The sequence below is a fragment of the Netta rufina genome (genome assembly GCF_964035555.1).
Source record: "Netta rufina genome assembly, chromosome: 25".
Lineage (NCBI taxonomy): Eukaryota > Metazoa > Chordata > Aves > Anseriformes > Anatidae > Netta > Netta rufina.
The window spans coordinates 4,731,936-4,872,580 of NC_140149.1; the positions used below are offsets into that span (position 1 = coordinate 4,731,936).

General features: G+C 50.8%; 2 protein-coding genes across 2 annotated transcripts in view; both read left to right on the top strand.

Moving 5' to 3' along the window:
• Positions 1-8,581: 8,581 nt before the first annotated feature.
• Positions 8,582-113,603, top strand: GRIK4 (glutamate ionotropic receptor kainate type subunit 4; the record flags this gene model as incomplete). The annotated part of the gene is made up of 19 exons (XM_084301681.1): positions 8,582-8,705; positions 56,766-56,930; positions 62,822-62,919; positions 65,371-65,536; positions 68,599-68,777; positions 71,520-71,573; positions 79,931-80,092; positions 84,248-84,400; positions 85,176-85,280; positions 90,569-90,676; positions 91,398-91,601; positions 98,956-99,069; positions 103,866-103,975; positions 106,016-106,189; positions 106,539-106,704; positions 108,497-108,722; positions 110,031-110,159; positions 112,656-112,774; positions 113,238-113,603. Exons 1-19 carry the CDS (start codon positions 8,624-8,626, stop codon positions 113,601-113,603), a joined length of 2,880 nt encoding a protein of 959 aa, XP_084157807.1. The 5' UTR covers positions 8,582-8,623.
• Positions 113,604-124,650: 11,047 nt separating this feature from the next.
• TBCEL (tubulin folding cofactor E like) overlaps positions 124,651-140,645 on the top strand; it is a 21,302-nt gene continuing 5,307 nt past the window's right edge. The window contains exons 1-7 of the mRNA XM_084301428.1: positions 124,651-124,683; positions 127,991-128,140; positions 130,346-130,485; positions 133,677-133,858; positions 134,935-135,191; positions 137,309-137,435; positions 137,893-138,009. Of these exons, the coding sequence (XP_084157554.1) occupies positions 128,008-128,140; positions 130,346-130,485; positions 133,677-133,858; positions 134,935-135,191; positions 137,309-137,435; positions 137,893-138,009 (956 nt within the window). The 5' untranslated portion in view covers positions 124,651-124,683; positions 127,991-128,007. The remainder of the gene's footprint in view (positions 124,684-127,990; positions 128,141-130,345; positions 130,486-133,676; positions 133,859-134,934; positions 135,192-137,308; positions 137,436-137,892; positions 138,010-140,645) is intronic.

Sequence of the window (140,645 nt, forward strand, 5' to 3'; positions counted from 1 at the left end):
ACTGTTAATCAAACACACAGGTTTCTGGTTCGAAGCCTTTTCTTTTTTTGTACTGCTTATGTTACAAGCAGGATTAAAAGCTTCTCATGCAAATTAATTCCTGTTAAATGCGACATCGGTTACCGGCTTGGACTCCAGTTCTGCTTTCTTGTGCAAGACTATTTATTCCTTGCTACAAACCATTACTGCCCCAACTCAACTCTTTTGCATCTGGCTGTCGTGTGTAGCCCTGCTGTTGCATGGATATCCATCTGCTGGCTCCTGTGGTGGTTTTCCATGGGTACCTTTGGTTGTGCAGGTTTCCTTACCCTGGTCTGCAGGTATTTCCCCCATGCCCCTCCGCTGCTCTGCAATTTATCACTACCTATGTGTTTTCTTGTGCACGTTCTTACGTTGGCATCTATCCTCTTTCCCATCTCCTTTCAAATGCATAGGCTTGCTGTCTTCCAAGTGCACACCCCAAAATCAGTGCCCCATGACGATACACAAACCAACCAAGTCTTCCGAGCATCTTCAGCCAGTCCCGAGTGGCCCCCTCCCAACCTCAAAGAGCAGGATTTTGGAGCTGGAATGTATCAAAATGTTCTTTGGGTGATAGATGGCAGATTAATCTATTTGTTTCACTTACAGGTTTGGCAGCTGTAAAAAGAAGCAAAAGTAGCTTTTTTTTTGGCCATAAACCACTTCTTGCAGGTTGATTTGGTAGAGGCTCCTTTGTTTTCCTTTCTTTCCCCTCTTGAATCTGCCAGGGATTTAAGTGAAATAAATAGATTAATCTTCTTTCTGTAGCCCAGAGATCAGGTTGATGCATTTAAGAGCTTTTTCTCCCCCCAGACTCCCGAGATGTTCACGGATCCGATTCATATTTTAGAACTTCCTTCATGTGTAAAGAGACTCGGCGGCGGCAGTAATTCTTTGCTACCAGCAGTAGTGCTTGGTGGGTTTCTTCTCTTCGGAGAGAGCTGAAGATTTTCCATCAAAGCTTTTTTGATAAAAGGAATTTTTGGGGGTAAATATCCATCTTTGAGGGTGGGGAACGCTGAAGATCTTCAAAGGAAAAGTGGGTATTTTTCATGAACGCGTGTCTTCAGGAAGGTTCAATTGCTGCGACCCAAATGGCTGAAAGCAGCTTCCCCAAAGCGCGTGTATTTATCAAGAAAGAGCTGTGGAAAGAAAAGCATGGCAGAACTGGAAAAATCACCGGTTTCAAGGAGGATGGAGAAATGATTTTCTGAGCAGCTGTTTTCTGCAGCAAAAGGGCATCGCTGTGAGAAGGCCTCGTGGAAGGGGTCTCGGCCAGCAGTTCATTCTTAATACTGGCACAGGGTGATGCTGGGCTCCTGGAAGCTCTTTTTTTCCTTTCCAACACGTGCAGTCACATCACAGCTTGGTGAGAAATAGCCAAGCAAGTCTGAAGCACTGGAGGTTTCATGCTGTTTAGGTACCTGGGTCTTACACTGCTTTGGGACTAGATACACGACCACTAAAATTGTGTCCTCTCCCAGCAAGATTCACGTGGCAGCATCAGGTTTGTTGTGCACTAGGACAAAACAGTAATTTCAAACCTCTGCTCTCATTTGCCAGCTTTTCAAGTGAAACAGCAGTTGGTTTTGAGGCTCTTTGTTTTGTCCGGTTAAGCTTTTTATGAAGCCAAGGCTCTGGCTGTGATAATTTCTTCTGGGTCCCCCAGGTCTCTTTGTAAGAAGAGGGTTGTTGAGCAACCGAGATGCTGCTGGCCCTGGAGCTTCCCCGTGCCACCACGGCTGGTGGTAGGTGCCCCATCCTAAAACCCTCGATGGTTCGGGGCTGGATGTGAAGCAAACCAGCTGCTCCTTGGCGCCAGAGGTGCTTTAATGGAAGCGATGACCTGCGGAGGGGGCAGGATGCTTCTGCTGAATAAGTGTGGGATAATGGTCGGTAGGAGAGCCCCGGCCCCTTTATACGGGAGGAACAGCTGGTGCGAGGATGTATGCTGAGGCTTTCATGTGTGCCAGGTGTGGGAGGCAAACAGAGCTCTTCCTGCTGCTTTTTTAGGTGATTTAGTCTCAGGCATGGCCAGAAACTTTATCCAAGGTTAACAGCCCTCATCTTTGTAACGATCATTACCAGTGAGCTTAAAATGGCCAAAACATTGAGGTGATGTCAAGAAATGCAGCTCCTTAAATCCCAGGAGCAGTGACGGTGAGGACGGCTCCGGCCTGTGCCTGATGGCAGCTTGCTGGCCTCAGCTGGAAGCAAAGCTGCCGCTCTCCTCCCACCTCCAGACGCTCCCCTTCCCCCAGCCTCGTCGTGATTTCTCCTGCAAGATAACAGCTCCAAGCCAATTAAGAGTGTCTGAAGTGGGTAGAGCAGACGTCGCTGTGTGAGACCACAGTGCTTTTAACTGCTATTGTTTGCTAATAAAAATAAATTGTGGGCACCAGGGAGGAAGAAAATCCCACATGATCTGAGCTTTCTCTTTCCTTTTTTTTTTAATTTTTATTTATATAAACTCTTGAGATGTGAATGGTTAGAGCCGGGGATGCTTTTGGCAGCTGATCTCTGGTGGTGGTGCTGGGGTGCTTTGTCTCCTGGCCCTGCATCTCCTTGCACTGTCCCCATCCCCTTGGCTCAGTTGCTCCGATGCAGATCACCGCTTACAGGCTGGATGCTCATGGTGCTGAACGAGCCCATCGTGTCCACTCTGTTGTTTTTTTCATGCTGTGGTGTTTGGAGGCTTTGTGCTCTGCACGGTGAAGCAGGGCAGTGAGACGGGGTGCAGCACGCGGGCAGGATCCCCCGAGTGCCTCAGCCACCGCCTGTCCTCGCGGCATCTCCGAGGAGAGAATCGGCTTAAGCCAGTCCCCAGACTAACATAAGCTGCCCCAACAAATGAGTTTTAATGCTATCAAGTCGCTGCCTGTAACAGGACTTCTGTAAGCATGCCTGGGGAGGGCAGGGGGGGGCATTCACACTCTTAATTCACTTGGCTATGCCAATAAAGCTTTCGGATAGTGCCCGGCCCTGCAGGGTCTGGCAGGTTGCATGAGGAGACTGCAGAGGAGATCTCTGAAGGAAGCCACCCTGTGCTAAGCCTGGGGCTGCAGCCCCCGAAATCTCCTTGTGTTCACAGCCCTGGGGTTGAAAATGCTGCAGAAAATTTGACTTGAAGGCGGCTGAGCCCGTACGCAGCTTGGATGAGGAATTGGAGTGGGTAGGTATTGTTTTTATCCCTAAGCAATGATCGCAGAGGTTGATCAGGCTTTGCTAATGCTGGGGAGGATTGAGAAAGGTGAGGCGAGAACTCAGGCTTGTGGAGAGAGAAAGCTAAAGAGAATAATCCACGGGAATGGGAAATGTCAGGAACACACGTGTCCTTCTGCTTGGCTGCCTCCAGAACTCTCTGCGCCTTGAAGTTCCTTGCTGCTTTTTCTGGAAGTCACGAAGGGGGGAAGGAGGAAGAAAAAAGAGAAAGATAAAAGAACACAGTGAGGAATATGGAAAAAAATCCATTTCAGGTATCAGCTGAGCAGGTGGTTATCTCCAATATCACCTCCCCTTGAATATCATCTACTGTGGTGCTGGCTGAATGTCCCTTCTGTGCCACCACTGGTGTGGGGCTGGAGGTTCTCCTGCACCCCAGCGAGCTCACCCAGCACGAATATTGCAAGGACAATGCGAGAGGAGGGAAGGCATGGTGGCTGAAAGTCAAACAGCCGCCTCCAGAAGGAGACGGAGCTTTTATAGGAACACAGAAATTGCCAGACTGGAACCGAGCTGCTCCTCGTATTGTTAAGCCTCCCTTTTCAGAGCTGGCCGCTTCCAGAAGCGGGGCGAGGAGGCTTGCCTCAGGGGCGATTCTTCCAACCCTTGAACGCAGGGAGTTAGCCTGTGCCTTGCAGCATGAAGGGTTTACACGCCATCCAAAAGCTGATTTTCTCTCTTGCTCCCTTTTTTTCTTTTTTTTGACTTTACTATTGTAATAGCAGCTATTCATTCTCTTTATAAATGCCTGATCCTTCTCTCAATCTCGCTGAGGTTTTGACTGCAACAATACCTAGTGGTAATGATTTACCCATGCTAATTATGCATTTTGCAGAGGAAAACATATTGTTCGTAGCTTTAAATGGAGTGATTTTTCAGTTTAATTGAACTTACATCTCTGTATCCCAGGGGCAGGCTCACAATTCAGTTCCTCCCCTCCTCCTGAGCCACGCAGGTGCTTTCTCAAGCCCAGCACCAGTCACCTGTTGAAATGTTTTTCAGGTTCTTTCCCTCTTGTCAGTTCCATTTAAATCTGAGCCTCTCTGCAGATGAAGCTTTGCAAAAGGAAATAGCTCTTTGCCTGTTGGAAGAATGGGAGAGGCTCCGCTAAGTTGTTTGTTGATATTTCCTGACAGCTTTTCCGAATTCCTCGCTGTTCTGCAGCTGTTAAATTTGTTGTCTCAGCTGCGAGGATTACTCTAGCTTTGCTCGAGCTACGTTTTCTCACCATTCATCAAGCTTCTGGTGTTGCACAGAAAGATCCATCAACACCAGAGCCACCTCCAGAGCAGCGTTTGGGTGGAAGTCTGCTTCCCCTGCCTGGGACTGAACTCGCTGCCAATTTTTGAAGGGTGTTTGTGGTTTCTCAGCGAGCCTCAGACCACGGCGGAAGGGTTGTGCTGTAGAAGTAAAAGGAGGTTGGATCAGGAAAACGCGTGCATTGGGGTTTTTGAATGCCTGGGCACGTGGAGCATGGCTTTTGTGGGGCAGGTGCATCCTTGGAGGTGCTGAGCAGAAATAGCAGCACACCTGGATTTCCTGAGTCTCCTTGGCAGGTCAGGCAGGGGGAGCAAGAGGCAGAGACGAGCCGTGGCTGGTTCTCAGAGGTGTCTTCGCTACTGGAGTGGCAGCTGCAGGAGAGATTTATTCTGTGATTTACCATTTTATTCTCCCTTTTGGCTCTTGCTGTGCCGGCAAAGAAATTTCCTGCAGAAATCTCAACGTATCAGGAGGACGTGGCACTAGCAGCGGAGAAGAGCACCATCTCGCACGGTCGTTAAAAATGTATAAGTAGTTTCAGAAGCGAGTTGCTTCCTCTGAGAAGCAAATCGTTCATAATTCTGCCTAGTATTTAGAGACTTTTATCTCCAGAGAGAGCTCCAAACCGTTCGGAATAGTCTTGATTCATTTTATTTTATTTTCCTCCTGAATTTTCAGAGCTAAACTAGAAAAGGGGCTTAACAGGGGAAAGAAAAAATCACGTGCTTGTACTGAGCAGAGAGAAGCTAACAGCCTGTCCGTGAGCCACCACCAGCTTTCCAGCAATGCAGGCACCACCTGGAGTGACCTTATGAAATATTTTTTTCCAGCTGTCCCACTCATTTTGGGGGATTCAGAGGCTTTGGGGGGGGATATAGCGGATTCAGACTGCTTTATAAGCAGCTGTCCCTCAACCAGGCTCGCTCGCTGTCTTAGCAAGTTGCCAGCACAGCGAAGAGGAGCCACGAATGCAGGAGCCGTAACCGTGCAGGCTGAATTTAGTAGAGGAAGTTCATCTGAAGCATTTCCAGCAAGCTGTGGCGAGGGTGAGTCGGGATAAGTCATCTTCACAGGAACAAGAATTAGTGTGGTGAATTGCTGAACATCCCTGCTCTCTTCTGCTCATCCTTGGCTTCTGAGGTTTCTTGCTTTGTGCTGTGTGAAAGCAGAATGTCATCGCCGTCCCTGCCCATGAATAATTTTAGTCTGCATAGGGCAGATCACCCGGCCATACCTGTGGTGTGTTGCCGAAGCTGGGCAGAAAATGTTTTAAGGTTTCTGATGGGGCAATGAGAGAGGGGCAGATGCATCTTGCAGCTGCAAGGAAGCAAAAGGTGTTGGGAGCGTGACTCGCTCAGCAAGGCAGGAGTGACTTGACAAAGGGTTTGAATCGTGTTTACGGTGCTTTCATGGCAGAGTTTAGAGAGGAGGGAGCAGGAGGAACTTGGGACACCGTGGAGATGAAGAGAGCCAGGAGAAGTGAAACATCTCTTTGCTCCTTTGAGAATAGAAACCCCGATGCTAGGCTAGGAAGAAAAATCCGCTCTCTCCCCTCCCTCTCATCCCACGCCTTGAGTTCCTCTGTTTATTCCCACTGCTTGGCGGCTCAGGTGTGGTGGTGGGGAAGTGTCCCCGTGCTGCACTCGGGGTTTTGCAAGCACCTCCATCCACCAGATGGGGTACAGGTGGTAGGAGCCCGAGCGGTTCTGCTGTCTGGTGAACCCCAAGGTGTATTTCTGTAGCTGACAGCTGTTCCTTGGGTTCGTGCTCAAAAAGCGAAGCTCTGGGAAGCTGCTCTTAGCGGTGGGTAATGTGTTAGGTGAGCGCAGCATCCCTCTGTGCTCCATGTTCTAGGTAATTACAGCCCCGCCGCTCGCAGAGCAGAGCACAGCGGGCGCCCCGGATTTCTTATTTGGCTTTGCTATTAACTCCGGGCTGGAGATGCAAAGGCAGCTGCTTGCCCGGGCATCGCGTGCTTTGCCTCTTCACCAAACCCAGCTGCAAACAGGAGAGGTGGCCTTGAGCTCTGTCCCTCAGCGCTGCAAGTTCTGGGTCTTCTGCCTGCATCCTCATGAGGTTGCCTTTGGCTGGACCCCACTTTTTTTTTTTTCCCCTCTGCCTTTCCTTGCTGTAGCCCCGAGGTACGACGAGGCTGCTGCCTTGTCCTTTGCTGTTGCTGCCTTTTGGATGCGAACTGTTTGCTGCAGGTGGGCTGTTGCATTTACCTGCACAAAATTAAGTCTCAAGACTCTCATGCAGCCACGTGGGAGTGCACCCGTGGCGAAGGAGAACAGGGGGAGTGCAGCCCCAGGCTGTCATCTCTCCATCCTGTCGCAGGAAGGAGCTTGGCATGATGATGGGGAGATTTCTTTTAGCATTGCCATCTTCCCAGGCCTGCCTGGTTCTGCATCTCTGCTGAGAGGTCTGGGAGGGGATGCGTGTGGCATCGGTGCCCGTTCTGCAGCGCCTGTGTGGTAAATTTGACTCGATCCTGCTGTTTTTCTCAGTCTCTTAGAAAGTTTTGAAATAACGGCTTCAAAGCACTCAGATGATATGTTGCTCCACAATCCGTCTCTGCTGCTGCCAGTGCTTCTGAGGAGCCAATTTACCATGTGCTTAACCTTTTAGGGCTTTTCCCCCGAAGGCATTACTATAACTCCCACTGAAAAAAAGAAAGAGAAAATTGCCATTGCCCTTCGCAGAGGTGGCTAATGATTTTTAGGTGATTTCTGGCAGCTTCTGCTGCGTCAAAATGTGCTGAGCAGGCACCTCCTGAAAGCAGGATGCTCCTGAGATGTCCAGCTGGCACCCGAGCATGGGGTCCCCTGATTTTCTCTGGGCTGAGAGCACTGGGGCTCAGCTTCCCAGTAGCGATGTGATGCAGGAGACTGACCCCAGGACCTGTAAATGGTTCCTTTTTCAGCCCCTGCATTGTCTTCATCCATTTGGCCACCTCTCAGTATTTCTTCTGTATCCCTTCCCTGCCTGTAAAAAGGGATTTGCCCCTCTGGGGATTACTGAGGTGAGGTGGCAGGGGTCTAAATGCAGCCTAAAAGTAGCTGCACTGAAAAACTGCAAAGAAAAAGCTACAACTTTCTCGAACAAAACTCCTGGTAACTTCAAAGGCAGATTAAAGACTTTGCCTGTGTCAGGACTTCAGCATTTGGCCCAGGAATTAGACAAATGGAATAGCGCAAGAGCGATTGCCAGAAAACTGGAGAAGGGAGAGATAAGGTAACATGAAATGCTCAGAGTCAGCATTTAGGGACATTAGTGCTTGTGGAGATAATTTTATCAACATGAAGGACAATAATTAAGTAAAATCTCTGTGTTGCTGTTGAGAGTGGTGTTTGTTAACAACCTGTTCAGCTGTGCTGGGGGAATGTGCTGCAGGACAACGTGTGCCAATACCTGCACTAGTGATAGCTCCGTGGGTTCGTCATGTATCCCTCGTTGTTTTGTCATTTTGGACTTGGAACATGTTGGGGATGGGGCTGTCTGATGGGAGGAGAAAGAAAGAGACCTCATCTTTGGCTTGTCCTGAATCCCAGCCCTTCTGGGCATGAAGGGAAGGGAAGGAGACGGGGGCTGCTATCGCTCGCTGGGGCTGCAGCAATGTCAGGAACTGGTTTCTGGTTTGGTTCCCAAAGTGACTCAGTCCCTGCCTCCCATCCCTCGCTGAGTGTTTTGCTCTGAAAATGTTGGGTCCTACCCTAAAAGCCGGAGTCAGTCTAATATTTAAGTAGCTGGCTGCTTTAAATTTAAAAGAAAAAAAAGAGAAAATAAATAGATGTGACTCAATATTGATTTCCACTTGTTTTTGTGGAAACTCTAAAAATGCCAAGATGAAATATTTGGACTTTTCCTTGGGTTTCTTTTCCATATTTTGTTAGAAGCTCTTCGCCCAGTTTGACTCGAATTCCTGAATAATTCATAGTCTGTAAATAGCTTCCTCCTCCTCTGGTAAATAGACTCTTTGTCCCCCTGCCTTGGCACGCTCCGAGCAGTGTCATCGTGCTGAGTCGCTGCTTGGAGAGCCGGGGTGCTCACGGTGTGTGCTCTCTCCGCAGAGTTATGTCATGCCCAGACCACCGAAGGGCTCCATGAGGATTTATAGAAGATGCCCCGTGTCTTGGCGCCTCTGGTGCTCCTTCTGCTGTGGCTGATGAGGATCGCTGCCAGCCCCCACTCCCTGAGGATCGGTGAGTACAAAGCTCGCTGCGACCTTCCTCTGGCTGCTCGGACCACTCCGCGTAGGCGTGCTCGGAGAAAGCTCTGCCCATGTGGTTTTTGGGCTGCTGGTGGTCGTGGTCGTGGCTCAGATGGGGCTGGGTCGCTTGCAGAGCTCCGGTCTCGTGCCTTCCTTCTTGAAATGTGGTCCCCGTCTTGTAAATGCAGTGCAGTGTACGGCGAGCGTACGCATCTGCATCGATTTTTACAGTGGTAATGCTCCCTGATGGGAATCGCTCTCTGTATAAATGTGAAGTGAAAGTCACTCCTCGAGGAGACACTGAGGGATGAGGTTTTTTCCCCACCCTGCATCCCCCCCTTGATGTTCTCCTAAGCTCCAAGCAGAAGGGAATGGTTTTCTGTTGCAGATTTATTTGTCCCCACGTTGATGAGCAAGGAGTGTTTGAGCCCAAACTGAAAGTGTCACGAGAACATTAATAACTCCAAAATGCTCTGTTTGTAAGAGAGTCCTCGCATTTGTTCTCCTCTGGGCTTTATTAAAAAGTGTTCAGGAAGAGGCACCATCGTCTTCACTCCCTGCCTGTGTGGATTAGGGAAAAGAAATGCATCTGGAAACCTTGTAATGAAACTTGCTTCACAGCACTGACACCGTGCTCTGCTGTTTGCAAAGCAAACTGCTTCTCCTGCCTGTTCTCTCCGGAGCCACTAGCTGTTTTTATTAACTATTTGTTGCAGATAGGCTAATCTATTCCTGTCCCCATTTGCAACTTTCACAGGTGACACTTGAAATAAAATTACTTCTCCCCTTTGCCAGCAGAGCATGGAGCAGCTCAGAAATACATTGAGGGAGGGTGAGTGCTGGCAGGAGCCAGGGTGGTTTATGGCCCCGGCATCCCTGATTCATGTGGAGCACTTGTGCAGGACCATCTCTGCTCCGCGGGCTGCATTTCACATCGATGGGCAGATCCTCCACTTGAGGCAGGGGATGGGGATGGTGATGGATGGGTTACGTGCCTGCCGTGGCTCAGTTTGTGCATGCTCAGGGACCTCCTGGTGAATTCGATGATGGCCGCAGTGAGGCCAAGTCCCTGCCCCTCTCTGGGGGCAGGTGAGATGAAGCTGGGGTCTCAGTTTGGGACACAACCCACAAGCAGCTGCGGTGGTGGTAAGACGTCCTCCTCCCTCCGTCTCTTCCAGGTACTGGTTTTGCCTTCTGGACCTGGTAGCTGCTACTGGTAAAGGAGATCTTGATGCTCTGCTGGGGTTTTGAGTCACATCCCTAGTATAAATGACTCTTGGGTATCATTCACGTGTCCAAGTTGTACTTAGCAGGGATGCAGGGTGGTGAACAGCACAAACACGCTGGGTAAATGTGAGCCTCTCCCCGTCAGCATCATGTGCCTGCAGAGGCCCAGGGCTGCAGCAAATCTCTGTTGCTTTGGTCTTCATCCCAGAGACAGCTCTGCTGGTGGCTCTGCACTCCCTCACACTGCGGTCATGCTCCCTTGGACCCGTCTCTCCAGTTTTAAAATCATTGTGCATTTAGGAGTTCTGTGCTTTTGACTTTTCTTGGCAAAAATAATGGAGCTGCTCCAGAAATTGTTGCTCTTAAAATTACAGCACTGTCCGTGATACAGACACTGGATTTCCTTAGCCTGTGGAACCCTCCTAGGACTGAAGAATTTGCATTTGGGTGCTGCAGAGGGAGTGGAGAACTCAGGATTTCAGCAGAAGGAGTAATGTTGTGGTAGGAACAGGAAGGAGCAACTCTGAACCTTCTAAAATGCACCAAAGGTCATGGCTTTTGCGCCAGGTGGTGTTAAATTTTGGAGTGGCCAGAGACCCTGTGGTCAAGGCCTGGAGTTCTCCAGGTACCTGTCACCTCCTGGGAGTGGGACACCAGCACTCCTGACCTTGGGTGAGCTCATGAAGGAGAAACAGCTTCTTAAGGAGTGACTCTAGGGGCTTGGGACCCACTGAATCCCCCCCAATTAAGTCTAAAGCAACTTCTCTGAAAATGGAGTCTGAAGCAGATGGGCGAAGTGCTGAGGAGGGGTTTGGGGTTTTGGTTTTGTTTCTTCCGAGACACAGCTTTATTTTAAAAATATATCCAGCCAAAAAGTTAATAAAAAATAAAGCACAGCATAAAAGGAGAGAAAAATATTACTGGCAGCCCTGAAATCATTCCCCAAAGCATGCTTTTGGCAAGGCAGGGGGATACGGTATCTAGTGACATAAATCAATGCGCTGCATCGCGAAGGGAAACAGACCAGCACGAGCCTTTGAATATTCAAAGAAAATGCAAGCTAACATTCAGAATAATTCTGAGAGCCATCTGGTAATGGACCACTGAAAGGCGCAGTTTTATGATCAGTGTGTGAGGTGAACGCAGGCAGTGCCCTGCCCTGGTTCCTCCCCAGGTGGCTGGAGAGGTTATTGCGGCTGGGCACGGCTGGAAGGAGGCAGGATGGTGCTGAGCCAGGGGCACTCAGCTTTTACACCGAGCTCTGAGCCCCCCTGCGGCTGCTTTCCTGGGGTTTCAGGTGGCTCTTGGCCCTGATACCTCTCGGTGGAGTTTCTGGTAGCGGATTGCTTTGAGTACACGCTGAGGAAGGGCCGTGTTGCTTTGCTGGCGTGGGCAGGACCCGCTGCGTGTTGCATTGCAGGGAGCTTCAGAGGCATCGTCTGTGCAAAGCAGTGAGCAGAACATGGGCTGTGGGTGACCTTCCTCGCAGCCTTGCTGTGCACAGGCACAGCTTGTAGCCTCCTGTACACCTGGAGCTGTTACTGTTCTGTTTCTCTCCTCACTACACAGGAAATACCACTGGTTTGGGCCTTTTTTTTTCAGCTTTTTTCTCCAGGCTTAAACTCTGCGTTCCCTTCTGATCCCGTCCTAGAGAAAGTCTCCTAAATCATGTTGTCTGGGAGACCTTTGTGGGGAAAAACACGGACCTGCATGTTCCATCCACGATAGCTCCTCTTTTCAAAGAGCCTCTTGTTTATCAGTCAGCTCTCCTGGTCCATGTCAGTGAGGTTTTCTCTCCATAGATGCTCAAATATTGATTGAGATCAGGGGATGAAGAAGCAGGGAGGACTGGGCATATTCTCAAACACTTTCAAACGCTCCAGGAGATGTGTAGGGAGCGCCTCAAGACATGTGGTGGCCTTTGAAAGGGCTCATACACATGCTACCAAAACGTCCTGGGAGTGAAACCTGGTAGTGCTTGCCCTTGCAATTGTTCTTGTGTTTTTCTACCCCAAAAGCACAGAAAACATCAGCTCCCTCCTGCCCGCCCCACTGGCAGGCAGGGATGGCAGATGCAGCACGCTCTGGGCCAGCATCTCCTCCAGCTTCCTGCAGCTTGTCCCGTCCCAAGAAGTAATCCTGGTTTTGTTTTCTGTTTGTTGACTCGTTCCTCAAAAGTGTAAATTTACTTGAGTTATTTACTAAGTTATTTACTTGGTCTTACAGAGCAGGCTGTCAGGGCCCTAAATTGGTATTCTCTTGTGAGATTCATTGGGTGCAAGATTCATTGGGTGCTCATTTAACATTCATACACAAGCCTAAGCTGTGGTTTATTCACAGCGCTGCCCTAACTAGCCAGAGGCTCAGCATCCCTGCCACATTGTCCACGGACAAACTCCTTGCAAGGCTGTCAGCCCCTGAAGTGCTCCTTTTGGTAATTGCCTCCATCTGCCTGCCCAAATCCCTCCCAGCTTCACAAACATCCCACAGAAGCATTGAGCCCCAGCATTAAGGGTGTTTTGCGTGGTGAAACATAGGGTTCGTCTACCCCATACCTAATGCATCCACCATTTGATCAGTGGAGCAGTTTGCGTGGCTGGCCCAGGGCTCGTGGTAGGGCTTTGTCCACCAGAGAAGTCTCCAAGAGTCCAAAGTGGCCATGGGGTGGGACCAGGAGAGCCAGCCTGGGACGTTTGTCCCTGTTTCTAGGCACGGTTCCCAAAATCTGGAGTTCCAAAAGGGCTGTGAGTCTCCTACACCTGCTCTGCTGCTGGAACTGTAATGTCAGGAAAATGTTCCTGGGATTAGCCTCCCAAGCTGCTAATGATCCCAAGCTGCTTGTTTGGGGAGCTGCACGGTGTGATTCTACTCGGGGACAGGCAGAAAGGCTGCCAGGGTTGTGCTGAGGGATGGGGGGGACGTGCCCGGGTCTCTTAGGGCAGGCAGGGAGAGCCGAGGTGCCGTGGCAGGTTGGCTGGTGCCAGCTTGAGGCTCCCCTTGCCCGTGCTGGGAGGCAGAGCAGCGTCTCCTTTCCGTATGCAACGCTGCTTTCTGGCAGATCGCAGCCCTTTGTGGATGATAGCGATGCGAGTGCAATAAACTGCTGCTCACCAATTTGCCGTTCCCCAGCAGAGAAATGGCCTTACCCTGGCTTTGAACCCAGCAGCCAGGCTGCTGCCATCAGCTGAAAGCAGGGAGACGACGGCTGGGGCTCACGTGGTGGTGCTGTTGCTGGAAAACCTTTCTGCTGGTAATTATGATGAGTGTTTCATAAAACAAAGCTGCTGGCAGGGGCTGGGTGCCTCCTCTCCTCCGGTCAGTTGTCTGCTGGGTACAGGAGGGGAAGCACCGGGCTGGGAAGGCAGCAGGTCGCCGAGACACGTGCGATTATCCAGCTTCTCTGTGCGCAGACCGATTGTTTTTAAAGGCTTCAGAATAATTTAATTTGGAGAACTGAGAGCTGTGCCCACGCTGCGCTGGTAGGAGGGAGGCTGTGCTGCAGCTGGGTGACATTTAGGTGGGGGGAGCTGCTTAAACAAACATGTGTCGGGGTCCCAGTCCCCAGGAGCCCCAGTTTGAGGCTTGCTGGAGGTGCCCCGAGGTTGCCCATCTCCCAGGGACCCTCCTGGATGTGGCCACCAGCAGCCTCAGTGTCTGAGCCCTGTGCTATGGGTCCCTGAATTTCCTTCCCCTGCTCCATTTCTACTTCGCTGGGCTCATCCGAGCACTCATGTGTAGGGTTCACCCTCTATTGATTTTATTTTTTTTAAAAGGCTTTCACAGGACTTTCCTAGAATCTGAGTGCTTAAAGAAATAGAGAATCAGGCAGGAGGAGCCGTATCCACGTCTTTGTTGATGCATGACTTGCTAAATTTGTCTGGCTGAGCCATTATAAATGTTTAATTTCCCCCAATATTAAAAAGGCCCAGTTAAGTTCATTTAGGTGAAGTAGATCGGTAGTTATTTGTCATTCGCTACCGAGTGGGGAGAGGGAGAGAGAAATACAATATCAATTTGTTAACTATTTGCCCTTTTAATTTTGTTTTCGTTATTCTTCCAGGAGAGTGATATTTTATTTATGTTTTCTGAGTTCCGTGCATAAATCCTTATTTAGAAAAAAAATCACCCGTGGAGATGCCAGGCCCTTGGAGCAATTTGTTGGCTACGAATCCTCACGCTTGTCCCCAGATGTCCCCTGCCTGGGAGGCAGGTGTAAGGGGTGTCTGTCTGTCTGTCTCCAGGCTGTGCCTTTGCCACACGAAACACAACGAGCCGCTGCTCTACGGCTAAGGAATCCAGCCCTGTTGATAATATGAATAATGAATTATAAGCAGATTTATATCTCGGATCGATGCTACAGGGCACGGCGTGAAAGGAGGCATGGACTCGGTGAAACGGAGCATCTCCTGGTGTGTTTGCACCTCCGTGGAGGAATTATCTTCCCTGATCTGCTCCTAGTGCCGGAGAGCCAGGCTGCGTTGCACACCCCGAGAGGCCCCGAGCCTTGTTTTGATTCATTATTACATCCACATGCACATTGCACAGGTATAGATCTCGGGGCTGGGAAGCTGCCTGGCCATGCTGCAGCTGCTAATTCAGCAGGAAGTGGAAAATTTGCTAGAGAAGAGGGGCTGATGGCTGTAAATGTCCGGCATCACTCTTCCAGGCATGCTTCTGTGGCAGAGGATGGACACAGAGAGGTGCGTGTACAGAGCTCTGCTCTAGAGGTCTGCTTTTTGCTCCTGGATGCTGAGGAGTGTCCCTGAGCCAAGGATGGGGATCTGAGAGCCACACAGCCTGCCTTCAGTCTAAATACTGCCCTAGCCCCTGGGCAGCACTTTGTGTGTTTAGCCACTCAGACATTTTTACCAGGGATCTTTTTCTTTCATAGAGTGAAAGCTAGTAATAGCAAGAGCTACTCTGTCATGCCTTTCATTATTTTTTCATATATATATATATATATGTGAATAAAAAAGTCAATTACATGAATGAAAGATGCTTGGTTCCCTGCCTAAACAGCTGCCAAAATTAATTCCAGCTCGGAGCCAAACTCGACAAAGCTGGATTTTCTGCAGAAAGCTCCTTGAGATAGGCTCGGGCACCGCTCTGCGTTACCGATTCCCACTGCCCAGCGCCTCACCCTCGGCTTTGCCTGTGGCCAGTTGAGGAAGAATGGATTTCACGTGCTCTGGGGTGAGCTTGACTTCATGATAGAATAAAGCAGAATTAAATGTCCCTAGCAGCCCCTCGCTGGAGCCAGCACCATCACACTGCAAAGCCACGCTCATTTGATGGAGAGCAGCTGTCTTGGCAGCTCAGAGCACCTGAAAACTCAGCGCCGGCGTCAGCAATACTTTGAGCTTTAAATTTGTTCCTCCCTGTGGACCAATTACCTTGCATTTAAAGCACCACCTGAATTGAGCAGGATGTGGACAGGAGCTGTGCTGAGTTACAAAACTGGAATAATCGCTCAGGGTAAGCAAGCCCTCGCTCCGAGATGCAGCTTCTGCTGCAAGGCTGAGGCCGGGGCACCTGGGGCTGAAGGATGTGGTTGCTCATCCTCAGGTGCACGTCCCCAGTGGCTGGGGCACGATTTTAAAGGTGTTTTCAGGACACGAGGTGGAGGATAGCCTTGCAGCTTGAGGCAGCAGCCCAAGTTCCTGAAGGTGAGCTGAGCTGAAGCTGAAGTCATTGCTCACGAGCTGTTATAATGTTCCCAAGAAGGCAAGCTGCAGGGTGGCAGATGGGAGGACAAAGGCAGCGAGGCAACTCCAGCTCGTAACAGCCTGTTGGAGCAGAGCGAGGTCCCCATACTGCGAGTGTAAGGTGGGGTTTCCTTCTGTTTGAAGCATGATGCCTTGTGCTCCGAGGTTTATTCCTCCTCCTCCTGCTGGGTAGCTCTTGGCAAGTCCACTTGTCCTTGCCCTGCAGGGCTGCAGGCTCAGGGAGCAGCTCTCCTGGGCGCAGTGTGTGCAGCAGGCAGCTGGGTGAGGTGTTAAAGCCCTCCTGCAGGTGTAAGGCACTGCAGGGCTGTCGGGCAACCTTCCCAGAAAGGATGCTTTTGACCCAAAAGGAGGGCGCTTATCTCAAGTGCCCCCTCCGCAGCTAATTGCTCGTGGCTCCGTGCAAGATAAGCACAGCCTGTAAGGCTAAAAGCCCAAATTGTCCTGGCTTACGTTCAGAAGCTCTTGATATCCAGGTGTTTTGAACCTCTAGCGTTTGAAAAAGCCCCAAGTCCCGAGGTGGAGAGCAACCTGCTGATGGATGGAGCAGCTGGGACTGATCCTGCCCTTCCCCACGCAGCCTGCCTCCTGCCTTTGTGCTCCTCCTGCTCCTGCCCTCCCTCACCAGGACCTCACCGGGCTGGGACTGAAGCTACTGGCTGAGGGCTAGGAGAAAGAGCTCAGGAAAAGGGATGGAAGACCTTGAAAGAAGGAGTTCTGCTTTTCTGTAGGATGTTTCCTATGGAAAGCATGGAGCCGCAGGCTGTGCTAGAGGGCTGGAGAAGCAGCGTGGGTGTGGGAGACGAGGGGAGAGCACCCGGGGCACAATTCCTACCTAAAGCAGGAGGGATGGGTGTCCTCAGCCTGGATTTTGTTTGTTGCTGGGAAGGTCTAGGAGGGTGAAGTCACATCAAGAGCAGCACCGTTCCCCAGAGCCCCCCGCTGCCCCCAGGAGCATTCAGCTCCCTCTCCACAAGAGGTCTGGGGGCGCAGGCTCCTGCCAGGGGGAGCAGGCTGGGAGCAAAGGGGCTCTGGGAGCCAGCAGAGACCTCCCTACAGGGGGAAAACGCAGCCCTGGGCCACGAGGGAAGCAGGGAGCGAGCAGGGCACAGGCTGCAAGGTTTTCGCTCTGTGGCCCATAGATAAAAGCGCAGTCCTGGGCAGAGAAGCAAAGAAGGCAGATGCTGGTGTGTCGGCACGGAGGGGACCTGAGCAGGGAGATGGAAAAGAGCATCAGGGGGCATCTGCCGTGGAGGAGCAGCTTAGCCTGACAAGTGCCAGCTCTGCCTCGAGCCCTGCCAAGCGAGGCCGGTGGCTGGAAGGAGGCTGCAGGGAGGGATGGCTCGTTTTCCCAAAGACACCGCTAATGAATTCCTCTTGCACCTCCAGACGCTGTAGGGATTTGGAGAGGCTAAATGGAACTTGATGTGAAAATGATGGCTGAATGTCAATTCTGCTGTCGAAGCCAATTTGGGAGCCGGAAAGTGTTAAAAGAATTAAGATTGTTAAATGGAAATAAGTCTACTTGGTAGAGATGAAACAGGGTTTAAATGAGTGAAATTATCTGTGGATTACCCTTGTTAGAGCACTGCCTTATTTAATAAACTGAGTTTTAATGTGCTGTAGGGCTTTTGGAGGAAAAGCTTAGCCTATGGGGTACGTGCATGAAGGGAAGGACGGGCTGGGCCTCCATCCTCCAAGAGCCACGAGAGTCGAGGGGAGGTGATGGTTTGCCCGTGAGTGCTTTGTGCTTTGTGAAGACCTTGCTGCCTGCTCGGTAAGTGGTTTGATCTTTGCTCAAGCTTGGGCACTTCTTTTGCTGGCTTGATAGGAGGCTGGTTAGGCGATACCTTCTCTGGGTACCGTGTGTCCCTGCGTGGCTTTCCTAGCACGTCGTGCTGAATAAATGTGGTCAGCCCCCCCCCAGGGCTCTGGGAGGGAGTGCTGCAAGGGAAGGAAACCTGGCTGGATGCAGGAGGAGGGGAAAAGAGCACAGGAAATCTTGAGGGCTGCAATTTCATTATGAAGAGAGCCTAGTAATTATTAATAGGCCCTGATTATCTGCTTCTGCAAGAGCGGATCTGTTGCAGGAGAGCAACCAGGTGCTTCTAGCTAACTTTAGCTGCCCACCTGACTTAATGCAGATGTCACCTATCACCGCACGTGTTTCTGACCCATCTCTCTCTCCAGCGGCAGTCACGAAAGCATAATTGCTCCAGATGCTTCTAAAACCGCCCACGGAGGGAAGGACCTGACCTTAGCCTGAGCAGTCAGCTCGCAGCTCCGTGGGACTCTGACTTTTGCTGCTGCAGATGAGACCTGAGCCTTGTGCCTTACAGCAGGCTGGGGGAGAGGTACAAAGGGGTTTTTACTCTCTGCCATCTAACTGTGGGGTTTCACAATATCGCTTGTTCTGTACTTGGAAAATCCAAGAATTTTCAAGCAATTTTAGGGCTAGGGCAGCAGGGAAGGGGCTCTGGGCACCCTTATTTTGTCTCTGGCTGAGGGGTTTTCAGCTCCAGCCCTGTGCTCTGGCACGGTGTAGACAGCAGGGCTGATCAGTATGTGCCGTGTCCTCTGCAACGAGTCCTGGTTTCATGTTGCAGAGGTGCAGGCCAGGCTGAATACCGAAGATCTAGCCCTAGGCTCATCCCCCATGAGCTTAAGACTTCTGTGATCTTCTTGCCAAGCCTAAGGGTAACGAAGTCGGAAAAGTCACAGCATAGTGTCAGGTTAGATTTGTCTGAGGATGTCTACATTGGTTACAGATTCCAACCCGTTCCCAGCTCCAGTTTGTGGCTCTTCTGCTTGGCAAGACAAAAAATGCACCAACCTGTGCCCAAAAGATATAGTGATATAGTCAGCTGTCCCATCTCGCTGCTCGAGAGTTTCCCAGTCATCAGCATCCTACAGGACTTGTGCTTCTGAATATGTGTGCACCCTCCGTGGTGTCCAACAACGCATTTGACGGCATCCACCTTGTACCAGGTTTGATTCACAAGCATTTAATTTTACCATGGCAGGATGCCCCTAATCATTCTTGCTGCTCTCCTGCCACTGCGGAGTCGTTTTCTGGCCGTACCCAGCTGCCCTGTGCATCTTCCCATTTGACCAGCGGCAAAAGTCTGCTCTGTCATTTGGCTCCTGCACTTCAGAACATTTTGTTCCGTGTCCCTTGCACAGCTTGGCAAGTTGCGAACCTTTAGCATTTATTCTCTGCTGTGGTTCTACCCATTTCGGTCTCATGTGGAATTTTTTGGCATGCTCCTTTCATTGGGGCCCTGGTACAGTGGGAAGAAGTGCTTCATTTTCCTGGGCACACTCAGAAATGGGATCTGGGTGATCACACAGCACAAAGCAAAAGAACGGTTGAGTTGGTACCAAAATATTGCAGTATTTGTGCAAAGTCTTAGCTAACCCATGCCAGAGCCTCCCCAGCTGTGCGGGTTTGTTGCAGGAGCTGGTGCTGGGCTTTAGGGGCTCGGTGGGGCTGCAGTGGCTTCCCCTGGCACCAAGCACTGCCTTGTCCAGCTTGGCATGGCTGAGGAGCTTTGCTAGGGTAGGACGTGGGGCTGAGCACTTGGGTTTTGGAGCAGAAAGCTTGTGATCATCGCAGTGGCTGAAAAGCCTCTTCTCTCATGCGTTTAAATCCCATGGAGCATCTCATTAGAAACAAATGATGCCTCAGGCAAGCGGAGCTATAGCGAAGTAATCTTTATTAAGCACCCTCAGTGGTCAGAGTTACTTGATGAGCTCCAGAGTTTTATTTGCAGGCAGCTTTGGGTTGTCATTTAGCAGGGAAGCTCTTTGAACTCCCTCCCTTCCCCGTCTCTAGGTTACTGTTTTCTATTTCTGTGTGTTTTCGGTCCCAACAGCCCTGCAAACGCTGCTGGTGGAATTGTTGATACTGGGAACAAAATGAATGGAGGAGACGGGGTGTGCACAGCTCAGCAACACGCAGCCAGGCTTCAGGAAGGGGATGTAAGGTGTCCTGAGCGCATCACAAATTGTACTGGGGGGACAGAGCCACAACTGTTTCCTTGGGAATTGGTGCCCAGAACCCCTGAGTCGCTAGGGGAAGTTTTTCTCTGATTGCTTCACTGTGCATCTTTGGGGCAGGAGAGCAGCAGCTCCTCTTGGGGCCATCCTCCCTGCCTCTGGTACCTGCAGCAAGCTGCATGGCCGTGTTTCTTTCATCCCTGGGCTTTGCAAGCTCTCCGCAGGTGATAGAAAACGAGCCATAAACTGTAAGCACAAAGGGCAGTGAAAACCCAAATAAATTGGAAACAGCATCCTGCCAGATGCTGTGTGTCCTGCTGGAGGGAGAAGGTGCAAACAGCTCTGAGAAACGAAGCAGGAACACGGGGTGTGAGCATGAAGGTGCTGCACGCCTCAGCCCTGCTGCTGACCCCGCTGGTCCTCTGGGGCTCTGCTGCTGCCCGGAGCTGCAGGGGGTGTTTTTAGGGTGACGTGGAGACATCCCCAGCCTCGCCCTGTGCTTCAGAGGTGTCAGGGCATCTCCAGGTAAGTCCGGGAAGAAAAAGGAGAGAGAAAAATTCATCTGCGGCCACTGTGCTTGGCTTTATGAAAAGGAAATGAAATGAAGGCAGGAGGCTTGAGGTTGGCCCGTGTCTGTCTTGTCAAGCATGTGAAGCTGACACAGCGATGGAGTCATTACAGGCTCCTGTGTAAATACAGCCTCCTTACTGTTTTTTTTTTCCCCCCTATAACATGTCTCATTTACTTGATAGTCTATAATAGCTCTGGAGGAGCAGTCACTGCTCAGCAAGTCACAGCCTCTCCTCGGTCATCTCAGCCAGCTCCAGTGCTCACGGTCCTCGGGAGCTTTTTTGGCAGCCAGCCTCTCGCACGGAGGTCTCTCGGCAGATGCTTTCAGCCCCCAGCTCTGCAAGGTGATGGGGACGGGGCTGCAGGGGCAGTTGTGCATCACTGGGGATGGCTTTGAGCTGCTCATGGCCCCTCTGCTGCTTTCTCTTCTCCTCATGGCCTGGGTCCTGTGGGTTTTTGTGGCAAACTGCAAAGGATGGGGGGTTGTTTGTTGTCCGGGGAGGACTGATTTTATTGTGAGGATGTGGGGAGCAGCTTCAGGCAGTAGCTAGCAATGCAGAGAGTCTCTGAGAAGAAGGTCGTGCCACCAGGCGTGCTTTGACAGACGTGCCCCAACACCTAGGGAAGCAATGAACCTCCCAAAGGTCTGGTGCCTTGGCTTAGGAGGCACCTCTAGTGTGGAGCATGGATGCTTTCTAACCCAGGAAGGTAAAACTGAGAACAAATATCAACTAAACCAAAGCAAACCTCCAGCAGAAATGCCGGAAAGAGCATCGGAGTGACTAACACCCAAAGCCCTATTGAAAAACAGTCATTTCCTGGACATAGCTGCACACTTTCATTGTGAATGTCCTGGCTCTATTCTTTGCTGTCCCCCACCTCTCCACCTGGAAACAGTCCAGCGTTATTCATGCTGGAAAAGGCAGAACTGGCTCTCTGTGAGCTGCCGGAGCTACGGCCAGCACCTGCAGGGAGTGGCGCAACAGGTTGCTGTCTGCTTGCCTTGTGTTTTTATTTTATTTTATTTTATTTTATTTTATTTTATTTTATTTTATTTTATTGCCAGCCTAAAGGGAGAGGAATCTGCGGGCAGTGGGGGCAGCACACCCGCAGCCACGCGGTAAGTGCAGCTTTCCAGGGCTAAACCTTGCTGCTCTCCTGGGAGGTGCAGGAGCACAGACTCCGCTGTGCAACGTGATAGTTCACGGTGGTTCACTCTCAATGCTCAGGATATTATCTCTCCTCTCCTGGTTTTATACATCTCTTTACCAGAGTGGAGTCAAGCAGGCTCTCCAGTGCTTCCTGACCAGAGCTCCTAGCCACCCCGAGCATCCTTCCTGGTGGCGCAGTGCTGCTGAGGGGATGGAGTTTGATTTCAGGTGCATAAATGGAAAATGCGGTGGAATTAAATTCAGGCATTGCTTTTTCTTGCACCTCTCTTTTCTTTCCTTTCTGATTCTGGCAACAGACTTCAGCCAAGTGCACAGCTCGGTTCAGAGACCTTTGGGCTGGCTGCAACATTTAGCCACTTCCAGACGCAATATGAAACACAGTCTTTGCCTTTACAGAAAATCTTTGCCTAGCTAATAAATCTAAAGGTATTAAGTTGAAAGCTGAGCATTTGGAAATATATATGAAAAGCTAGCATTGTTTATATGTATTTTTCTAGCTGGGAAATTAAGGTGTGAGTGCTGAAGCTGAGCAGATTCCTTGTTGTGCAGAAGAGTTTGTCTCCTGGGGAGCAGCAGGGGCTGACCGCTGTGCTAAGGGACAGAGCTGTGCTCTTTGTTGGCTTTTTTTTTATTATATTTTTATTTTAATAGGCCTGGGCATGACACACCATGATTTGGATTTTAGTCTCAGCTCGCTAATGTGCTCCCTGACCTATGGTGGGGAATAGCACATAATTACTTCCTTACTTTGTGCAAGAGCTGCATTAGAAAAGGCAGGTGATTAGTAGAGAAGGATTATTTTGTTTACCCTGTCACGTTGTCTTTTGGTTTGGTGAGACGGGATTGCTTGGCTTTGCCATTTGTGGGAGCCCTGAACCCCTTTCCTGTGTTAAATCAGTAAAAAGGGGAACTGACAGCAAAACCCTCAGTCTGTAGCAGTGGGGGATCGAAAAGCCAGTGCACGTGTGCTGTATTGCCACCGTAGGGAGGCAGAAGCTGAGCAGGTGAGCAGCCACCTCCACTCAGCAAAGCAGAAATGCACTGAGCAATTTGAACAGGACTGTGAGGCACAGAAATTGCTGCAGCAGGTCCTCCTTTCCCTCATATCATTCCTCAAAGTCAAGCTGATTCTGCTCCGCACTGCGTTTCCATGAAAGCTGGAGGATGCTGAGCATCCTGCAGAAGACAGAAACCCTCTTTTAGGCTGGGATTGTTCGACTAATCTTGTGATTATGATTATAATCCCCTTTGCAATGGTGTCCCTCTCCAAGGAGTTCTTCCCTTGGGGACTTCCTAGTCCCAAATCCCATTTTCCCTTAATGCTGAAGTGCTCTGTATTAAATTAAGGCTCTCCAAAGGCTCAGAGGTCTGCAGGTCCTTTGGTATTTATGGCATCGGCATCTCTGGTAGCTCAGCCTTATGGCCTGCTGCCTTGCTGACCCCCTTGGGGTTTGGGGTAGGGATGGAGCCTGAGGGGCTCTCCTCTTGGAGATGGCTTTTCAACCTCAAATCTGTGTCCTAGCAGCAGAGAGGATGAGATGGAGCTGCCCCACCAGCCGTGGGCAGTGCTGCAGCCTGGCCAGTCGTGTCTGGGGCCCGGTGGATGGTCAGATATTTTTAGAAGGGATTTTTAGGGCATCCACAGAGGGCAGGTAGCTGGCATACCCCTGCCTGCGAGGGTGGGCAGGGAGGCAGTGGAAGCAGCGCTGCTCTCCAGGCTCTAATCCCTTCCCTCTCCTGCTGCCAGGTGCTTGGCGGCAAATAAATATTTTGCTCACAACTCATTGGAGGTGGCACCTAACCAGATGTGCTCTCACTTGGTATGGCAGGAGATTTATTTGGTTGTCCATTTATAGCTTATTATTTTCTTCTCTCTCCCCCCCCCCAACTTAATAGCAGTTTACTATCCACCAGGGTATACATTTTCTTCTGATTAAGTGCCATTTAGCCGCTGGCTGCTTGCTCATTTTACTTTTATAGACACATTTACAGCGGCACAGACAGAGGCACCAGCGCCTGGGAGCAAGGGGAAGGAGAATGGAGAGGCACAGCAGCTTGATTAGATTGGATCCTAATAAAGTTTCTGGCCAAGCTGCATCACATCCAGATCCCGGGGCGGAGGTGCTGAGGGTGCACAGCCCCTGGGACAGCCGTGCTGGGTCTGGCTGGAGGCTTGTCGTGAAATCCTTGGCCATCAGGAGTTGTTTGAACTCCCCGTAGCTCGGAGCGAGTCTCTGCGGGGCGAGGAGTGATTTCCCAGCTTTCGGCAGCTGCTAATTAGTTGCAGATGATGAGATAATTTATAAAAATTAGGAGCGCTTTTCTTCATTGTGCTAATATCGCCTGGCAATAAAACGGCTCTTTTAAAAGGGTGACTTTTCTCTAATGCAGGGATCAAGGCTAAAAATACACCCGTGTGTGCAGCCGGGGCGAGGGAGCGCGCTCCTTAACCACACACCACGAGGTATTCCAGAAGTTCATCTCAAGCGCGAGAACAAACTCAAATTGAAATGCAAATTTCGGCGGCGGCTCGGAGCGCTGTTTGGAGAGAGGAAAAAAATAATAATAAAAAAAATATTTGATTGTGTCACCTTGCTGGCAGGGCAGTGGCGAGCCGCTCTGCAGCCTGCTGGGGGGGGGAAGGCAGCGCCACGGAGCAGACAGCTTGCGTTGCGGGGGGGTTTTGGCAGCGCATCAGTGGAAGGAAGGTCGCTTCTCTCCCCGTTCTTCCCCAGGAGCAGCGGTGACTCACTGCCAGCGCATGGCGTCATGCAGCAGCGGTGACTGGCAGGGAGAGAGCTAAGAGGGATGTTTTGTCTCCTCTGAAGTGTGCCCGGGGGAAACAGGCGAAGGGAGAGTGGCAGGGAAGGGTGCAGCACCCTGAGCTGGTTAACCAGGGTGTAGGATTCAGCTCCCCGTGCCACGCTGGGGTTTGGAGGGCTGCAGTGCTGGGGTGTTGCTGCTGAACCCCCACGCTTGTCCCCACCTTCAGGTGTTGTTTGCCCTTGAGCTCGTCTAAAAGCTGAGCCCTGAAACATCCACGTGCGTTTCTGGCTGGTCCAGGGGGATCCGAGGAGCAGGGGCGGTGCTGCTGTAGCTGCTGGGAAGCCGGCGTTCATGAGGCTGAAGGATGAATTTTCTGCAAACTCCGAAGGCCTCCGGTGCTCCATCAGGTTTCTAACGATTTTGTCACGGTGTTAATCCCGCAGGTGAGTGGCAGCATTTTGATATCAGCAAACAAATTACGTTTCCGCGCAGATAACCCAATCTGGAGCCAAGCAGGAGAGCAGAAAACAATTCATCAGCTGGTAATGGGGCTGCAGCTTTTGGGCAGGGCCAGACTCAGCCACTGTGCAGAAGGGAGCCTGTGCCCGGAGAAGCCCCGAGCAAGCCCCAGGTGTACGGTGAGTGTGTGTCCATGCTGTGCAAGTGAGCACTGAGAACCTTTTTCCACTAATTTCCCCAAATTGTGATGTCCACAGTTTCCAGCTGAGATGGAGCCCCCTCGGTGCCACTGCTGCGCTGTGTTATTTATAGCGGGAGGCAACGTCTGTACCAAAGCCTTTACAGGAAAGGAAATCGTGAGCAGAATGGGCAAGGTAGAGAGCATCACTGGCTCTGCGTGTCTCCTGCTGTGACACCTGGGGAGTTTAAGCTGGGTATCAGCAAGAATTTCTTCACAGGAGGAACAGGCATTGCAACAGGCTGCCCAAAGACGGAGTTGCCATCTCCAGGGGGTTTTTAAGATCTATGGATGTGGCGCTTAAGGATGTGGTTTGGTGGTGGACTCATAGTGTCAGGTGATGATTGGATTTGGTGATCTTGTGGGTTTTCTCCAACCCAAATGCTTGTATGAGTCCATGCTGGTTTTGTTCAACAGTGATTGACACGTTGAGCTCAAAGGATGTTTCAAGTACAAAAAGTTTCCATACATTTTAAGGCTCTGGCCAAGCAGAGAGAAGAGAAAAGCACTTAAGAGTTATTAAATATATAAACAACATTGCTTTCAGAAGTTTCCTAACCTGAGAGTAGCTGAAGGCTGGGAAGCTATTAGTGCGAATTATTGGATGGACTTCTGGTTTGACGGTAACATTTGTTCTAACGGTCTAGATATGAAGCAGAGGCACAGAGAAAATGAAAGGAATCGCCTGTAGCAAGCTCTCAAATTAACACCTGCAACTCCCAACTCCCCGTCTGGTACGCCGTCCTTCAAGACTGAGAGGTGCCGAAATCCGCCAGGCTGCGAGCAGCAGGCAGCAAAACCTTGCAGCAGCACAGAACCGTGTCGGCAGGTGCAAGGGGCCAAGCAGGTGCCAGCAGCTGGGTGCAGCACGTGGAGAGGGGAGCAGGTTGCTGTCTGCTGCTCGCTGGTGTCCGTGTGTGGAGCTTTTGGTGTTCCGGGCATCTGGTAGTGATTGCCTGCGAGCGTGCATGCACACGGAGGATGGAAAGCAGCACTGCCTGAGCATGAAATTGCCTTCCCTGCCAGGAGGTACCAGGAGTGAAGTGAGGGCATCCCAAGGATGTGTGGAGCAGGGGGGGATGCCAGCAGGCAGCTGGGGTGCACCAGCGTGGCAGAGAGAAGCACACGCAGACAGTGTGTTCGAGGTGTGGGGTGTCCACATGCAAAAAGCTCTGGGATGGAGCAGCCGTGGGGTGGCAAAGGGGCAGGGGGACCAGGTTGGGGTGAAACCCTCCAAAGCATGGCCAGTGTGTGCTGCAGCTCCATCGGCAGCCACAGGCGCTCCTCTGGGCCACCCAGGCCATTGCACACTGATCAGCAAAGCATTTTGATGAGGTCTTTGCACAAGGCGAGCACTGGAAACTGCTGCTTTGAAATCACTCCCAGGTTTTGGGGAAGCAGAATTAGTTTAAATCTAAGTTCGTTTGTTTGTTTTTTTCTCGCATGAAAAAACACCCTTCTCCCATTTCCATAGTTTCATGTTCATTTCTTCCGTTTAATGCCATCCTTAAATATCTTCTTCATCTCTAAGTGATTTTCTCTCGCGCTTTATGGCAGAGCTATCTTGCTCTCCCAATCTCTCTACCCTCTCATGTGTCAGTTTTAGTTGCTGCTTTTCTAGGAATAGCATGTTACGCTCCTTCAGCCTCCACGTAGATGTTGACACATAATTCTTTCCAGCATTTTATTAACCTCCTTTGGATTTCTGCTAATTTCAACATCTGTTTTTATTGTTGTGGGTGCCTGGCTTTATCTTTCTGTATGTACACGTAGTGCTGTGAGAGTAACCTCGCTGAGACTCCATTAGGAGGAGTTATGTCCTGGCCTAATGTTATCCGTGATATGCCTCTGAATCTTTCCTTATTGCAAGTCCTTTTCTAATTCAATCCCCTCTACCTCTTTTCTTCAGCCTTATTTTTCAAACCAGAAGTCTTCTGATGCACCCTTGATGCTGAAAGCCCAGGAGATGAGGGTTGTTGATAGGCACACACAGGAACTGTCCTAGCTGGTGCTGGGAGACGAGGACTTTTCTTTTCTCTGGAGGTTTTTTTTTTTGATGTCTTCCTCCCTGTGTCCTCCCAGATGCTGGATGCTTGACTATTGCCAGAGACAGTGTGAAGTCTTGCCTCTTGTAGTCCAAAGGAGTGATCTGAATAATAATTGTTAACCCGAAGGATGCCAGCTCTACAGGTTTGTAAATATTTGAGGCACAGAGAGGCTGGAAGCTGGCACGAGTCCTTTCCTTGCTTTCCAATTTGACAACTGAGCAGGAGTGCAGCAGACTCTTTTCATCACTCTTGCAAGAATCTTGGATAGCATCTGGCTCTGGCCTCATTGAAGCGGTGTTTAAAGGAGAAAAAAAAAAGCGGGTGAAGGGAGGCAGCTGATGTTTGTATAGGTCCAATTTCTGAAGAAGCACTGAGTGCCAGGGCTTTGCATCGGGCTTCTGCAAGGAGTTGGGGTCTGGTCCAGGGAGGGAGACCTGCTGTGGGTGGGTTGGGAACTTGCTGTGGGAAGAGACGAGTGGGGATGTGAGAGCGTGAGCGACCAGCATTGTCAGTCAAAATGCCAGTCATTGCCAAGCTCTCCGTGGGTTTCAGCAGCAGCTGGACGAGGCAGAGAAGGGAAGGGTGAAGCAGAGAGATAATGAGGAGGGAACCAGGCCATCTCTCATTAGCAAATGATGCTTGCTGCTTGGAAGGAAACAACACAACAACTCAGTCCCGTTGCCCTTCAGGTCAATAAAATGAGCACTTACTAATGCGTGAATCAGAGACTCAACAACTTTATTACATGGGTAAAATCAATTGCCATTATCTAGCTCTCTTTTTATTGATCTGTGCCGCGCTATGTCAACATGTTCTGGCGGGTGGCTACGAGCAGACAGTGGCCCACTTAATACACGTCCCCGTGCAGGGTTGCTGAGGCCCATTAGGAGCTGTACAGAACAAATTGGCCTCTTTCTGCTGGGTCAGGGCTTCTTTGGGTCTTCCCTTTGGGCTCCCTGCAGGTGGGTGCCCCATGGCCATGCTCTGAGCCAGGGGGGGTGCTGCAGCAACGAGGCCACAAGCTAAGCAGAGCGGTCAGCTTGCGATGTAAAAGGCCATGCAGCCTTGCAAGAAGGGCTACCGGGGTAAAGCTGTAGCTTCAGGACTGCTGCTGAGAGCCTCGGATGTAAATGACAACGTAGCTAATAAGGCCTAATTGGCTATTAAAGGAGGAAGCAGCCCCGGAGATGCAAAGGGCCAATTAACCCCAGGAGCTGGGAGCGCGGCACTGTATCACTGAGCAGTGGAGTGTGCAGGAGCCTCTCAGAACAGGGCACAGCAAACCACTGGAGGTCCTCACCAAAATCCTTTTGAAATACCTCAGGCGTGCAGCAAGTTGAGTGCTCGCTTGCTTTTGTAGCTGACTGAAGGCTGGGTGAGTGGCTGCGTCTGCAGGCACACCCAGCACAGATCTCACCGAAATCCTATGGGGATGAAAGGTGCCCTCAGGAGATGAAACACCTCAGACGGCTTTTTTTTTATTATTTTTTTTTTGGATCTGCTTAGCTCAGAGGAACTGAAAACTGTACCTGGCGAGACAGATCCATGGGGAAGGCTTTTTCCTGCGTGTTGCCATGTGTTAGCGGTGCGTGCTGATGCTGGGAGGATGCTGCAGGCTGTGCAAGATGCAAGCACTCGCTTAAACCAGGTACGTGGTGGTGCCTAGTGGTGCAGCAGCCCCGGGGAGCTCTGCCAGAGGATGGCCACAAAGCAGCAGGGAGGCTCTGCTCCTTGGGAAGCCGAGATCATCTCACGAGTGAGCCAGCCCAAAGCCTGGTGAAGGCGACGGGGAGCTGGGAGCTCCATCAGTCATCTGGCCTCAAAACCTCTGCTGAGGTCTGCGCTCCGGGGAGCCCGTGTTTTGACGCAGGCTTGTCACTAATTTGACTAAACAAATTTCATCTAATGGCTTTGTCTTCTAATTGCTGCCATTGTATCTTATTAAAGGAAAACAGATACATAATGTTGCAAAGCAAGCTACCTTTTTTCATCAGCTATTTTTTTTCTGCTTGGAGAGCTCAGGCAAGGAATTGGTGCATTCGACTAGGAATTGGGACCTGGCAATCTCTGCTTAACCTGACCCATGGGGCATCCCTTGGAGTCTCTGTGGGACAAGAGACTTGTGCTGGTGACCTCTGGTTTGTGCACTTGTTGATCTGGAAGTGAACCAGCGCGAGCTGAGGGCACAGACTCACCTCCTTCCCCCAGCAGTGGAGTTAAGGATGCTTGGGGAGGCTTCTGCATCAGCGTGGTTGCGAGCAGTGAGAGCTGCCAAGCTGCTCTTTGCTTTTGTGCTGGAGTTTGGGCTCCCAAGAGCCAGCACAACGCATTGGGCATGGTGGACCAAGCCCCCCATGGCCTTGGGGTCTGCTCGAGCCTCCATGGCCTTGAGGTCTGGGGAAAGAGGGAATTCAGGGGTTGCTTTCCAACTCGACTTGACTTCTGTCTCACAGAAGAGACAAAAGCTGCTTTTAGCCAAATAGCCTGAAGTGCTTTGCTGAAATAATTTCTGTTATCTTTTATCTGCCTCAAAGGAGCACTTAAAAAATTATCGTGCCCATAGCGGGTAACCTGATGAGCCTAATTTGGTGCTATGAAAACACAGCCACTCGCTGCTTCCCGTTCCATGTTCTGGCTAATTAGAAACACCTCCCCTGCTAGCTTTTGCCCGCTGCGCAGCGTTGCGTGTGTTCAAACACCCCATCAAGAGCAAGAGGTGTCTGCAAGCGTGTGTCTTGGCTAATACGTTTGTGGAGGTAGGAGCTGATGTTGCTAATAGCCAGCCCTACAGAAAATAGGATGTGGCATCTCCAGCTGGAAGGGGGAGCGTGCATCTCGCTGCTTCCCCAGCCCCAGGCAGCAGCGTGCAGGGGGAGCTTTGCTGTTTGCTTGTCTCTTTTGCCTCGAGTTTTTGTTTATTTCAGTAACCTGTTTGCAGGCAACGTTGGAAGGCTCTGGAGGGAAAGGAAAAAGTACTTCTAGGGCTGGGGAGTCGCTTTCTGCAGCTGGTTGGAGACTGTGGTGGTTGAGGAGGATACAAGAGGGATGGTACTGCAGGGCTTGGCCTGGATGAGCACAACTCAGGGTCGCTGCCACTTCACGACGATGCCCAGAGGGTGCAAGGGGATGGCATCCCATCCCCAGGGCCCTCAGAGCACCGAGGAACATTTGGTCCCCCATCGAACAGGTTGTCTCCTGTGGCCACTTGCAGGTGCCCTCAATACACATCATGTCACCACCTTTACTACAAATGTCAGCAGTAGGGGAAGGGGATGGGAGCTCAGAGGAATCTGGTTGAGGTTTTCACTGAGGCAACGAGTAAACTGGTGGCTGTTGCTGCTCTCATCTCCAAATTGTTGGTACCTGGAGCAGGGCCAGCTTCTTCTTTCTCTGGGAGACACCTACAGCTTCTTCATGGAAATCTCTGGTGGGACCCGGGGAGCAACACTGCCTTGTGCTCGCAGAAAGTGGTGGCACATTGCAAAGGTTAATTGCATTTGGCTGGGGTGCCGCTGCAAAGCGGCGTTTAGGGATGAAAAATTACTGCAAAATTGAATCCCTGGCATTGCAATAGCCTCTGCCCCAGGTGTGCAACGCTCCCGCCCCCTCTCTCTCCGTAGGGGGAAGCGGGCACATGGTGTAGGTGCCTGGGTAGCAGTTTACAGCAATATTCTCATCCGTGTTCACACCCAGGCTCTCCCACGGGTGAGCATTCGCACGCCGACGAGCCTCAGAATATTACCGGTTGCGCCTCTGATGGCTGAGAGCATGCTGCAGGTTTTTGCTTAAACAAAATGCGATGTGTTGAGAAGCTGCACGCATTTCTTAAGGAAAATGAGATGTTAGCAGGAAGTCTGAAGCCAAACAGAAGGCTCTATTGACCGTCGGATGCTGTTGTTGAAAGGCTGCTGCAGGTGGCTGTTCGAGCGGAGTGCGACACGTAGGGTTGGTCTCTGTGTGTTGGTTTTTTTTTTTTTTTCAGACAGTTAAGAAACCAATAAAGTTAAATTGGTCGAACTGTCTAATGTGATTACAGTGAGATGGGGATAAATGTGGTTTCATTAGATCTTGTTTTGAAGTAGGAGACTGTCATTTTGTGATGGAAAGCCGAGATGACAGGGAGTATTGGTATTTGAAGTGCCTTTTTTAAGAATGACCTGCTCTGCCTTTTTGACATCAAACATATGTATGCAGAAAGAGAGCACTAGTATATTATTTTTTTTTTTTCTGGTGCAGCAGAAAATGGAAAGTTCCATTTTTAGTCTTAAGTTTTCTATCAAAGCATTTCATGAGGGAGGGGAGAAAACCTTGGGATAAAAATGCCTCAGTGTGTTTTTGGCGGGGCTGGCGCACGAACCCTGGACCGAAACCAGAGCGGAGCTGCCGTGCTGGCGTGGTGGAAGCTGCTCAGTTGGTGGTAGGACAAGATGCTCATCTCCCTCTCCTTGAGGTTTCTGTTTTGGGGAGATGGGGACTACGTCTTGGGATAACTCGGTCCTTGACCCACCTGGAGTCTGAGCTGTGAGACTCCTGTAGTGCGAGCAGTCCCCTTACCCTCAGCACCTGATAGAGACCCCAAAGTTGCCCCGTTGGTGCCTTGCCTTGTGGTGGGAGAGGGCTCAGAGGTGATGCTCAGCTCCAGGCAGGTTTCATTGCCCCCTGCCTCGAATTTCACTGTCAGTTATGAACTGGTTCAAAGGGACAACCCCGAGACTGCAATTAGGAGCTCTCTAGCCTTAAAAACCCCTTTGTACTGTGATTTTTTCGCAAGTAGCTACAAAGTAGATTGGTGTTTGTGCCCCCTGTTGTCTCCGTGAGGCCAGCTCTGGCTGGAGCCACACGCAGATCGATCTTTCCTGGTGGTTGGGAAGGGAGAGAGATGCAACGCCTGGTGCCCCCTGAGCAGGAGGGGGAATCTGGGAGGCCGTGGGTAGAAAAGAACCGAGGAGGGCAGGACAGAAAAGGGATGGCCTGGATCCTGTTATAGAAAACATGATATGCCATTAAATGACTAATGCTGATGGAAAATGTAGCAAATGACTAATGTTGCAGGCAGAGTAATTGTTTGGAGGACTGGCATTTCTAGTATGGAAAGATTTAGAGTGAGCTTTCAGTAAATAAAGGAGAAATTGGTACTGAAGTTCAGGGCCAAGATTTGGCAGCTGAGATTGGAAAAGAGGGAGCTTGCTTTATACGTTTTAAGGAAAGGAAATAATTCTTCAGGCTGTGTTTTACTTAATTGAATAGCATCAAGAAGGGCTGGACCAAAAATCTCTGTTCAATAGAACAAAGAGCACAAGCGTCAACTCACCTAGGCTGCTCGTGGCAAAAAGCCCTGGCCATTACCCCGTGCCCTGCAGCGCTAACGGGGACCTTCTGCATCCCTATAGAAGTGATTCCAAGTAAATATGTTTTGACTCTCCTTTTTTGAGCTGGTACAAGCGTTAATTAATTTGGTCTGTGGGCGATCTGTGGTGTAAGTGCTGGAGCAAGACTGCTCATGCAAGGGTTTCTGGAGCTCACCGTGTGCGTGGTGGAGCAGAGGCAGCCTTTCTGAGCTGTGGATGTCCTCCAGAGAGCTGGGATTAGTTCGTTTCCTTCACTCGGGTTGGGGAGCTGCGGCAAATGGGGAAGCCTTTGTGATGGACTGGCTTTGTTTTAGTCCATAATTGGGATTTGAGGCTGTCTAGGAGAGCGTGTTTGTGTAAACTAATGATCCCATCTTGTTCTCTTATCCATCGTGATCTCTCTTCTTCACCATTACCTTTTCCACTGGGCTAAATCAAAGTGCAAAGCTCTGGTTATCCAAGTTAATGACCTCAGGATACATAAGACTAGCACAAATTGGGTGCCATCAAACAGCAGCTTTTGACCCTTGTTCCCCAAGGCTTTTACCCATAGCGTGACCCAGGACATCTGTGGGTGGGCACAGGGAAGGGGTTCGTTAACATGGGCGCACCAAAGGCTCGGATAAGCTGCCGTTTGGGGCTTTTGTAAGGTCTGTGGAGGGTTTGTGGTTTCCAGGGGGGCAGGCTCAGCCTTTTCTTCCTCATTTCTCCCCAGACTGCTGTGGTGAGAGCAGCTGAATACTGAGCACAGTGCTCTGGATCTGGAGCCTTGGGTTCAGCTCCCTGCTGCCTCCAGCTTCGGTCAGTATGGGGCCAGGAACGGGGCTGTTTGCAAAGCCCAGAGTGACACCAGGATCTCAGAGGGTGCCCAGTTTAGCAACAGACAGCAGGACGAGAAGGGAAAGAGCTGATTCTTTCCCATCCCAGACACAGTCTGGTCGGTGGTGGCGCTGGCAGGGTGCCCATGCCCCTCTGGCAGCCCCCGGTCGTGGGAGCCCGTGAGCACCGCGCCGAGCCGCGGGCTGCTGCCGCTCTGATTAATGCTGCAGCAGGGCTTGTTATGCTGGAGAGGAGCCTTTACTCCAGAGACATTAAATATTAATGGCAGCAATAGAGACACAGATAAACAAGAGCAAGTTATAAACTGTTCATTTTGAGGGCACCGGTGTTAACTCTGGCAAACTCATGTTACAGACAGCTCAGGAACACGGGCCAAAGACCAGTGCTGCTGTTAAATCCCTGGATTTCCACCTTTCCTTAGAGTTCCCGAGTGTTTACCCAGCTGTGCCCTGCAGCAAAACCTTGCCACCCACCATCAGGTTCCGGGTGCAGAGGGACAAGGTCTTCAGCCTGACACCAATGCTCTTGCTTGGTCTGAGCCTCCCCAGCAGCTGACATCTGTGCCGTGTTTTCTCCTTCTGCTTCAGTGCCTCTGGTCTGCCCGGGAGTTTATTCTGCAAGTTGCTGGGCTTGGCAGGTAGCTGAAGGCTTGCCTTCAAAAATCAGCCTCTGGCCTCGTGTCTCATCAGGTAGCAGGTTTCACATGTGCAAAACTTACCGCTTAGTGGTGGAAGCTTCTAAGGCCGGTGCATTAACATCAGCCATGTGGGTGGGACGTACCTCCAGGAGCTGGGCGTGGAAGAAAAATGCTGAATATTTCCAGTGCAAACTCTACCAGCAGCAAGCGTGTGTTTACCGTTCCGATTAACCGGCTGTGAGATGAGAAATGAATGTAAACCCGTATTTAGTAATGCAAAGTGCTGCTGACTGAACTCAAACCGCAGTCATTTATAACATCACGGCAACATTTCCACTGTGATTAGCGATGGATCCTTCCTCCCAAGGAGTGGGATGGGAAAGGCTGCCTCTTGGTGGTGTCTCACACCAGGAACAGCTGCGTTTCGGTGTCTTGTCTGGTTTTGGTTGCATGTTTTGGCTGCAACCCATTGCTTAGGGTTGGATAGGGAGGTGAGAGCGGTGTGAGCCTTTGGGCCAGGCTGCGAAGTGCTCGAGGTGCCTCCTTGAACGAGCAGCCTAAAAACCACTTCTTGCTGAAGAACTTGGGCTGGAAGGAGCCAGCAGGGGCTGGAGGTTCCTGCTCCTCCCACAGGGTGAGATGATGAAGCTCTAATTGCGGGCAGCCACCAGGCCACAGCCGCGAACATCTCGCTAGGTGACCGGGGGAAGGCCAGTGAAGCAGAACCGTGGAACTGGCCGGCTGCTGGCACGCAGAGCAAAAGCCATCATAATTAATATAAGAGAAAACAAACCCCAACCAAGGGCTGCAGAGGGAAAAGAGCAATAAAACGAGCTCTGCCCTGCCATCCGCGGGCTGACCAGGGGGTTTTAAAATCCCCTCTCAATAATGCATTCAGCAGCAAGGCAAACCAGGCTGGGAACCCAAAGGTTTAATATTAGGAAAAAAAAATAAATCAGGCAAATAAGACTTTGTTTAAAAATTTGCTCCATCTGTGAGAAAATTATATTCAGTTTCTTTTTTTAATGCCCATGGGACAAATGCCTAATTTAATCTCTGAATTTTCGCCTGGCCGTACTCGGTGCGTTCCGGTGGTATTTGTGCAGACCTTTTCAAGCATTCATAGATGGTGGAGAGAAGGTGGTTTTTTGGTTCAGGATCTAACCAGTCCTTACATATACAGTTCTTATTTCTCTCAACTGGATGTCAGCACGTGCCAAAGCCTTGGCAAAGTTTCTACACCATTCTTGAGAATAATTTAATGGTACTTGTTACCTGCCGGGGCAGCCCGTACAGCGTGTAACTATAAGCACACTGCTAATCAAACCATGCTTATAAGCAACCTGCAGAACTCTGTTGTAATAGATTATCTGTCTTCAAAGCATATATCTATCTTTTATTGACTTTCGTGTTTACAGAGAACATGAAGGATACATTCCAGCCCTTTTTACACATGCTTAATAATCCATATTGATGAATCTTGCCCTAGGTGTCCAACATTTTTATAAAAGCTTCAGTAATTAGCTCAGTAAAGCGACACTTCATCTTCTGTTTGATGGAGCTGGTAGCTGCTATGAAACAGAGCCAGTGTGTGTGCTCGGTCCTTGCTGAGGACGGCTTTGGGCGTTGGAGTGAGCTGTCAGAGCTCGGTGCTCTCTGTCCTTTGATGTTCTCAGACCGGGACTCGGCTCCTTGCCGCGAGGTCTGTCCATATGCTGTCAGATGTTGGGTTTCCTGCATGTGCCATGCGATGGAGACCCAAGTCTGGATCTCTGCCATCCATCCGTGTGTCCTGCCCGAGCTGTCCTTCCCTTGCTCTCGACCCCGGCAGCTTCCCCCACGTCCCTGCGTGCGCCACTGTGGCTCTTGGAGCCCTGCTTCACCGCCAACGGAGAGAAGGGTGTTTTAGGGGATTGGATGGTGTACTTAGAAATTGGCCCTCGTCACTTATATTTATGTTATTAATTCACTCCCCTGCGATAATTGGCTATTGTACAAGGCCCCCGTCATCCTCGCTGGTTAGAGCACTTTAACGCAGTTTGTCTCGGCGTGATTTATGGCCCTGGTGCTCTAAGGGTAATTGAGGCTGCTGCTGCAGCAGCTTCTTGAGGAAACTCTGAAGGATATTTTGTAGGGTCAGGGGGAATGAAGGGTACACATAGGCTGCAGTTAGACATCTGACTCGTTTTCCCTTGCTACCTGCGAAGCCGGCAGAAACATCTGGAGGTCGCTTGTGCAGAAACACCTGCCTCAGCCCCAGAGAGACACATAACCACCTCCTCCTGCACAATATAAAGCTTACTGTCTCTTCTCGAACGAGACAGCTTAAAAGGGTGAGAAAAATATGGAGCGAAGTGTTTGGCTAATGCTTGCTTTCAATGCACCAAGACCTGTTATCATTATTCCTTCCAGGATGGCTTCTGGTGGCATGGCTGGGAGATGGATGGAGCTATTGCAAACACTGTGATGGGAGCCGAGCAGCGTGCAGGCAGGGGGAGAGGGCTGTGAATCTCCTGGAAGTGTGTTTCAGCCAAGATCCTACATAGGCAACAGATGCTGTGCTGGTTTAACTGTTGATTTTTATAAATCCATTTCACCCTTGCTTGGATCCATTGGTAAATCACTGTTCTTTACGGCCGCAGCGGTCGCACACGGCCAGCCCCACTTACTGCTAGGGGCTGCACACATCCAGGCAGGGAGGGAGGGAGACAGAAGACCTTAACGCCGAGCTGTGAGCCTCAAAATAAGCCAGCCCCTTAAAATCAGGCATTGTAGATTATTCCCTCTAGCTCGTGGCTTGTGTGTTTGGCTCCAGCCACCACAGGCGAGGTGCGCACACAGCCCATGGAGCTGGAGAAGTCACTGACATTTCCAGGCTCTCCGGTGTCACCTCTCTGTGTACCCAGCATTAGCTGGCTGAAGTTATTTGTGCCTGACTTTACCTGGGAGCTTATTCTGCCCGACCTTTCCTTTTGGAGCTCAGCTGGTGCTGCCCACCCGAGCAGGGGGACCTGCGACCCGAGGAGCTGCCGGGGCTCTGCTGCAGCTCAGGGTTCCTGTTCCAGGGGGGCTCAGAGGGCTCAAGCGAAGAAAAAGGAGCCCAGAATGCAAATTCATAAGCTGAGGAAATTGATGAAAAAATTAGAGCCAAGAGAGCAGAAACTCTGGGCATTTTGTGATCAATCCGCATGTAATGGAGGCAGAAGAACGAGGAGAAAGCTGAGCTGGAAAACCTCCCTTCTCCTCCTCCTCCCCTGTCAGGGATCAAACCCAGGACTACTCCATCAGCCCATAAAGCAGGCTTTTTAAAAATCATTGTGTGAATGTCGTACACCCGCAGTAAACACAAGACAGTTAACGATAGCCATGCCTGGAGCCTGAGTTATCGTAATACCATTTGTCTCGGTTATTGCAAAATATAACCTGGTGCAGAGCTTCGCTGAAGGGATCGTAAAGTTGGCGTGAAAGGACTGGAAACAAAACAGAAAAGAGTTTTATAAAAAAAATAACTAAATCAGCCTCGGCTGGGGAGGAGGGCACGCCGGAGGGACGCTGCAGTTGTCAGGTTTGCAGCAATCCTGCCAATTTGCTCCTTCTCCATGCTGCCGAAACAACCTGCCTCGGCCCCAGGAGGGCACGGTGCCCTCTGCCTTCCCAGGCTGAGCTGGATCCCTGCAGGCTTTGAGCCATTTTGTGAGCAGAATTGCTCAGTGCTTAAATTTTTGAGCCATTTGTGAGCAGAAGTGCCCAGGCAGGTGATGCACAAGCAGCATCGTGCTTGCAAAGCACAGGGGAAAGGGCAGGCTCTGCCCTTGCAGTGGCTGGGACGAGTCCTCCTGCTCATCCTGCTCCACGTGGATGCATCCCAAAAGCAAGTCACCGTCACCCGGAGCCACCACTGAGTGCTCGCATGGTGCTGAGAGCAGGCTGGGGATGAGCAAGGAGTGGTTGGAGCAGCACAAAGCCTTGTGCCCTACCTCTAGTACCGACTGACGGACCTGGCCCATGTCCTCCATGCGCCCTGCAAGCTGCCTGTGAGCCTCTGTAATTTTTTTTTATTATGTTATTTATTAAATTCATCTTTACCCAACTCCAAAGCAAATGTTGAACTCTTGACTCCCACGCTTTAGGGCGGACCTGTCGGTGACAAGGCTGTTTTAAAGAGGAAATAATTTCCTACTTGGAGCGTTCTCTCTGAAGGTGGTGAGCAGAAAGTTCCTGCCCAGGAATAGCCCCCAAATGAAATCTGTCTCGTGGAGAACCAGGAGGTCTCCTCTCATCCCCCCAGATTTATTTATAGTTAATAAGACTGCTTGTTCCCTGGATCTACTCCAGGCTGAAACCAGGCTATAGATTTTGCAGTGCTTTGGAACGGGAAGCCCCAAATTAAATGAAACACATTTATTTCGAGTATCTGTCTAGGCAGATTATCTGGTAGCAAAGACGAAAGAGGAGATGTCAGGTATTTTTTTTGTCTTTAAAAAAAAAAAAAGTAATAAGAGATTTTAGGTGATGCTGTTCATGTGATAGCCGCAGACAGCTTTTTGTGTGATATATTGTGTAGATATTACTTTTTATTCAGCCTGACGTGTATAAGCCGTGTATTCACCCTTGGTTTTGTGAATCTTAGTTTTGTTTTCCCTGCACTAGGTCTTCTGTCTGACACAGCAGAGGGTAAGGCACCGACTGGTGGTGCTGGCCTCTTGCAGAAAGCCTTTCCTTCCCCATCCTTCCAACCTCGAGTTGGGCTTTCCTCCTGCACCTTGTCCTCTGCGAAGTGGCTCAGCTCTCAGGGCTCCTAGGGAAAACCCCGACGTCCTTCGGGAAGGGGCAGCACCGTGCCTGGCTGGGAGGACTGCAGGGGTGGGGATCTGGCCCGGTGCTGTCTGTAACCTGTAAGGAAAAGCGTTTTCCTTTTGCAACTGTCAGGCTAATTGTGTTTATCAATTGTAGACTCGCTCCAGAAATCAGTAAACAAAGGGGCTTTGTTTGCCTGTACTCGATGAGCTGCATTCCTACAAAGCCTCCCCTTGTCCCTGCAGCAAATAGAGGTAATAACAAATCCATATTTCTGCTCGCCGTGTTTTCTATTATCGGGATGTCTTCAGTGAGATAAAACAGGGAGCAAGAAACCTAACTGCTCTCTTTTTCCTTCTACCTGGGCGTGTGCGTGTGTTCTCGTGTTTTTAATTAACCTTATCAACTCGGCACTGCGAGCACCGCTTCGCCAGGTCCGATGGCAGCTTGTGCAGGAGGCTGAGCCCCACCGGCTGTGCCTGGTGCAGATCTGGGGAGAGAAATTTTCCATCACCACCAGTCTCAGAGCAGACACTCAGTAGCTGTAACCTTAGAGGTATCAGAAACCACTTTGCTGTCCCTGCTGCCCTTCATCTCCCCCTCCCTGGGCTGTGACAGTGATTTCTTTTGTTTCTGCCATCCACATAGGTCTGTCTCGCAGATGCTCTCACCTGTCCCCCTGGGGAGTTAAAGCTGCACTGAGGCTTTGCAGGGCATGTGATTCTTCTTTTTTTCTTTCTTTCTTTCTTTCTTTTTTTTGTGTGTGCTTTAAGCAAGCAATATATATTCAAGACTAAAATTAAAGATACGCAGGAAATGAAATTGCTAGCGTTGCTTCTGCTTGGCAGGGAAACGGTTTCCGTCCTGGCTAATGGAGGAAGGGTGCTGGTTGCTGGTCTCGGCTCCAGAAGCTCCGAGATGGGAGCAGAACTGCAGCAGGAGCCTCAGGCACAGGAGAGGAGGAGGAAGGACGGCTGACAGAGGCCAGGGATGCTTTTGAAGGTGCTTGTACATTGGCTGCATCCAGGCTCCGCTCCATCCCCTGGGTTTCCCTGTCGTCTGGCTCAGCTGGACGCGTGCCCAGCCCTGGATGGGGATCGTCACCAGGAGAAGTACTGGGAAAAGAGGCAGAGCACCGTGGCTCTGGGAAATCTGTGCCAGAGCCGTGCACATCTCTGGCGTCGTCTCCCCGGGCACACAGAAGGAAGAACATCAGGTTAAATAAGCTTTTTTGGAAAGGAAAAACCAAAGAGCGAACGAGCTCAGAAACTTAAAGCCAGGGGTTCAACTTTCTCTTGCTGTTGGTTAATTTAATGTGAAATGCGAAGAGCAGGGATGGGAGAAGTTGTGGAGAGGTTTCAGGATTGTCTCTAAACAAAGCCCGGTGCAGTAGCCCGAGGGCTACATGGGGCTGAGCTCGGTGAGGTCTCTGTAAGAGCCGAAACCTGGCAGCTTTCTGGCCAGCTGCTGAAAGCACCTCGGGCTGCGGACGCTGGATGAGGAAGGAAAAGCAAGGAAGGACCCAAAATACCTGCTGGTTGCAGCCGGGGGGCTGTTTTGGAGCCTGCCTCTGCTCGTTTCCCAAAATGCCATCCCTGGCTGCCCACAGACATCCCGACCTCCTGGGGTTCGGTACAGCCTGGGCAGTCCTGGGGGCGTCGCTTGGTTGGTGCAAACCAGCAGACAGTGCTGGGAAGTGTACAGGAGCTTCTCGATGTTTTTTCTTGAAAACTATGTTAATGCAACAGTTCTAAAGAAGATAAAGAAATGGGGCTGGAGGTGAGGAGAGGCACGCATATGATTTCCAATTGCTGCTCTCGTAGCTTTCTCAATTTGAATGTTTCCCCTCTGATGTCTGCAATGTGAGGCTGAATCCAGGCTTTCTCCGCTCCCTCTCTGTTGACCTCGTCAGAAACACTAAATGCAAGCAGAGAAAAAAAAAAATAAAAGGAACAATAAATTGTTTCATGTAACTCCAGACAGGAAAGCCCTGCACTTTCCCTCCCGGGCAGCCCTTCCATCTGTTACCTCACTGTGCTGGCTCCGGGTTACCTCAGTAAGAAAACTTAATTGAAGCAGTGTCGTGTCAGGAGAGAATGATGCTTCCATTTTCCCAGGCTCACTTCTGTAACCTGTTTTGCTCTTAGCAGAATTACGCCGGGCTTCTCATCTTGTCAGACTTCTCCCATCTTCTTTCCAATAATGAGCTCCTTTATAATACGTTTTATTCTCGCACGGGCAAAAGTGTTTGGTGCTGTTGCTTCCTTTGTTTTAATAGCTGCGTTGCAGTAGGCGAGGAACCGTGTGTGTTTAATACGTAGGTGCATAATGAGCGCTGCTGCTGACAGGTTGGACTCGACTGAGTGTGCGAGAACAGAAGGATTATCCTCCTGCTCGTTCAGACAGGGAGATGACATAAGGAAACTAATAGGAGGTTTTTAAAGGTAGTTAGAGGCTTCACTGGCTCTGAGCATCCCCTTCCTGTCGTTACGATGTGAGGTAGGGAGCTGATGTGCTTTCAAAAGTTATGGCTGAGCCCATCCTGTGCACGTTCTGCTCGCTTTATGGCTGGGGCTGGACCTCAGTCATTTTTTTTAAGCACCTTTGTAGTGCAGGAAGCACAGTGAGCTAATTTGGCTGCCCTAGGGGCGCTGATGTGCTCACTGCCTTTTCAGGTGCTGCATCGCTTTGGATAGCTAGAGAAGAGCGATACAGACATGGAGCACAGAGCTTGGTGTCTGTTTCCTGCCTCTTGCCTTTAAAAACCACCGTCCCAGACAGCGTTTTGTGCAGGTGGGTTTCCCTCCCTGCATCCCTCCCACAGATTGGAGGCGGTGGTGATGTGAGGATGAAACCCACCGAGCTCCTCTGTGCTTGCAGGTTCATGATGAAGAGCAGAAAATGGGAAGGTCTGGGGCTCTGGCTTTGGCCAGGGCTCTCTCCATGCCTTGCCCATCACGTCCTGAGAGCCCTGTGGCACCCTCTGCAGCTAGAGCACAGCGAGGGCTTGGAGCCCTTCGCCCCACACAGCCCGATCCAGCGCCTCCCTGGGGCACCCTTCTGTGCCGAGAGGCTTCTTGAACTGCTTTCCCATGAAAAGTCCTTGCACGTCCCTCTCCTCCCTTTTCAGAGTCAATATTAGGAAGTGGCAGTGAACGGGGGAGCTGTGTTTATCCCGCCGATGCCAGGCAGACAATGAACCTCGTCTCGCCCAGATGGCACAGGCTCTCCTCCAAACAGGCAAACGGGGCCGGCGCCTTTGAAACGGGCCCAAACGCGCGCAGTTACGGTGATGGGATGGCAATTACAGCGCCTCCAGTGACCATCTGGACACACAGACTGATTTTCTACTTGGATAGTAAAGCTTCTCTTATGTCTCCAATATTAGCCGTGTATGGGGATGCTAATTGATTTAATTGAAGCTCTGAATGTTGAGCCGCGGGTCATGCCAACCTTTTTAGGCTAGGTACGTGGTGGTTTTTAATATCTGGGGTGAGAAAGGCGGGGTGGGCATGCTTAATCTCCAGCTGGGTGCAGGAGGAAGGGATGTTCGAGGACCTCAAGGCTGAGACATGCTCCAGAGGAGAGGGGAGGGGAGGCTGCTGCCTCCAAACTCCTGCAAGCAAAGGGACAGGATTTTACTGCTCCTGGTAGCACTGGAGTCCCATTAGCCTGATGGTTGGTTGGTTTTAAACTAAAGTCATCATTTCATGTTTTATTCATATTTACACACACACATATGTATTAGATTTTGGTTATATAACAAATGAAGTTACGGCCAGGTGATTTACATCTGCTGTACTGTAGCAGCGTCTCGTAGCTCTTAACAGGAGCCACGTACCAGCTCCTGCACAAATACTGACAAACAAAACAAAACAGGCATTTAAGAGATGTAACGAGAGCTCTCTGTGAGAAAAACCTATTTACTGGGCTTGTTTCCATGAGAAATTTCAATGTCTTTCGTGGTCTGAAACAAAATAGTTTGGGCCTAAAAGACATTGTCAGGGGTTTTTATGCCAACAAAAGATTACTGGGGTCTGTCTCAGTGTTTTTATTCCTTATATGACCTTCTTCTAGGAAAAAATAAATGAATAAAACAAAGAGGAAACAGCCTTGTGGTAAAGTTACCCACCTAAAGAAAGAGCAAAAAAGAGATCTCATGCATAAGTGACATAGATGGGACTGGTTGTATTGGAAACTATTCCCGGAGGAGCGCGGGTTATTGCTTAGCACCAGTGATGTTAACGCGCTGCTCGTTAACGTGCTTCATGGGGTTAAGGATGTGCAGGGGTGTAAGATGTGATGAGTGTTCCCCAGAGTAAGTGGGGTCTTTGGCACTTCACCTCCTCCCCTGTCACTTTCTGCCACTCGTCTTGAGGGAAACGTTTGGGAGATTTTATTTTCCCTGTGTTTTCTCCTGTTTAAAGTAGGAGAGCTGTAGTGGCATATGGCCTCTATTTCCTGTCCATTTTGCTCTATCCAGACTCCTCATTAACTGCTCAATCGGGAACGCAAGAAAGCAGGCCAGGCATTTTTTGTGAGAGGCATGTTGAGTTTGGAAGGAGCAAAGCAGCTCAGAGGAGCTACAAACAGCAAAACTTGGCCCAAAATCTTAAAAGTGCCGCATAGGAACTGAAGGATGGGGCACGTCTTGCTGATGAGGTTTGGTGTGAGCAGGTCCACGAGGGCTGCAGGTAGGCACTGCAGCATCAGTTGTCCTTGGGAAGAGATGGGGGTATGGCAGCAGCTGATCAGAAGCAGGACGACTGCTTAAATGGAAAATAATGACCATCCACAGTGCTTCACAGGAGCCATTCACAGTGCTTCAACCCTCTGCACAACTTACTCCATTAAGCCCTATCTGAAGGGTTACAGCAGCACATAGATGCCTTGTTGACCTCTCCATGTGGAGGTTAATCCAGCATGAAGCTACCAGGCTCGGTGGGACGCCCCGCTGCTTCCACACCTAACAACCCTGCAGGCTGCTGAAAAGACCAGTAGATACCTAATCGATGTATCTCAGAGCTCAACACCTAATCGATGTATCTCAGAGCTCAACGGGCTTGTAGGGTCAGAGAGCAGTCAGATGTTCCCCAGCATGCAAAATGTCCTCTGTTACCATGGGAGGATGCTGCAAGGCTCCCTGGGGAGGTGATTTGGAGAGGGCTGGCAACCTGCTGGGTTGGCAACCTGCCCCATGCTGGGGCTTGCTCGTGTTTCTCCAGGGGGGAGGCTCCTGCCAACTGCCTCGCACAGGAGGCTTCAGAAATCATCTTCCCTGGTGCTGGTGCACATATTAATTGGACTTGACAGATGCTAATGAAGACGAGGCTGTAGCTGAGAAAGGGTAGAAGGAATGTCATAACTCTTAGGAGCAAAACAAAGAAGTCCAAATGTCCTGAAGTTACACAAGACAACTCAAGACATTAAGCTTTGCTATTTTTGGTGCCAGGGTTGATGGCTGCAGGGGAAAATTCCCAACTCGAAGGTGGGTGGCCTATAAAGGTTGTTCTCTTTTTATGTTGGCATCGCGGCTTGGTCTTGCTGTTAACCCACTGATGATAACCATTTTTTTTTATTGGGGAATCCTCTACTGTTGTGCACGTTGCAGCTGGGGGACCCAAGCGGTGTATGGGGGCACTGAGTCGCCAGTGTATGGGGATGGGGAAGGGGAGATGGCTTTGTGGGTGCTGTGTCTTCACATACAGCGCTTGTAAGCAGGATGTGTCAAGGTCTTCTGGATTTGTGCCCATGCACCTCCTGGTCAGTGCATAATTAGCCAGTGGCTGCTGACACAGGCGCTGTGCCCCAGGGCAGGGCTGCTCCAGGGATGCAGATTTTGGGATGGGGAAGATGCACGTTCAATTCCCTCTCCCAGATGCCAGGCAGGTCCTTTACACCCTTGGGGCTTTATAATTGCACGAGCCCAATTTTAATAAAACCCCCTGCAGAAATTAGGTCTTTGGTTGGGATTTCACCCCCTGGGGGCAGGATCGGTGTGGAAATGCTGCCGCTGAATTGGGCTGCAGCCGTTTTCTGCCTCTGCTCCCCACAAAATGGGGCTGGCAACACTTCTCCCTCCCTGCTGAGAAGTGGTGCAGGGGTTCTTGCCTCGAGTGCTGTGGGCAGGTGGGTAGGTGCACACTCAGTTGACCTGTGACTGCGTAATGAAATGAACAGTCTTGTTTATCGGCATCAAATCAGCTGAAAGTGGCATCTGGCAATTGCATTTGTAGCATGCTCAGAAGAGGATGCTGCGTGCCAGAGGCAGCGTTTCCCCGCGCTAAGAGCCTGCACAAGGACCCAGCGCCGCGGAGGTGACTGGCACCCTCAGGTTAGTGCAGAATAACCTCTTAGCAAAGTCATCCCGCACGGCTCCAGGGAGGACAGAAATCCTCCCATCACGGCTCCTTCAGATGTGTATTTCCTGATTGTGGGCTCTCATATTTTTTCTTGTAATTACCAGCAAACTGCCTGAAAAAGAGCCGAAATGCTTCTCCCTGCCTGGCAGGAGCACACCACCCACTGATGAGTCAGGGGAGGAAGAGCTCCCACTGCACGGTGGAGGATACTGGGGGAAAGGGATGGGAGAAAAGAGGGAAGAATAGCTGCCAGAGAGTTGTGGAATAAATGACATTTGTTTAAAGACACATTAGAAGATTAATGACGGGAGTTAAAGTATGAAAGCAACAGGGCCTAAGTGAGGTATTAATGGAACCCATTTTCTTTGCCATCTCCTGCAGGAACTCTTTGGAAGTACAGAGGGGAAAAATCACTTTACTGTAATAACTGTTATTTATATAAGAGAACAACACTGGATGGATCAAAATGTGAGGTTTCAAGGTAATAACTGGACCCTCACATCATTGTTATCCATTTAAAAGGCAATTTCTGGGATAGTGAATAGATGGAGGGAACAGCTCCAATCCTGTGACTGATTGTAAACGAGGTTTATTTTATTATTATTGTTATTAGCCAGTTCCCAATCTGGTAAGATTATGTTAAGAAAAAGGAAAAAGCCTGGGAGAGCTGAAGGGGCTGATAATCATCCTTGCAGAATTTGCTGGGACCACTTGATGGGCTCGGCGGTGACTTAGGGCCGCGTCTTGGCTCCCCCCAGAGTCAGTGCCAGACGTCCCATCGCTGCACCCTTGATTCACATCCCATAAGGAGCAGCAAGCACGCAGATGGCACGATCTTGTACTCCCCGCGAGCGGCCCCTTCTCTCTGCCTGTAATTCACTTGGGCAGGAGGCGACTGCGGCGAGGCCGCGGGCACGGTGTGAGTTACTGGTGCCAGCCGGGAGGAGGACGGTGCCCGTCCCCAGCCACCATCCATCCATCACCTGCCGATAGCTGCGTGCCCGTCACGTATCTGAGCCACGTGCACTCCCAGCACAGCATCTCCTTTGACAGGAGCAGGCATGCAGGCTGAATTCAGCCCCTGTGTTGTCACGTCCGTCGGTGGCACGAGAGGGCATGAGCCCAGCCCTTTGCAGGCATCGGGATGGATTCATGAACAATTCATGAGAACAGGCCAGGGGAAGCAGGGAAGGCTGATAATAATGTTCTCCACGTGGTCAAAATATACCAGTAATTAGACCAGCTCGGGTTTTTAATGGCCATAGGGTTTGGGAGGGGCTGTGAGAGGTGAGCAGGAGCAAACCCCAGCCCCCAAGCTGGCTTTTCGCTCTAGGTCGCTCCCTGAAGCACTCGAGGTGTGAAAACCTCCCAGGCTTGGGGAGGAAACACTAAAAAGTTACAAAACAGGGAAAGGAAGGGTCATTCCTGTTTCTTGTCAAGTCTCACGGAGGGAAGTGTCCTGGATTTCACTAAGACTAAGGCTTTTCCCTTTAACTCGGTGTGCTCCTTGTCAGCTGGAGCACGGAGCTGGACTGTGATGTGGGTGGAAAGAAGGATGGCAAGGAGGGGTTGATGGGGATGGGAGGCCTGAGTGTTGGGTGTGAGGCGGTGTTTTGCTGTCCTGGAGGAGGCCCTGGGCACCTCTCACGTGGGCAGAGGACAGCAATGCAGCGCTGTTTCTCCAGGCGAGTCCTGCTGGCTGGGATAATGAGAACAAATCGGATCAGCGAGGGCAGTGCACGCAGCTCTCTGTCTCAGAGATGTTCTCAGCATTGCATTAAGGTGTCTTTTACAGATTTTGTGATCCAGGGGGATTGTGGTGCCACCTGCGGCTAGCAGCTCTAGCTGTCCAAGTGACAGCAGCAAGAACAGCCCCCAGCAGAGAAATCCAGGCTGCGCACGGTGGGAGCCCCCCACCCCAGTTTGTGCCCAGCCGTGACAGTATCGAGATGTCTGGCTAGATTCAGCTCCTCATTAAGGTGGTTGGACGTAGGAGGATTTAATGGTCTGAACCATGACTTTATTTAATTAATCAACATAAGTGTTGCGTATTTCTAACATAAACCACAGCCTATGGATAACTCTGTTATTTAATTAAGCTTATCACTGTGAACCCGATCCCGTTCCGTGCTGCATTAATGTAACTAATCCAGCATCCTCTCGAAGAAGCATCATAATAAACTGCAGGGGATGTAATTCACTCTGCTCAGCCTCTGCTTTACAAGACAAGTGTGGCTGGTGCTGGTGCATCTCATTTGTGACCCAGCGTTGGTGCCAACTCCTCTCTGCTCCTGTGTGAACACGGTGCTGCTTTCACCACCCCTCGTACCTGAGCTGCTGGAGTCTGTGGGATCTTTCCCTATGGTTTCTTCCATCACGTTCACTAAGAACTTTTGTGCCTGGTTTGATTTAGTTCATGCCGCTGAGCTTTTTATTTATCCTTGCTTTTTATTTTCTTTCTTTCCACCCTTTCCAGTTTTACATATTTCAAACTTTTCTCTTCCACGTTGCACAGATGCAGGGGAATCCGTAATGAGCTCCCAAGCTGAAAGCAAAATCCATTTGCCTAAAAGTGGTTCTTTTCCTACAGAAACGTGGTACTAGAAACCTAGAGACACTCGGGGAAAAGTTTGAGTAATGTTTGAGGATATTGCGGTTACTTTCTGTTGTGCCAACGATTCTCCAGGCAGTGTTTGTCACCCCACACAGGCACGCTCTCCAGAGGACAAAGACAAATTGCCTCAAGCAGGGATGTTATTGCGCATCACTTCAGGCACGAGAAACCCTTAGGTCTCTGTAGGTTCCTCGTCTTAAAAAGTAATCTAGCAACAAAGCGGAGCTGCTTTTTTTCCAAATGAGAGCACCCACATGAGAATGTAATGTACTGTAACTGATGCGCGTTACCTGCAGGTCTCAATTCATTTCAGCTTCCCTGCATACCCACGTGTTTCTTGGCCTCTTCTGAAGGGGCACGGCAGTGTTTCTTTGCTTCGTGGAGGTACCCCCGAGGAGAAATATTCAAGGAAGTTGTGTTAGAGATGGTACAGTTTGCAGGAGGTGTCAGAAGGCTCCGTGCTGAAGGCGAAAGATGGGCTTCTGGAAACCTTGGTGGTGGGACTGTGCCTTTTCTGCTCTGAGTCTGAGCCTTGGTGTTGAGCAATGACGTGCTGCAGTCCTGCATTCAGCTGCAGTGTGGATTCAGCATTAGGGAAGTGGGCACAGGCACTGCCTGGGGGTTGGACAGGAGCCACTGTACACAAGCAAAGAAAGAAAAAGCCGTTTTCCATCAACACATCATCATTTTCGTATCAATCAGGTATACAAGCTGAGTGTAGATGAACTAGCATTTTGCTACTAGAAGGGATGTAAAGGGAGGGAAAACCATGTCAGAATCCAGGGCAACGAGAATTCCTGTCTTGTTCTCCCATCCAGAAGCTGAAAGTCAGGGGAAAAAATGCCGTGAGCAGAGCACGCCAGGGAGGAAAGGCAGGAAGACATTAAAGTAACCTATTAAATCGCTGAGGGCTGAGTGGCAAAAAATAAATAAATAGAGGCTGTGTAGATTGATGGAAATTGGATCTGAAGGGCTTCCACATCTGGTGTGGCAGCTCTTTAGCATCTCATTTCAGTGTGACTCAGCAGGAAAAGTTGTTTTTTTTTCTGACAGTAAAACAAAGAGACGAAAACGATCCTGAAGGGCTCGGGTGTCATTGTTTGGTAATTGGATCAAGCTCTTCCATGTCGCTTGATACATCTGGGCCATCTGCAGCCGGGGCGAGGTTTCCAAGGTCACCTTTTCCCACCCTTGCCCATCTTTTGCTCAGCTTCTCTGCAGCCACCTCCTCCTCCCAGGCCACGCTCTTCTCTTGCGGCTCTGTGCACCGACAGCTGGGCAGCGTGGGGACAAGGAGGTGCTGGCAGGTAGGACGTGGTGCTCCCCACAGGACCAGGGCATGGAGCAGTGACCCAAAAGGCCAACTTGTGCTTGCTAGGGCCAAACTGCAACCTGGTTTAGGGGCCATGAATTGTCCTCTGTGCATCCCGACCCTCTCAGCTGCTGGTAAAAGCTCCATGTGTAGTTTGAGCCTTCCATACCCAGCCAAGTAGCACTGACCCAGGTCTTTATTTATCTTCGTACATGTATCTCTCAATGTGCTGCCTCTCCTGGAGCTTCCAGTCTCCCCGAAGCTCAGCTAACGGCTCTCACTTGGCTTTTGCGATTCACCTGGGTGCCTGGGGGCTGAAGCAGAAACATCAAGTTTCAGTGGCACCAAATAAAAAGGCTGAGGTGCTAGAAAAGGGATTCTGAAGTCTTTTGGCATTTTACCTCTGATTGTTTGCCATGTGGTCTTACAAAACCTTGGGGAGACGCTTTATCTCATCGCGCCTCTGTTCTTCATCCATCACAAGCGACTGAAAACCATTCCACCTATCATTTGTCTGTCTCCTGTCTCTTAAGGCACTGTCATATTTGGGATCTGCATCCAGCATGGCAGGTCCTTGTCCTTGGGTATAGCTGGTAGAGATTTGTAATAATAGCAGGGGCTAATGATTTGTAACAGGAGCAGAAATGGTGCAAAATATCTGTAAGCTCGCCTTACTGGTAAAAGCAGAACCCCAGATCTCTTAGTGCAATTTTTTTTACCTCTTCTCACCTTGACTTTGGGGACACATCCAAGGCTATTTGCTGTCTCTGTGTATACAATTAATCAGCTGGCTGGGGGGAGCCTGGAAGTGGGGCCTGGTACTTCTCTATTCCATCACTTGGTCTGAGCTGTGCCTCCTCTGCAGTGCGCTCGTGTTTGCCAACCTGGGAAAAATCAGCAAGCGGTGCCAAAACCCCAGCTAGCATCCTTGAAAGGAGGGAGGTGAAGAAAGAAGAGCAAATCCGCTCTTAAATGCAAAGCCACCAGGAAGGGCTAAGGGAAAAACGGTCACAAATGGCCTTTTCCAAACCCCACTTACATAAATGAAACTCCACTGGCCCTAAATTCCTCTCATCCTGATGCATGCTGGAGATTCAAGAAATGACTCCACCCGCAAGAGGAGCAAAGTGCCCGTTTGGGCAGCGTTGCTCTCGTTACATCGTTGTCAATCCGTAAATCCCAGAGCGCTGCAGAGAGCTGCGTGCGCTGGAGCAGCCTTGGCTGCCACTGAAATACGGCCACCTCTGGGGACAGAGCCCCGGGCTGTTGTGATGATCTGTCTTGTAGGTACAGAACATGCTTTATTGTTTGTATGTGACCGGGAAAGCGTGCAGCATCGTCTGGGGCTCTGCAGCCACTTCCCAGCCTCCAGAGCCCCACGGCTGCGTTGTGCATTGCCACCTCCCCGATCTCTGATTATAGCCATAAATCCTGGTGGACTTTCCCTATTTGTTTGTTGGCATTTATTTTTTTTTTTTAAGCTTAGAATTTTCTGCATTGTTTCTTCCTTCATTATTCTTTTTTTTTTTTTTTTTTTTTTTTTTTTTTTTTTTTTTTTTTTTGCCTGGCAGTGGCACTTGGGGTTTGCGTGGTTATTTTTCTTGTATTTATGCTCTCTCCTGACTTAATTAAGATCTTGCTTCTTTACTGGGCTTGCCAAATTTTCTGGCCCCACCAGGTCTTCCCACTGCTCTCTTCCTAAAAACCACAGCTGCTGCTGGTCACCTGGGACCAAGAAAATGGGCAGAAAACCTTCCTCGTGAAACTCAACTCAGCTTGACGTTACTGAAGCAAGAGACAGGCAGGAAAACCATGTTCACAACTTCAGTGGATTTAGGCTGCTTTCCTAAGAAAACAAGATTTAGGCACTAATACCGACTGCGTGTGGATACGGGTAAGTGTCCAGCCAGGAGCTGCAGTTCTGTGGCAAAATCGTCCCCTCGAGGGACCTTGTCCCCTCGAGGCCTCCAGCATCCCTTACTTCCAGAGCCCTGACTCTGTATCCCCTGCCTCAGCCTGACCCTGCACCTCAGGGAGGTTCAAGCAGCCGTCTCTCCTTCTCCCTGCTTTTTCTCCTTGTTTTTGGGAAGCCCTTTGAGAGGTTTCTCAGGGGTTTAAATGTGACTTATCTGGCTGCAAGGACATTATTTGAATTTGCAGCTTGGGATTTATTGGTAGCTGTGGTCTGGGGCAGTGGAAACCCCCAGCACTTTGCTGGCTGGCTTTGGAGGAGCTGGGTTTGCTGTCCTGCTTCTGCACAAGAGGAGAGATCCAGGTCTGGACGTGGCATTTCCATGTCAGACCCCTTCCTCGTCCCTTTGTGCACCTCTGCTCCTGTCTCCCAGCTCAGGTGCTTTGCTGTCTGCCTCCTGGCAAGCTTTGTATTTGGAAAAAGCGGGCGATTGCGGTGGGAAGAGCAGGACCTTGTCTCCTGAGTGGGTTTTCCTCCTTGCACATGAGCAAAGGAGCGAGAGGATGAGACGAGACCTGTCTTGCAGATGCTTTTTCCTTGCCAGAGGACTCGGCAGAGCTTTTACCTGCCCACAGCAGCATGGCCAAAGGGTCCCCAGCTCTGCAGAGAGAGCTCGAGGAGGGAAGCAGCATTGCCTGGCTCCCTGGAAACTCCCCCTCCCATAGACCGCCGTTCTGCTTTTATGTACACAAAGCAATTATTAAAGAAGAGAAAAGGGAGGCTGCATTTCAAGCAGCAGAAACTAAAGCCCTGAGCTGTTTTTATCACGTCTCCCCTTCCCCGTCTCTCCTGAATTCGCTCTCTTTGGATAGCAGAAAGGAGAGGGAAGCTCCATTTAAATGCAGATTTCAAATGTTGGCCAAAAGCAATAAATAGCCCTGCGCTGCGCTGATCAGACAAACATTATCCAGTCTCTTTGTCTGTGAAGGAGCGAGTTTATGTTTTTAGATTTTCTTTTTCCTCGATGAGATCTTCTCTCCTCTCCGAGTGATAGCATATTGACAACTTTTTATTTTAATTTTAAGCAGCACTTCAGAGATTATAATGGCAACACAATCCCACCTGTTTCTCCACTGGAGCTATACTTGGCAGCCCCGTAATGAGGAAGTCTGCAAATTCCTGATCGTTTGCTGTATTGACAGCCTGAGGGGTGGATGCTGCATGCAGCAGAGGGAAGCCTGCAAAATGAGGCAGTCCTGCACCCATCTTTAGCCTATTGTCCCCCTAAATGAGCCCGGAGCCTCTTGTTGGTTGAGCTAATTTGGTGTTAATGAGGTCAGGAGCAGGCGCAGGTGGGTCTGGGGTGGTGATGGTAGCAAAAGGGGTTGGGGAGCAGCAGGCAAAAGGGCAGGAGGAAGAAGAAAAGGAAGAAGAAGAGAAGGCTTGGAGCTGTGGGGTAATTCCTCATGGCTCAGGGCATCTCCTGGGGCTGGTGAGTCCCAGCAGGACACCTGAGGACGTGTGAGCTTTGGAGGCTTTCTGCTGTGTCTTGGTTCCTGGATTCAGGACCAGGATGGGCTCCTGGGGGAGGTGTTGGCTCTTCTAAGGGTTGAGATCTGGTGGAGCTGAGGTGACAATTTTTGGCCATTCATTCTGGGAGCACAGCGGGTGTGAGGACTGTGCTTACAGTATGAATCGGAAGAGGTCGGAGGTGGGATCTTACCCTGCCAGAGGAGAGACCAGAGAAATATTGTGAGGGGCTTTACATCTTCCTAGCTCAGAGGGACAGTTATGGATGGTGGAATCCCATGCCTGCTCAGCCAGGCCTTGGCTAAACCTTCATCTCCAAGCCACCAGAGCAGAGATGTGTTTGCACACATTTGTGTTTCTGAGCTTGGCGTTACATCTCGGCAGCATGGAGAGCCTCTGAGGAAACCCAACAACGCTTAATAAAGTTAACGGGGAAGGTCAGCTGCACGCTGCTTGTCATAGCAGTGTACAAACCTCCCTGTAGCATCTGCTCCATGTTATTACTATAAAAACGCTGCTTTATTAGATGTTGCTCGGGCCATGAATTAAGCAGGGATAGGCAGTAAAACTGGAACCGTGCTGGGCTTGTCGGTGCGCGCGTGCCGTGAGCGTGGTGGCTGGCACCCTGGGGAGCCGCATGGCTTAGGGGAACGGGAAAATAAAGGCTTTCTGCTTTTTTTGGTGCTGCTTGAAACCCAGCTGAGGATAGAAATGGGGTGAATTTGGGTGTCTGTGAACTGGCTGGTGCATTTAATAGGGTGAGTTGCTGTATCTCAGCTGTCGAACCACGCATGCTGACAGCACCACTGGTCCCCCATCAGCTTTTTGGCCAAAGGCAGTGGGACTGAGTTATTCAGGGCAATAAATGCCCGTCCTCCTCTTGGAGGAGATTCTTCAGGGCAAGAGGAGAGAAGCAGAGTTGGAGCACCTGGCTCTCGTACTGCTGTGGCTGCTGTCAGCCTAAGAGGAGTGGAAATGCTGCAGCCAAAGGTCAGCTCCCCAGGGCACATAAGGGCAGCCACGTGCGCCCGTGCCACGGGTCAGAGCTTCTGGAGTTTAAGGAGGTCACAACTGGGGCCTGCCTAAAGCCCATCTGGACAAAGTTCTCATGTTCCTGTGCCCCCAAGGGCTGGGGGATCCCGGAGGGGAGCGTGATGGATGGAGGAGAGGCAAGGGATGGATGCTGCTGTTCCCAGAGGCACCGTTGTGCCACCTTGCATGTCTTTGGCTACCAGCGATGCCTTTCTTCTGGTCCTGGCTATTGAATCACCAACTCAGAGTGTTTAATTTGAAATTTGGGCTTGATGGAAACTTCAAATAAGAAGTCCCTTTATGCTTGAATCCTGAGTGACCGTAAGCCAACTGTTTCCAGTGCACATCCAAAGCAATAAGCTCTTCTGGCTTCTAGCCTCTGGGATCTGTGGGCTTTGTCTTAGACGTAAGGAAAACCTGGGCATAGCGACTAAAATAAGAATTATTACTCTAACAAGGAGTTTTATCCATCATGATGGGCATATCCCATGGGAAAAGATGTTGCCAGCCAGCTCCTCCTGAGAAAAGCTCGGCACCTCTGGTCCTTGCTGGCTCCACTTGAATCTCAGCCCCCATGAAATCCTCTGCAGCCCAAATCGAGCATCGCCCGCCCCGGTGCTCTCAGCTCCTTCTGAAATATTTTCCCCATAATTCGTGGCGAAGGCAGTCGAGATTGGAGACATTTATTATGACGGCGAAGAGAGAAGTGATTTTTGAGGCCAACAAAGTTCAAAGACTTTGCTGTAAGTTTTCAGGATTAAAGATTTACTTGATGCAGCTTCCCATTTTTAATAGACAGGAATAGATGAAAGGGAATTTATATAAAGATTTTCGTTCATACTTAATGATGCCACTATTAGATGAGCTTTGGCACTGCATCCCAAGACATGAAGTTTTAAAACCAACCTTTTTTAAACATTAAATGACCTTTTCCATCCACTCGCTATAATACATAAAGATTAGCTTGGTCTCATTACCCAGTCTGTCCTGGGGACTGGTTTAATATGTGGTTAAAACTAACTAGTCTCCTAGAATTCAAGGAAACAAATTGTGTGGGGTTTCAGCAGCTTTTGTGGGGTTTCTTCTGCAGGAAGATGGGACACGGTGCTGCAGTTTGCTTGGTGGCTGGTCCCCATGTGCCACCACCACCTCTATCATGGCATTTGGGCTGTCTGGCTGTGTCCTGCGGTGTGCAGAGAAGAGGGTTGGAGCCCCCAGGTGGGCTGCAAATCTCAGTTTCTGTCAGAACTGAACAGGCAATTTATGTATTTTTTACCAGCCATAGGGAGGGTTTCAAGATTTCCAAAAATAACAATGAGGGGAAAAAAAAAGAGCCATCATCCAGAATAGAGACGTAACATCCCTGTGCAAACATTTGTACTTAGCTGACCCGAGGAGATTATTAGAACCACTTCAGCTTCAAGTCTTTCATTTTTAAAATGTGTTTAACTGTGTAGTGGTGGAAAAGCAAAGTGAACTTTGTTTGGAAAATGACAATTGACTTGGAAACGCTGTCCGGCTTAGTGACTGTTGAAGCCCAAAATTGCAGGATAATGAGTGTAGGGTGCTGACGCACGCTCCCCCCGCCGGTCTCTAATTCTGCTTTGTCAGCACCTGGGAGGCAGGAGGCATTTTGTGATGCTCATCTGACTGAGTGCAGTGCTCTACCCTTTCCTGGAAGCAGAGCCAAAGAGAAAAGTGCACAGACACCAAAAGGCTTTGTGGATGAGAAATGGGGACGGTTCAGGACCTTCTTCTGAGATATGGGGATGGTTCAGGACCTTCTCTGCCTGCTGCTGCTTTTCTGGAGAAGGGGGGACCTGAGCAAGCTGCTTGGTTGGCCCCTTCCTCTCCTGGCTTCTTCATAATTAAGAGCGGTCACCAGCCGCATCGACATCTGACAAAACTTGTGATCCGTGCTCCTGGCCTCGGAGGAAAAGCCCAACCTTTTTCCTTGCCTAATGAGATTGAGATTAACGGCCTGAGCCTGCAGATAAGGCCGGTGCGTGTGTGCCTGCGGAGCAGGGAAGCTGGTGTCGCCTGGAGGACCGGCAACGTTCGCCAAGACATCTGTGCATCTCTTCCGAGAAGTATTGCCGTGTCTCTCCTCATCAGTCCTGAGTTCAGCCACGTTCCTATAAAACTTGGGAAGAGCAGGAAGAAGAGGAGTTCCCGAGTGGGTATTGGTGGGATGTGAAGTAAATCGGGTTAAGGGGGGGCCACCTCTGCCTCACTGGCGGGGTTGGTGCCCAGTTATCTTCCATGATGCTTATTTTCTGATTCACAAATGGTGCAGAAAGGTGAATTTCGTAGCTGTCCCTTAAATTATATGGAATGCAGGACTGCTGGACACTTCTAGAGTCCAGGTACACATCCGTCCCTGGGAAGCAGACAGCTCTCCTTTTATGTATGGCTGTGCTACAATCCCACCCGCATTTTCTAACCAGCTGTGTGCTCCCAAGATGGAAAATGCAAAACTGGGTAAGTAAAAAGGCAGAAAAAGGAGGAAAAAACAGCACAACGATGCATTTCAGAGCTTTAAGAAGGCAGCCAGCTGCTGCAGTGAGCTCCACAGTTCCCTGCCACACAGCCCAGCGGAGCCCCACTGATCTGCACGTGCAGGGCTTGCTCCAGCCCAGGCAGCAATTCTGAACGACGTGGCTCCCTCTGGAGTGACTTTAGAAAAGGAAGACAAGTGTCGGTGCCTTTCTGATATACCCCACAAAGCCCAGGCAACCTGGAGGAGACCCCCCAGGCGCTGGGGGGGCTGCAGAAGCTGCAGCAGCTCAATGAAAAGCTGTGATTAGCGCTCGGCTCCGGCTGCTTTTTGCCTTCCGTCAAGAAAATAAAAATACTACCCCCTACAATCACCCTCTGCCTAACACAGATTTGAGTGGGTGGGCCCAGGAGCTGAGTTCAAGAGTCAAGTGCTTTCTGTTTGAAAAATATTTGTCCCTCCCCACCCACGGCTGCCCACGTGCTTCCCGAAATATTCCAGCTATCAGCACTGATGGGCTGCTCTCAGCACAGCACCAGCGCTTTTTTATGAACAAAACGGGGCTGTTTGGGGACGTTCTTTCATTATTGGTGTGTCGGGATGTGGGGCAGTGCCCCGGTCAGCGCTGCCGGGGGCGGCACAGCCAGGGGTCCCCCTGCGGGAGCATCTGGAGCACGCGGGTGCTGGCACCACCCGGAGCTGAGCAGCGTGGGCAGCCACAGCATGCCGGCAGGTAACGCGGCCGCTGCTGCAGAGACTTCACCGCCCCCGTGTCTGGCAAGGCCTGGAGGTGGGCGAAACGGTGCGAAAGGCCAGGCGCAGGAGGTAGGATGCGCTGGCAGGAGCAGTGATGCTGCTGCAGTGGCTGCTGGCACGGCATTGGAGAGCCCAGGGGGTGCACGGCCGGGGGTTTGGGGTGTGTGAAGTCCTCCTGAGCCTAACCTCTGCCGTCCCCTTTTGATCCCGCAGCTGCCATCCTGGATGACCCGATGGAGTGCAGCAGAGGGGAGCGGCTCTCCATCACCCTGGCCAAGAACCGCATCAACCGCGCGCCCGAGCGGGCGGGGAAGGCCAAGGTGGAGGTGGACATCTTCGAGCTGCTGCGGGACAGCGAGTACGAGACGGCAGAAACCAGTGAGTATCTCTCCGTGGGGCTGCTCCTCCCCTGCTCTTCTCTCTGCCACCTCTCTGGAGGCTCCTGGCACACTGCACTTGCTGCAGAGCGTAAATTTATCATAGCTGAGGCTTTGACCCAGGTCCCACCATGAGCGTTGCCACCGCTCAGCTCAGCAGCTCGGGACAAGTTATTTTCTTCACTCCGTGTGTCAGTAAACAGGAGCAGTGATACAGGAGGTGCTGCTCCGTTGTAAAGCCCTCGATGGTGCGCAAATAAGAGACTCTGGGCAAGTTCAGTGCAATTAAGTTATTTTTAACACCCCGCGGAAGGCTGTGTGTCAGCAAACATGATGGCTCTCTCAGAGCGTTAGATTGGCAGCGGATTTGTTTACACAAAGTGGAATTTTCAAGTGATGTTTGAAATCATGTGGATTGAAAAGAGCTATTTTTGAAAGAGCAGCACGCCTTCCATGTTGCTTAAAATCCTCTAATGCAAACAGGTCTCTGGGATAGGTGTTCGTGTCGATGCCCAACGTGGTAACTGCACGCTGGTGGATTAAAAATCCCTGATGGTCAACATCTCACAGACCTCTTGGGAGCCAGAGTGATAGAGGCCAAAAGGATCTGCAAGAGATTTTTGTTGTAAAAGGGAAAAATGCTTTGTGAGATGATAGCTTCTTTTTAGGATGTTTTCTGCAACAACCATTGAGTTCAGGGGAGGACTACATTTATTTTTTTTATTACAAGCTGTCTTGGAGAAGCTGGAGAAATTTAAATGGGGATTTTGGACTCATTCCCCCATGGTTCTCACTCCCAAGCCTGCGTAGCCTGCAGGGCATCCCAGGAAGGCACAGCAGGGTGCTGTGGGTTGGAGCAGGCTGCCTTTTCCTGTCTCTTTGGCCTTGGTGCTGTGCAGTCCCGAGCATCCCCATGCCTGGGAGCCCAGCAGGCAGGCGCAGCTCCCCAGGCAGCTGGCAGGATGGGCCCAGCAGCCCGGCATGGCCAGCAGGTAGCACCTTCCTTTCCTCAATTAGCATCGTCATTATTTATAGAAGCTCTCAGTTAATAAAGTGCACGTCAGCAAGTACCTGGGCGTCTATTTATAGCGCCATTCGCCCATCAGGCAGGCTAGATTAAGCTCATCACGTGCAGCAGCACAGGGGGTGTTTAAAACAAGCACTTCTCTGTCTTTTTGGATCCCTCTCTTCAGGGTTTTTGTGGTCTTCCCATCTGGTGAGGATTGTGCAAATCCAAGGACTTGGGCTGGGTCACCTGTAGGATGGAAAAGGGACGGGGACAGCCTGCGTGTTCCCGAGGCTGTGCCCAGCTTCTCCCAGAAAATACTCTCCATCTCCCAGCGAGCCTCGTAGGAAATGAGAAAATTGCCAGCTTGCTTTAGCCTGCTGTGCCTTTGAAGGAAACAGTTTTCAGATCCATTCATTTTCCTTTCTCCTCAACCCGTGCCGTGCAGCAGTGTTTCTGCAGGCTCGATCGCCAGGTGACCCCACAGCTGTGGGGAAGATCAGCAGCTTCTGGGTTTCTTTGTCGCTTGCAATGTTGCTCTGGGTTTTTTTCTGTTGGGATGTTTTTCTAGCAGAAGAATACTCATTTGCCGAGGAGGAAGTGTTATGCGCAAAATTGTTGATTTCAGCAAATGTGGTGTTTGGGAGAACGTGGAAATGGGATAAGTGGGGAAGAGGCAATTTTCCATTTCGAATTTCTACCTCGGGGAGATTTTCTTTGTTTTCTTGACTTTGATTAAAGAACATAAGAAGTAGAAACTGGAGCAAAACGACTCGATTTTGGTGAAGTGAGAGCTCACAGAATCCTGCAATATGTTATTTGCCTTTTCTTCAGAGGGAAAAACGTCTGGAAGCATTTCTTACAGGAGGAAAAATCTGGGTTCTGCATGATTCCGCCATTAATGTCACTGAAGTTATTCCTGATTTATTCTGCTAGCAGAGGCAAATCAAATCCTGTAACTTAAATACCAAGCCTTTCATGGCTTTCAATTGTCTGACTTCTCAGTTTTAACACCACACTGATATTTGTTATCACACGTAATATTAATAAAAGCACTTTAGGTATTTTAACCTATGGCTGCAAAGCAGTTGGACGGCTGTTTAATAATACTGCTCTCAAATCTCATGCCCTTTGAGATCCCCCTTAAATATCACAGCACGCTCACCTGGCCGGCCTAGGAATGCTGCTGCCACATCCCATCACGGTGTTGTGTGTGCAGCTGGAGCTTCAGGAGGGGAAAGACTTCTTGCGACTTGGTTTTCAGCTTGGCATCGAGCTATTTTCCTTCCCTTTTCCTCCTGACTGACTCAGACGTCTTCCTGTCAGGGACCACAGAATCACAGTTCCCGTAGCAGGTAAAATCTGAGTCAATCTTAATCATATTCCTGCCTGATTTGCTGTTTCGGCTCTGTGTATGAATGAAGGCAAACACTGACTGTTCCCGTAAGCGACACCTGTAAAGCCCCGTGCTTTGAGATGAGTTTGCAGTGGAAGGCTGGGGATTGAGCTGTTCTGCCCTTCTGAGTAAAGCTTGTTTTCTCTGTGTTTGATGTCTCAGCTCCTTTTACAGAGATCCAAAACAGCTCGTTTAATCGTGTCTTTATCTAAAACACCTTATTCCTTTTGATGCCAAGGGAGGGACAGGTTTTCTACTTGTCACCCTGTCCCCTATCGTTTCATCCTTCTTTTCAGCATCCCTCTGTTCTTAATCCCAACATTTCAGGGCAGGCCAGCAGTCAGAGTGAGCAACTAGATGATTTTTAATTTCTCTTTATTCACGCTGCAGCTTCAGAGCCCATTCAGTGGCATTGGTTTGGATGTGCTAAGAACTGTCCCATCGTTTTCGTGATCCTGTTGGATTTTGTATTTAAGGCAGCTGCAGCTGATGGGGTGGTTGTGTTGCTGCTAGGAAGCACGAAGGGTGCTGCAGGGAGCACTCCGGGCACTCTCCATGCCGCTCTCTCTTTAATCACTTGGTGTTTCTTGCACAAGAAGCCCATCCTGACCACTCCCCGATGTTCAAGATCCCCTGATTTATTTTGCAATCATGGAAACGCTGAGGTAATTGCATCCCTTCCCTGCTCATTTATTTTCAATTAGAGGCAAGAGGCTTCTTGCCTGCCACCTCCAACCCTCGCAGCAGGTATCTGTGTGCAACGAAGGAGGTGCTGTGCCCTGCACCGCAGGGGGATGCTCACACCAGAGCACTGGCAGCTCTGCTTCCTGCAGGCAGGGATCACGTAAAGGTTTCCAAAATGCCCCGAGGTTTTGGGAGGGCACTGCCTGACCAAGTGGGTGTGTGCACATGTTTGTCTTTGAACCCCAAAAGGCACAACAACTAATGGGTAGTTCTTGCATTATACATGTCTGTGCATCCATGTGGATGTTTTTTGACATTCACATGCACGTGAAGTCACCCTGGGGTCTGGTATTTGCTGGGATTTTGAGTTCTGGAGCACATGAAAATTGGATGCAACCTTGGGCAGAGGTGAGTTTGCATCGACCGACACCGTGTCCTGTACTGCATACAGCCTGTGTGGCACCTGTGCGCTGGGGTACAAGCGGCCAGGAGTGGCAGGGGCTGCGCCAATGTCTGGGTTTTACCCTGTGCAGTTATCAGAGATGGGTTCTGGTACCGAGCTGACGTTCCTGAAAGCATCTGTCTGAATCCATCCTGCCCACGGTGGTAGCAGGGTTAAGACTTCTCCTCCTGCAGAGACCAACAGCACCAGGTAATGTTGTGAAATGGGAAACGTGTTTGGATTACAGGAGAAGCAGCTCTCCTCGACATGGTCGAGGCCTTTGCCTCGGGCACCTCCGCTTTGTTTCCATTCACTTCCCTTAATTTCGCTGGATGTTACACCCTTGGAGAGCGAAGCAGGTTCTTTTTCTTCTGACAGCTGTTGCATCTCCGTTGCTATGGCTACTTAACCCACTTCTTGTTCTCCACGGGCGAGATGAGAAGAAAAGTGCTCACCAAACTTTCTCCTGCGTGCTCAAAGCAATTCCTCCCCAGGACTTTTGCCCTGCTGACCCTTGGCTGAGCAGGGCTCAGCAACCCCTTCTTGTTGGTGCTGAGCAGCAGAGCACCCAAGGGGCCGCTGCTGTCTGCTGAGTGCCACTGAGACGGCGTGCGGGGTTTTCAAACGCCAGGGCTCTTACTTGAAAGGCTCTTCTTGAAGAGGCATAAGTGCCTGTAAATTTTTAAGCAGAGAGAAGCGAGCGCTGGATTCCTTTGAAGATGCCACAGAAAAATATCGCTCGTGTTCTGCTTCAGACTGAGACGGTGCAGGGCGAGAGCATGGAAGGGAGGAAAACCCCAGAGAAGATGTTTGCATATCATGGGCACTTTCTGCAAGAAGTCGGGACCTGGAAACGTATGGAGGTTTTTTCTAAGCAGTGCTTGGAGAGAAGTAAAACAAAAATCCCCAAAGGGACGAACTAAACCCTCACCTTTTGGCTTCGTGATCCAGCCATGAAGCTGTGGAGGCTGGAAGAAACCACCTCAACTGTCTGATCAGGTCCTACTGAACACGGCACCCAGCCCTATATCCTGGTGGTTTAAAAAATATAAAACAGAACAAAAAGCAGCACAGTGTATGCCCTCACCTCCTGTCCAGTCTTGATTTAAGGACCTGAAGCTGATAGAAGACCTGCTCTGCTCCGTGGTATGACAGTTCCGATGATGAATTCTCTTCACTACAAAAAAAAAATGTTGAATATGTTGTGGTTTGAGTTTTTCTAGCTCCTCTTTCCGGCTGTTGAACACAGCTAATTTCTTACAGCCACTGATATGTAAACCAGAGACCTGAAGGGGCTGCACACTGGGACGCACCAGCCGTGCCGTACTGAGGAGGCAGCATCTTTAAAACCTCAGCTTTTTGATATCTTGGCTTGGTTTTACGCATGACAACGCCGTGAGATTGCTCCTGACAGTGCTGATAAGTAGTTGTGGTGCCTCGCTTCTCCCCCGTGGTATGGTCTTTCTTCAGAAATAAGTCACTTGGTGCTTATTGAGGAAACTCAGCCTTGTCTGCCTGTTGTTCCTGTGGCTTCTCCTACCCAGGGAGAAAGGATCCAAGCGTGGTGGTGCCGAGGCCACAGCTGGCAGCAAGCCTTCCTGAGCCCTGGGATCCAGGCATGAGGGGCTTTGCCTTCTGTTTGCAAGCAAAGTGCTCCAGAGCAGCGTTTCAGAGTGGCACAGCAGGTTGGGATTGCAGCGGGCAGGTGCCACCAGCTGGGGTAGTCCTTGGAGCGCCACTCGGCCAAAATGTGTGCTGCAAATTAAAAGGACAAAAGGTTGCAGTTTAGCCCGGGAAGCTTGAGGGAAGAGATTTAACTTCTTCATTTTGTCAGGGCCTTTTTATTGTTTTGCTAACCTTGGTGGCACGGAGCCAGAAGATTAACTACTGCGAGAAAAAAAAATAAAAAAATAAATCAAACCAGGTAATGTGATTCTTAGCATTGCCACTGAGCTCTGCAGAGGATGAGGGACCAAATTCAGACAAGTTTGTTTGCTGCTGGAGGATGCTTTGAAGCGAGGTCACTGCTGCGTCTAGTGGCCTCCATAAACATCAGTTTACATCGTCCCTGGTGCGTAACAGTGGGGGCCAAGAAAAGCAAAATTTTAAGAGAGAAATTCTTGTTCTGAGTCGGGGATGGGAATGTGGGGCTTGGGGGGGATCTGGAAATGCTGGGGAGAGACGGAGAGGTGGATGCTACAGACAGGGTGACTGCTTCAGAGGGATGTGGGGGGGCCTCAGAGGGATTTGGGGGACAAAAATGGCACAGAGTGTAGTGTGTGTGTGTGCAGGAGGTGATGCTGTGCCAAGCAAGGTGAAGCAGGATGGGGTCTAATGCACGTTTTATCTCTCTGCTACCCACAGTGTGCCAGATCCTTCCCAAAGGGGTGGTAGGCGTCCTGGGACCTTCCTCCAGCCCAGCCTCCAGCTCTATTATCAGCAATATCTGCGGGGAGAAAGAGGTAAGTGGGCAAATCCCGTACTGGGGCCCCGCAGAGATCCTGCCCCCGCACCCCATTTTGCACCCACCAGCTGCTGGGTGCTGCTGGGGCTCCCTGGGGGCACAGCGTTTGGCCTCCCTTGCCCTTGTTTTCATCTCCGTCACCTTTTCCTTCAGCTTCCCTCATGTGCAACACCGATGTCAGGGTCAGTGCTGATGGGTGCAGAGACCCCAGGTGCTCTGGAGGATGCAGATCCCAGTCCAAGGGACTTCGTGTGTGTTCCTCTGTGCACTTTTTGCACAGTCCCCTTGGAAAGCTGCACCCCTTTCCCTTTGCTGCTGCTCCACCAGCGTGAGCCCTATAAATCTGTGTCCAGGCTATGTGCCTGATTTAGTGCTTTACAAGCCTTGAACTGTTTTACACTCATCTAGTTCTGGTCACGGGGAAGAAATTGAGTTCTCCTCTCCCAGTTCATCCCTTTAAAGCCAGATAACATCTCTCAGCCCTTTGGTGGGCTCTGCCTCCAAGCAAGGGGAGTGCCTGAACCTGAACGGAGCGCTGGAAATAACTTGCATTCACAAAGGAGTGCTGTCCTTTGTTCCGTGAGAACTGCAAGTGTTGAGGAGATGGAGGAGGTCTGTTAGACCTAGTGCTCAGGGCTACAGCAGGATGGGTCTCCTGAGTGTATTTTGCAGTGTTTTCTGCAGTTAAACGCCCCAGACACGTGCTCCATCCCAGGCAAAGGCAGCTCTGCAGTAAGAGATTGCAAACGTTTTTCCCCTAAAATTCCCATTGAAGTCTGATCGAAGTCCCTTTATTTTCCCAGAAATGGAAGGTGAGTGCTAGCACACTTCTGAGGTACTTGATTCTCGAGTGCGATCCCAGCTGCCCTCCCAGTGATTTATATCACGGGAGCATCGCTTGGTGCCGTTGTGCTAAATGCAGTGCAGCAACCCGGCTGGAGACATCGCACTCACAGAGCTGCACAGGTGAAGGAGAGAGAAAATGTCCTGTAGTGCTGCTCGGGCACCAGCTGGAGGAGTGACGGGCCTGAAGGAGCCTGTAGGAAACCTGGGGAAGGCACCTACATCTCCTACGGTGCCTTGTCTTCCAAATATTCCCTCCCCTCCTGCCCAGGGAGGGGAGTTACAGGGGCAGAGCCCTGGGGAAGGAGAGGGGGGCTCGGAGCGTGAGCTGCAGCCGGGCTGCCGTCAGCTTGGGGTGGTGGCTGCTGCAGGTCTCCAAATCCATCTGGTTCCCAAAAGGGATCAACAGGCTCGTGCAGGAGCTGCCCTGTCTGCTTTGCTTCCAGGAATTTGTCTTTTCTTGCGTTCTGCTCCTCCCCTGCTGACAGAGCTCAGGGTGAGGGCTGCAGCGTGAAATCGAGGCAGATAGCAGCTTCTTACTCCTCAACTTTCCTGTTGCTAACCAAACAGCTTACGCTGTCAATAAAGCAGCCATCACAACCTACTAATGGCCTTTCCCAAGAGGAGAGAGATCGGAGGCACGGGATGATAGCTTCAGGAAGGGCTAATAATGGAAGAAAAGAGGACTTGACAGTCCTCTAATGAAGCAGAAGCAGATGTTTCCCTTTCTGTCCTCCATTGCTTCCAAATAATTCACTCAGCAAAAGGGAAATGATGTTACTGGCCCCCAACTTGGCTTTCCCCCTGGTGTCTGGGCTCCCGTGGTGCAGGGTGGCAGCGGAGCTGCTCGCAGGGAGCCCAGGGGCTGTCCCACAGCGCTGTGACATCCCCATTCCCCTGCTCCCAGCTCTCTGGGAAGCAGCATCCCTCTCTCTCATCCTGCTCTGCTTGATTAACGACAAGCACAGTGTTAGCAGGACTCATGGTTAGAGCCCTGTTGGAGCTTGCCCGCTGCACAGCCACCTGTTACCTCTCTGCTGATCAAAAAAAACCCAAAGCTTCTGGCTGCTGCATCTGTTCCTCTCTCTCGCGAGCCTCAGCAGCACGGGGTCATCGTGTTCCTCCCGTCATCTCTCCTAATTACCTGGACTGCAGGCAGAGGTGGCCAGGCAGTGCTTCAGCCAGGCAGCACTGCCCAGCACGGGCTGGGCACTTGCCTGCGAAGCAGCCTCCGCGTTTACCCAGGCAGCAAGCCCGAAATGAAGTGCGGGCCTGGCTGCAATTAGTACCCGATCTCATTAGGCTGAAGTCATCCGGAATGGTTTCCTGTGCTGTAATCACCAACCCCGTTGCCTTTCTCTGAGTGGCTCAGCAAGACTTTTCCTGATCCGCTCCTTCCCGTGGCTGCGATAATTATTTTCCTCTGCTCCTGCACAGACCCCACCCTCCTCTCCCTACTCCAGCGATGCTTCTGCGGTTTTATTGGGATATTTCGCTTTCTGCATGCTGTGCGTTTCGCACCGAAGGTCCTTTATGGTAGATTTACTTGTTTTGATTCCTTGTTTCCCTCTCTAATTATATCCCCTTTCCCCTCCTCCCCACTTAGGTTCCTCACTTCAGAGTGGCGCCGGAGGAGTTCCTGAAGCTGCAGCTCCAGCGCTTCACCACGCTCAACCTCCACCCCAGCAACACCGACATCAGCGTGGCCGTGGCAGGAATCCTGAATTTCTTTAACTGCACCACCGCCTGCCTCATCTGCGCCAAAGCTGAATGTAAGTCAGTGCCAGGCGGGGTTAGCAACCCCCCTGCTCCTGGCTGCCCTTTTTTTTTTATTTCCCCGTCTCCCTTTGCATGCTCGGTGCCTGTTGGAGGATGACCGGGGTGGCTGGTGTGTGACGGCTGGAGGGCTGTGCTGCCTCGCTGCTGTGCAAGGTTTTGTAGCAGGGGTTCTTCAGGCAAAGCAGCCTGAAACAAGGCAGACCCCCCCCCAAGGGCACGTTTTCCACCCTGGTGCCCCGTGGAGGTGTTTGTTGGAGGAGGAAAGGGCATGGGGAAGACTCGCCCGCCCTTCTGTTGGACTATCTGTAGTGTTTTGCTTGCACAGATGGGTTTTTGGAGGGAAAAAAAAAAAAAAAAAAAAAGTCTTAAGCTTGTTCCTGGAGATTATTCTGGGCGATTTTTCACTTTTTTGAAATATCTCTCCCCAAACCCACGTGCAGTTTGTGGCCTAAAAGCAGGACTTGATTAATAGCCTCTACACCGCACACCCTCCTGGGCTCGGTAGCCATACATCTGCTGGTAATTGTGCATCTGGATGCTGGAGTGTTCACCTCAGCGAGCCTGGATTCATCTCTGCATAACTCTCCTAGCGTGGCAGGAGCAGGCTCTGCATCCCAGAGCTTCAAGCAAAGCATGTCCTGTGCCTGGAAGGTCAGCGTGCGGCCGCGTGGCTGCTACGGAGTAGCCCAGCCCATTTTAATTTTAATTTCAGGGAGCCAGATTCATTAGCACTAGAGTTTACCTTACAAACCAACCTAGAAAGGGACTTTGAGGGGGTGCATGGATCCAGCGAGAGCCCTGGAGTGCTGGCAAGAGCTTAGCAGTTTCTGCTGGTGGGGCTGAGTATCTAGGAGAGGCAGCATCCTTCCTAAATTGGGACAGGCAGACTTCACACCGCCAGCTGGGCTAGTGGCACAGCTGGGGTTGTTGCAGACTCCTGCACAAGGACAGAAGGAATAAGACAGTGTTTGTCTTTTCTTTTTGCTTTATGCACTGAGGAGATGACATCCTCAGCATGTGTAATCATTAAATTGCTTTTTGGTAGGCATGCTCAGGTTTTACCCCAGCCGAGGACCTGACCCAAATCCCACAATTAAAATAATTCAAATAGTCTTCTGCATTACATTTAGCGCTGGAATTTTTCGTTGTGTAACCCTAACCTTCAGGAAAAAAAAGGAAGAAAAGAAAAAAGAAGGAAGAAAAGATAATTGGGTGTCCCGACCTGCCATGCAGCGTGCTCTCAGTCCTGCCCTTGCTGCTGCCAGGCACAGAGCACACACACACCAGCTCATGGCCCTTTTCCCCAGCTACCTGAAAAAAAAAAAATAATAAAAAAAAAAAAAAACTCACAGGTGTCTCCACTTGAATGCAGCCTGGTGGTAGTGTGGCTCTTCATTTAACTGGATCAGAACCTCAGGAGCCAGAGGCTGGCATTAGCTTATCACCCTTTTAATTGAATCAGCCCCGTTTATTTTCCTCTGGTGTTCTTGGGTAAATGCAGGATGAGCTGTGCAGCCCAGAATCCAGCTTTGTGTAGGAGCACAAGCCCTCGTTTTCCCCTAGGACAAGCAATGCTCCTAGGCACAGTCCTTAGACAACTGACTCGAGGCACTCTGGGTTTTCGGAAGGTTCCCCGGAGGCAAATAAGGGAGTATATGAGCTGTCTGCTCATCAGTGAGAGAACCTTGTTTTGAAGGATGTTATTATTTAGCTCCCTGGAGGGAAAGTCGTCGCTGTTTTGGTTAAAGTACAAGGCTGTGTGGTGGGACTCCTGGGTCCTATCCCGTCGTGCTCGTACTGTCACTGGAAGAAGTCGCATCCTTCCTCTGAGGACTGATTGTCGTTTCTGCTGGCAGAAGCAGAAAATGACCCTCAAAGTCGATGGAGTTAGGCCAGTGTAAGGGATGTGGAATTGGTAGGTAGCTTGTGGATTGTCCTGACCTGGGAGGCTTTGTGTGAATCTACGAAATCCCTGGCCTGAAAACTCAACTGCAGAGCAGCACCGGGGTGGATGCCATCGTAAGAGCTACTCTGCAAACTGTGACCACCAAGGGGAGGGAATAACAGCCAGGATTTAGGAACTGACCATCGGGGTCAAGGATTGCACCAGTAGAACCCCACAAGCAGAAGTGCAGCAGAGGCACCCTGGAGGAGCAGCAGAGAGCTTAGAGGTGGCTTGCTATTTCCCCTCCAGTCTTCCCCCCCTGTTTTGTGAGTTTGTGAAGATCGAGAAGAGATGTGATCGAGAGGAGCCTTGGCTGCTGCTGAGACCCTCGCTGAGGTGTTAGCACGCTGCTTTGTTACCTTGGGGAGGTGCTGGGAGCCCGTGAAAGCAGTGCTCTGCTGCTAACCATGTTGGGTCGGGTGGCTCCGTGTCCCCTGGGCTCCTGGTGAGGAAGAGGCAGGTGAGGAGCAAGGATCTGACCCAAGCCTGGCCCCTCCGTTGGCTGGTCTTGGCACCTGCTCATGGTTCTGCTCCTTGCATTTCCTTCAGCTCAGCTTTTCTGCTTCCTTTTGAGCCACGCTAGCTGTCTGTGCCTTGCTAATGATTAAATCTTGTGGCCTCCGGTCAATCAAAGTTGACGGAGGAGGTTATTTCCCGAGGAAAACCAGCAGCTGGCTGGAAGAGACAGATTCTATCAAATATTCTTCCTCCGCTACGAAAAGCTGCAGCAGGAGCTTTGACGTCTTGTTAGACATCAAAGCAGCCATGCTGGAAGGAGCCCTTGCAGTGACCTCTCTGCAGGGAGAAACTTCAGCCAGCCATGCCAGAGGCGAGAAGGCAGAGGGCTGGGATAAAGCCTGGGGGGTTGCAGGCCTCCCTGCTGCAGATACTCACGTGGAGGGGCTCCATCCTTCCTTCCCCAGTCCTTGCTGCCCAACAAAAGGAGCCTGGGCTGCAGCCACCTCTTCTTTGTCACGTGCAGCCGCGGAGCTGTGGGGCCGCTTCCCTCCAGGAGTGACTGTGGGGCAGGGTAGAGATGCTTTTGGAACCAAACCCAAACCATCCAGGTTGTCTATTTATTTATTTTCTCCTCTCCCTTTTTACTTGCAGGCCTTTTAAACCTCGAGAAGTTGCTTCGCCAGTTCCTCATCTCCAAGGACACGCTCTCGGTCCGAATGCTGGATGACAGCCGGGACCCTACCCCTCTGCTGAAAGAGATCAGGGACGACAAAACAGCCACCATCATCGTGCACGCCAACGCTTCCATGTCCCACACCATCCTGCAGAAGGTAGGTGCCGACCAAGCACCACGGCATCAGTGCTGCTGCTTCCAGCCAGCCAGAGCCCGCGTGCGATGCACGAGCATGCACGTGCAGGTGTTACTGATAATAACATTTAAAAAATCCATTGGTGACGCTGGAAATGCTCTCTGCCGAGAGAGGAATCGTCCCTGATGGAGTTTCTGGGGGAAATAATTTCCTCGTGCTTTTCAGGACTGTAGAAGCAAAGGTTTAATTGCTCGGAGCTGGTGTGTTTGCTTTCTAGAAGCGGCGCCTGCCCGTGGCTCCTGGTGCCATCAAACAGCCCCGAAGGGCTGCTGAGCGCTGTGAAATTAGTCAATCAGTCCAATCCGTTTCCTTTTTTTTTTTTTTTCTCCAAACACATTTCTAACTTTTTGCTTCCTCTCTGATTGTCTTATTAACCAAGATTTTATTTTAATCGTGTTTATTTTTAAATGGTCTCTTGCTGCAATTTTTAGCGTTTGTTTTGATAGCCTACTTCAAAATTGAGCAGTGGCTCCAGATGGAGCCCGAAGTTGTGTGTAGTTCCCCACATCCTGGAAGGAACAAGAAGTACTTTTTTTGAATCAAGGCCGAATACAAGCAACGGTGTCCCCCTTCCCTTTGGCTGCTGTTGCAGGCATTATCCATGGTGTCCTCTTCATGTTATCAGGGCGCTTCATCAGGGATAAATCTGAGATGGTGCTGACAGCCAGCTGAAAAAATTAGCGCTTTTTTATTGTTATTTTTATTATTCCCACCCTAACAGAAGATTTTTATTCAGCTTCTTGCAATTTTGCATTTCTAAATATTCACTTTGGGGTATTCTGGGGGCACCTCCATGCCTTTTTTAAAAAAAAATTTGGGGTGTTTTTTCCCTGGTCCCCATGTCAGGAGCCGTAGTGACTTCCCACAGGCACACGGCAGCGTTCGGGCGCCTGCAGCCTCCCTTCTCCTCCCGAGCATCCTCCTGCCACCACTGATGGAGACGTCAGAGACTGCCACGATTTTTCAGCAGTTCAGTAAAACCCGGTGTAATCTTCCCAGCCAGAGGACTGGAGGAGTGGGAGGTTGTAAATAACGAGCTTGTGGTGCGGCGTTCTCGCACCTGGGGAGGCTGGGGAGTGTTTTTTTTCACGGAGCTGCAGCCGGAGCAGGGTTGAGGAGCTGCGCCCTGCCCAAAGGTGACCGAAAGCAGGAGAAACGTGCCAGCGTTTTGAAAGCGCCGTGTGTCGGAGCTGCCTCGGCACAACCAGCCTGCCTTTGGACAGTGAGGGAAATGGCAATTTCTCATCTCACCCTCCACATATGGTCTGGAGACACATGGTTGCTTCCTCGATTACCAGCCCGGCCCGGCCGCCCACCTGGCCGTGGGCACAGTGAGGCTGGGAGCGCTGCTGCGGAGCCGTTCCGTGGCTGCCTTTGATTTTCTGCCCTTGAAATCAAACAGGCTGACTTCAAAGTAGGTCACAGAGCGCTGACATTATCGCTGTCCCCAGCAAGAGAGAAGGGAGGGACATGGGTGCCATGCTTTATTGTGCAGGAGGCTCGAGACGAGGCAGTTTTTGCAAAGCCGTGGGGTCGCGGTGCTCTTCGGGTCAAATGATTTTTTGCTGTGGCCCTTTTGGCACCTGTTTGAAGGACACAGGGTGCTGGTGTGTGACTGACGGGCTGGGCACAGCCACACCAAAGCCACCATCGGTCCCTCCCTGCCTCCATCGCCTCTGGGTGGTCTGGGGCGATGGGCAAACCTCCTCGCCAAGGTCCGGCAGCTGATTTGAGACCAGCTGTGCTTGGCAGCGAGACACAGGCTGTCGGGAGGATTTGCAGATTAATCCTGAGCATCTGTTCCAACAACCAACTCCTGGTCTAATGAGAAGGTTGAATTTTGGAGAAGAACTTCAATGATCTGGTCTGTGGTCTCCAGAAGAGATCATCCCACAGACAAATCCACATCCTCCTCCCTGCATCCCCATGTGCTCTCACCCTCTTCTTTTCTGCTCCTGACGCCATCACAACCCTTGTTAAATTCTGGAGAGCGGTTGGAGTTGCTGGGTTTCATTCACATTAATTAATTTTTGGGACTGAGGCTCGAATCTGGCAGATGTACGTAGGGAAGGCACTGCTGGGATGGCTGTCCTTTCTCTGTCATTCCACGGGAGCTTTTCCTGCCTTGCTCACCGCATCCCGGTGCTCGTAGCAAAAGGAGATGAGCACTGAGCCCTTTCAGCTGCTGCGTGCCCTCGTTATGTTCGAAAATTACATTAAAAAATTTCCCTCGTTAAGTCGATAGTTGAAGAGGAGAGAAGTCGTACCAATTAACAGGGAAGCAAACCTCACCTAGCCTCTCTTTCCTCAAAACATGGCAAAGCCAAAGAACATCATCCAGGGGCTCTGTAGGCTTCAGGATCCCATTCAGGGGGTTTTCACGGGTTGCTGGGAGGGGGACAGAAGCTTTTGCTCCCAGGGGCTTCCTCCTAGCAGGGTGTTTTTGTGGTGTGGACCCAAAACCACGGGGTCTGGAGCTGCAAACGGGTGCTTTCTTCATGCCAGGCACCCCGTGCGGGTGCAGAGAGGAGACTTCGAGGTAGGTTTGGTGCTGCTGGACTTAATTCCCGTGTCCCAGCTGTCCCGACACGGGGGAGGCAGCAGCGATAAGGATGGGAAAGGAAATGTGGCCCCGTGTCCGTGCTGGAGCTGAGATGGAAGATTGCCAGGCTCAGGTCTAATCTCTTTTTCTCTCCTTCGCAGGCAGCCGAGCTGGGAATGGCGTCTGCCTACTACACGTACATCTTCACTAATCTGGTAAGACGTTTTTCACAGCTTTTCTCGGATGTACGTGTCGAGCCATGTTAATGGGAGCTGATCTCCCCGACCCTGGGGAGCACGGGGAAGAGCTGCCTACGTGCAGGGCGGCGGGGGCAGGAGCTGGGGGGGGTCCCCACACAAATCCCATTAGCTAAAGGAAGACGTGTGGGGGGTGAGAGCACTGCTCCATGGCATGCAGCAGGGTTTGTGGGTGCAAAAAGGGGTTTGGAGAGATGCGATGAGATTGGGGGTCCACCAGGGGATGGGTGGCTCCTGGGTGGTTTGGAAGGGGCACGCTGGAGGTGTGAGTATAGGATCCTGCTCCCTGCTCTGGGAGAAGAGCAGGATGGAGGAGGGATGGTGCTGTAAATGTGGAGAGGCAGAGTGGGCATGACTTCAGCGCAGCCCCTGGTGACTCGGCTTTATAGCTGCTAATAACGCTAATGGGGGGATTGTGTGGCCAAATCCCTCAGCACCGGGCTTAGGAGGCAGCAGGGGGAAACCCAAAATAACCATCAGAGAAACTTCTGGTGCTGCAGCAGGCTCTCCGAAGGGCTGCCAAGTGGTGGGGGGAGCACTGCCCACGGGGAGAGCGGGACCTGCCCGGGGCCGCTGGTGGGGGCTGCTGGAAACCGGAGCGCGCGGGACGGGCTGGATGATGAAGTGCCGGTGCCTTCCAGCCCCCGGTGATACTCATAGTCTCTAATTTCTATTAATATTTATGCCAGGGTGTGCTTGTGCCAGGAAAGCCGAGAGCTGAATCACGCTTTGTGTTTGGGTGGGAGACAGACGGGAGCGGATGGAGCCAAACGTGTGGGAAGGGGAGCTCGAGGGAAGGGGAGGGGAAAAGAGGGGAAGGAAGGGGGTGAAAGCCAAGGTAGCAATTGGGGTGGGATGGGGAAAGGTGTCAGAAAAGGCAAAAATACAAAAGAAGGGAAAATCCACGTTTCCTACCTGGGCTAACAGCATTTTGGTCCTGCTCAGTGCTCAGTCCCTAGTTCCTGACCTTGCTCAATACCAGCCCCGCAAGGAAGAGCTGCACTGCTCTGACTTACCCTCATGTTAACGCTCAGCACTGGCCAGGGAGGGATGGACCTGGGGCAGAGCTAAGCCCCGGGACCTGAAGATCATTTAATTTAAGGCAGCAGCTTCTGCTCTGCGGTTTCTCACCCCTGTGCCACCCAGTGGAGCTGGTAAGGAGCAGGGTCTCCAGCCCATGTAACCCCTGCCCATCCATCTCACACTGCAGCCTGGACACATACAGCATTGCTGGAAAAAGATGCTAAATTTTGGTTAGCCTCAGCCACAGTGGGGCCTTAATCCATAATTTGGGTTTGTCAGTGCTACTGTAGACATAATCAGAGATTTCCACTTGCACACCGCCAGCCCAACGGAGTCTGTATTCATGGATGGTGCTTGGACAACCAAAGTAACTGCAGAAATTAAGCTCCTCACTGCTTAATTAAGCTCATCGCCACACTAGTTTTGAGCATGGGTGTGATTAAGCATTTTCTTGGGGTCGAGGGGTGATGTTTGTCTCTGAAACCCATTCATCCAGTGTAACGAGGATACGAGGCAGGTGAGTCAGAAACGAATTTTGTTGCCATTTGCTCCCGCAGGATATTGTTGTTTCCCCTGTTTTATTTCACCACTTTATCCAAAAGACCAGCCCAGAGCAGAGCGAACTGAAATTTTGGCAGGGCCTACCGAAGAAGAAAGGTGACATCGGGCAAAACCTGGGCAGATGGGCGAGGTGGTAAAGGAAATTAGTAATACTTAAATGGGGACGAGAGATGGGAGCGAGCAATTTAGACTAATAAATCTGGAGGGATTATCAAGCCCCTAATGAACCCTCTGAGGTTTTACAATCACTGCCTAATAGAAAAGATAAAATCGGAGCGAGCTGCTGCGAGGGGGAGCAAGCAAGACGAGGGCTTTAAATGGGGAGAGAGCCCATCAGGAGGGGAACAGATGGTCTGTGCAGCATTAAGCTACCTGAAGATGGAAAAACAGGCCAAAAAAAGGATGGAAAAGGGGCGAAAATGCCGAATTAAACACCTGCCCTGCAGCATTAGAGGGGGGTTCTGTTCCTGTCTTCTGGCATTAATTTTATTTAACAAGCGTATCCCGGCCGGCAGCCAGTTCTCTGTGGAGTGCTGCGTGGAGGCAAGCGGCCACGGACCCTCTGCCACCAGCCTGTGGGGACAGGACCGGGGGTCCCTGGGGTCCTGGGGTGCCATCGGTGCTTGGAGGGGAGGCAGAGCAATGTGTGAGAGCAGCTGCCAGCCTTTGGCACGAGGCTGCGGGAGCAAACCAGGAGGAAGTCCTCAGCCCCCAGCGTGTTTCCATTGGAGCCGAGGCGAGCAGCCTGATGTAAAAATATCCACGGGCTAATTTACTGCCTGCAAATTCATTATCAGCCGCCTTCAGCCAGCTCTGGGGACCCTTCCTGTCAGCAGCAGAAGCTCCACAAATTTTCCTGGAGCCCAAATGAAACCCGCAGATCAGAGCAGGGCTGCTGCCTGCTCCTTCCCCATGTCCATCATCTGCGTAAGGGAGCTCTTGAGCCAGGGTGCGACCGAGCCCACTTTTGTCCTCGTCCTCCTTGTAGGGTGTCACAATGGGACCTAAGCTGAAGAACAGCACTAGGCAATGTCTGAGAGGGGAGGGGTACAGCTCAAAGCCCAGTTGACAATTTGATTTATGATAATGCTGCTAATAAGGCCAGTGCATAGGTAAAGCATGGCAGGCTGCTTCGAATTGGGACAAAAGGAAAAAAAGAAAAAGTTTCTCCTGGTGCTAGAAATCTTGGAGATCAGCAGTGCAGAGCAGAAGGGGTGTTGGATGCCTCCAAAATCCTGCGGTACAATTAATTCTTGTAGCTTGTTAGTTCTCTGTGTCTTGTTGTTGTTTTTGTCTTTTTTTTTTCCTTTTTTTTTTTTTTTTTTTTTCAATATAACATATGGACCCCAGGCTGGGCTTAAATTTCAAAACATTTATCAAGGAGATTAGATGGAAATAATTGAAACAATTAAAATTATTACTGTAAGGAGGGAGGTGTAAAGGAGTTTTACTCGTGCTTTGAGTCAGGCGGTCTATTGAGTGGTTGCAGGTTTGTTCCCCGACAATATTGTGCGGAGGTGTTGTTGCTGATAAAACAGCTGCCGTATTCGATTTCCAGAGCCCAGATAAATCAGCTTGGCTTTGTTTATTTGTTTCCTATTGTTCCTTCTTTGTTAGTGGTTTATAAAGAGCTTGCTCCTCATATAGGGCGAGTTTTCCAAAGCTCAGTTGTCGCTCTGGATGCCCCGTTGGGACCGGCGAGCCAAGCAGCATCCAAATGGCCCAGGAAATGTCACAAATTTCAGCTCCATCACGGGCTGTGGTGCTCAGCCCCACTGCACGAGGTCTGTAGGCATCCCTCAGTCTCTCCTAGGCTCTGGTGCAAGTGAAGGGCACAGACTTTCTCGTTAGGCTTTGACAAATTTCACCCCAAAGGCCAGCCTACCTGCCCGGCTCCCTGTAGCTGATGCAAAGCTTTTCGAGGAGCCTCGGCCATTCCCGGAATTTATGGTGGGTTCCCTGAATTTATGGTGGATAAATTCCCTGAATTTATTGTGTTTTCGGTGACACATGGTAGGAGGGCAAACAGATCGAGTTGGTGCAAGGATGCCAAAGCCATTTCTCCTTATTTTAGCTAGCAGAAGAAGAGGAGGAGTTCGGCAAAGCAGCAATTTGTGCCTCTCTGCGTCTTGCTGCCTGCCTGTTCTACCTTTTACCTGTCTTGCATCTTCTTTGTGCATTGTTCAGAGTCCTGTAGGAAGCCCAGCCCGCATTTGATTTCCAGTTGTTGAGTAAATCATTCTCTCAGATCCAGCCCAGGCCCTCCACTGTGAGAGCAAACCTCTTTTTTTTTCCTCCCTCCTTGTGCTTTATCGTCCTATTTGTCTCAGCTCCCCTACCCTGTTTCCACGTGCTGTCCCTTTCAGGGCCCAAACTCCCACTTGACCCCTTCTTCTTTGAGCCTTTGTCACTCCTCAGCCCCAGTCTCCCTGCGGGGAAATCGAAGTCACTCGCTTGCACTAACGATGCGGGCAGCGTGTTTTCCTAAAGTGCTCTGTTTGAAGAGCAGCCTCCAAAATCCAACAGCTCTCCTTGCATGAGGAGATAAAAGGCCCGTCCTTACCAGCACAGGGCTCCGATGCTTTTGTGATGCTTCAACTTTGGAAGAGCAACCAGATTCTGTAGGGACAGCTCCCCTGAATCATCACCAAGTTCACCAAGATCCCAGTTCCCCTTTAACTACGTGAACAGCCAAATAACACGGTGAGTTGGGTAGGTCGTCCACATCCACGTATCCCCTCAAAAGGCCACAATTCATTCCCGTGATGAGGCTTTTTGTTTTTTTTTTTTCCTTCCAGAGAAATTGATTTTAATGCATGGTCCATTATAAACTTACTGACTCTGTCGATAGTTTATAAATAAACGGAGCCTTTCAAGAAAACCATAAAACGCTTAACATAATATTGCCCACTTCAGTAAATAAGTAAGTGTCTTTTTTGAGGAGCTTCGGAATGATTAGCGTGCTCAGCCCCGAGGGCAGCAGGATGCAGAGTGCCAGGCTGGGAACTGTAATCAGAGGTTGGAGGGTGACAGCTTTCTGAAGCACCAAATACCCTTGTGATGGAAGGTTTGCCAGCGTGAGGTCTTAATAATAGAGAAATGGAAGCCTTGGCCCAGCGTGCTCCTTCCTATCCCACATAAAAATAGCGGAGGAACAGTACAGCGTGTTCTGGAGCTGCTGGTGTAAATCAGCATCTGTCAGGGGGACGGATCCTTGGCTGGGATGGGGCTGAGCTCAGAGCAGGCAGCTCAGAGCTACACCAGGAGGCTCTGCGGGCGACCACGGGCTGGGACAGCAGCAGAGAGGAGGAGTAATTAAGAGAGGAGGATAACCACGTGTGTGGGTGTGAGCAGAGGGAGGGGTGAAGGCATCTTGGTGTCAGTGCAGTGAGGAAATCCTGGTTATTGCAGGGCTTTGGGGCGAAGTGAGGTGGAAATCTGACCAGATGGGTGAAAACAGCAGCCAGGGAGGACCTGGGCAACATTCACGGGGTCTGCTTTGGTCCACGAGTGGGTCACTGAGGAGCAGATCTGGCAGGATGCTTCATGAAACTGCTTGAATTTAAGTGATGGCTTTGATGCTTTGCACCAAAGGGCAGGCTGCTGATCCCTGTCTCCTGGAGGCTGAGTCCCACTGTCAGGTTTTTCACTGCTTGTTGTTTTTTTTTTTTTTTCTCAGCACCTCACTTTCCTCCTCTGTACAATGGGTACAAAACCACCTGGCAGGTGTCCCTGGAGTGTTGCTGCTATCACAGGGCCAGCACGAAGTGGGCACGGAGCGATGTGCCTGCACCCTGTGGTTTTGTGCTCCTCACAGATTGGAGATGACTGCGTGTAAATCTCCCAGCCGTAACTCACCGCCGGTGACGCCACAAAACCCGAGCTCGTGGCTTTAAAATCATGAATTAGCGAGCTTGGCCGGGTGGCTTTTATTAGGCAGGTTCTCCCAGTGATCTAAACGCTCGGGTCGCTCCCAGGGTTTTGTCTGCTGCTGTGAAGTGAGAAGGCAGGTCGAGTGCCGCATGGAGCACGCCAACCCAAGAGTGACTTCATCCTCTAATAACTCCTCCAGTGCCGTCTCCCAGGGAACCCCTTTGTATTCAATTAGCTAATGTGCGCCTAGTGCTTTGAAAATATGGAGTGCCATAGAATCGCTAAGTGTTGTTATTTAACGGCACATATTTAGCGGTTGCAGCCCTGTAGCAGAAGTCAGAAAATCTGCACTGTAATTGCCTGGCGCTGCTGCAGACTTTGCTGTGATCTGAGCTAAGCCTGGGGACTTTTCTTCTCTAAAAGTTCATTAATTCTGGCTGCGGACCTTCAGGGCCTGCTTTTTCTGCCATCTCAGGAAACAGGATATTGACTTTTGGTGGGTGCGCTGAAAAAACAGACCTGGAGAGGGGGGAGAACTCAGGCAGCCAGGATTTGTGTTTCTGAAATGAGACTTGGAGGCAGTTTTTTATGGTCTTTGTGCCTCGGGTTGCAGTGGAGGCATAAGGGAGCTGATCCAAGATGTGCTGGTCAGGTGTGGTGGTTGTTTTGGGGTAAGGAGGGGAAAAATCATTGGGAGCAGAATAGAGGAGAAGGGAGAGGAGGAGAGGAGAGGAGTTATTCTGTGTCAGCTCTGCTGTTGAAGATTCTTGCTGGCTTAGGTAAAAGCCATCTTCAATGTGTCTTGTTGAGTTGACCTCAATGAGCAATTCTGGGATCTGACACCAAATCCCTGCGCGCCCTCTCTGGAGCCATTTGCCTGTCTGAGCCTTGTTTCAAAAATACAAACCTTATTTCTCTACCTCGGTCTAAAAAGGTGGATGTGCTACTGCTTGCATGCAAATACCTGGCAGTGCAGGGATGGGCTCACCTCCCGTGGTGCCCGGGTGCTGTCCGAGCAGGACTGCAGCAGAAATGGGGCTTTCTGCAGCTGGAGTTTTGCCTGGAAGTAGACAGATACAGAGAAAAGAGGCTGCAGGAAAAGCCAGAAGCTCGCAATGAGCATCCACCTCCAGTGTGAGCTGGGAAAAGGCTGATGTGAGGATTTTCACCAGACAGATCCAGGGCTCTTTGGTGCACAGCATCTCGGTTTCCTTCTGCATGTAGGGCACTCGGGAGGCCGCTCGCCCTGTGCACTGTTTGCCTCGCAGCTCTGCTGGGGGAGCCGTTGTTTTGCAGGGGCTCAGCGCATCTCCTGCTGCTCCCTTTGCATCCAGGAGCTCCTCGGGCCCCGGTCCTCATTAGCCATCTGCCCTCGCTGCGCCGCTTGACAGGATGCTGTGGGTAAATGGATAACCTGTCAGCAAGGCAGGAGGATAATATCATTCAAATGAATCAATAGTTCACAGGCAATTTCATGTTACCTAACGTTAATGCGGTTGTGTCCAAAACGCACTTAATCCTGGGTCTGATCGTGTTCTCGGGGGAGTTTGCCGGGCTGGAGCAGTCTCGTAACTCTGTGTTTTGGAGATTTACAGGCATTGTTCCTGCGCGCACACATACGCAGGACAGATAAAAAATGACTTGACTCGCTGAGATCTCCTAGTCCACGGAGCCAAAAGACATTCATATTAGTGATGGAAGAGATTGGGCACCCAGCAGTTTCTGAAACTATTACTCCCACCTTCTCGCTCCATTTTAGCAATTAGCAAAAGAGAAATTAGTGAGGAAGGCACCATTATTTCCTGCTAATAGGACGGGGAGGGCTGGACGCTCCTCCAGGAAGCCGGTCCTGCTGTACAACCGCTTCCATTGGCATCGAGCTCTCCCTTTTTGCTTGCGGTTCATTTTAACACCGTCCTTGGCCAGTTTGCTCCCTCCCCGGAGATGTAGGGTTTTCTGGCAGGTGGCATCTCCTCAGGGCACCTGGAGCAGCACCACAGGATGGTGTTTTCCATGCGACTTGTCTTGGTTTATCAGCTCAAACTTGGTGTTTCTGCTGTGGCACGGCGGTGGTGCGGTGCCGTCGCTGCGCGCCTGATGTCTGCAGCCCAGGATGGGGTCTGGGTCAGGCGCTCTCAGAGGAAATTAGGAAGAGCAAATGGCATTCATTTCTTTCCAGACGTGGCCCTTCACACTCTGGTGGTCTTGCTGGCCTGGGGATTCCTCCTGGCTGGGGTTTGGATGGACAGCCCGTGCCTGTGTGTTCGCGCCATCTGGGGCTCCCAGCTGCATGGGAGCGCTTGTCCCGGGGATGAGAGCAGAGCTGGGGCATCCCTGAGATCCCCCGGGGATGCAAGGTGGCTCTGCCTTTCCCATCGCCCTCTGTCAAGAGAGAAAAGGCCCCTGGCTCTTTGTTTAGCTGAGCACAAGCCATGCAGCGTTCATAGCAGGTTGCCTGCTCCGCCTGAAACATACCCGGTGCCTCCCTGCCTGTGCTGAAGCAGGGAAGTCCTTTCTGCCAAGCCTCCTAGCACAGCTCAGGTGTGGCTGGCAGAAATCACCGCTCAAAAATGAGCTTTCCAGAACCTGCTTTGGAGGATTTGGGGTCTGTTTTGGGGAAAAATAGAGTGCTGGACTTGGTTGGCATCTTCGTTACCAGCCTGCTGAGCCCCATCGTGGTCAGCACCCAGGATTTCCTTACAGGCTGGTGGGAGGATTTCAGGCCCAGCTTGGAGGTGGTGGGTTCATGTGCTTTTGGCTGCATGGCACCATCTTCCCCTCAGTTATGTTGTCTGGTTTTGAGCTTTTTGGTGCCTGTTTTCTTTCCTGACCCTGCTTTCTGTTTTGGGCTGCTTTAGGAGTTTTCCCTCCAGCGCCTGGACAGCCTGCTGGACGACCGAGTCAACATCCTGGGGTTTTCCATTTTCAACCAGTCGCACGCTTTCTTCCAAGAGTTTGTGCAGAGCCTCAACCAGTCCTGGCAGGAGAACTGCGACCACGCTCCTTTCACTGGCCCGGCAGTAAGTAAAACCCTTCCATCGCCTCGGTGAGTCAGAAGCTGCTCTCATCCATCAGGGCCATGGGGCAAAGGAGAGAAAGACCAAGGGAAACCTCCCCCTTTGGGGTGAGAGACCTTCGGGAGCCAGGTGGATGGAGAGCTTTAGAGGGCTTGGTTGTACTTGAACGGCTGTGCAGCTTTAAATTAAACCTAATCCGAATTTGATTTGTATTTGGGTGTGAGTGCAGGGGATGGTGAAGCGTTTCCCAAGGGAAATTAGTCCCTGTGTATTTACCTTTGGAATGTGGCTTGTGCAAGAGGAAGAGGCAGTCTGGATGCACGTAGCATGGAAAAAGCTTGGGCTTAGGCAGCTGCCACGAGGCTGTGCGGTGCTGTGCGCTCTGGTATCTCCCTGATGGGTGCAGACCAGCCCTAAAATCTTCCCCAGGGACTCCTGGAAGCTCAGAGGGTTTGCACAGCAGCGTTGCCAGATCAGGATGCAGGGGGCTGCGGCTGGAGCTGGGGGAAGGGAGGCAGAAAATGCCATCAGTGGAACCTTGTGCAGCTTTTTTAATGAACTCCGAGTCTCCTCGACAAGCTGCAGCAGCAGTGTGCTGCTGAAAGTCTTATTATCACTACAAAGTGATCTTAAGCAAGGGAAAATAAGGAGCTTTCTGCCCTTTGTGTCCATGTCCTATTGGCTTGACATGGTGCTCAGGCCATGCTAAGTACGTGCCTGGGAGCCTCCTGTGCCGAGGCGGCTTCTGCCTGCCCTGCTACATCTCTGTAGGGTGGCTTCCAGAAAGCTTTCCCTGTTTTCTGGTGGTTGCAGGACTGTTCCGAGGCTTTAAAAATAGTTTTCCTTCTAATAGCACAAATGTAAGACAATAGGCAGAGGAGTGCTGCAGGTGTGATGGGGAAATAATGGAGCTCATTGCTCCTTCTTACCCTGTGTTGTCCTAAACGACCGGCAAAATCTGGAGGTGGAAGGATGCAGGTGTATGCCTCATTGCAGCACTTTTCTTTTTTCTTTTTTTTCTTTTTTTTTTTTTTTTTGGAAGAGTGAATGAGTTCAGAGCTGAATGGAGCTGTTTGGTTTGTGAGCCTGAACCTCAGTCACCCATCAGTGCAGTGCTAAGCCAGCTGGATGCTCCTTTCATTCATTCCTAAAGCACGTTCAGCATACAACAGGCTTCCTCGTGGGCCAGGGAGAGGATGATGCATCTGGAGAGGGGGCTCAGCCAGGCTGCACCACCCCAATCCTCAGCTGCTTCAGCCCAGGAGCATCCCAGGACCTGCCTGAAGGCTTCCCAGGCTCAGTTGTGTGGCTGCTCTTGGTGCATGCCATGCCCCAGGTGATGAGAAAAGTATCTGAGGCTGTGAATATTCAGAGCGGAGGGCAGGTGAAATATTCCCAGGTGGGATGTGTTTCTCCTCCTGCACCTGCCAGGTAAATCCACTTCTCCTTCAGTGTGTTGGTGGAAGTCTGGAAGGTTTCATGTCCTGGACGTCCCCTTTTTCTCTTCCTAAAAAGAGAAAAGGAAGCTCAACAGCTGGAAGTGACAGGAGGGAGGTTTCCTGCGAGCTCCAGGATCCAAGGGCTTTCTTGAGGGAGCTGAGAAAGCATCTGAGGAAGGAGGAGGGAGCTGCTTGCTCTAATGCCATTCTCATTAATCACATCGCAAAGAAAGGAAATCAGAGAAAATCATTCAAATTACAGATGGCTAGATTAGGTAATTAGAATTTAGGCTAAAACAGATGTTTGTAATTAAGTGTTTATGTCATTGAATAAAATCCAGATTGTAAAGTCTATTTCACAGGATTTTAATGGCTTTAATTCTCTGTGTTATGTTTGGGGCAAAGATACAGATGACAATGTTTTAGTAGGAAAAGAGGAAAAAAAGCCTGGCAAAACCTGGACTAGCCGAAGCCGCTCACATTTCCCTGGAGAGCAGCTTGCCTTTAAACATGGCCTTTATGTGGGGGATTTCTGTACCTAGAAAATAAAGGGATGTCTTTCACTTAGCCATGTTTAACCCATGGTTAGTGCCTGGAGGGGATCTGGGGTTGGGAGGAAAGTGTGCGAGGAGCTGTAGGGCGCTGGGGAGGAGGAGATGGGGGCACAGGGGTGCTGCACACACCAAGCCCTCCACGTGCAGCCCATCGCAGAGCCGTGACCTTGCAGAGACACCATGCAAACCCAACGGGGATCGGCAGGGATCAGACGATGCGAGGAGGAGAATCGATTTGTTAGCAGGCAAATTGGCTCGTGGTGACAGTGACAAAGCTGGCGACAATGAGAGCGTGAAAGAAGTGAGAGGTTTTATGGGCGACGTGAAGAAAGTTGGGATTTCCTGGCATGTAGGAGGCAGCTGGAAGCAGGGAGCTGGTGTCACCACCCAGGTAACCCCACAAGAAGGCACTCACCTACCCCCAAAAAAGCCAGAAACAGAAGAACAGAGAAGATTTGGCACAGGGATTTAACAGCAACAACAATAATAATAAAAGAGGTCCATTGAGGGCACGGGAGGGCCCCTTGTTCCCTATGGAGATGACTCAATTTTCTGCATCACAACCCCCTCCCCACTCCCTAAACTGCTTGAAAAGTACACGGGGACCACCTGAAATCCCAGCAAATTGTTCGAGGCTGAGAATAAAATATTCCAGTCAATAATGTCAAATGCTTCACCAAGATTTACAAGTCTCTCTCTCACCAGCTAATAAGAGATCATTAACTGCTCGGGAAAAAATGGAAATCAAAACCCAGCAGGAGGCAATTACAAGTGCAGGGCCGATGTCCTGATTTGGTATGAGATGGTGAAATTTTGATGTCACAGGGGTTGCATTTGCTGTCACAACATTTTTGACTGGCCAACTGCGTTTAACGTGGTTCCTGATCCAGGAAAGCAATTGCTAACTGTGTGTGGTGTAACCGGAATGGGATTCAGTCCACAGTCAAAATTAAATGTTTGCTAAAGAGCTTCACTGATCGGGGGCCAAGGATGGGACAGACTGGAGAATCAGACCCAAGACTGCTCGGGGCTCACGGGAAGGTGCCCGGATACTCTTTGAGTAAGGCAGGAGCATCAGGTACGTGCAGGAGGAGAGATGGAGCAAACGTGAGTCAGTACCAGGGGACAGGAGTTGGAAAAAGGAGGGATTACGGGTGCTGTTAGAGCTACAGGTCGGGGTTTTGCTGGCATTAGGCTGGAATCGTGCCTTTTTACTCCTGTCTGCTTGTATGTTTTAAGGCTTTGCACTGCTCGTTACCTGCCTAAGCCCAGGCCATTGCAGTCGATGAGGTTCCACCACTGGTCTGCGTGAGGTCAAGCAGGGTTAAGTCGGGCTCGCTCTGTCCAAATTAGCAATGTGGTTGAAGCCCAGGGTTCCTGGGGAGGATTGAACCGGGTGAGATTGTCCCCGCAAGGCAGCTGGCAGAAGTGAACAAAGCTGAGCACGCTTCGGAGGAGGAAAGGGGCACGAGGCTGCAGCTGAGCTGCCCGAAGTCACCAAGAGGGCAGGGCAGGGGACAGGAGCCCCCGGCCACAGCTGCAACTGTAAAGGATGCTTTGGGAAGGACCCATGAGGAAATCATAGCCTTGGCAGTAATGAGCTGCAACAGCTTAATTCCAGCCGAGTCAGGAGGTGACAATAATTAGAAGTGAGATCTTAGCCACGCCAGTGAACACAAGGGAGCAAACGGCCAATTATTGACTAGATCAAACCCCTCAGAACGACGGTGTGGGCAAAAGACACTGTCTGTGCGGCTGGATGGCCGAGGAAATCTGATTAAAGGCAAACTGAGCAAAGGTGGGAAGGTGAGGGAGCGAGCTCTGTGCTGCTGGACATTGCAGTGCCACTGCAGTGCAGGTGACAGCAGGACGCTGGAGGCGGTGGCATGGGACAAGACGGTCTCTGTTGCACCAGAAAGCCAAGGTGATGTTGTTTGGGAAACAGCTCTATGAAATCCTCGTTTCTCATGGATCTGGCACTCACAGCAGTGCTGGAGGGAGGATCCTCTGGCCCCTAACGCTGGCTGATGCAGCCCAGTTGTGTTTCCTCCTGTGGGTGCAGGGTTCCCCTGGGGCAGCAGATCGAACGGGTGTCCCCGAAGGACCAAAATAAAACAGAGCTTGCTTAGAAAAAGTGAGTTTCTTTCTCTCCCTTTCCCCCGCAGCTCTCCTCCGCCCTGCTGTTCGACGCCGTCTACGCCGTGGTGAGCGCCGTGCAGGAGCTGAACCGGAGCCAGGAGATTGGCGTGAAGCCCCTGTCCTGCGGCTCTGCCCAGATCTGGCAGCACGGCACCAGCCTGATGAATTACCTGCGCATGGTGAGCGGGGCTGGAGCTCGCCGGCAGCGAGGGGTGGGCACGTGGGGGCTGGCACAGGTCTCGGGCACACAGCATCCGTCTGTTTGAAGCCAGCACTGGCAGTGAAAAGAGAGGAGATCTGAGGGCTGGTTTGGTGCTAGCCTTGGAAATACATGAAAACTCCATTTTTCAGGTTTTGCTACAGAAAACCTGAAGTTCAATGAATTTTTATTATTTTTTTTTTTTAAGTGGGAATGTTTCTAAGCGATGCGAGTTCTGTTTTGAGTGAACTCGGGCTGATGTGAGGTTGTGCAGTGCAACTGCTTAGAGCTCGGTGGCCAGAGGTGAGCTGCCTGTGGAAGGCTTTGAGTCCCTTTGAACCCAGAATTGTGCTCCCTAGGATCAGGCTGAGTTTATCGATCTCACCCTCAGAGCTGAGCTGGGCCACGCAGAACGAGCGTGAGTTTTGAGCCAATTTGGGGCGCATCTGAAATGCCATGAGATGAGGAAATTTCATGAGGGCTTTTTTTGCCGGAGGAAGGACCAGCTGAACCTGAACTTTGTGCTGCTTCAGTCCATGCACGTGAAGCCATAGTCAGAGACCACAAAGCTTTTCGGCTTCCCTTGTGGCTGAGAAGCTCTCAAGTGATGTTCAGTCCACACGGCGATGCCAGGCACCCACCTTGGCTCCCTTTGCAACACAAAAACCACACCAGCCTTGTGCCATCGCTGCCGGGAGGGTGGCTGGGCGCGTGTCCACCTCGACGGGCGCTGTAACTCACTCTCTCTTGGACAGGTAGAATTGGAAGGTCTCACCGGCCACATCGAATTCAACAGCAAAGGCCAGCGGTCCAACTACGCCCTGAAAATCCTGCAGCACACACGCGGTGGCTTCCGACAGGTGAGGGAGGTGGTTTGGGCTGCTGGGGATGCGCTGGGTGCATCCTTGCAGGATTTTGGCTCACTGCACTGGTCCTTATTCTATCCATTACCCTCTCTCTTTTCAAGTGATGTCTTCAGTCAAAATTAAGGATGCTGTGGGGGCCGGAGCTTGGTGCCACTGGCATCAAACTGTTGAGATTACGTGACACAAGCCCAAGGAATTAGGCTTTCACTAGTAAATCCAAACCTCCTTCAAGAAAAAGGGGAAAAAAAAAATGAAGCCCTTAAAGAAGACTTTTTGTCTGTCTTATTTCCATGCTGACAGCGCTACAGCTGCCCTTTTCTTGGAGATTGCTGTATCCCCTAGATGCTGGCAGAGAACAAAAGCTGTTGTGTCTTACTGTCCTGTCCCACACCAGCAGAGCGTTCTGGCTTTAGGAAATCTTTTGGTCTGGCAGCAGTGAGCTTTAGCCTCGGCAGGACGTTGCCTGCCAGCCCTTACCTGTCAAGTGACAGCTCGGCTTTGATGCTGCCTTTAGCTGGCTCCGAGTGAGCCGGGCTCAGGCTGGCATCCTCCCCACAGCAGGATCTCTCGGAGCACCGATGCCCTTTGAATCATTACCCAAGCCCATCACGCTCTGAGTAAAAGTGACAGCTCCAAGCCCGTCTGCATTAACAGGAGCCTACGTTCAGCTGAAGCAAGGGAAGCAAATGCTGTAAGCCTCGCTACGACTGCTGCATTTCCCACGTGCTCGAACGTGGCAGGGAGCTGGCGTGAAGTATGCAGGTCCTCCTGGAGCAGCACTGCTCGGGGAGCTCCACGAGGGCTCTGAGAGCTGCATTACCCCTGGCAGCCCTGCCCGTGTAGCTCAGCTCCTCACTCGGGTGACAGAAACGATGGCTTTTCCTCCCCATCACCAAGTAAGCATCCCTGCTTGGATCTCCCCTCCCTGGGCAGGTGAAGGTGCGAGGTTTCTGCCTGTACTTCAGGGGGTGCTGGCTCACTCTCTGCTGTCCCTACTGACCCTTTCCCTAGCTTGCAGGCTTGCTTTGGGGTTGAAGGGTGGTCCTGGTTCCCATCCCGCTGTGTTTGGTGGCCGTGAGCCCTCTCCCAGCAGTTTTTCTGCCTAAAACCTGCTCCGTCTGCCCACAGCAGCCTTTCTGCCACCTGCTCTCCCCTTCTCAGGCAGCCCCACAGAGGATCTCGCCTAGCAGCAGGGCCACGTGGGACCTGCTCGCAGGTTTTAGGGGCTGTCACCCATGTACCCAGCTGGGACGGTGACCCCAGACCCTGCTGTAGTCTCCTCCACAGCTGCAGAGGGAAGCCGAAGCCCTGCAGGCTGCAGCCTCTCCACTGTGCCATAGGTGGTTATCTTCTGCTCGCCAAGCAGGCTTCCCGGAATGAAAATAACTAAATAAATCATTAGAAATCATTTAATTAAACCCATCGCGAGGGGACAGGGTAAGGAACAGGCATTCACATCCTGGGGGCAATCTTGTTCCCAAGGGTTGCATTAGCTGATTTGTCCGGGCCCTCGTTTGAAACGCTCCTATTCCCTTCTTATTTTTAATCAAGCTCACGCTCTCTGCCCATTTCTCTCTCTTTCTCTCTCCCACCCTCTCTCCTTCCATCTACCGAAGCCACAGGGACTTCCAGCTCATCAGCTTTGATAGAGAATTCACCGAATCTTGAAGCTGATCCAGGTCTCAGCCAGCAAACAAATTAGAGACACTTAGATTTTAAAATTTGCTGTTGCTTTTGGGCAAGGAGAGACAGGGCTTTTTGACATCCAATTCTTAATACATTTATGTAATGCACCGAACGTGTTTTTTCCTGATTTAGCTTAACTAGTGGAAATTTTTCCCCAGCCATATGAAAGCTGCTCTCTGCTCGCAGAATGCCCGATAAAGCACAGGCTCATTAATGTGTCGGTGATCCATAGATCTGACAAGGACTGAGTCGGTAAATGTCATCTTTTTATTTTCTCCCTTTCTTTCCCCATACAAAACGCATCGCTCAGGCTGCTGGGCAGCGATTTGCGCTGAATGCCGAGCTGAGGTTTGGCAGCTCAACGAGAGGGAATGAAGAGGGGCTGGGACTTGCCTGGCCCCGGGGGCAAGCGAGAGGAGAGGCAGGGGGGAGCTGGAGCCCCACGAGGGGCAGATCGTCCCCAGCTCTGGCTGCGATGTCCTGGCCTCTAGCCAGCTCTGGAGCAGTGGAAGTGACAGGGGTGCCTAATTGCAGCGTTGATGAGCTGCAGATGAGCTACCAGCTGATAGCTCCGGGACCCTCCGCAGTCCCCGCCGCATCAAGCCTTTTTGACGGAGAAGCGGCTGAGCGGTCTCGGCGGGGCTTGCTCCTCTTTAGCAAAGGTTCAGAGACGGATCCTGCAAGGAGGCAGCGAGCTCGGAGCCTGCCAGACACCATCCATCCGTCCTGCCTGGGTGATGCCGGGTGTCATTTGTCTCCTCTGGGGGACAGGGGGGCTCTGGGGGGGCTGCGTGTGTGCCCCAGGGTTGGACAGGTTTCTGTATCTGGCTCTCTGCGTGTCCCCTGCTGACTTTTGCCCTCTTGCCTTCGTCTTGCAGTGTCCTTCAGGAGTGCCAGCCACCTGGCAGCTTTGTGCAGCGCCCTCTGAGGGTTTTTCCTTCATTTGTTTGCTCTATTCCCTTATCCACCCCCCTCTGCAGCCATGAATTCCCTCCTTTCTGGGCTGGCGGAGGCACCGTGTACCCAGTACCCACTTAATTACATCTCCTACTGGCACAGCCCCTTCCCGTCAGTGCCGACAAGGATCTCCAAGTGTAGACCTGATGAGAAATGGGAGCAGGCCACGGAGGAGGGGAGGTGATGGATGTGATCCTCAGGACGGTGCTTGCTAATCGTAGCCCAGAGGGGAGCTGGCTTCGCTGCACTGGAGACCTGCCTGGTGTAAGACATCCACGTTCAAGTCTGGCTTTACTTTAATTTTTAGGTAAAAGAATTAGGGACTCCTGAAGTTTATGGAGAGGTCTCGCCGTGTTGTCTCTCGCTGCCATTCGGACCCGCGGGGCACCGAGCAGCAGACTTCATTAAGATCATTAGTGCGAGGGGCTTTTTGTCATCCTGTGCCACGAGGAGCTCGCGAGCCCAGGCATCATTAACGGGGCCGTGTCTGAGCGGAGCAGCTGAAGGATTAAGGGAGCGAGCCACACTTGCGTTGCTTTAACTGCTGGTAATTTTCTCCGGAGATAAGAAATCTTTAAGTGCCAGCGATCTCAGTAATGCCTTGTGCAGAGCAGCTGATTTGAGGGGCCTCTCCTGCCTGTGGGGACGGGGCAATGTCAAGTCCTTGCTTGTCCCAGGCTCCAGCAGCTGCTTTTTGGGCTGGTTCGCCCTGAAATAGGGTCTTTGCTCCCTGCTGTCCACTAGGGCTTGTATCAAGAAAGGTCTCCTGCAGGAGGTGCTGAGGGGGCTGCAGGGGGCACATACAGAGCTCTCTCCATCCGAGCCGTGCTGCCACCTTCCCCCATGTGCTATAATCCCTCTCACAAAGGTCTCGAGCTCCAATTTGCAGCCAGGTAGCTGTGTCGCCCTCGCTGCACTCTCGGGAAAGCTCTGCCATCGTTGCTTCAGCTCCTCCCATCCTTGGAAGCCCTCCTTGGGATTTTTCAGCCTGTTTATTTCTGGCTGCTTTCTATCTATTTATTTTTGCGCTAACGCTATCGTTTTAGCTTCGAAAGCTGTTCTACCTCTTTGCTATGGGCCTCCTCCACCTGCTGTATTTTTACAGACCAATCACTGCCTCCACTAAAAACTCCCGCGTCCTAAAAACTCCTAAATCCTAGTCCCGAGCCTTAACGCCACAACCATCTTAACCACGTCTGGGCAGAGCGTTTGATTATCGCCTAACACGCTCAGCAGATGAATATGTTTTCTGTTTTCCAGAGGCTCTTTATACGTAGATAGAGATGATTAAAATCACCTTGACATCCGTCTTGCAGGAAAAGGGGGAGAGCTGAGGATCCCCGCCGTCTCCTGCCACGTCAAGCTTCAGATGTGGATCAGCACGAGGAGACAATTAGTGGCACTGTCACCCTGCGAGGGGACAGTCAAACAAGCCAGGATGGGGTGGAAGGACCCCGGCACACGGCAGTGCTTGGCTTCGGTGCTGCGTTCAAAGCAAGGTCAAAGCCACTGCGCTGTCAGAGGAGGAGGCAGTCAATTAGTCTCAATATGCCAGCAGGGGAGGGAGGAGTCAGAGAAGAGCGAAGGCTGTTAAAATTAAAGTTAATCTGTCACTAATCTCTGCTTGCGAAGTCTAGAGGGGAGGGAAAAAACAACGAGGAGATGTTTGTGACTGCTTCCAGGCTCAGAGAGGCAGGTGGAGCAGAGGGGTTGTGTTCAGCAGCCGCTGCAGGAGGCGAGCACCTTGGTGCAGAGCTGGGCGAGCTCCCTGTCCGAGAAGAGACTGGAAAATTCCCAGTTTGAGGCTCTTGTTCCCAGAGATGAGTCCTGCCCTGCAGTGTGACCGTACAACCAGGATGCCCAAGACCTGCTCCAGTACAGCCATCACCGTGCCTCCATCCCCCATCAGGGGCTCAGCGCCCCCATGCTGGGTGCAGCCCGCAGGGGTGCTGGCAGCATGTTCAGAGCTCCTTGCTGCAGGGAGTGCCTTTAGCAGGGACTTACTGATGCTGCAGAAGGAGCTGAGCTGGCAGCTTGGAGGAATGACCCCTCTTGTGTTACCTGCAAGGGGTTGCTCCAGCAAGCAGGGCGATTCAGCCCCCAGTGGGGTGGCGGTGCTTTTGGGCTGCCTTCGGCTCAGCACAGGGGCTGGGAGGTGACTGCGAGGTCCTCAACCATCCATCGTGCTGTAGGCAAAGCCCTGGCCAGGAAAGGATTTGCTTGAGCCCCACGTTTATGGAGGAGCTGTGAAGACACGTGTGCGTTTTGGGGTCAGCCACCACCTCTCCGAGCCACGCTTCAGTGGTGTTGGAGCACTTTGGCTGGGCCAGCTCTTCAGCAAGTGGTGGGCTGGGACCTGATGGGATCAGAGAGGCTCTGCAGAAGAAAAAAGGGAGAGGAAAGGGTCTCAGGGAGAGCGAGCTGGCCTCTCTCAGCTGCAGGTCTACAAATGAGACAATAAAAGGCTCTTCAAGGGGGCATAAGGGAGCAGGATCCTGATCAGTATGCTCAGTAACGGAGTGTTCGTAAATACCTTTTACAGGGCCAGCCGGATGCTTGTCAGTCACCGGAGCCATATGGTGGGAGCGTACAGTGATTTGTCCTGTAAATTCCATTATTATATCTGCTTCTCTCTCCAGATCGGCCACTGGCACGTTTCTGAAGGACTCAGCATGGACAACAGGATCTTCTCCTCCAACATCTCCGACAGTCTGTTCAACACCACGCTCATTGTCACCACCATCCTGGTAAGCGAGGGGGTCACCTACAGTTCCCATTAGCTCGTCACCAGCCCGGTGCTTAGGGGTGTCAATCAGCTGCAATATTATTCTCTCCTCCTACCCCCCTCTGCCCCCAGCATGCAGTGTTGCACACTGATTTCATAAAGAACAGACGATCAAATCTCTAATTACAGCACTGAGGACAATTCATGACAGTGTAATTAAACTCAAGTTGATGTTTCATATGGAAATGATATTTGATGAGTTCAGAAGCAGCTGGGGAGAGGGCTGGAATGGGGATAAGTTGCCATTTTACATTCATCTCTGAATGATGTTCTTGTTCTGTGTACAGCTGGTAAGTTGGAAGGGACAGTTGTCCCAGCTCCCCATAAAAATTACTAAAATTGGCTAAGATGGGTGCAACTTTCATGAACCAAGACCTCACAGGTACAGGCAATCCAGGCAATTACCCTTATAGAAGTTCCCTGTCCGGTGCTGGGCTGGTACCCATGACTTTTTCCAACACTTCTGCTTGGAAGACCCTCAAAACCCCGAAGCACTCTGGCCATTATTCCCTTACATCCCACTAAGTTTGCTGAAAGAGAGGCCGAGCTGGAAAAATCATCCCAAGTGCCCCATACCAGAGATTTTGCATCCCAGCCCGGGCAGGGAGCCCCTTCCCCGCTGCTCCATGCTGCCGGGACGCCCCGGCTAAGATGGGAATGACAGCTGCCCAGTTTCGATGCAGGAAAACCCCTATTTAATGCTGAAGTGGAACCATCAGGAGCTGGAAGGCAACGACCGCTACGAGGGCTTCTGCGTGGACATGCTGAAGGAGCTGGCCGAGATCCTGCGCTTCAACTACAAGATCCACCTGGTTGGTGATGGTGTGTACGGAGTCCCCGAGGCAAACGGCACGTGGACAGGGATGGTCGGGGAGCTGATTGCTCGGGTAAGTGAATTAACCGCTCCTTTTAGCCGTGCTCCAGTGGGACTTGGCTACGGCAAAGCCTGGTGCTTTATTATGTGCTCCAGGAGGCTAAGGATGGATGGGGGTTTTCGTCTGCGTGCAAGGCTCTGACCAGAGGATCCCTCTTCAGTGTTTTCTCCTGGCTCTGTAAATGCATTTGTTGTGTCAGTGTGACACTGTGCGAAGTCGTGACGGGTGTTAGGGCCCCTGGGCTCTCTCAAGGCTGTTTGCTTTGCCTGCACTCAGATCCCAGCTCGACACCGAGTGGTGTTTGGTTATTTTTTTTTCACAGCGGAAAAAAAAATAATGGAAATTTGACATAGGAAAATGTGCAGGTACCGGCAGGGTGGGCAGTGGAAATCAAAGCAAACTTGCAAAAAGGCACGGGGAGGGAAGGGGGTAAGAATCCCATTTCTACCCAGAAAAGTTTGGGCAGGTTCATTTCAGCACCTCAGCTTTTGGTATTGTTTTTGGAGAGGAACAGTTTTTGTTTGCTCGCTGTGCATGGATCGAGCTCTGTTCACGATTCCTCTCCGTGGCAGTGATGTAGCCTGAGAGCCCCCTGCTTTTGCTGGGTCTGGCAACTTCTTGCTCCTGTGCCCCGCTCCCTGCTCTTTGTTTTCCTCCACAGCTGAAGGTGCTCCTTCCCCGGAGCTTAAACACAGCTGATGAAATGCTCCGAGATCCCTAGTAAAACAGGCTTAGCCAAAGCTAACATTAAGATTGATGCCATTTAAACCGATCCTTCCTCGCTGGGTTCCGCGCTGCCTTGTCATTACCGCCGTGCCTGCGAGGACCCGGTGACAGCTTCTCAGCTGGTGGCAGCTCCGTGGGGAGGTGTCTTTGTGATAATCCTCAGTGCTGTGCCAGAGGAGCACCCGAGCCTTCCCATCACTCCCCTTACATCAGCGGTGTGTCCTGCTGCAAAGCAGGGGAACAAGAACCCGATCCCATCCCTGTAGGGCGAGCATCTCTCCATGATGCCCCCCAGCATCCCTCTGCTTCTCCCCCAGCAGGCAAAGGGGGCCTGGCTGATGCTCCCTCCCCCCTTAGCAGCTCCGTTTGAGCGTCCCAAGCCAGGTGGGACAGCTCCAGGGCTGAGCGAGGTGCTGAGGGGCAGGATACGTGCTCAGGTCCCCATTCAACCAGTGCCACCTCCTCGGTCGCCCCTTCACAGCGCGAGCTCGGTGCCAGCTGAGATTCCTCTGGTGAGGAGCCTCCTGTTTGCAAATGCTCGGGGCTATTGGCACAGTTTTTATCCACCTCTCGCTCTGTGTATCCGCACACAACTACGTGTCAAACGCTTCTGCAGCAGTTCTTCTGGGAGGCGAGGAGGAGCGGGGTGTGATGTGTGAGCAGGGCAGGCGAGGAAGGGAAACAGCCCTTTGGGGTTTTTGGCCTGCTGGCCCTGGCAGCGCCTCCCCGTTAGATGGGAGCTCCTGGAGGGTGCTTTTTGGTAGCAATAAGTGTTTTAACTTCATCTTCACAGAGAAACAATTTGTTTCTCCTTCAGCTTGAGCTTTATTTAGGAGGATTTTTACTTCTGCTTCAGCAGGACAGAGCTGGCAAAATCTGTGTGAGGCTGAATCAGAAATCAGAGACGAGAACAGGCGTTCTCTGCTTTGTTCTCTCTAGGCCCTTCAGAAGCTTTATAAGGGTGGTTTCAGCGAGTTTTTGATGGCCTGGCAGGGCAGAGCTGGCCATGTGCGTGCTGCTCTCCATCCCACCTGGAGGCAGAAGCAGCAGAGGATGTGTTGGCCACCCAGTTCTTCTGCCAGGGGATTCATTCCTTGGGCACTTTTCTCCCTCCAGCTCAGCTCCGTGCAGTCCTGAGCACAGAGAGGGCATTAGTTAGGACACAAACCTGCCACTGGGGTCAGAGCATCCCAAATCCTACCCCAAAGGAAAGCTCTGCACCTGACTCTTCATGCAGTGCTGTGTTACTGTAAATTAGGGATTCCTTCCTCACCCCGATCAGCTTCTCGTGTTGTGAGCTTTGACCAGGGTGAATGTAAGTGTGCAGGACCATCAGCTATGGGCTATCTGGGAAAAACATTTTATATTACTGCTTTTGGATTGACCAGCTATTGATCCATCCCTAAGTGCTGAGAATTCTCTTACAGCTAATTGCGCGTTGTGGTACGAGTGAGACGCTTTCTGTACAAACATCTGTGTGTTGTTGACCCAAATTCACAGGGATGAATCCGATTGACCCACTCACAAAACCCGTTAGGAGCTGAGGAGCACGAGGAATGGGATGGCTGGGGGTTAGCGGAGGAGCTGCTGAGGTCCTGGGTCCGGGTCAGCAGTACTGGGATCGGGAACCCTGTCAGCGTCATGGTCAGGAGAAGGAGATGCAGCCTGGGAGAAGTCACTTGGAAGGACTCAAACCCCTTTCTTAATGAAGATATCACAAATTTGGAAACCGCCAAGCTAACCGGTTGCTCTGTGCACACGGGGCAGGGCGGCTCAGCACCGATCCTATCCCTCGAGGGAGCAGGGCAGCAAAGCTGCTCTCGGGATGGAGCAGGCTTCCCCGATAGCCCCGCCGGGTCTGGCACGGACAACTTCAGCCTCCAGCAGCTGGGCTGACACCTTGCACGCCTGCTATCCATAACAAGCAAACGAGGGGGAACAGCAAATCTTCCTCTCGCCTATTGTTTGCCTTTGGAGCCTTCGGGGACAACAGCACGGGAAGAATTACGCCTCACTTCTTCCTGCCGCGGTACGGAGCCCGGCTTTGCCTCCCCGATGGTTGCCTTGTCTTCCCTTTCTCTTCCCCAGCACGTCCTCGAGCCGAAATGAATTTTGCTAGTCAGCTACAAGCCGACGAGTGTATTTTCCAGGCGATGTGACAGCTCTCTCTTTGTTCCAGCACGGCTCTACTTGCTGTCTGGGTAGCGGAGAGCCTTGGTGGCTGTGCTCGGTGCCTGTACTTCGCCTCTCAGCACGCTGCTGGTGCTCAGCACCCTGTGCTCCTCCCGAGGAGCTGTGTCTGTGCCCCGGGGGCACCCACCTCAGGGCTGCCCCTGGGGAACAGAGCTAAGCTGACAGGAGATGGTGTGGTTTTGCCAGCAGGCTTTACCCGCAGGAATGTGATGCTGGGGTTTTGCTGTGAGGCCTCCTTCTGACAGCTGGATCACCGCCCTGCCCAGCTGGGCACCAGCACCAGGTGCCTCTCATCCCACCCCCCAGCACGCTCACCTGAAGGACAGCACAGCCCGGGCAGGAGCACGCTCCATGCAGACTTGGATTTCTTTTTCTGCAGCCTCTTCAGCTGCCCAGGCATCTTTTGATGTTTAAATAAGGACTCGTGGACCAGGAGCTGGCCCTGCGGGGGCATTTAGGTACAAGGACCAGGTGCCACGGGGACAGCAGTGCTGGCCCGTGGGTACAAGTCCTGTGGGTGGCGTGAGGCTGGTGCTGCTGCAGGAGGTGTTTTAGGGTGCATCAAGGGAAAAGGGGCTGGGGACAGTGAGCTCCTGATGTCCCCTCCTGCAAAGCACCATCTGGGGTGTGATGGGGTGCGGAGCAGTGCTGGGCCTTTGGCTTCTGCATCAGTGGCTTGAATCTGGCTGAGATCAGCAGCAATTAAAGCTCTTTTTTAAAGCAGGGGAGATGAAGCTGTGCATCCCATGCCTCCTGCTCAGAAACCCCAACACCAAAGGCTGAAAGGACTTCAAGGCTTTGGGGTGAGGCTTTTCCAGCCCCGCTGCTGTGACCAGGGGAGGTGCTTTGCGCTCCGAGGCCCTCTCCTCAGCTGCTCCAAGGGTAGGGGATGGAGGAAGGGGAAAAGAGGGAGAAGTTCTTCCAAAATTGGCTGAGTCCTGCAGTGGGTGTTGGTGTTCAGCAAGAAAAAGCTGTGCGTGGGTGATGGGAGGGAGGGAGGGGGAGTCTGTGTGCGCCGGGGGGCTGCCAACGTGCTGGGGGGGAATGGTGGAGGTCGGTGGTGTGCTGCTGATCTTGTCCTGCACATGGTGTGCATGCTTACATCGCTGTGGTATGAGCTGGGTGGGTGTCCCTGCCGGCCCTGGGTGGCTTTTGGGGTCGCCGTTCCCGGCGTGTCATCCCAGCTGGCTCTTGCCAAGGGCACAGGAGCGCCTGGCAGAGTTTCTCCTCCTGCCCCTAGAGATGGTGCAGGGGGAAGGCAGACCCGAGGCTGGTGTCTGCGCTCATTACTGATCCTCTAATGGAGGGTGGCAGCCTCCGGGGCTTTCAGGCTGTCGCTTTGCATACGGCAGAATTCACAGATGTCCTTCAAAAAAAAAAAACAGTTTTGAGTGACCCTCGCCTGGCCCTGGTTTTAAATGCAAGAATGTGCGTCCCTGGCTGCCTGCACAACCCGAAATAGCTCCTGTGCAGTAATTCAGCGACCAAACCATGCCACAAGACAGGTCTGCAGCCCTCAGGGTGAGGGAACAGAGTAAGAAATACCTCCCCCTGCCCTTGGCCACAGTGTGTGCTGTTGGCAGTGCCGGCGAGGAGGGCACTTGTGCGCCCAGGGGATTTAGGAGCCGAGGTGCTGTTGAAGTCAGGGACTCCACCTCCTGCAAGAAATCCCAGGTTTGTGCTGCAGGAGCCATCCTCCAGGCGTGTTTCGCACCAAAGCCTGGTGCAGCTCGGACTCTCCCCGCTGGCTCGAGGCTCGTGGGCGGCAGCAGGGCTGCGGCAGGGCCACCCACCTGGCCCTGATGTTTTGGGAATTTCGTCAGGATCGTTCCCGGCCGGGCTGCGCCTGACGTCAGGCCCCATTCATCACCATTAGCCTCCAGATGAGCCTTGTCAGCATCCGCAGCGAGGAGGCGGCTGCCTCCTCCGGACTGGCAGTCCCCGCAGTTTCCTCCGTCAGCCTGCTTTAATTGTTGTTCCTCCTCAGGAGCCCGGCTCAGCCTCCGTGTTTAACATCTTTCCTCTCGCCCGGTGCGAGTTTTGGCCTTGCCTGAGCGGTGCTTTGTTAAAGGAGCTCCTCTTCCCACCCCCAAAATGCTCTGGGTCTTCTTCTAAGCTGATTTCATGCTGACATTTATAGCTGCAACTGTGCCGATGGCTGAAAATCCCACAGAGTTCGCCCCTCTTCCCCCCATCCCTCGCCTCCTGGTTTCCCTTCCCCCAGAGCTGGGACGCGGCTGGAGCGCAGAAACACGAAGAAAAACCCCGTTTCTTCCCCAAAATGCATTGTTCAGGCTATAAAACGTTAACTCCTACCCGTGTTCAGGTGGGGAGGGGAGGAGAGAGCCGAGGGCTGCAGCGCTGCCTGTAACCAAGATACGCTGACCCCGGTGAATCACACCCGTCGGGTGCACATCAGGAGGCGAAGGAGAAAGCATGAAATGGATGCTGGGCAGGCAGGGAGAGCGCCGTGTGCCCTTCCCAGATCAAAGTTTCTTGCTGTCAGAAAGCAGCCCTGAAGTTGCATCGCTTCTGAGCCTGGAGAGGAAGAGGGAGAGGGAGCCTGAGGGAGTGGAGCCGCGGACGAAGCCGCCAGCAGCCAGGTCTCTGCCAAAGGAGGAGGCGAGCGGGGCCGTGCGGGGGTACCAGCAGCCTGCAAGGGGCTGGGGCTCGGCTGCTGCCTCCTGGGAGGACAAAAGTTGAGCAGGCAGGGAAAGAGCAGAGGGAGATGGGCTGTAATTGCCTTCACGCCGTTCAGCACAGGCAGCAGATGCAGCCAGTGCCCATGGCAAGTTCTCCAGGTGCTCCAACCCAATCCTTTAGCACCCCGTGGCACTTTTTGGAGAACTGGGAGAGGAAAGGCATTGTCAGGATGAGCTGTATCTTCACCAGGGGCTCTGCTGGCGGAGCTCTCCCCAGGACAAGGGTACCTGCAAACCCTTTTAACATAGACAGGAGAGGGTTAGGCAGCTGGAGGCTTTCCCCGCGGATAAAATTCCTCACGTGCCATGTTCTGCGGATGAATTGATCCCATCTTTGTAATCTCCTGGTGTTTACAGAGGGCTCAACTGCTCACACGCGATGCTGTGATTGCTGGTGCCTTTTAAAAACCCTGTGGGGAAACGTCTGGCTAGGCAGAAATCCTCCCCAGCTCGTAACTCACTCCCGTCTGCACCTCCCAGGAACCCGTAATAGCTGCTGGGAAACAATTGCAAAAATCCAGCAGAGGGCTTGTCCAATAAAGCCGTCCTGTGAAATATCACCTTCTCCGTGCCCCCTGCCCCTCACCTGCTAGCGGGCAGGCTTGCTGATCCTTTGCTTTTCTTTCCCCTTTCCCCCTGCCTGCAGGCTGCAGTAAGGCTGCCCTTTGCTCCTGCAGCTCCTGCCTTTTCTTGGCCCGTCCTCCCCATCTGCCTCGAAGTGGTTTTTTGGGGGGGTGCAGGAGCGAAAGACACGGGCAAACCTCAGCCAGGAGGCACTTGGCCCTGTTTTTTTCCTCGGGAAAGCGAGAGCAGCAGGGGCAGAGAGCGTGGCACGAGCGGTGCACCAGCAAATATGCCTTTGAGTGGTGCATTTGCAAGTAGGGCATGGATCCAGGGAGATAAGCCGCATATTTTATCGGGTCTTCAGGCCTGATGGTGCTTTAGCTTCTGCACAGACCTCATGAAACTCGGGGACAACATGTGCAAATAGCTTTTCTTCCCCCCCTCCTCCCCTTTTTCTTTCTTTCCACATGCATAATTGCCATCCTGCAAAGCAGGCAAACAAATGTATAAGAGAATGGAGGAGGTTTCATTTTTATAGAAAGCAATTACCGACATTAAAAGAGCTACAGTAATAAATATTATATTTAAAATTCAAATTCCTTATCTATATTACAAGGGTATTAACGTTGGAATAAATTCTCCCCCCCCCCCCGCCCTCCCCACCTCATTTGGTTTGCAAGGCAATCTGGAAATTTTTACGCCAGTCCTCCGAATTTTTTGGAGTCGGAGCTGCAATTTCGGGAGTCTGGGTTTGGCAGGCTTGTAAACTTCATGGCTCGGGGTTTGTGAGCAATAAAGGTGCTTTGTTGTGATTTCCTACCTATGGTGCTTGCAAGTAACACCAGCCTTGTCTGGAAGGGGGTGGCTGCGTTAAATGGGGGCTGTGGAAGCGGGAGGCTGCAACCCATAGCTACAGAGAGGTAAAGAGTGGTCCGGAGCGCGAGCTGGGTTATGCTTTGGGGTGTCTGGGTGCAATACACGCAGGGTGAGCACGGACATCACCAGGAAAACTCCTGCTGCTTTCCCCAGAGCTACGTCTTGCCTTGCAGCAACGCACCCCGTCCCATCAGGATGGGGCACCCACCTTCCAGGAGCGGGTGCGTGGCCCTGGGCGTGCTGTGCCCCCTTCCCTGCTTTTTCCCAGGCTCGGGGTCCTCATCTCTGCTCTCCTCTCTCTCCAGAAAGCCGACTTGGCAGTGGCGGGGCTGACGATTACCGCGGAGCGGGAGAAGGTGATTGATTTCTCTAAGCCATTCATGACTTTGGGAATTAGCATTCTCTACCGAGTTCATATGGTAAGCGACTTATTTTATAGCCATTTACGTCCCTCCATTATTTGCATGCAAACGCGCCTAGTTACAGAAGAACAGTGAATGACTCATAAAAATATTTTCTTTTCCTATTTAAACACAAATGTGCCGGACATTTATTTTCTTTTTCACCCCGTGTCAGCTCAGTGCTTTCGGTTCCCATTGCTGAACCCCCAGCCCTGCTGGCTGCCTCCTTGGGCACAGCTCAAGGGCACCAGGAGGTGCCCAGGGTGCTGCTGCCTTGCAGGGGGGCTCTCAGACACCCTTGCTCCTGCACCAGCTTCGGGGGTGAGCCCCCAGGAGGGGCTTTGCAGCTCCAAGCCCCCATTTCCCAGGTGTTGCAGAAGGTGAGCGCAACGGGACGTCCTTCTATTCCCAACCCGGGGCTTTGCAACGTGCTTTGTGCGATGGTGAATGGGTTGAGAATTTCAGTCCTGGTCTCCTGTCAGCTCAACAATAGCAGCCAAAAGGATAAAACAATTAGAGCTGCCTCTCCCTGCCCCCTCTCTCCCTTCGCGAGGCTGCTGGAGATGCAGTGTTCTGCACGAGCATAAACAAACTTGCGCACGCATCTCTCCGCGCTGAGTTGCTCCTGCCAAGAACAAACAAGTAATTAAAATCTAGTTAAAATTCCATTTCTTCTGGTACGTGCAGAATTTAGGATCAGTAGTTAACCGATCAGAAGGAGCCAGACCCTTTAAGCTTCGGCAGCTCAGCTGTGAGCAACTGTCCCTGCCCTGCTACCATTCCCTTCCTGCTGCCAGCTGCCCCGTGCATCCGGGGGTGTTCCTGCCAGCATCACTTGGCTGGGATTATAATCGAGCTCCTGACTTTCTCACACGGGTTTTAAAGTTTGGGGATTGAGTCCCATGTGTGTTCTGCCTCCGATCAACCCCACAACCTCGAGCGAGGTCCTGCTCCTCGAACGGCATGAGGACCCCATGGCAGGGGGTCCCCAGCTTCTCCTGCTGTGCTGAGGAGTGGGGCTGAGAGCTGGGCAGAATTAACTCAGTATCCTGGTAAATATGCATTTAGCTCATCGCTCCCATTTTCCTGGAAGGATGGGGTATGCAGAGCAGCTGTGGGCGGCTGCCCTGCCCCTCCCTCCCCTTCCCCACCCCAGCAGACGTCTCCGCAATGTCAGAAATTGCAGCTGACGTATGTTCGGCGCGGCGCGGCTCCGACGGAGGCTAATAAATAACCACAAATGCATCTCTTGCCGAGGAGTAGCCTCCGTGCCCTAGTCTCCTCCCAGCCTGATGACATTTCATTTTAATTTCCATACAACTCCGCTTGCTAATGCTTTCTCCCCCTTTTCTCCTCCCCACCCACCCGGCCCAGCCACCACGCTGCGTCTCTTATCACACATAACCGAAGATGGCAGCTTTAAATGGGGCTGTCATTTTTCTCAATTCCGCTCGTTGTGATATAATCAAGTATGGATTTCTGACGCGGGGGCTCTAATAGGCTTTCTGCGAGGAGAAAAGGCTCACTTTGTTTATTGCCTTCCCATCCTGGTGGGCCCTGCAGAGGGCAGGAGGTGATGACAGGTCCTCCTTGGCAGGTGCCTGGTGCTTTTTTCCTGCATGGAGGTATGTTGGGAGCCTGCTTTGTTTGTAGCACACACTTGGTTTTGCTCACACCTGCCTCTGTGGAAGGGATTGAGGGACATTGAGGGACCAGCTTGCACGTGGTCCTCGGTCATCAGCCCTGAAAGCCTTTGCTGTGCTCTCCCTGAGATGGGAAAGCATCGATTTAGTGAGCACGAGGGAAGAGCTGAGCTCAGGGTAGGTGAACTGAGCTCGAAGGGGCTCTCTGACTGCTGCAGGAGATGGAAGAATTGGGGCACCGATGCCACGGCTCCTCCCCAGACAGTCCCTCCAGGCTGTCCCAGTGGTGCTGGGGGGCAAACAAGGAGCTCAAAGTGTCTGCCATGAGCCTGAGCACCGCTGAACCCAGCAGGACATTTGGTTCCTCCTCTTTTCCCCGCATGTCCTGCACAGTCAGGCTCTGACCCCAACATCTGCCCCCTCCAGAAACCCACCCCCTGTCTGGCCAAGCACGAGGACTTCCAGGAACCCCCAAAGAGGGTGAGTGAATCCCTCTTGCCTCCGTCTGAGGATCTGCAGGAGGTCTTCATAAATTATTGGGCACTTTGAACGTTTCTATTCCAGGAAAAATAGCTCTTCCAATTAACAATGCTGTACTGGGACCTGCTAAAAATATCCGACAGACACCAGATATTGTCAATCCCATCTTCAAAACAGACAGATAAGAGAGAGTTTGTGCCCTCCGTGGGAACAGAATATCTTTATTCTTATCCACGACTGTGAATGAAAAGAATATGTAGCAGCAGCCTGGAAATGACTGAAGAGCAGCAGAACTACTACTGCTGCAAGTCACAGGAGAGACTCGCTGCCAAGCCTGGAACTTCAAGCTTCCAACACAATTTCCCTAATGAGTATAATTTATTGACAAACTGCCCCGGAAACACGGAGGAGACGTTGAGGCCCTAATTACAGAGAGGGACTTTGCTACAGGAGCATCTCATGAGGGAGCCTTGGCTGAGACGCTGACGATGCCTGGGAATTCCCTGCTGGTTTTGGGATGCCAGGGAAGGATGAGCTGCTTGGAGATGGGTTTCTTTTGGGAGAAGCTCCCGTTTGCTCGGCTGAGGGCAGGAGGAGCCTTCCCACCTTGTGATTCCCCTTTCCCAAGCTCGTTCCTGAGCCTGCAAACCCCTGTGGAGGGAGAGGCAGAGGAACGAGCCTTGCTCTAGGTGATGAAGGGGATTAGGGGTGCGTGGGGCACTCAGGAGAGCTGTGTGGTTGCTGAAGAAGCTTTGGTAACACCCTCCCTTGGCTCCCAGTTGGCATCACGAGTCGAAAATGGATGCGGGAAGGTCTGTACCACCAAATCCTAACTCATCTTTTTGTTACGAGGCTTAACAAGCCACAACCTCTGAAAATACTACTGTAGATCCCAGCCTCCAGCTCCTCTCACCCTTAAGGACGAGATGTTACGGTGGAGTTCTTTGTAGGGCAGAGTTTGCTGTAGAAGGTTTCGGAGATACTACGGTCCCAGCTGGTGACTGGAGCTGAGAATATCACAGCATCCTAGATATTTTTGTCAGAGGAAGGTCTCTGTGCAACAACTATTGCCTTTTCTAGCAACTTCTCAGTCTTCAGAAGAATTTCGAGACCTTGTGAAATTCAGTTTTTGCATAAGTGTAGGAATATTTCAGTAGTAAAACAGTCTTTTTATAGAAAAAAGGGAATTTAAAATGCCCCTCTTGCCTCTGTGTAAGGAAACAAAACTCATCTATGTTTCCTGGGGACTTTTGTGAAAACAGAAAATCGTTCACTGCCTTGGGATTAAGTGCACTTCTAAAATGCTTTGGTCTACCCAAGGCACCGGGCTTGCTACAGCAATTGCAGTGAGGTGGTTTTTGTTACCAGCTGCTGTTTATTACTTTACGTGTGCCATGAGCAGAGGGAGGCAGTGGATTACAGAAAAATGAGGGCTCCAAACCCTGAAGCCTGAGGTTTTGTGGTGCAAGGACTGACTCTGCACAGCCTTAATGCAACCTTTTAGCCCCACATTAGGAGTTGTGAGCTTTTGCTGGGAGCCTTTTGGAGGAGACAGTAAGCGAAGAGGAGTGCTGAGCCCAATGAATGGTGCCTGGACACGGTGGGAGAGTAGCATCAGATGTGCATGGTGCCTAAACAAAACACTTTCTGCTCCATGGAGGTGCTACAGACTGCACAGAGAGCTTTGGGGGGTTTTGTTTTCTTTACCCTTGTTGCTTTTTCCCTCTTTTTGCCTCTCCCCCGTGTGGTGCTGGGTTTGCTCAGAGATAATCCAGCGCCTGCTTCCCCTCCTGAGGAGGCTGTGCTGCAGAGGAGCCGCGTGCACGGAGCTGGTGGTGGCAGCAGAAATGCTCCCAGCAGAACGGGAGGTGTTCAGCCTGCAAGAAACTTCCAGAAATCGATCCTCCCTTTGTACCGACGTTGCTAAACTCGACGAGATTTCGGTGGTGGCAGTGTCCTTGTGCAGCTTGGGAGGCACTTTGGGAGGAGGAAGGTGTGCCTTCCCAAGGTGGTGTTGCTGAGGTAGAAGCAGGAAACTCTGACGCATCCCGAAGATAAAAATATCGTGTTCTCGGAGATAAAAGTAATAATTTTATTGAGTTTTGTACAGCAGGAACATTTCAAGGCTAAAGAAAGCAAGCCAGAAATATTGAAAAGGTGGTGTTTTTTTTCTTTTCTTTTTTTTGCATTAAGATGTTTTCTCCCCACTCTGTCACTCCCACCCACCCACTGCTGGCACCCAGGGGCGCCCCTTTGCAGCCACCACGTGTGGTGTGAAGCCTGGTGGGTGACCGTGGGCTCCCCCCTTGCAGATCCCCCATACGAGCAGTGCAGCACGCCCTGCCAGCGAGGAGAGGGCTGTGGTTTTCATGCTTTTCCATCAATTCACCTGTTTGTTTGCCTGGAGGAACAAAAACCCTTGTTTTTGTAGGGGGGGAATGGACTTAGGAGAGGGATCCCAGCGGGGAGCTGCTGCAGGGCGCACTCACTCGTGGCTGTGTCTCACCCCTGTGAGACTTCTGCAAATCTCCATTTTCTTTATTTTATTTCCCTTCTGTCACTCCCAGCCACTGTCACCATCAGGCCAAGTGCGTCTCTTTGTCTTCTTTTTAGAACGAATTGCTCGATTTATAGAAAAAAAAAAAAAAAAAAAAAAAAAAAAGTTCAAACTCACTTTTGCTTCCCTTCCAGGGCCGCAAGCCTGGCTACTTCTCCTTCCTGGACCCCTTTTCCCCCGGCGTCTGGCTCTTCATGCTGCTCGCCTACCTGGCCGTCAGCTGCGTCCTCTTCTTGGTTGCTCGGTAATGTGGCCGCCGCCGCCTTTCCTTTCCTCGCGGTGCCATCTAGCGTCACGCTCCCAGCCCCGTGGCGAGGGGCCGCACGTGGGCACGTCCCCAAGGCCACCAGCTCAGGGGACACAGAAATAGGGGCAGGGTGGTCCCAGCTCCTAGCTGGGGACGGGGACTTTGCTGGGAGAGCATCACCAGGTGGCAGCGCTGGGTGGCCACGGGCATGGCTGGGTTGGGGGGCACAGGAGCGTGCGTGGCCCCCGTGGTGCCAAAAACTGCCTGGGAAGAGTGGGAAGGGGATTGGGATCAGGGCAGGGGCTGTGCAAATGGTGCTGCTGGCTGTGGGTTCTCGGATGGGAAGACAGAAACCGAGCGGCGTGTCTTGACCACAACGGGCAGATGCCAGCGAATGCGTTGAGAGATTTTAATGCGAAGTGCAGGACGTGTGTCAGGCCTTCAAAACGCAGTGTGTACAGAAAGGGAAGTTCATTAATATCCCTCCAGAGCCTCCCAGCTGACGTGCAGAGCCTCGCCTGACAGCTCTCAGTTCATTTTCCCTATGACTAATTTAAATCAGCCTTAAAAAATGTCACCGAGAGCTTTGCGCTTCTCCGCGGCGCGTCTTCCATCAAGGTCCAGGGTCAGCGCCCCAGGGGCTGTGCTGCAGGGCTGCCTGCCCTCACCTCGTGGCAAACTGCTGGAGGTTGGTGCCACAGGCAGGGCTTTTCGCTCTCAGGTAGGCTCTGAGCTGGAGATGCACACCGAGGTGGAGGTGCACTGCGTCGGGACGTGGCTAATGCCAAGTCCTCGTTACGAAAATGGAGCGGTGCTGTCACTCGGTCCCTTAGCATGGCTGAAGTCATCATGCTGACAGGGCTTTAAGGCTGCTTTTGAACCCTGTTACAGCCTCAGCAGCCAGGCACTCTGCTGAATGAGATGTGGTGCCCTTCCAGCCCCTCTCCTCATTTTAAACATCCTCCTCCAGCAAGGTGCCTTCACCTGGATTCCTCCGGAGGCAGAGGTTTGGATGCTGAGCTCGGCTGTGAGGAGCTCCTGACCCTGCAAACTGCAGAGCAGTGTCCCAGCTCAGTGCTTGTCCTACTGCCAGTCCTGGGCCCCGGCACCAAATCTTCAGGAAATAATCTCCATAACCAGCACTGCAGTGAGGTTATGGGAGGTTATGGGAGAGGCAGGGCTGAAAGCTGACAGCTTTTTGGGTGAAATGCTGCACAATCTGGCCCAGCCCTGCAGCTGTACTGCAGTATCCCCAAAATAAGCTGCCCGGTTCTGCTAACCATCAGCGATACAATGAACTGCAGCGTAGGATTTGGACGACTTTCTTAGCAACCAGGGAAGCGAGCATTGAAAACAGCCCAAAACGAGAGCCGGGCTGCCATCACTTCGGTGACGTGCTGTCATTTGTTTCAGATTCCCACCCCTGTCCCATCCCTGTGAGTGCTGAAAGCTTGTGGTGCTTTGAAACACCAGCACCTGGCTTCAAACCAGACCTGGGACCTAGACCTAGACCTTCGTGGGGCAACCAGACCTTCTTAGAGCAACCTTTTGTGACAGCTCTTACTTGATGATGATGTTCGGCCAGATCTCACATGTTTTGCTTTGGAATTTCCCCTGGATGGTCCTTCTCTGGCAGGAAACACAGCAGGAGCTGCCTGATTTCCATTCCGCATTGAGACCATGCGCTTCTGGAATTATTATTGCTGCTCTTGTCTGCGTTACAAATTCACACGTAGGCCTTCAGCCTCCCCGCAGCCCTTGGCCAGGTTTTAGCACAGCCTCTCAAAAGTTTTGCAAGTCTCACAACAAGACCTCTGGCTCCTGAATCACAGAGCAGGCATTTCACACAGCTCTGAGCCCTGGGCATCAACTGACAGCAAAGAGCTTCCTCCTCAGAAAAAAATCTGCTTCCAGGAGAGTTAGGGCTTTTCAGCTTTCCTTTTTTTTTTTTTAACATTTATTTTTTTTTGCTGTTTTTCACCCAAGTGCCCCGTTTCCTGGCAAGTTACCTGAGCTACCTGTTATTTCTCCTCTCAGGCTGACGCCATATGAGTGGTACAGCCCCCACCCCTGCTCGCAAGGCAGATGCAACCTCCTCATCAACCAGTACTCGCTCGGCAACAGCCTGTGGTTTCCCGTCGGGGGCTTCATGCAGCAAGGCTCCACCATCGCCCCCCAGGCGTTGTCCACGCGCTGCGTCAGTGGAGTCTGGTAAGGTCAACCCTCCTCGAAAGGAAGGCTGCCCTCGGGGTCTGATGGAGGCAGGGGATGGGGATGGAGGTCAAACCCAGCCCGTGGAGAAGTTTAGGTTGGAAACGAGAGATTTCTTCTCAGAAAGAGCAGTCAGGTGTTGGGACGGGTTGCCCAGGGAGGTGGTGGAGTCATCATCACTGGGGGTGTTCAAGGAAAGGTAGGACGTGGTGCTTGGGGACATGGTTTAGTGGTGACATTGGTGGTGACATTGGTTGGACGAGGTGATCTTGGAAGGCTTTTCCAACCCTAATGTTTCTATTCTCAGCTCACCGTCTCTCACCATCCTCTCTTCTTCCTCTCTCCCTAGGTGGGCCTTCACCTTGATCATCATCTCCTCCTACACGGCCAACCTGGCAGCCTTCCTCACCGTGCAGCGGATGGATGTCCCCATCGAATCCGTGGATGACCTGGCTGACCAGACAGCCATCGAGTACGGCACCATCCACGGCGGCTCCAGCATGACCTTCTTCCAAGTAAACCCCATTCTTCTGCTAAGCGGGGCAGGGGGTGCGGAGGGCACCCTTTGGTCAGCTTTGGATGCTGCCCCAGCCTGCCAGGCCTCTTTTTGGTGTGTTGCAGCCTGGTTTCTGGCATTGAGGAGACATTTGGGGAGCTCCCTGGCTGTTTGGTCGCACAGGGCTAATTCCACCGTGGGTGGCGATGGGGTAAACGGTGGAGGTGGCACAGCAGAGGCCAGGGAAGGCAGAGATTTGTAAGGCAGCAGCCAGCATGCTTTTGGGATGCTGGAGGACTAGGCTCAGGTCATCTGTGGTCACCCCAGAGGAGCAGACCTTCCTGCTCAGACTCAGCAAGTGACTTAACGTTTGGAGTTCCCCACCACGTAGGTAAGAAAGCCGTGCACGTCCATGTGTCAGCGATGGCATAGCGTGGACCTCAGCAACCGAGCGTTTGTGGTTGTATTTCCATGTCCCTGTGCATGCTTGATGTGATCTTAGCTTCTCTGTGAGAGTCCCTCAGGTTGGATAAGCAAAGAAATGTTTGCAGTCCCCTGGTAGGCCAGCTTATGGAAATGTGCTGGTGCAAAGCGGAGTTTGCAAGGGGTCAGGGGCACTGAAAACACACAAGTCAAGCATGTGCAAACTCGACACGTGCTATTTAGCCCAGTTTCATGTCTGGCTTCCCTCCTGGATTCAGAAGGGAAACAAATGAGTGAATCCTTTCTGCGGTGCTCTGATGGTACACAGAACTGCTCGAGGATTATTTGTTTATTACATGTTGAAATACCAAGAGGAGAGAGAGAGAAAGCTTTTCTCACTCCTCTTTTCCACTGAGTCCGAGCTGAACTGGGAAGAAGCCTGAGAAACATCTCAAGCGAGCCTGAGCTTTTCAGCCTAACTTTCTGCCCTTCAGGGGTTTGGCAAAAAGCTGCTTCCAAGCAGAACGTCACATCTAAAATGAGCCAAAGAGCCCAAGTGAATAAAGTGTCTGTGTACAAGGCACTCGGTTCTTCCCAGGCAGACTTTGAAGGCTAAAACCCTGTCTGTGGCTCTGCACTGCCTGGTGCATGCTGGAGTAGCTGGTGGTGGGAAATAAATGAGTGCAAGGTGCTCCCGGGCCATTTGCAGCCCCGTTTGCTGGGATCCCTTTGCGTTGGGTGTCAGGATGGTGACTCAAGCGCAGCAGCACATTGAGTAGGCAAGGCTGAGGCTGTCCTTGCCCCGCAGCACCTTGCTTTGCATCCAACCTACATTGAGCCAAAAGCCTCCAGTTCTCATGAACAGGCACTTTGGTTCCCTTCTGCAGCAAAATCCAGATTTTAGGGAGCAGCAAACTCCAGAGAGCTTTGACTCTGTGCCCAGACCTCGGTGCTCGTTTCGGGCTGGCGTTGTCTGGCTCTGGTGGCCTGCTGAGCACAAGGGCATGGGAAGTGTTCAGTGGCTTAAAGAAGCCATCCGTGAGCTATTTCTTCTGGCTGTTTTTGGTTGTTTGCGATACAGTTACGGAAACTGTATTTTTTGCAAGCTGAATTTATGCAAAGAGACGTGATGGAACTAATTGGGATTAGGTATGCATTTCATGCCCAGCCTTGCCAACAAAGTCTCAAATCCACCAAGACATTTGGGCCTCTAAATCTCATTGGAATAACTGGAGGGCAGGCAGCCGTGTGCGAATCATGCACCAGATCTGTTTCGACTCCCTTTTCCATCACGAAAGGGGACCCTCGTTTTCCAAGAGGGTTTAATTGGGGGTGTACATCCCCGTAACGTGCTCCCACTTATCCGTGCTGCCTCCTCTCTCCGGCAGAACTCCCGCTACCAGACGTACCAGCGGATGTGGAACTACATGTACTCCAAGCAGCCCAGCGTCTTCGTGAAGAGCACGGAGGAAGGGATCGCACGCGTGCTGAACTCCAATTACGCCTTCCTGCTGGAGTCCACCATGAACGAGTATTATCGTCAGCGCAATTGCAACCTCACGCAGGTCGGGGGCCTTCTGGACACCAAGGGCTACGGGATTGGCATGCCCGTCGGTAGGCAGTGAAGACAAATTCTAGTCCTTCTCCGCTGTCAGCAGAGGACCGGAGCATTTGAAAAGGCTGAACCGGCTCTAAGGCCGAGGTCACGTTTCACGGCTCTGCCCAGGGTCATTTTGGTTTTTTTAAACTCAGGAGGAAAATCAAATGCACTGCAGCTGATGGTGCACGCTCAGGGCCAGATGTGCGAGACCCTGCTCTGGTCCGGAGCCAGGTGACACGTGACTGCGGCTCTTTAAATGATTCGTGTGAAAGCTATTTCAAAATTGCTGCTTATTTTCTGCATATATGCTCTTTGCTGACTGTTTCCCTTTTGAACCAGTGGGTTTTGAATCGTTTTGTGCTTCTCGTTTGACCTCAGAAGTGCTGTGAACGTAATGCTGGTGCAACTCCTGTAGCGTCTTAACAGCTGGTGGTTCTTAAAACTCCCCGACAGAGAATTGGACAGAGAATGGGACGATTCAGTCCTGTCTCACCTCCTGATCAGGTTCCACCAAATGCAGGGCTTTTGTCTTTCGAATAGGAGAGCTAACAAGAGAACCCCATCTCCCAGGGCAGCAAAGAAAAGGATGTAGCGGTTGTTATCCAAAAATGATCGCTGATCTTTGGGCCAGTCTCTCAGGCTCGACGCCTGGTCCCTGACCTCTGAGCACCCCAGGTAGCCACACAAAGTTGAGCTGAATGACGCAAGAAGCCTCGCACAGGCAGCCACTAGAGCTTAGCTGACATGAGTAAGCTTGTAAAGTCACGGTAACCCGATCGTGAGTACAAATCCGTACTTTCATGACTAAATTTGTTCTGACATTGTCTTGTTAAGCAGTGAAATCGTAGCAGATAAGAGGAGCAGAAAGCTGCTCGCCGGGACAATAGTGCAGAGTTACCGGGAGAGCTGCTGCCGTTCCCACGGCCCTTCTTCTGCAGCTCTGGCCCCAGGAATAACGGGGCCTGCAGTGGGGCTGGGTGCTGAGCATCCTCTCCCGTGAACACAGGTTGGATCCAGCGCCGTTTTAGTGCACCGGTTTGAAACTGGAGCCTTAGAGCAAGGCTAGCAAAGCTCTCCCTGGCTACAGACTCCTTTAAGTGCGATATTTGGGTCTTGGGGTGCAGGCAGAACTTCTGTCTGCAAATGAGGTGAATTTATGGACAGCCCCAGCAGGGGAACAGTGGGTTTCGAGGGCTGGCACGGAGCAAGAGAGCTCCCAAGGTGCCGGGAGGAGCGTTCGGGGCAGGCCGGTGGCAGGGCAACGCGCGGGACTGAGGGGGGGACCGGAGCAGTGCCTTAGCGCCTGCCTCTTGTTCTTGCAGGCTCCGTGTTCCGCGACGAGTTCGACCTGGCCATTCTCCAGCTGCAGGAGAACAACCGCCTGGAAATCCTGAAGCGCAAGTGGTGGGAAGGAGGCAAATGTCCCAAGGAGGAGGACCACAGGGCCAAAGGTACGCTGCGCCCCCCGCCCGTGGCTCACCGTAGGGACCAGGAGGTAGGAGAGCATCCTTAGCAGTGGTGCAAGGATGAAGGTCCGTCCGCACGTGTGCACTGTTGGGTTTTCTGCCAGAGAATCGCTTTTTCCCCTTCTCCTGACCCGAGGTTCCTTCCTTCACAATTCAAGGAGAAAGCCAAACAGCTCTGCGGTGCCTCATGCTGTGTGTTTTTGCCTGGGGCAAAGAGAGCGGAACAACCAAATGACAAATATTGGAGGCATATGGAGGGGAAATTAGCTTCTAATGAATGTCTGCAGCATTACATGGGAAAATGGATGGCTGAAGGGATCAGACCAAAATCCTGGGTTCCTGCAAGGGAGATGGATCTCCACCGCAGGCCCGCTGCTTAATGGCTCCGAGTGAAAGCGCCTTTCAGACAGCTGAGGGAAGGGACACAAGGACTTTATTACTACATCTGTAAACTGAGGAGCAAATTCTTTTGGGTAATGCTATGCAAATTGCCATAGAAGCTACCACATTAGGCTGATGTCCCAGCATGACAGCAGTTGCCAGCTTCCCGCAGTTGCTGCATTTTTTCGTGTTGGCAGTCGCCCTTTCCTCGGCGAGCATTTTCTGGGAGGCCAGCAGTGCCCAGCCGCAAGGCGAGTCCTCTGACCTCTCTGAGTGCAGAGACAGAGCCGAGCTGGCTGCACGACTGTGCTCATGTTTTCCTGACATTGCAGCAGACGTCGGGGTGTGTGTGCAGCTTGCGAGCTGGCTGGATGAGGCCCCAAAGGGATGGGGTGCTGCTTATCCCTCCTACTGCCCCACGTGTAGCCCTAGGTGGTGGTTTGGAGGCAGGAGGTGCTGTGCCAAAGCAACAACCTAATAAAATAGTTGGTTTGAAGGCAAGCAGGCAGGATGGAGGCTCTTCTTCCACCTACCTAACAGTGGAACAGGGATTGGAGGAGGTTCTGGTGGTTTGTTCGCCTTGTTAATAAATCCCCAGCTGTATCCTATCAGAGAGAAAGCGTAGGTGTTTTCAAGGATTTGGGCAGAGAGGTAGTAAAGGAGATAAAAACTGCCCACAGAGGAAAGAAATCCCTCTCTGGTGATCTTGGAAATGGGTATCTGATCTGACACCCAGGTGGAACCATGGAAGGATGAAGAGAGACTGATCCTGGCCTTAAATTCAGATTTGAGAGATGCTGGGAGGAGAGGATGGCCTTTATCTTGGGTCTAAACTGTGATTATGGGATATGTTTTCTGCCCTGTGATGGCTGTCTTAGTGGAAACGTCTCTGCGATGGGCTGATTTACAGAGTCACTGGCTTGCTCTGGAGGCAATGCCAAAAGAATGATGGAGAAGGAGGGAGGATTGTGACCTCTTAAGTTTTAGAACAAAACAGGTCAGCGATTTACAAGGATTTTGGTGAGATTTAATGTCTAAAAGCCATGCAGAGATTAAGTCAATAAATCATTGATTCTTGCACTTTGATTTAATGTTACAGAGGGGAGAGGAAGGTTTTTATAGATGCGCTGGTTGAGTAATGGCCTCATACCGTCACCTCGGTGCAAAACACCGCATGCTTTTTAGTAATCAGCCCAATCAGGAGCCCTGGCCACTTGAGACCCAAACCCAAGAAGCCGAGGAGATCAGAGCTGGTTTTTTGGGCAGCATGTGCTGAGAGGCAGGCGCTGCTCCCTGGATCTGCTCCTGCCCCAGCACCCTTTCGGTCCTGTTCTGCAGGGCAGTTTTGGGGGGACAGGAGTCACGGTGGGAAGCAAGGTGACATCCCTGGCATGTGGAAAGCTCAGGGTGGGTTCCTGAGGGCTGGATTTTCCCTTCAGCAGTGAGGTTTGTGTCCTACAAGCTGTGTAGGATGGGACTGGCAGCCTCTAACCAGGTACCCCTGGGCAATATCCCCATGTGGCCACCAAGTCATGTCAAGCAGCGCTGGGTCGTGGTCTTGTCTGGAACCTCTCCTTGATACTGCAACACAAGCAGCTGTAATCATTTTTCACCAGCACTTTGTAATGTGATCAAAGGAGGTTTTCTTAATGCCAGCCTCCTTTAAAGCCCTTTCTTGTCTTCCTCATCTCTGCCTCCTTAACAGTATTGCTCATCTGCTGTCGCAAAGTTCAAAGCAACTAGAGCTGGGTGAATAATTTGCAGGGATTAATGTACCCGATTGATCTCCCGTTTTTTCCCCCCTGTTTTCGGTTTGTCCACAAATTGCTTTGTACTTGCCTCCAATGTATTTGCTGTTTATCTGCAAAATCATCATTTCTGAGAATGCGTCTTCGATCGTGCAGTTATTGCAAGTCATTTGGTTTGCCATCTGAGTCATGCAGCCAGCTATTAATAGGACAAGTGCTGGCTCCGTGGTTTTGGTCTCTGGCTGGGTGTGCGCAATGCTAACAGCAAAGGGTTGGGATTTCTGCACAACGATGCCTGCAATTTATGTTGCACCTGCCTCCCCACAGCGCTGTCTCTTCTGCTTTATTTCAGGCCTGGGGATGGAGAATATTGGTGGAATCTTCGTGGTTCTCATCTGTGGCTTAATCGTAGCGATTTTTATGGCAATGCTGGAATTTCTGTGGAGCCTTCGGCACTCTGAGCAGTCAGAGGTAGGACCTGAAACTGTCCCGAGGGGATAGAAGTGCTTATGGCATTCCTAGTGCTGAGACCTCAAACACAGGAGAGCTCTGGGTAGGGGTCTGAAGTTCAGGAACATCTCACGTACGCCTGCACCCTAAGATTTGAGGCTGTAGGGATGCTCCAATGGCTGTTGAAGGGATCAGAGGTGCACAAGACCCAGGTACTGGATCCAGGTTCCTGGAGCCTGGAACATCTGAGAATTTCTGCCTCCAACAGGTTTGGATCCCAAGCTGATTTGGAGATCCAGTAGGGTCTCCACCAAGAGGTGGAACCTCCTGGGTAAAACAAGCACGAGGGTCCAAGCGCTGGTACCAAAACCCAGTGGCCAAACTCAAACCTGAGCCTGTAGCATTTTGGTATCAGGATCTGGAGCAGAAGCAGGGTGGCTGGGCTTGCAGCACGGTTAGGTGAGCAGCGTGCTCTGCCTTCCAGGTGTCGGTGTGCCAAGAAATGGTGACGGAGCTGCGCAACATCATCCTCTGCAAGGACAGTTTCCACCCCCGTCGGAGGCGAGGGGGGATGGCACGGACTCGCCCCGTTATCCCCGAGGAGCGCCGAGCCCGCAGCACCACCACGCTCAGCAACGGGAAGCTGTGCAGCGGGGGAGAGCCAGACCCCCTGGCACAAAGACTGGCACAAGAAGCTGCCCTGGTCGCCCGGGGCTGCACGCACATCCGCGTCTGCCCCGAGTGCCGCAGGTTTCAGGGGCTCCGGGCACGGCCGCCTCCGGGCTCGCCCGCGCAGAGCGAGGAGAGCTTGGAGTGGGAGAAGACCACCAACAGCAGCGAGCCCGAGTAAAGCCGGGGGGCGGTTGGGGGGAGCCGGGGTGGGCCGAGAGGGTCCTGTTCCATTTTACAGAACACGGACTTGTACAATGTCAAACTCGTTTTTAAATTAAAAGCAGTTACCCAGCTTCTCCAGAGCACGGCAGGCCGCCTTGGGGCTGACGCACAAGCCCGGCCGGAGGGTGGGCTTTGGAGAGGACGCGCGGCTCGCCGGACCCCGAGGCACCAGGAGCGAGCTCCTCCGGCTGGGCTGCCTCCAGCAGGCATCCCCACGCAGCTCCCAGGTGGGAAGGAGGGGACGCGGTGGGTAATTCGTGTAGCAGACATCGCCCACCCGGAGGGCGAGAGTTCTTCTTGGAGCTTCTCCATCCCAGGCCAGCAGGAAGGCCGCTGTCTCCCCATCACACAGACTCACAGCGGGGCGTTCGCATCGGGCGGGGGGAGGGATTTTTTCTTTGACGTGGACGAGGGACGGGAAGGGAGGAGTTGTTATTTCGTTTCGTTTCGTTTGGGGTACTCCAGGACCTAGTCTCCGAGGCACCAGGTTCCAGGTGCTAAACTTCTTCCTTTCTAGAGCGGGGCGGGCGGCCTGAGAGAGGGAGGAAGGGATGGGACGTGCTCCCTGCGAGGAACAGCACGTGCTGAAAGCCCATCCGAGGAGTTGTTAACGTACATATATATATACAAATATATATATATACATAGATATATATATATTAAAATGCCAAAAACCAACCAACCAACACAGTGAACTCAAAGAGGCCTTGAAACGCCTGGAATTTCAGGGGTTCTGTGTCTTTCGTTTAGTTCTGGGGTTATCTTCAGCTTTTTCTTCTTTTTTTAAAAAAAAAAAATTCCCTTCTGTTTTTTGGGGTGTGGGTCGGGGAGCCCTTGGAGGAGGGGGAAAAGAGAGCAGGGAACGGGGAGGGAGCACCCTTCCCACCAGCTCCCCTTGCCCGTGCCCCATGCAGCGCCCAGGGTGGCTCGCTGCCCGCGTCCAGCAGCGACGGTGCCACATGTGGTGTCGGAGAAACCCCATCGGGGTGGGATCTCGTGCGAGGACAATATTCACCTCCCTAGCAACAGCAGCAGCTCGCCCTCCGCTCGGTGCAGACGTGGGTTTCACGGCGACGAGTTGAATTTTCTGATTGAAAAAACAAATTCTATGCAATTTCTGATTGTAAAAGGGAAGAGAGGAAAATGGAGAGGGGCAGGGGAGATAAAGCCTTGAGTGAAGGTACATCCTGTTCTCGAATTGTTTTCTTTTCTTTTTGTCTTGAATGTACTGAAATAAAAGATGTCCTTGTATAATTATGCTTATTTTCCTCTTCTCCTCCCCGTCCACACTCAAAAAAGTCACGAGATGGCTTGCTTGGGGAGAAACCCAGCGGGGAGGGAGGAGGTGCTGTGGTTGTCCCCAGGTCTCTGCTGCCTGACTGCATCCATGCCCAAGGTGCTGCCATTATCTGTACCTGAATGGGAACAGGAGACAACAGAAAAAAAGAAGCTACAGCCTTCCTAAACCAGTTAACTAGTGCTGAGGTTTAGGTGCAGCAGGTCGAACCCGTGGTGTTATCTCCTGCAGGAGCTGGTGCTTCTGAGGACGGGCAGGGAGCGATGCCCTGGTGGTGGTGGGCATGTTGGGGTTGTTGATGGTTTCCAGCAGTGCATGAAATCAGTGTCCTCCACACAACCAGCAGCAAAACGTGCACAGCAGGAAGGAGAGGATTTAGAGCTTGTTACACAGGACGTCATGTGTCATGTCCACAAAGGTCCCTTCGTGCCTCCACATCCATAAATCCACGGGATGTTAGAGGATGTTCGCCTCCCTCTTCATGGCCAAGCGGAGAGGTGACAGTGTCAGCGTGAGGCTGGAGATGAGGCCAGGCTCCACCAGAGCCCGGGGGGGCGCAGGGACAGGTCCCCAGCTGGGGCCAGGCAGCAAAGCCACCACCTGGAGCTCGGCGAGGAGCTGGTTTGGGCTTCCCAAGTACCGAGAGCAGCGCCAGAGATGTCTGAGAGCACCGATGTTGCTGCTAAAGGCCGACGTGTTTGTACGAGCAGCGGAATATATTCATCAAAAAGAAGCTGCTTTTTAAAATTTATTTACAGATTAGCAGAAGAAAAGGCTCCATGAATCATTTATCAGACCTGATGTTTTTTCACCCCATCACCACAGTGAATAAAGAGGGAGCTTGACGGAGCCAGGCATTATTCCTCTGCTTCTCCAAAGATCTTGCAGTCATCTCCTCAGACAGGAGATGTCAGGAAAAAATGATGAGAAACCACCTGGTTTCTCTCCATCTTTGCTTTTTATCTCTCCTGTTAGCTTGTTCCACCTATATAGCATTTTATATCTACGTCTGGATTTTAAGGAGACTTTTTTCATGTCCCTCTCACAATCTTTTTCTTTTTTTTTTTTTTTTATTTTCATTTTCCCCTATGTTCAGAGTGTTTGCATTCAGAGCAGAAATGTGGTGGATGGATAAAAGCTGCTGTCATTTTGGGTACCTCTTCTAGTGTCTCTGGAGGGTCCTGGATTTTCGGCTCACTGGTAAAAACCTACAGGTTTTACCCTCTGGAGGGACCCCTGGCAGAGACGCCAATCTGCACATCACCTGGGGATTGTGTTCGGGTACATTTGCATGCCCGGGATGGGTTTACATCTCTCATGGTCTTTCTCTCCCACTTTCTGCCCTCATCTTTGAAACTATTGTGGGGCTTCTTTTGCTCGATGCTAATGTGGTTCAAGATCTAGAGCGCTTTGCTGTCCAAAAGGCACTTTCCCAGAATGGCTGTCTCCTGATAAAACTTGAGAAATTCTAGTAAGATATCTCTGCAAATTCCACCGGGAGCCAAAGATTAGATCAATTAACATGTAATACCTTGCTTTCTCCTTTCTTACCAGGTTGCTTGATCTTCCTGCTGCCCCCCTGGCTGTTTTCCAGCCCCCGTTCCCGGCTGGCCCTGCTGCACTCAGGCAGGTTCCTAACCAAAGGGATCTCTCCTCCTGTGCTAAAACCCCACATTTGTGGTTTTTGTCCAGGCAGGGCCATTTTCACCTAATGATACAAAGCTGCTTTATCCCCTGAGGTCACACGGGCAAGGGTATTAGCAAGGCTGGGGGGCACTTACTGAACCAAGTAGCACAGGCAAAATAGAATAGGGTTTTTCTGTGTCCTGTGAGAGATGAAAGATAGGAATATTTGTAGTTATTTCAGATCCACAGAACGCTTCCCTGCTTCTGCCATGCCAAGTCTGCTTCTCTCCTTGAACCTTAAGTGTTTCACCAGCTAAATGACCGAAAGGGCAATGGAAGAAGCAAAGAGAAGAGCTGCCGGTGGGGTTTGCTTTTTTTTTTGTTGAGCTCCTGAGTTGCAGAAAAGGTCTGGAAGACCCAGTATCATATATAAGCAGGTGGAGATAAATGTAGTGCCGGGAAGTGCAGCTGTGGGCACAGGGTGATCAGTTTTTGTGGTTCTGGGGTGATTGTCTGAATGGCAAGGATACCCTTTAGGAAAAGGAGGAGACCTGTGGGCGAGGACTCCTTGGTGCTGAGCTGGTTTCTAAGCTTAGGAAAGAGTAAAGAAGCAAAGATGGGATGCTGCAGTGGGTGATGGTGTCACAAACTGGCTGACATGAGTGAAAGAAGTCCCCTCCATCAGCTCCTGTTTAGTTCTGAGATTAATTACCTGCAATATATTTGTTTCTCGCCTGTCCTCCACCTGTGTACACACCAAAAGTGATGAAATTTCTCCTGGTGCATAAAATATGGCTTCGACTTGAGGGAAAAGGCAGCCCTGCCCATCAGATGGAGGCCAGATTGTAAACCTCGTCGGCTGGGCACGTCTCCAAAGCCAGGGAGATGCCCTGCTGCCCCACGGGCATAGAGGGAGGCAGAATCAGGCCAGAGATGTGCAAAAAGAGTTGGAAGCAACCATGGGGAAGGAACCGAGGAGCTGCAACGTGAAGGGAGGCGGCAGAGCAGTGGGGCAGCGTGCTGAAATGCCTGCTGGGCAGAGCACAAAGCACCCACGGTTCCAGCAAGCCCATTAGAGTCTGATGGCCGCTAACTGATTGAAAATACAGAGCTGGGCTCTCCTGGGTACAAAGTAGCCCTGATGAATTCGGTATAAATAGGCTCCTCGGGAACTTGATACCACACTGGGAAAATCAGCCCTGTCCCTGCCGGATCAGACAATGGGCAGGTTTATTCAGCTTCCAGGGAGTTTTTTTTTTTTTTTTTTCCTGCAAAGGGGAATCTGCCGTGCTCCAGCTGAGTTAATGGGCTGGTTTGTGGCAGGACTGCCACAGCTCCTCTCTGTAAGCAGCCCAGGAGGATCCCCTGCCCTGCCACGATCCACAGTGGCCTCGGGGCTGGTGGTGCACAGGGACGTGCAGCAGAGCAGCAGCTTTCCAAAAGCCCTGCAAAGGCCAGATCAGAACAAAATGAAGGAGGCTAGCGTAATTAACAAAGGCTTTCTCCTCTGCTATGTTTAGGTCTGCAGTTATCAACGCAGCTGGCAGTTCCCAAAGACTGAAATGACAGGAGCTGGCTGTAAAAGAGATAACTGTCAGATTAGCCAGGACATATTTCCTGCCTAGGTTTTCTATATCATGCCTATCTTGAAATATCTCCATGTATTAAAGGCGCTGCGTGGCCATTTGTGTTTAAAAAAGTACCCTTTGCAACGTGATAAACAATGTTTTATTGCGACTGAAAGGCCGAACATTTCTTGTGTCTTGACTTAGGCTGCTTTGAAATATTACATTTTTCCTGCTTCAGTCACTTTGTGTGGACCAAGGCTCTTTGTTGTTCTTATTGTGGCGGCTGGATTTTCGCTTTCTCAGGTATTGAGCTTAGGGTAGTGGGGAGAAAAAATGGCTGGGCATTGGTGAGGAGAAGGCAATTTAGACTCACCATGGGCAAGAGCCATGCTCTTTCAAACCTCTTATCTACCTTCTTTTTTCTTCCCCTATCTCTGCCTTCCAAGCACCTTTCTCTTTCCTATTCATCCCCCAAATGCTCCTCCTCGTGTTGCTCAGCCTCAGAAAGAAATGTCTCCGGTCGGCTTTTGCCTGAACTCCCAGGAAATGTTCATGAATGTAGTCCTCTGGCTTTTCAGGCTTAGCTCTTGCTGAGCCGAGATTTAAAGCAATTTATTTCTAAGCCAAAAGCGAATGCAAATAAGGGGAAAGAACTGGGGGAGGAAAAGAAAAAAGACCTTTTATTCCCAGGTGAGCACTAAGATGACTGATCTGTCTGCCTAAAACCGATTGTTCTTCCAGAGTCTACAGCAAATACCCCTGCGCGTTCCTGAGAGCAGCCGTAGAGGATGCTCTGATTGTTGCTTGCTGAACTAAACTGGGACAAGTAGACGAGCACACAGCCTCTGGTTTTATTCCCTGGCCATGGATCAGCCACGATGTCTTTAGCCCTCGGGCAGCTGAAATGGAGGTCATGGCATGGTAGGGAGCCAGGCATAGGAGGAGGCCACCAAATGTCTGTGCTACGAGGTCCTGCAAATCAAATCACTCTTTTGGGAAAAAAAAAGTTTGTTTGCTGCCCATTTCAAACAGCCCTGGCACACTGCTGGTTGTGTGACCAGGCCAGGTGGATGGATATTTCTTTTTGAAGTTAAACTTAAAGCATAAAATGCTTGTACAGAGTGCCTTTGTGGAGAAAGTTGCTGGTTTAGCAGATGCAGTAGTTGCTCTGAACAAGCTATTCCATTATAATTCCCTCAAGTGGACATCGTATTTCAAGGGAGAATCATCATTCTGGAATGAAGCCCCTATTTTTTAATTTTTATTTACTTTATTTCTTTCTTTTTGTCCCCAAGGAGATGTTAAAAAGCAGCAGCAGGATGGCAAACCAGATGGTCGAAATGCCACCAACCCCAGCAGGTGTGACGGGTGATGCCGTCACAGCAGACAGCTCTGGAAACGGCCCTGTGCCGCCCTGGGTCTCAGCTCTGCTGCATGAAACGGGGCTGATCCAAGTCCTCCTGAGCCTCACGGTGGTTACTAAGTACCCTATCGAAGAATAGAAATGAAGGAAATGTTTTGGATTAATGCGTAGGACTGGAGGGGGTCTGGCAAGGTTTAATCTGTTCATGTTTGCAAAGGACTCTGAAAGCTTGGGATGAAAGCTGGTGGAGATTTGCCAAGTGTTTGCTAACATTAATGGTTAATTATTATGAATGCTGGCAGCCTACATGCTCAGCCAGCATCGTTCTCCAAGTGAGATCCAGACCTGTTATGGAGTTGTTATGCACACAAGACAGAAAGAGACAGCTCACTCTTTCTGCCCTGCACTCCCAGCCAAAGTCCCATTCCAAAATCAGAGAGCAGCAGCACTTCTAGGTCTCGTCGTAACAACTACTTACAAACCCAGAGCATTTGGCAGGAGAAGACCTAGCCATCTCCACGTTTGCACTCATTTCTGTCTGCTGGTTCCCTTTTTGCCTGATTTAGCAGAGTGGAAGTAGTGATCCACGTGGAGATACGTCCCAAACAAGTGGGTGTCACACACTGCTGCACTGCACGGGCAGATCTGAGCCATTTGGAGAAAGATGGGCATGACTCATGCCTGAATTTGCCCTTGTTAGGGCTCAGGCTGGGTCAGCAGGAGCCTCCTGGGCACTGCAGGTGAAGAAGAAAAAGAGCGAGGCTGCCCAGCTGCCCCCAGCACGGCAAGAGAAGCTGTGCTGTGGTGGAGAGGGTGAGGGAGCAGCCAGCCAGCGAGTCCAGCCCCGAGCGCATGAGATTTGATTTGCCAGATATAATTTGATGGCCGGTAGCATTGCAGAGGCACCTGAGAACCTGACTTTATCTAATAGTAGTCATCCAGAAAATGAAATCGGATGAATAAAAGGCTCGAGGTCCGTTTGGTCCTGTGAACACGGCTAGCAATTCCCAAACTATGAAAATCCAATTGATCTTCAGTCTGCACCAGCTCTGATTTATTTTTATTTCTCCATTTGAATTTGCAGCCTGAATTTCTGGAGCTGAAAGCAGCATCCTTCCTATCTTTTGGCTACTGATAGTATTTTAGAATTATGACAGCAGAGTAATGTTTGCTCTAAAAGGTAACTTCAAGCTGCATTAGTCTCAGATAATTGACAGAGACCAAAGAAGTGATTTTGGGAAGCACTTGTGCGGAACCAAAGATCTTAGTGAATTGTTACCTTAAATTAATGGTGTAGCGAGAAGCTGCTTGGAGTTGATCAGCTGGCGGTAGTACTAAATGAAGCTGGGCTTTAAAGTTATTAGCCAGGCAGCCGCGAGACAGTGCTGCTGTGGATTTATGTGCTCACTTTGTGTCTTATGGAGCCCAAATCCACACTGAGCTCCGAGTCCATGGGACTTCCCTAACTTCAGTGGGAGCAGCGAGAGCTCTGCATCTCTCAGGATTGGGCTCTCGCATGCTGGAGCTCAGCTAGGCCAGCATGGCTAACAGGATTCACACCTTTAGCACCCTCCTTAATCCCCAGACAAAATGCAAAGTTCTTCTCTCAACACTTATTAAAGCTCCAATTTTATTTCTCATTATTAAATCATTAAATTGGCCCAAAATGTTTAAGTTAAGTGAAAGGAAGAGAGATTTGTGAGAAAACTGAAGACTCTGAGGAACTGTCGAATAATCTCCAAGGATGAAGAAAGCTGCGGTTGCCAAACCCATAAGCAAAAGGATCAAAAAGCAAAAGAAAAGTAGAAAGTTGTTGAAGTTTCAACTCTCCCCCATCTTCCCCAAAAACCTCTGGTGATTTCAATGGGGGGAGGGAAATTATTCTGATAAGGAACAGTCCGCCAGATGCTCCTGCCACTGCTGATGCCATTAGCTTGGTGTGCAACCCTGCATGGTTCTGCAATCTTGGTGTGTCCCCACGCATGACACTGATGTTGCTTTCCTGGGCCTGGCGAGTTCATTATCAGTGTCAGCTGGGAATTAATTGGGTTTAGGTGCCTCAGACGAGAATGAGGCCTGCTTGAATTTTAATTATTTATCATTTTGAGTAAGTAGCTGTTTGATTATTTTACAGGCTGTGTTTGATTCTCTGCCTCAGGAACTTTTTCAGAGTATATGCATTTTATTTTATTTTATTTTTTTTCCTGCAAGATCTGATCCAGATCTGATGGAACTGAAATCAGGGGAGTCTGGGGCTTGTATTCTGGCTGTTAGCAGTGGTTCTCTTCTGGCCTTGGTGTCTACAAACCCACGTACCAGCTCAGACCCTGGTAAGTACCACCCTTGTTGGTGGGCAATATTTATTTGTGGCACATGAGAAGTGAGAGTCAAGGGGGAAGGACTGTGACTGGAACTTTTTCAGATATTGAGGATGTTTTTCCTGGTGAGGTTGATCACATCCAGCTCTCAATGTATGATAATAATGAAATGGGGCTTGGATTGCTCTGTCACATGAATCTCACTGGACTGTGGGCACGAACTAGCTCCAGCATGGACGAGAACTGCTGTTGGTATCCCCTGCCCGAGCAGACATGGAGGGAGCAAGCTGAGAGGTGACTGCAGTTCCCATGGCCCTTTTAATCCTAGGGGAGGCAGCTGTGGGAAAGAGGGGAGCCTGCCAGCGAGGGTCACCCATGGCTGTAAAGGCTTTGGCAAGCGAATATTTGTCTTCTAAGGAGGAGTAGATTGAGACCCATCAAACTTATTTCCTTTGAACAATGAGGCAGGCAACAGATAAGTGCATTCAGTCGGCACTATCCTGGGCTGAATTCAAACTGGCACCTAGAGGTGAAAGACTGTATTGTGTTACCAGCTCTCCGACTTGTCCAGTCCCCATTAAGATTGTCTTTAATTTAGGCCAGGGAATGCACTAGTCACTTTCTCACACTTGCAGCACTGACCCAGCAGAGGTTAACACAGAGATCTGTTATTATCTGCTTGATCTGTAACTATAGAAAGCAGCAACTAAAGTGTATTTCAAATCCAAATGTAGCCTGCTGGTGCCAGTTACCAGCTAAAGTATGCTCTTTCTCCCTTCTAGCTCCTAAATAGCACAGGTAAGCTGTGCAAAAAAAAAAAAAAAAAAAAAAAAAAAAAAAAAAAAAGTGCAGATTGTTAGAAAAAGAGTGTAGCCTCTGAATGCAATGGAGTTCTTTATCTCGCTGAAACAGATACGAGAAGTAGCAGGGAAAGGAAAACCAAACAGAGACAAAGCTCTCTCCGGAATGTATAAAAAGAACCAAATAAGCCATTCAGAGCATGCGAGGAGATGTTTTTTTTAACGGAGCGTTAGCAAGGCAATGTTCATCTCTGCTGGCCTGCCTAGGAACAAAATAAAACCAATGTTGTGTCAACAGGGTAATAAGAAAGAACACCAAAGTGTTTTTCTCTGTATTAAAGAGAAATCAGGCCCATGAAAGCCATGCATATATTTCAGCAGTGACAGCTTGGGCTTGGTAACAATGCAGTTTACTGCCGTAAGAAGCCTGGGGTTGACAGGGTGGCATATAGCGGAATTGTAAGGAGATACAGCAAGTGATTTGGACTGTACTACCTGAAAACCCTGACACCTTTCACGTAGCAGCAATGGTAGAATTTTCCCCAGGATGCATAGCAATAATGTGAATCTTTCATAATTCTGCGTCAGGCAATGTTGGGCAGTAAATAAGTCTTTCTCCACCACAGTCTTAAAGATGCATACCCAATGCTTTATGTCAAAAGCTGCTGTGTGGGAACAAAGTCCAAGCATCGAGGGGAAACAGAGAAAAGGAGACAAAAAAGCTGAATTTCAGGAATGGTAATAGGCTGGGGCACTTCTCATTTGCCTTAATGCAGCTTTTAACTTTGCAGTTGGTGCTTAGATAATGTGCTGATGGCTCTAACTCTGCCAGTGGTCTGCCCAAGGCTTGCTTTGCTTCTCGGGGTGGGTATTTGCTGTTGAGGCATCCTCAGGTGAACTGGGTTAGCTCCAGATGCCCCAGAAGAATTGCCTCCTTGGCCTAGCATGAGTTGTCAGATGCGTGCTTTAGTCTCCTGACCATAAACTTGTGGATGCAAGTCTATGGCATTGGCCTGAATGGGACAGGAGATGCACAACAGGGCAGGACTTAACCCAGGCTGTCAACCACTGGGGCTGATGCTGAGCACGCTCTTCTTTTTCATCTTTTTTTTTTTTTTTTTTCTTTTTTTCTTTTTTCTGCTGCTGCACTCAGCCGGGTGGCAGAGCATGGGTAAATCCGGGTAGTAAGGCACAGGACAGCAGGACAGGGCAGTGCCCGTGGTGAGAGAGCTTGGGCAGGGCTAGCAGCTGGGAACGTCCCTGCCTGCAGCAGGACTTTCAGGCATTTCTGACCTTCCTTGTAACCCTAGTGAGGACAAGGTGGGAAGCCAGGGAGGCGTGTACTGCCAGGCAGAGTTCTCCACTGTGGCCTTCCTTCACCAGATTTACTGTCATGCCTTGACCAGGACCCACACAAGGGATAAAAAAGGAGAGAAACAGGCAAACTGGTCATGTGGGACTGTATGTTTCTGGCAAGGGCATGTAGGACATGCCCAGGCTGTTTGTGAAAGTGATGTCATGCACATAGGATACATGTTACCCTATGCTTTGTGTTTTATGCACCGGGATACAGTTTGTGTTTATGTATTAGGATATGGTTTGTGTTTATGCAGTGGGGTGTGGTTTGTGTTTTCTGCACTGGGACACGGTTTGTATTTTATGCAGTGGGACACGGTTTGTGTTTATGCACTGGGATATGGTTTGAGTTTTGTGAACTGGGACGTGGTTCATGTTTTACACACCGGGACACACTTTGTGTTTGTGCACTGGAATACGGTTTATGTTTTATACACTGGGACGTGGTTCTTATTTACACCCTGGGATGTGATTTACGTTTATACCCTGGTCTCTGTGTTGTGTTTGTGTTTATATATATTTATATGCCACCAGCACCGCGCCCCACACACCAACCAGGCCGCGCGCGCGGCGGGGCCGGGCATCCCCGTTGCCATGGCAACGGCGGCCGGCCGGTGTCACGTGCCGGGGGGGGGGAAGCGGCGTCACGTGATGTTTGGCTACCGCCGAGCTCCTTCCGGGTCGATGCGGGACGCGGCCGGGGCCTGGGTGAGCGGGGCCGGGGGAGGGGGGGGGAGGAAGATGAGGAAGAGGAGGAGGAGGAGGAAGGGGGGGGATGAAGAGGAGGAGGAGGAGGCCGGGGTGAGCCCCCCTGTGAGGTCCTTGCCCCCAGGCTTGGCTTGCTGTGGGGCTGCAGGGCCCGAGGCTGGTTTTGGGGCGGTTTCTGGCAGTTTTGGGGCCCAGCAGCCCCCCAGCCCCACCAGTCTGAGGCCGACCCCGTCCCGCAGCGCCTCACAAGCAGCCTCTGGGGTGGCGGCTGGGGCTGAAACCGAGCCGGGGGCTGCCTGCTGGGGGTGTTTGTGCTGCAGGAGCGCTCCCCGTGCTGCGTCTCCCACCTGGCAGCCCTCAGCCCGTGCTGGTTCCTCCAAGTGTTTCTGTTCTCGGCCACAAACCCGCTCCCGAGGCGTTCAGGTGGCTCTGGAGCCCGCAAACCCGCTCCTGCATGGCTCTGGACACTGCCATTAACGTTGTCGTTCTCTTCCAGGGGCTCTTGTGCTCCTGGTTGCCTCCCAGCCTTGCCTCCAAAATATTTCTGGTGTCATCGCCGTGCCCTCCTTTCTCTTCTCCTTTCTCTTCACCTCCCGGTTGCAGCAGCCCGGTGGGTGTCCCTCGGATCTCCACCAGCTGCAAGCTTCTCTTTGCAGGTGCTTGGCAGTGTCACTGGGGCCACAGCCTTCCAGCTGAGCTTAAATACAGCCAACAAAGACTCCTTGTCAACATCTTTCAGAGACAGAGGACGTCTCCTGCAGTCTCTGCTGTCACTTAGAGAACCCAGAGTTATTTTAGGGTAGGAGCTGTTCTTGCGCCATCAGTAGGGCAACGCTCGGGAATGGGCACCTTGCAAATTACACTGCTCTGCTCTTGTGCAGGAAGCATTCTTGGGGAATGCGTGACGCTTTCCTGGTGTGTTCGTTGCCCCGAAGTAATGGTGGTGATTCAGAGAAGCCACGTGTGATGGGTTATTATGGTCAGTACGAAATCTGACAACGTAGCTAGTAGAGAACTGCCCCTGACGTTATCATCCCCTGGCAATGGCATTGGCTTGTCAAACTAAAGCTTGAAGAAGACAACTTCTGTAATTCAAAGGTGCTAAACGTGTCTGTTTGAGGTTTGTTTCAGTTCTGGAGTATTCTCATATTGCAGCTGAAAATGTGATTTATTTTTTTTCCTCTAGTTTGATGTCAGAGTGACTTTATCGTGTGGAATTCCCAGCTGGATGTTTGCTCAGCAGATAAGCAGGAATGGAGGAGGTAGAACAGCTGCGTGAAGGACAGAAAGCTTTGTGCACGGGGGAGTTCTGTGATTTTGGGCCCAGGAGGGCTGCGTGTGCATTTAGAAAGCAGTGGCTGTCTGTCCTACGATACTGAGCTCCAAAGCTGCTCTGGATTGAGGATCTGTCAGCCTAAAGCCTTGGCTGGCCGTGCAAATTGTGCCTGCCACACGCCGAATGGTGTGGCGTGGAGTTAAATACCTTGCTTCTGACACAAACTGTGCTTTCAGGATTTCATTTTCAGTTGTAGCTGCATACTGGCCAGCAAGCTGAGGCTGAGCTGTGAGTTGGCCAAGTTGCTGAGGGCTAAAAAAGGTGTGCTTCTTTTAGATTAGCAAGCCGAATTCTTTCAGGCTGTGTTTGTAGCATGTGAGCTATGTATATTAGGTAAAAAATTATAACAGGGGTCGGTCAGCTTGCTTCTTGTTATATCAAAGTCTTTTGTGATGGGGGAATTTTACATAGTCTGATCAGGAAGAAGTGAAGTAGAGCTGGTTAAGCAGGTGAGTCTCAGCAAGGGGAGCCTGAATGCTAGCTAAAACTTCTTTGTTTTAAGATTTTATACCTGCTGTTGCCAGTAATAAATGTAAGGGAAAGTTGTAAAAGACAGAAATTGCAATCCAGTGTTGGTTACCAACGTCATTTTCAACATAGATGTGGCGTCCCCCATGAACAAAAGGTGAGGGTTTCTGGCAGGCGTCCTGCAGGTGCAGGTTGATGTCCATACCTACGTGAGCTGGGTTTTGCTGGTGTTCTCACAACGAAGTTGTGCAGTACTTAGTGAAAACGGTGCTCCAAGTGTTTGCTGTTGGAAACCCACAGTTGTTCCCTGCGAGTTTCTGCCCTGTGCTGTTGGACATCTTTATCTGTTGGGGCATCTTTATCTTCAAGATCCATTCAGCAGCTGCAAAAACAAATTGGCAGAACTTACTCCTTGGACTGGCCCAGTGATGTGCCCCGTGTGATGCAGCTGCTGTGGTCGAATTAGAAGCCCAGGTTTGCAAGCAGGGTGGAAGAGCTGCAGTTCTGGGCAAATATTGGAGGAGAAGCGCTGCTGCTGCTGCTTTTCAGGCCAGGACTTGGTTTGCATGAGGCATTGCTGTCAGTAAGGACGAGACCCCTGAGAGATCCTCGGTGATTTTACTCTCAAACTCAAGTACTTCCATGACGCCCCGCTGGCCAGCTGATGGAAGTCTTGCTAGCAGAGGCTGCTGAGATCCGGGCTGTTTACTGCACTGGCCTGATTTTAAAAAACAAACCATAGGTTGCTTTACATAGTATCTTTATAAACGAGTAGGGTGCTGTGGATCCTTCTTGTCTTCCCTTTTTATTCCCCATCCAAAAAGCTACGGCTGAAGCCATCACCTTCGTTTTGTCTGCCTAGCTGGAAGGCAGGCACCTCTGGGCTGAGGCCTCTCTGTATCACTCAGGTGTAATCAGGGTGCATTGTAATCTGTCAGAGCAAATGACTGTGGCTAAGTATTAGTGACAAAGGAGTTGTTTTACATCAGGGTGTAAAGATCAAGCCATAACTTGAGCACGCAGCGATTAGGATCCCCAAAACTGATCTTGCCTAATGGTCCTGAGTGAGAGAGTAGGGAAGTGACAGGATGAAAATACCCCTCCAAGCAACCTCTTACTTGATCATAAACAGCTCTTTGCTCTTTCCCCATCCTTGCCACCCTACAAGTGTGGCTGAGAATATACATACGAAAATCTCACAGTCCTCTTGCGAGACACAGAAGTAAAATCTTTTGCAGCTTGGAGTCTATTGTTATCTCTCTGTTGTTGTTTTTTTTTTTTTAAATCTATTTATTTTCTTTCTCTTTTTTTTTTGGTCTTCCCCCCACAAGTAACATATCACTGTAATCTTAAATTTGAGACCTGTTAGACTAACCTGCAGGTGAGAAGAATGAAGATGTACGACCCAGCAGGTCACTTCATGTCCTGTGTCCCCAAAGACCACTGTTGCAGGTGATGACCAGCTGCTGACTGTTTGTGTGCACTGTTTTCTCTCTTAACTAGAAGTCCAAGAAAGGAGCATGGACCAGCCCAGCGGAAGGAGTTTCATGCAAGTGCTTTGTGAGAAATACAGCCCTGAGAACTTCCCTTATCGCCGTGGTCCTGGGATGGGGGTGCATGTCCCCGCAACTCCGCAGGGTTCACCTATGAAAGGTAGGAGCCTGTGGGGTTTCAGGTGGGATCCGTTTCGCAGTTGCTGTTGCTTATGTTGAAAGAATTGCCCTGAATTGCACAGAAAAAGGAAACATCACGCTGTATTATAAAGTGTTTGCTACGAGAGAGCTGAGACTGTATTCTAACAAAGACAGAAAGTGGATCTGGTGCCTGAAGTCCTACTGCCTTCCTTGTCAGCACAGCAGAATCAGAATCTTTTTGATGAAAAATGGAAACAAGACCTTGTGCAGCACCAAGTTTTGAGGGCTAGGCAGTCCCTGCTGCTGATTTTTTTCAGCCTAGTGATATTAACTGCTTTATTAGCAGCTGTAGCAACGTGCATTTTGGCAGAGATGGCTTAACAAATGCAAAAAACTTGATCCAAATGTGAGGTTACTCCATATGCTGGTAGTATCACGCAGCAGTGCCATCAGCTTGCATTGATATCTGTAGGTACAGAGGGAATCCAATGCACACGGGACTGGATTTTATGTCGAGCCAAGTGATGAGCTGCAGAATCTCCAGGACTTTTTTTTGTGACAAGTGGCTCAAGTGAATTTGTGGTTTGCTTTGGCTCGCTTCTCAAGGCATCAACTTATCTCTGCGATTGCTTTTGCTGATCTAGTGGAGAAATCATCTCTCCCCTTTGCTTCTGACCTTACTGCCTGAAGGCATTTTCAGACAGATGTGTGTCTCAAGTGCTGTGCTGCTCATGTACGTCCTTCAGCCTTCTAGGCTGCAGAATCTATGTTGCTACTTCACGTTCTTTGAACTGGATCGGTTTGACACCCTTTAGTCTTCCCTCCAGCTCTGATGTTAGCATTTGGTTCTCTGTTTGTACAGATGACTCTGAGATGCCCATTTGTCCCACCAACCTGCCGCTTCTTTGTTTAACCTCTTGCTGTGAGTCTAGTTTAATTTTCCGTCAGGTCAATTTGTATCATAACCAGCCCCAGAGGGGAAAATAGCCGTGGAAGTTAGCTGGGTGAAATGTGCAGTAACTGAGTTTGACAGAGGAGAAAAAGGGGCCTGAGTTCAGCTGAGGACAAAACGTACAGCATGTCACTCAAAATTAACACAAACAGAGAATCTGCCTGATGGAATATGCAGCCAGGACCCTCTGTCCTGTGTGCCGGCACACACCTATCTGGGTTGTTTAGATGGGGAAAACAAAGCACTTGTTTGTAAGTCTGAAATTGTGATGGAGATGTGACTTGCAAGTGCATCACAGCTAGGTCCCAAAGTCCAACACTCTCCTTTAAAAAAGCCTAATGCTAGTGAGCAAAATGAAACAGAAAACTCAGATCATTCCAATTATTGCCTGCTGATAGAATCCCTTTCTGTTCGTGTCACTGTCAAGCATTAAAAGGAGAGAAAAAGGGCCGTCTTTAGGGGAAAGCTTGTTGCTGAATTTTAGCAGATTTTGATACTCAACAGAGATGAGAGAGCTGTATTGTATGTGAGAGTAAGCCTGATGGCTTGCATTGCCTGAATTTGGATTTCCGGGGTTGACATGGTTTCCTGTGACAAATCCATACCTTTTTAGTTTGTCATGGTTTGGCCTTAGCAAATCAAGCCGTGACTGTGCTCTAAGTCCTTGTCTGCGGAATAACTCTAAGCATGTTTACCTGCATGAGGAGAGACTAAAGCGAAACTGAAACAGAAACGTGAAGGGCAGAGCAGAGACCTAAGCTTTTCCAGGCTCTCCTAGATAGCTGAAAAGGAAGAGCTTAGAAAAGAACTGCTTAAATATATCCTTGCCCAAAGTGGGCTAAGTACAGGAAGATAAGGAAGTCTGGCTCTGTGCAGCTAACAGTCGGGCTAGTTCTGTATCCTATCTGCAGCAGCAGGTGCCTGAGGAAGAGCATAAGTTCTGGCGAGAACTGATACGAGGCTGACTGTAAACTACAAAGGACTGGCCTGTCCCTGCTGCTCTGCTGCAGACAGAAATGTGTGTAGTAACTGAAGAGCATCAGTGCTGGTGGTATGGCATGTTGAGATGCAGGAAGGCTTCCTGGTTTATGTTGGTCACTTGTCATAACATCCATATTTATCCCATTTTCTCTTAAATGTATATAAATTGTGGAATTTCTGGTAGATCCTTTTGTTTGCTGAATTTCACACTTTTCTCGATTGCACTGGTTGAGATGAAGGTGTTGGTTGCGATGCTGACCATAGGGCATCTTTTCATCTACCCTCTTTCAGACCGTCTCAACCTTCCAAGCGTGCTAGTACTGAACAGCTGTGGCATCACCTGTGCAGGAGATGAGAACGAAATCGCCGCCTTCTGTGCTCATGTGTCCGAACTAGATCTTTCTGACAATAAACTGGAAGACTGGCATGAGGTAAAATGGTGACTTGTGCGTCTGTCTGAATAGCTTTGATGACTACTGTCATGACAGCAAATGCATCACAGGTCACAGGAGTACTTCATTCATATAAAGGAGTTAAATTTCTGTTTATTTTGTGAGTTCTTTCTATCATCTATGAAGATGATGCTTATTTACTTTGACAACTACAGAGCCATAAACTTGATGAATTTAATCCGTTTGAGCACTTGACTCCATTTGCCTCATGACTTATGATCTTGGCCTGTGGGTGACAAATATATATTTTATATCGTGCAAAGCACTGGAGCTGGCATTTCAAAAGTCAAGAGGTTAATGAGCGGTGCGGGTTTTTAACAGAGTAAGAACCAAGGAAGTCTGAGGAATGGGAGTTGGTTTCCAGTTTTGCCACTGATTCTGTGATGCTGGGCAAGGTATTTATTTATTCTCTCTCCTCTTTTGCTTTGGCATCTGCAGAACAGGTTTAATAATATTTATATCAAAGGACATTTATGAAGCCTCATTAATTAATGCTAAATGCTACTGTAAAATTCTCGGAAGTGCTTGGCTGGAACATGCTTGATAAATGCAGTGTAACCTGAGTAAAATAATCACAGTCTGTTGTTGTTCCTTATTGACTTACATTCTGCTTCTGTGTCAGTGTTTATCCCTTAAAGAATAGGAAAAAAAAAAAAGAAAAAATAGAAAAAAGGACAATAGAAAAAATGAGAAACGGGGAAAAAGAAAGGATGAGCAATGTAAAAAGTGTCACGAGTTTCTGTCCTGTTAAGCTCCTGTGTCTTTAAATGTGTAGCAAACAGTGTCTGCAGCAATGTTGCTGCTCTGACACAGAGGCTGCCCTGCCATGAGGCCTCCCCTCGGCCTGCTCTGCTCTGGGCTGAAAAACCCAAGGGACTTCAGCTGCTCACCTTGCCCTCTAGGCCCTTCACCACCTTTGCTGCCCTCCTTCAGGCACTCTGTAACAGTTTTGTCCTTATTACCTTGTGCCAAAACTCCAGGCAGTGAGGTGAGGCCGTGTGATAAGGCTGGTGCCTCCTGACTTGTTTTACTGTGACCCCAAAAAGCCACCCACAGCGATGAGGTGCTGCTTCCCTGCTCCCTGTTCTGCCTCTTCCCCTTGCTGTGGTGAGCAGCTGGGGTCACACACGAGCTGCATGCCTCGCACCCTGCTGTTTGTTCACTCTTTAGGCTGCCCCTGGGCAGCACAAGGTGCTGGCTTCTGCACGAACTGCAGAAAAGCAGGAAATGAAAGGTTTTCCATGTGCTTTGGCCCCTTCCTCTGAGACGGGATTAGGTTTTCTTAGCCTGTCTCCAGCAGATAAATATCTAGGTGGCTCTTAAAAACTGCTGGTGATGGGGATTCCAGACCCCCAGGTAGCCTGTTCCCATGCTTAGCTAATAACTTCTTAGTCCAAACCAGGTAACTTAAGTCTCCCATGCTGCAAATTAAGGGAATTGCTCGCTGCCCTGTGCTCAGCAGACACGGAGGAGTGTTTGATGCTGTTCCCTTCACGACAGCCTTTTATACCCACAGAGGGTATTAATGCTTTCCTGTCTCCTTTTCCAATTTTAGTATAACACTGAAAAAAATCCACTTAGTCCTTCCTTTGTTTGCAGGCCATTTCTTTCTAAATCCTGCATTGTTTTTCTTGCTGTGATGTCCTTCCAGTTTGTCTACTCTGTTATTAAAGCATAGAGCCCGAAGCATGACCTCACCTGAGCTGAGGCTTTGTTGGTGCAAAGGGAGGCAGGGTGTTTGCCTCCAGCATCACATACGTAATGCATGAATTAAGGCTTTGCAAGAGACAATTATCCTTTGCTACAACTGGGCCCTGTTGTATGCCTGTGTGTCACGGTCTTCCCAAATCTCCTCCCATCCCAATCTCTCTGTGGAGTGGAGCTCTCCAGCCAAGCATTTTGTGACCCCTAAGTATTTTCTCAGTGAATGCCCTTTCCCAACTCAGGCTGTCCTTGAACTGCACATCCATCTGTTGGCATTCAGGTGGCTTTGCTTTGGCCTCTGCTCTTGTACTGCAACGTGACATCAGCTCTCCCACCTTAGCATCATCCACGGATTACAAAAACACCCACCGTTCAATTCTTTTGCCAATCGACAAGATAACGAGCAGCATTCTGCTAGAAAATGCCCTCGGTATGTCTGCTAGTTCTGTATTGAACTCGTAACTGAGAGTGATATTCCAGGGGCTGTAAGTCCTCGGTTTGCCTATGTGACGGGCATGCAGAGGGCAGCAGGCGCTGTCGTTCCATTAGGTGACTTGTCAGTGAATCAGTTACCCAGCCGAGGAGGAAAATTAGATGGACGTGATGTGTTCTTTGCAAATTGGTGCTGCCTGGCCGTTCTGGTCACTGAATCATTTTTAGGTGGCCACAAATTGATCATTTAAATAACCTCTTCTGGTATCTTTCTGGGTATTGGCGGTATCTAGGTCAGCACCTGCCCCTATCACACGATCCATTATGTTTCCTGCACTCCACCTCCGTACCTCATTGCCTCTGGTTTTTCCTTTTCTGCATCTTTCTTCCTTCCCTGTCTGCTCCCGTGCCCTCAGGTACGCAGAAAGTAGCCCCGAGCATTGGTACCTAACGTTTGGATTGATTGTAGGAAAGCTGCTGTTTTCAGGGTAATGGGATCAACTAAGGAACTCATCGTGTGTGTAGGATGAGCTTCTGCCTGCCCCTCACGGTGGGCAAAACAGCGAGGGCTGGAGCTGGTGGGGAGCAGTGGAAAGGTGAGTGGGAAGTGGAAAAACGATCAGTGATGGCCACAAACTCAAGGGATGTGCCCGTGGCCCCCCCCGCCAAAAGAGGGGTGCGGCAGCTCCCTGAGCTGCTGGCTCCTGCAGTGTGGGGCTGCTCCAGCGTGGTGCCCAGGTGGGTTTTATGGCCGCTCCCAAGAGGCTTGCTTTCTCTTATCAAGCTGCTCCGAGAGTGTAATTAAATGAACTGCTGAGGCGAATGAACAATTAACCAATCAATTTAGATCAGTGAATAGCTGGAGTATGATTTGCAGGTAGTTATCCAAAAGCCTTATTTCCCCCCCCCATATAATTTCCTTGGTCACTCCAGAGGGCCCCCTTTTGGAGATGGGACATTATTGCTCGAGGTCCAATTACTGCCTGATATGAATTTCTTTCTTTCTCTTTTTTTTTTCTTCCCTCCCCACTTAGGTCAGTAAAATTGTGTCCAACGTCCCCCACTTGGAGTTTCTAAACTTGAGTTCCAACCCTCTCAGTTTGTCCGTTCTAGAGAGAAGGTGTGCTGGGTCTTTCGCTGGTGTTCGCAAGCTTGTGCTCAACAACAGCAAAGCTTCGTGGGAAACAGTCCACACGATCCTGCAGGAATTACCAGAGTAAGCACGGGGAGCTGGGCCTGGAAAGGGGCACTCACTGCACGCAGGTTGAGGCTGTGTCATCAAATCTCCTGGAGAGGGGTGTGAGGAAGCAAGCGTGATGGCTAATAAAACAGAATTTCTTTGGGAGCTTGGGAACAGGCCAGGGGAACACTTTACACTGTCATCAATGCTGAATTTGTGCAGTGCTGCAAAGCCCACCAAGGCTTCTCCTCCAAAATTAAAGGCTGGTGTTGAGAGGTTGCTAATGATGCTGACAGTGGAGGAGGTGACACTTGCTTGTGAGTCGCTGCAGAATGAATGGCGCAGCGCATACCTGTGCTAATGGCTTTTGAATGGGATGGAAATCTGAGGGTCTGGCCACTTGTCAAGTAATATTTCATCGTGCTTTGCTGTGCAAATGTGTTCGTTTCTGTGGTTTGGCCACGGTCCACTTTAGCAATGGCAGTCAGCTTCGCCAGACGTCCTCTGGCTTTAGTTTGATATCAGATTCCTCTTCTTACAGCTTTGTAAGGGGAGATGATGGCAGCAGCACATCCCCCGTGGCCAGCATATGCTTAACTGGGATTAGGGGAGGCAGTTTAGTTGTCTGAAAAGTTAGTGGGACCTATTTTTTCTTTCTTGAATGGGAGCCTTTGGCAGAACCAGTCATGTGGGTAAAAAGTATCATCTATATTGTATGAAAGCACCTTTTAAAATCAAGTGGTGAGTACTGGGTGTAGGTACCAGTCACTAATGGAGCTGGGTTGGTGGCTCGTTGGCCACAAATGTGGAGCAGCCTCCCAAATCATCTGTTACACAAGTAATACCAATAAAAGTATTTGGTGGGCCAGGAGGACACGTAGAGAGGTTTTTCATCTGTGGAGGAAGCTTATGGATAGGAGCAGAGCAGAGATGTAAGTGAAATACTCCATTTGGAGGGGTGAGGGGTCCTCTCTGCCCCGAGGTTTCACGTCATGTAGGAGCCGTTAAAGAAAGGTGTGTTAAAATCACACATGCTTATCCCTCTACCTGAGATGATAATCATTTCAGAAGGCATGCTAAGGTGATGATACGATTCTTCTTCCCCTTTGCAGCTTGGAGGAGCTCTTCCTGTGCCTTAATGACTATGAAACAGTGTCTTGTTCTCCGGTTTGCTGTCAGTCTCTCAAATTACTCCACATAACTGACAATAATCTTCAAGACTGGACTGAAATTCGAAAATTGGGGATTATGTTTCCGTCACTGGACACGCTTATCCTGGCTAACAACAACCTCACGACCATTGAAGAGACGGAAGATTCCCTAGCAAGGCTGTTCCCCAACTTGCGATCCATCAATTTGCACAAATCGGGTGAGTGCCTGGAACTGGTACGGCTTTTGTTCTCGGTGGAAGTGATGGCAGATCAGGATATTTCCTCACAAGTAGGTGAAAAACACACTCGGTGCTGATTGAAGTGCACGGGCCTGTTGCTGGAGCTGAGATGAAAAAGCCCGGTTACCTTTGGCCCAGTCTACCCTGGCAGATGCACTGAAGTGCACTGACCTGAGGAATGCAGCGTTAGGAAAGGAAAACAGGCAAGAAATCCACTTGCTCATTTCTGTTGGCTTTACCTGCTGCTTTTGGTAGTTAGTCATTACCTAAACGATGAGTCAGAGCAAGGTGGACTGGTAGTTACTCAAACTGAGCTGGCACAGAGCTTTTTTCCTTAGTAGTTTCCTTCCATTTCCTGTCCCTGCCCCAGGAAATTCTGGCTGGAGGAATGATAAATAAGTGCCCGACGGTGCAGTGGATGAGAGAATCCCATTTGCCGTTCAATCTGTGTTTTATCTTGGGTGAAATGAGCACACGTGTAGGTACGTGACACATAAGGACCAAGCATACATCAGCCAAAGCTGTCCGTCAGCCACGCTCAGTTATTGGAAGCTCACCACAAGCTGTGCTCGAGGTGACTTGACACTTCAGCCCCAGAGATTTTCCCACTGATGCTCCAGAAGGAGAATAAGGAATCGGTGTATTGGGCAGCTCAGCCTGTGCTCGGACAGGGGAAGCTGCATCAGGGCTGTGATGCACTCGTGAGGTGGCACGTACGCCACAAGCTCTGCTTCAGAAGTACTTAATGCATCATCACCTTTTGTTCTCTACAGCTTTATATGCAGTGCAACTGACAGTTAAGTGTTCACCTAGGTAGAAAGTACTTTGTTAGCGTGCTCTGCAATGTAAGCATCAAAGAATCCATATAAAAAAGGCTTAAAGCTAACCAGAGGAAGAAAAGCTTGTTAAGCTGGATTTGAAAGCACCGTGGCACTGAGGAGCAAGTGCTCCCATGATAAGTAGTTTTGCAATTTTGATGCCAGTTCTTTAAGAACCCGGGGTTCTGCATTGCATTTTGGTGGTTAGGGAACTGTTAAGTTGAGTAGAGACCAGAAACAACAAAGCAGAGAATAATGCTGAGTACGGAGAGGTCCTGAGCAGCGATCCCTTTAAAATTGTCTCAGCACCCGAGGAAGCAACCCAAGCAACTGAATGAAAACAATTAATGGTGATCAGAAAGACATCAGATGGCAAGTTAGCGGATGTGAACATGCTACAAAACAAGTTAGTGCACCAAGTATCCATGCAGGTGCTTTTGGACTCCTCCCTTTTGTTATTCTTCACTCCTTGAAATAGCATAAAGGACATTGGTACAGATGCTGATTGAGTATTTGTTATTTCTGCCTGTGTGTGCATTTTTTTTTTACAGAAAGCTGCAGCACTCCAAAATTCTGTCATCTGAAACACAAAAGGATATGCCCTCTTGAAACTGGCACCTCTTAGCAGACCCTTTTAGCTTAGTGGAGATCAGGAATGAGCTAATGATAATGCTTTTTTTTTTTTACTGACGTTGTAGCAGAACAGGGTCACAAAGGGATGAGGAGATTTGCCTGTTGGTGACATCAATTCCTCCTTCAGATGTGGCCATTTCTCTGCAGTGGCTTTGTCCCACCTACCAGAGCCCTGTGGCTGATAAGAATTTTGTTTCTGCTCTGAGAAGAGCTCCTTCTTCTGAGCTGCTCAGTGATGCACGGTTTGGGCTTGAGTTTAGCATTTTCTGACAGGTTTATCTTAAACGAGACCTCTGTGTTGTTTTTTTTGTTTGTTTGTTTTTTACCCAAAAGATGGAGTGGCTTTTTTTTGATATTTTCTTTACTGTATGGATGAAGCTGGATGGTGTGTAAAAGCTAAGCTCCCAAGTCACCCATACAGATCATCTATCCAGACTTGTACAGCAGCACGAGAGAATTCAAACCACTGCATCTTGCAAGCAAATGAAGGAGGTCTTTTTGCTCATGACACGCTGAAAACCTGACTTCTCAAAGAAACTTCAGTTGACAATTGCTTGTAACATATGTTGTTTGTCTGTGTCTGATAGTCTTGGATACATAATTCATTACCTCTGAGTGTTTAAGCAAATCTTCTCTTCCAAGCAGGTCTGCATTGCTGGGAAGACATCGACAAGTTAAATTCTTTTCCCAAGCTCGAGGAAGTGAAATTACTAGGAATTCCTTTGCTGCAGTCCTACACCACGGAGGAACGCAGGAAGCTGCTAATAGCCAGGTCTGTTGTTTGTTTATTCTGCTCCAAGACGTGTTTCGTGACAATGAGTGGCTGGGAGCTCCTAATTGGAGGAAGAGGCTGTTAGGAGCTGGGCTTTTGTATGAAATCACCACTCAGAAAGACTGGAGCTGGTTTTTGCTGTTTTAGAAAGAAAGAGAGGAGTGGAAATCTGTAGCTTAACCTCTCAACTACCCAGGGAAGGATTTGACTGTCATGCACACATATATACACATCATACATTCATGTGGTGAAATAGAAATGGTACTACTTGTTTTTGAATGTGCTTTGAAGCTGCATGGCATTCACCCTCTCTCCTTCTCAAGGGAGACGAGGCTTCATGGCAGGATTCTCCTGGTGATAACATTGCAGCTCGTAACTTCTGGGGGAGACAGTCCTGTTGGTCACCCTGTCTGGGTTTCCCTCCTTTCTGACCGTATTTCTCGGTGTCTGCAAGCAGGTTGCCATCCATCGTCAAGCTCAATGGGAGCATTGTTGCAGATGGGGAGCGAGAGGACTCGGAGCGATTCTTTATCCGGTATTACATGGAGTTCCCAGAGGAGGAAGTCCCATTCAGGTACGAATTCGTTGTCTTGGAATGGAGAACAGGGCAGAAAAAGCAGTCAGGCAGAAGGGAAGGTGACCAAGCAGTTGATGTTACGTGGGAAATCTGGGCTAGCTGGTGCATGACAAAAACATCCCTCACACCCTTCCCGTCTTGCCCTCCTTCTGTTTTAGTTAATGCCGTGACATTAGAGCGTTGTCTGATGACTTGTAGAATCACTTTGGCGTGAAATTCAGTCTTAAAGTGTCCACATCAAGTGCCATTACACAACATGACTGTTCACTTCATGATCTTCATTACTTCCTGGCCTCCCAGCGGCTAGCTTCATAACCCACCTGTGTTTGGGAGTCCCCAAAAGCCAGTTCAGATCATGCTCTCCGGTGCCAGGCCAGGGCATCTAATTCTCTTGACCATCTGGTGTGTGGAATAAGGCTGGCAATGGGAAGCTGTCCCCTCACTTTGAAGCTTGCAAATCACACGTCTGATGGTTTTTCCTTGCCAAAAAGTATGCCCAATGACCTGTTCATCTTCGTAAACTAATGAACTTTGACAGCTGCTGTTCGGGCAGTATCTGCACCAGCAACCAGCATCTACTTACTGCTTCTTAATGGGCTGAGGAAGGATCGTGGAGTGTCAAGCCACTGCCTTTTTGTGCCTTTTGCCCTAGGATCCCCATGTGCTTTTCGAAAAGTGAAGCTTCAGAGCCCTTTCTTTACAGAAAGAGGGCAGGACAAGAGCGTGGGTGCGTGTGTGTGAGCTGGCAGGGGACAGACAGAGGTAGGAACAAAGTGAGGAGCAGGAGTTTAAAGGTATGGCTGGGTAGGGAAGGCAAAGATGTGAACAGAATGTGTTTGGTGTTTATGTTGGTCAGTCAGTGTTTCTCTTAGCTTAACTCCCAGGTAAAACTGCCTCTTGTTTTTTGGAAGAGCTGTGTATGTGACCTGCCAGGACAGTGAGGGCATCAGAAGGCTGGAGCAGGGAATTGAGGGCACGGCGGTCTGTAGGAATACTAACAGGTCCAGCAATTGTAGTATTTGCTGAAGGCGTGCTGGGGTCAGTTCTGAGGCGCAGGGTACTAATGTAGTCAGGGAGACAAGACAGCTGGAGAGCCCTCCTGGGCCTTGTTCTAAGGACAAGTTCTGGCTTGTAATTTTAGAAGCTCTTGAAGCGGAAAAAAAATGAAACAACGGTCGGAAGGGATAGCAGCACAGGCAGAAAATGCTGGGGAAAGGGAGGGGAAGGGGAGGCAGGGACTGTGAGCTCGTGGCACTGTTACTAGAATGGATTCTTTTCAATAACATCTTATTTCTAAGAAAATTGTTTTATGTCTCGGTGTTCATGGCTCCAGAAGGAGAGAAGAGCCAGGCAGGTGAGCCCAATGGCTGCAGCTGAGTCCTGCTCTTTGGCAGACAGGGCTCTGGGTGACTTGGAAAGGCAGCTGGGGGAAGGCAAAGCAGCACCTTGTGCAGGTATTTTCACAGAATCACAGAATTTTCAGTTCCAGACCAGGAGAGAAACTAAAGAGCAAGCAGCCCTTTGATCCTGGTGGGATGGCTGTGCTGCCCTGAGCTCGCAAGGAAGGATTTGAGGAGGAGAGGGAAGGTAAATACATAGCTGGTAGGCTCGGATTGTGTGCCTGCTTGTTGCTGTGGGCTTTTGCCTCTAGGCATTGCAGTGGCAGCTGCCTTGTGTGTCCAGGAGCAACATATTGTGGAGAAGGATGGGCTGTGTGCCCGTGTAGTCACACAGTACCACGCACAGCTGGGTGCTTAGCATATTCTGGCCAGGTAAGAAATCACTAACATCTCACCCATCCCACGAAGCTGGGCTGATCTTGACCAACAAGCCGTGTGCTCTTACAGTAAGGTACAGGAGAATTTCTTTTGCCTCTTGATTCCTTAACCTTTAAGCCCTGTTAGTGTCCTTTTCTCAGTCAATGGCCTCTTTGTCTGAATCCCTTCAACTGTGCAGCGTATCCAAGAGACTTGTGCGGCCGCTGAAGGGGGTTTATTCTCTTCTGGAGGAATTGTGTGCCACTACGGAGTATTTTCTAATGAGGCTGCAGATGGCTGCGAGTGTCCCTAGTGCCGAGGGCTGGGTTCAGCTCCTGGCCCCGTGCTCAGCAGCCCTAATAGGACCAGAAAGCTGGCAGTGGGATTTTGCATGTGCTCGAGCTCCCTCCGCTTTGCTCCAGCTCTAGTGTGGTCCCTCAAGGTGGTTTGTAATTAGAATCGAATCAGGGCAGACGCACGTTGCTGCTGGGAGCACGGCATCTGCATTGCAGTGCTGCCTCAAGCGGAGGAAGGCGACACAGTGGTGCTTGGAAAACACGTAAGTGAAGCAGCCCCCCTCAAATCTATCGAGGCAGAACGTGCGACAAACACGCAGCGTGCTCTGCCTCCCTGGTCGGGCTGCGTCTTTTCGTGGGCTACAGCTCAAAGGATCGGGGGGAAAAGAGTGAAATAAGCAGGAATAATTCTCTCTGGGTGACGTGGGTGAGGAAGGAGTGCTGAGCCTACAATCCGATATTGGCCGGTTTCTTGAGTGACGTCTTTGTGTCTGTGGGCTTTTAATGAGACCTCAGCGTGTCTGGTCTGCTGTTTATCTGCAGAATATCAGAGGCACTTTTAGTCAGGCTCGGTTCTCCA